Raw genomic sequence first — 144,179 nt, forward strand, 5'->3', positions numbered from 1 at the left:
ACACAACTCGAGGCAAACAGATTCCTCCAGGGAGAAACCTTGATCGATTCGATATTTCACGTTTCTACGGTACGGCGCGAACTAGGTAAGCCGCCATTAACGACGAGGCGAAATTAATCGAATTAAGCATGATTAACGGCGAAAATAAAGAAACGTTATATATGTAGATAATCGGTAGAGTAGATGAAAATGCATATGTATGTGTCCCCTGTTGTAAATATGAGTCGATCCAATGCAATAAAATCATCGATACCAATGAATTATTTATTTCGTTTTTTTCGTTTCACATTACACCCTCTTCACGCCGATCCTCGTATCTACGTATTAAAAAAAAAAGAAAAAAGAAAAAAAAAATCTTAATCTTAACACGTCCATCTTTCGATCGAAGTAAAGATCCTTCGCGTAATACACGATATCACGTATTATAATATTATCGAGAGAGTTGCAACAAAATTTGCAACTCTCTCTCCCTCGTATCTCTCCCTCTCTCTATCCTCGATACCTAAGAGCATCGATTGGCCTAGAGAGAAGAGGAACGAGAAGACTTAACTCCCCCCCCCCTCCCCCTGGTATAATGTACGTAACGAGGGTAGGAGAGTTCTAATCTCTTGGCCGCATCATCCATTCGATCCCTAATCTATCTGTTAGCTAGCGCAGAACCGAAAGAACCGACCCTTAAGCACATCGTCTCATATCTCGATCCGATCTCTCCTACCCGTCGCTTGCTTCGGGGAGAGAAAGAGAAGGAGGCGTCGGTTAAAAAGAAAAAAAAAAAAAAAAAAGAAAAAACGGAGAAAAAGCGTCGAGAAAGAGGGAGGGAGGGAGAGAGAGAGAGAGAGAGAGGTCGGCCGCATCATCTGCCATTAGACGCGATGCAATCTGTCGCGTTTAGTTTAGTAGAAAGAGGCGAGACCTTGTGTGTACAGGAGGCACGGGGTATCGATGCACGGTTGGTGCGAGAAAGTTAGTCAAAGGTGAGAAAAGAGACGGATCGATGCATAGAGGGTGGTCGAAACATCGAGGGGTTGGAGGATAGGATATACTCGTATCGGGGAGAGGATAGACAGAGAGGACGACGTGCTTCTGTTCCGATTTGCGCGCGAGATATCGCGCCGACCTTCTGATGTATCTGCAGAATCTGTCCTCTATCCATTAAATCGAGACTCATCCCGACCGCCATCCCAACACGCTCCCTTATCAAACGCCACTGTTACGATCCCATCCCCTATACCACGTCTACGTATACGTGTCAACAAGGAATTTCGTGTTTCCGGGTTGAAAATTACGCTCCGGAGAATCCGATCTCGAAAATGAAACGAACCTTTAGCTCGATCAATTTTCCTATTCGCCATCGGAAATTTATCGACGCTGAATAGCGGGAAGATAATAGGAATCGAGAGATAATACCGACAGATATTTTTTCCCGAGGAATGAAAAAGAATCGGGAAATCAAATTGGTATTTCTCGCACACCTTATTTTTCACACACCTGCGGCGCGGTGAACGAAACATTAACGCGTTTCTTAAAAATATCAGCGGGAAGCCCTTCGTTACCTTTCAAGAAAGGTGTCGAAAAGAATCTCGTCGAGCAGCGGGGGTTGTATACAAACAAGTATTTAGCAGCGTTTAATGGGAATTATCCGGGGCGGAGGTGTGACAATTAGGGAAGGATTATTAACACCTGGAGTCGGCATCACGCTGTTTCCACGAGTCGCTCTCGCTGCTCGCCCAAGTTAGACGAAAACTTTCTCCCGTCGACGACCATAGAGGGTCGTCGTGTAGCAAAAGTAACCCTCCACGTTTCCACTCGTTCTACCGCGATTCCGGTTTCTCGACCCGGTCCATCCGAAAAAAGGAAAACACCGCGTTAAATCCACGCAACCGTGAAATCGTTTGAAAACTTCGGAACCTTTATAACTCCTCGCGCCAGATTAATCGACGTTCACGAGAGAAATTTCGCGTCGCTTCGATCCTGCATCTTCCTCGTCTTTTTCGTCACTCGAGAAGAAATCGAAGAAATGATTCAAACAGGGAATTTATATATTTATATATATATATATATATACGTGGATTTCGTCGAAATTGTCGAAATTCGTAGGTGGAGCGTGGAACGGATCGAATCAACGAAGGCAAACAAATTATTTTCGAGCGAGGGAAAACGGGCGCGAAAATCCCTTGGCGCTGTACGATATAACAACGAGCACTCATCCCCCGTGTGTCCTGTGTTTTGGGACACACACGCCTCTCCCTCCCCCCCCCTCCTCCCCCACCCCCGCCCCCGTCCACCCTCCGCCATTACTTCCCCCATTAATATCCCCGTAATTGGTTAAAACCCGTAACTGATGAGCGAACTGTAAGTTATTATGCAAAGAGACCCTCGGTTCTCGCGAGGACGATGGGGGTTTATGGGATACGGTTCAACACCTCTTCATTACCCTCTTCATCCCTCGATAGATCGTCGGTGTGTAGATATCGGTGTGTAGAGAGCGGCATTACACGATGCCCGGCCCGGTTGTGTCATTGTGTCACGGATCGCCGATGCACGCCTGGCTCGTTACGGGGTTCATGAAAGAATCCAGTCGACTGGATTTACACGCTTCGAAATACCGCATCGAGCAGCAGAATTTTCGTTCGTTCGTTCGTTCGTTCGTCCGACTACATCCGTGTTTGACAAGAGGAGGGAAGGAGAGATTGGGGAGGGGAGGAGAAAATATGGATCATCTCCGTGGAAACGTTTTCGCAGATTGTCGCGAAATATCGAAGGATTTAAACAACTCGTTTCGGCTTCAAAATTCACGCTCGCAAACTCTCGCCTCTCTCAGGGAATATACGAATATATAGAGATAATTTACTAAAAAAAAAAGATTCGCATCACAGAGTGGGAAGAAACGACGAATGGAAGGAATGATATTTTTTTTTTTTTTTTTTTCTTTGATTCCCTGGTTACACTCCGATTCCATCGTTGAACTTTCGAACCCTCCCTAAAAAGCTAGATGGGTGCCCCGTCTAATTACGCGGTATCAGGTGTCACAGACGGGGAATCGATGCTCTCTCTCTCTCTCTCTCTCTCTCTCTCCCTTTTCCTCCGATCATTGTGTTCCGGTCGATCGTTATACACGGTTCGACGCCTACGTAAAACGCCGTAGGGGGACGCGCGTCACGGAGAGCTAGTCGCGCTCGATTCATCCCGAATCGCTCGACTCGAGCCGGTCGACTAAACGGAATACTTAGCGGAATACTTGGAATGGTCGAGGGTGGGTTGGAAAGAAAGAGGTGGTGAAAGAGATCGACGAACCGTTGTTCCCTCCGCTGTATATCTATTTTAGCTTAACCGACACCGTTTCCTTTTGTTATCACGTGTCACGCAGCTTCCACAGATCCTTTCACGCGATAACAAAGGATCGATCTCGCAGTTCGCGTGTCCATTTCATCGACACGTTCAATGAAATTCGAAAAAAAAGGAAAAAAGGAAAAAAGAGGAGAGAGAGAGAGAGAGAGAGAGAGAGAGAAGAAAGAAAATAAAGAATAGACGCGAAATTTGCAGCGAACAAGCTTCTCGGTTATTTTAATTAATCTATCCTCTTCATGATTTCGATTGAAGAGGGTTAGGAGGTGGAGGGGAAGGGAAAAAACACATTCGCGAACGCGAAACGTCCGTTTCGATCTCTCGTTTCGTTTCTCTCTGTTCTCCACGGTGGTGTGGAGTTACTCTCCCCGTGGTTCCGGCTAATGGAAAAATTCCATCCAGAGTAATCGCGGCAGATCATCGTCGTGCAAAAGGTTCGTCTGGCGAGCTAACGAGGAACCGAGCGCGTTATAATGACGTGCTCCTGGCCTGTTGGCTCGAGTTTCCAGAAACGAGCTGGATATCATGATAATCAAAGTTTATTGTGTCATAACACGGACGAGGGAAATAAATTGGATTGCAAGTTGCACACACACACACACACACACACACAGTTAGATAGGGATAAGTGTCGCGACACGAAGAAAGTTCAAACAGTTGTATAACGGTTTATATAGATTGGTGAAACTGGTTGAAGAAAGTGGTTGAGTGCAAATTCTTGCGTGCGATCTAACGAGCGTCAAAGAGAAGGAAAGAGAGGCGAGAGGGACGCGACGTTTGGTATTATAATGACGGCCCTCTTCGAGCCACGGCAGCAAATGTGAAGAGTTCCATTTCTCGACACCTTCGTGATTCTCGATTCTTGCTCGAGCGGAGTGCCATCGATTCGCCCATCCCCCTCTCCTCCTTCCCGCTACTCCTCTGCTTCTCCTCCATCGCTCTCTATCCTATCTATCCTTGTACTTGTTCCTTCCTTCGTTGTACACAGCTATCTTTCTTCTCGTTATATCGCTCTATCTATCGTTCGAAACGAAAAAAGGAATAGGGCCAAAAAACGATTCATAATTGATTCGATCGAACCAAGCTGAGATTGATTCCTCGACGAAATGGATTTTGAAGATAGATGACGTAATATTATGTCATCGATGATTGGACTACCGTTTCCAGACGTATCCCTTCTAGTTAACTAGTTAATCATTCGTACTCGTGTCGAGGACGATCGAGTACAAACTATCAAACTTGTCCTTGTATAAATTACTCCTATAAAATAAAAACGGTAAAAAATCGAACGAGCGAGATATCGTGAAAAATGGAAATAAACCGTATTCCCAATTTTCCTTTTCAGAAACCTCAGGGGAAAATTGTTTCACACCTCGAGGCGAGGGTTAATCGTCGCGCGTCATGCGACTAGTTTACCATTTAATTAAACGAATGTAGGTCAAATTAGAGCGGGGAAAAGAAAGTATAATCACGGTGTACGATCCATGCAACGCATATCCGCAAGGTGAGTGTGAGAGAAAGAGAGAGAGAGAGAGAGGGTTGTTGGAAAGACGGTCGTCGAGCGAAAAGGGTTGGACCGGTGAGGTCGCCGCCGAGGGTGCCGGAGACATTTTCGAATCTGTTTAATCTTGGTCCGTGGTGCGTAAGTGAAAGCTATCTCCGTGAATGCAAAATCAAACAAAGCGACAAACAATCGTCCCATCCTCGTCCCGCCTGTAACCGGTCCTCTGTCCGTCTTCGTTTCTCCTTCGAAAGGCCTGGCCTTCGAGAGCAGCCAAAGTTGCCTACGAGTTGGCGCGAGATTACGCCCCTTGCACCAGTGCTTTGATGTGTGCACTCAACACCACCGTGTCACACTTCGAGTGTTTATGAGGCGAATCTTTTTCTCTCCTCCCCTTTGTCTCTCTCTCTCTCTCTCTCTCGTCACCCTTTTCTCCCGCTCTTCCTCTCCACTCTTCCTTTTTTTTCTCTTTTTCCCTCGCTCTCGCTGCGCTCTTCTGATCGCTACTGAATACGACCCGCCATCCCTCTCTCTTTAGTCCACTTTCGTTGGATAATTAACCAGCTACCCCTTTGCGAGCCGAGCCGCGGACCAACCGCCGACGCGGTAAGGTCATCGAACCGGAAATAGCCGGGTGAACCAGCCGACGACATCGGAGAAGAGACGAAGCCGTCATCAAGGCGAGAGGACGAAGCGAGGACGCGGTGGATAATTAATCGATGACGTTGATTCGACGGGGATTCTCTCCCTTCCCTTTCTTTGCCATTTTTCGTTCAATCGAAATTATAGGTAATCGAGGAGACGAATTTTAATCGATTTTATGGAAAATAAATAATTTCAACGTTTCAACCGGGATTTTAACGTGTATATCCGGGTATAAATTCTTTTCCTGAAAAAAAAAAAAAAAAAAAGAAAGAAAGAAAAACAAAATAAAAGAGAAAAAAGAAAAATTGACCAGGCCAGACTGTTATCCCGTCCTATTATTATCCTCTCGAGTCCAAGCCGAAATTGGCCAGTGCACGATTCAATTATTGCGCCGGCATACGGAGATTACGTATTTACGAGGTGCGCTCGTTTCATCCTTTTCGTTCTTTTCGGTTTCAACAGGAGGCGGAGGCGGCGCGTTCCAGACCGACACACGAATGAATGACGAACGAATGTGTTTCTGAAACTTGTTTCGACAGTGGCGATAATAAGGACCCATTGAGACGCCGCGGGAGCGCGGTAACAGCCACCATTGTGTCTGCGCCGGCTTCATACCTGCCTTCGCAGCTCGAGCGAACATCCTGAAAATCTTCAATGGACCGGACACCGATTCAGGAAACGGAAGCTCCTCTCGAGCATCGATGTGTTCTGTTTGACTCTCTGTTTTCTTCTCCTCTTCTTTCTCCGTCAAAACTCGAGCGCAACAGTAACAACGACCGTCTCTGTAATTTTCTAAATTTCTCTTTTTTTTACCTCACTTTCGAAACTTTTGAAAAATTATTTATTTCCCTTCCACTTCCTTTCCTTTCCTTCCACTCGCACGACCAAGAGAAGTAAGATTTTAAATTTTAATCGTAAAGTTTTATCAAAGTTCACTCGGCGATATTTCGGCGAGATATTCTTTCTCTCCAACAAAATCCTTAAAACGCGACGAACGAGAAATCGAAGGAATCGTGCGAGTAGAGTTTAGAATTAGTTGGGAGTAGAGTTGGAGTTGGGGAAAAATTCTTTTAAAAATCGAAAGAGATTTAGGAAAGGAAAGGAAAGGAAAGGAGTAAAGCCCGGCATTGTCGGTTAAAAATCCTCGAGGTTTCAACGTCAATTAAAGCAACCAGGCGTTCTCGATGTCGTGGTGGGTATCAATGGCGAGATCTGACGTATACAGCGTTGAAAAGCGGCAAAGCTGGGAGGAAACGATCGCCACCAGCTTCTTCTAGGCCAGGCCAGTTTGACGCTAAAGAGAACCGACATCCTTCGAAGTAGACTTCACCAGTGGCCAAGCCAGATTAAAGGACCCCGACCGTCGACGGCAATCGCAACAACAACGCGCACCAACGACAATGGGAGGCGTAGCCCGAGATTATGACCGATAAATTGGGCCACGGTTCATTTCACTAATTCCCATAATAATCTAATAGATTAACGATTATCTGTTTAGTGCGGCTCGTTTACGTTTCCACGGCCTATCTTCCTTCCAAGGCGAGCTCATTCAAAATTTTCAATGAACTCGAACCCCTCCCTTTTTTTTGCCTCCGCTCCGTGCCCGCCACCGTGGATTACCGGTGAAAAAAGCCGTGAAAATGTTTCGCGTGAAAAAAAAGGAAAAAGGAAAAAAGAAAAAGAGAAAGAAGTCTTGTTTTGCAGCCTGTTTCTCTTCTTTCTCTCGCACAGGAGAAAGAATATATATATATATAGCGTGTATATCGTTATTTGTCATAACGCGACATGAATCGGTGAAATTCTTCTGTGTCCGCGAATTTGATGGACGGACGGAGGACGCGGTGTAAAAAGCGGGGGAGGAAAAACTGACGACGACTCGTAGCGAGCGGCGGTACTATTTCAATTAATCGAACGAATCGTGGACGGAATGGGGAGGAGGTTCGTGGTGGAGGAATAGAGGGTGTATACAGGCTTATCGATGGCTGTTGTCCAATCGAAATAACAGGTGCTTATTTGCCGGGATAAATCAATGATACGAAAAATGAGTGGAGAGCGGCCACCATCTCTTTGTCACGCGGAAGAGCGCGGCAATTTTAGGGTCCAATTTAATTTAATAACAGCGAGCGGGGGATGAATTCAGGGGAGCCGTGGCGTGGGATTAATCGGGGAAGGGGGAGGGGGGCTGAAACGAGCAAAGATCGTCGATCGGTATTTAATGCCTCCTGCGATTGACACGTAAGAGTTAAACCGTGCCTTCCCCGTCCCCCTACCCCTTTTTGTATAATCCGTCGCGTTCGTGTTTCAACCCTCTTGTTACCCCTCTCGTTCCATCGTGGAACAGTTTCCACGGAATCGTCGCGTCGTCTTTCGCGCAATTCTCTGCACAATGTTTTTTCTCCGTAACGTAAAGAGAGAGAATGAAACAATTGTTTTTAGAGAACCAATCAGACAGATTAGCGTCTAAAAGAAAAAAAAAAAAAATAAATGAAAAAGAAGAAAACGGAGGAAGCGAGCGAACAGAGAACGAAGGGAAAGGAACGAAGGGGTTAGGACGGAGGAGCATCAGAGAAGCTAGCATTGATCACCGATGAACCAGAGAAACAATCGACCGCAAAAAAAAAAAAAAAAAAAAAAAAAAGGAAGAAAAAAAGAAAAGAAAATAAAAGAGGAAAGGGAGAGATAAAAGAGAGGGGGGGAGTTTAAAAAAAAAGGAAATGTAAGCGACGTCGCGGTTCGTGCCGATTGCGGGTGCACGCAAAAGAACAAAAAGGTCTTTCTGGAGGGTGGAGGGTGGACCAGATTCTTGAAATCAAGCAGTCGAAGCGCGTGTCGCGATATGTGTGCACGCCTCTGCGGTGTTGTGCGGGATGTGCGTGACGTGGGTGGACAGGTTAACGCGCACCAGGGATTTCTGTGTCCCTGTGAAACGCTTAGCGAGATTGCACCCGACAATACAACAATACAGCGTGCATGACACGCCCGACGGGGATTTCGTTGGGTGAAGAGAGGAGGCAGAGCAGCGCCAGCAGGAGGAGGAGGAGGAGGAGGAGGAGGAAGAGCAGAAACCAGCAGGAGGAACGCGAGAGAACAGAAGGGGTGGATTTCGAGCAGACACTGAAATCTCGCCAATTCTAGAGGGATGCTTCGCCACACCCCTGCCCCGTCTGCGCGTGTACGTGTCTGCTGTGCGTGGCAATGCGTGAAGGGGGCCATCGTTTTCTCAATCCCAAACTTCTGTATCTTGGCTACGCGATTTTCACCCTCGTTCACCCTTTTCCTCTTCCTCGCCGTACCGATCTCACAGATATCTCATAACTCCTCGAAAATCGTTCCTCTTCCAAATTTTAGAACCTCTTCAAATTGTTTGCCAAAAGAAAGAGAAAAGAATCCGATATTTTTCTTCTCGAAGAAGAAAAGTAAATGAATGTATAATTTAAATTTTTCACCAAGGATGAAAATAACGACGAGAGGGTGCAGATTCGATCGTAGAACGGCCATTGAAACGATTCACAAACCGGATGGACAATGAGTTGGCCCCGATTTAGAAGCAAAGTGGCAAGCTGTCTGCACAAAAAAGTGCTCCTGTGTGTACCAAATGCTGTCCCAGGCCAATCTCACCCTTCGATGGGACGCGCGTTTAAACATGCTCCTTCGTGTTCCTCCGTCCATATGTATCCAGCCTATAAAATAACGCACAATGCTAGGCATTATGATGCTCCGGAGATGCACAAGTGCACGGCCTCTTGAGCCTGTACCAAAGATTCAGTATCTATATATTATCGCCACGATTCAAATGGACAATCTAATGGGAAGCATGAAAAGACCCTCGGTCTCTTTTGTACGTAACGATTCGTAAGATTCGCTTTCCAGTTCGCTTTCTTATTTCTTCCTCCTATTTCTTCATTCTACCCACGCGTGTGACGTTTTGATATTAAAAGAGATATTCGAGGGGAAAAAAAAAAAAAAAAAAGAAAAAATAAAATAAAATAAAATAAAATAAAACTCGCTACCTCTTTCTCGAACTTCGGAGACGGACAATTTTGGCGAAGGAGGATGACCCACTTCTTCGCTATTAAAAATCGATATTCGACGTCGTTCCAAGAACGATCCGCTATACGTCAAAGCGAGATCAAACTTTTTCAATCTCGATTAATTCCGCCGCGGTGGTATTGCCGTGACAGGACGATTGTTCGGTGTTAAAGAGTGCGGAAAACTGCGGTTGAGTGACACGAGCGCTTGAAATTTGAAAAAAAAATATCGAGAGCGGGAACTGTGCGAGGAGGAGAGAGACAGAGGGAGGGAGGGAGGGAGAGAGAGAAAGAGGGGGAGGGGGCTCTATGAAAATAAATAGAACGCGATCTCCTGGCGTGACAGGTATCCACCATCGTTTCATGCGTACCGCCGACGCAGCGATTGGTCTTTGTCACAGACTCTCCTCCGATCTCGCAATTCAGAAATTTGGAAAATAAATTCTGGATCTCGATGAAAACACTCGATGATACCATCGATCGAGTCGAATCTCGAATGCAAAGAGAGAGCCCGAACGAAAATTATCGCGATGAAACAATACAAACAATTTTTCAATTGGATTTGTAAGAAGAAAAAAAAAAAAAATAAATTCCCCACGCGCGATCCGAAGCTATCTACCACTGCCAAACCATTAACCGTATCGAGCAATATTTTTCGATCGTTTCGCTCCTTGTTCAATCGCGATTTTAATCTCTTTCCATTTTTCGCGATTTCTTACGAAAAAGAAAAAAGAAAGAGAAAAAGAGAAAGAAAGAAAAAAGATACGCATTTCGTATCTTTTTTTTTTCTTTTTCTTTTTCAACGGCGCATCAAGGGAGCGAATGTTCCCGTAGAAGGTAACATTCCCATTGAAAACACCGGCGGAAAAATTCGTAGGTGCACACCAATGGGGCGTAAGGACGGTCTATAAATAGTTAAGCCGGCCTTAACGTGCCCGCTACCGGAGATAAAGGTTATAGGCCGATGATTCGGTTCCTCCGATACACGCGTATACACACGCGCACGACACGATATACGCGTGTATCCGGGTGGAAGGTTCGGCGGTGAAGCTCGTGAAATCTCCATGTAAGAGAGCCTCCTCGCCGACCTAACGCTCCCGTGATGCCCGCAGTTACCGATCGGGGAGAAGGAGGAGAGGGGGAAGGGGAAGGGAGGGAGGGAGAGAATCCCTACGGATCCTCGATGACGATGACAAGGGCCGACAGCCTTTCCAAACACGCGGTTGTAAACGTCTGCTCCAGTTTCATGCTTCCTCGTCGCCGAGCCTAGGTGATGATCCCCGGTTTTATCTGGAAATCGATGCCGAATTAATCGGATGACACGTGTATTTCGCCGCAAGGCGACGTGGACGTGCGCCTCGTCTCGTTCCTTCCTTTTTCGAACGACGAAAAATTTGGACCGAGAGAGGCACTGTTCAATCAAAGTAATATCTCGTACAGAGATATTCAACGATTATTAAGAACGCGAAGAATGGAAGGTTGTTGCACGTGTACGAGAGGGAGATTTTTCGAGAGATTTAATATTGGGGATGTGAAAGAAGTAGTAGGATGTAATGGAGAATTAATATCTCTTGAACGTAACGTACGAGAGAAATTAATAAAATATACGCGGGGATTAGATTTATTCTCTCTCTTTCTCTCTCTCCCTCTCTCTCTCTCGAGAAAGAGAAAGGGTTTATTAATAAAGGATTATCGTTGATTATTCTTCTTGGAAAGTTTCTTTGAGATCGTAATCCTTCTCGTTACCGAGATTGAATATACGGTTGTAAGAGTCGGTACGACGAAAAGACTCTTAAAATTCTGGAAAGGATATCTTGGTTCATCGATTTCAACAGCTAATACGATGTTCGTTGAACGATTTCGGTATCGTTTCGGTATCGCAACCCTTTTACGGTCTCCATTTCCAAAAGCGGCGATACTAAACCTGGTAGTGGACGACGACGACGACGACGACGACAACAACAACAACAACAACAACACAACAAGCAGATTTGACGATGATGAAAGGAAACGCGGATTATCTCCCTAATGCTGCTAATACTTTGGCTTTGGCCAGGTATTAAAAGCAAATATACTTACGTCGAACGACCCCATTTTCATGACGCTCTGGTACAAGCATTGTGGTATTAGAGCATAAAGGCGATCCTCCTGACCCCGTTTACGTTTTTCAGAAACTTTTGTGAGCCACTGATACAAATACCATTTGCCCTAAACTCCCGTGCGCTCGTTTGAGCCGCGCGTATCCATCCTACTTGATCTCTGGATTCTTTGGAGAGCAAATCGAATACTTTCGCAACACGATACGAAACGAATCTCGTCCCCCGATTTTTCCCTTACGAATTTTCCTTATTCGCGGAAACAAGAAACAAATTGAGAAGAAGAAGAAGAAGAAGAAAAAAATGCACGAAGAAACGAAGTGCGCGCGAAGATAGGAAAGATTCCAACGAGTGAAACGTCACGCTCGTCGTCGTTAAACGTCTAACAGGATTTTGTGCGACGAAAGGGTCCCAGGTAATTTAAAGGGGGAAGAGAAGTTGTTTGCGTGGGAGAGTTTCGATTCGAGTTTCGCGGTTAGATTTAACGCGGACATATGTCAATGTTTGCCCCCTTCCCACCCTTCCCCTGCCCCCCCCCTCCTCCTCCTCCTCCTGCTGCCCGCCGGCACACACACGGTTTTACGCTCATCTGGTTACTTCGGACCCTTCTTTTCGTTCGGATGACCGACGTGGATCGACGGTAGGTCCACCGTTTCCACCCTTCCCGTTTCGGTTGGCAGGCGCGAGAGAAATGGGGTAGTAGAGAGAACAGCGATTTACATACCACTTCAAATTCAATTGAAGATTAGACGATCACAGTCCAACGGAACAACGAGGCAAAATGGCGAGGCCCTCGTTCTTACGTTCTGTTTAATCTTCGATTCTTAACTAACTCGATTAACGGCGGCGAACTAACGGACGATACGTATCGGTTAGCTCGGAAATTATTCGCGCTCGATATTATCGTCTTAAGTTTCCTTAGGTTTTCTCTTCTCCTGTGTCCATGTATTATATCGACGTATGTACGTATGTATGAAACGCGAGGTGAATCAGTGAATCTGTTTCTTTTAACAGAGAGAGAGAAAGAGAAATATTATGCGAAACGATATACATGCGATCCGAGTTGGATGAGGAATTGTTAGCAATGGCTACGATTGTCTAGCTCTTAAAATCGAACGTTACTGGCGAATGTATTCGTGAACTCTTTCGATTCGAATAAAATGGATAAAAGTTAAATTAAACTTTCGCAGCAACTAATCACCTTTCCGACTGCTCGATTACGTGAAATTAAAAAATAAGAACGTATAAAACGTTTATATCATTATATATAAAATCGTCAAATTATAATAAAAAAAAAAAAAAAAAAAAGAAAGAAAGAAAGAAGAGAGAAAAGAAAGGAGGAAATAGCGTAAACGCGAGAGAAGAAAAATCAAACGTGGTTCGTATACATCCCTAAAGCTCTAGAGAAGGTGTGAATAGAGCGTTCTCGGTAATGAGGAACCTACTGGCTAAGCAGCCAACCATCCACCAGCCCATCTATCTAGCCAACCCCGTGTTTCATCCCCCCATATCCATTCTCCGTCCGTTCCTATCCCTTAGCGTTCCTTCTTCACACCCAACCCCTGAACCGGCCTCTGGCACTGCTGTTGCCTCTGCTATTCCGGACCCTCTTCCACGCCTAAGGTTTGTTCGCATCACAGCCTCCATTTTAACCTCTGTTGGTTTTCGAGCGATGGTTTTCGTCCGCGAAGGAAAAGAACACGCGCAAAAAAAAAAAAAAAAAAAAAAACTGTGCCCCGTTTCCAGAAAAAAATCGCGTGCTCTCCTTTCTCGTCGATCGAGAAATAAAATCAAAAAGTTCCCTCCATTTTTCGGATTATCATATCATTTCCTTTCGTTTCTTTCTTTTTTTTTCTCTTTTTAGTTCTTTCAAACAACTGAACGAACGAAGTGATCAATCGTCATTTTTCTATTTTTATCTTTATTTTTATTTCTCTTCTTCTTCTTCTTCTTCTTCTTTTTTTTATTTCGATTGAATCAAATCGACGCGTTCATCCTCGCGTTTAATCCTCTATTTTCTCCCCCGCTGATTCTTTGACGCGCAAACGCTTTAATTTCCGCGTTTACCTTACTCCACTAATTTCCATGACACTCGTTAATGCAACCCGGCCAAGTTGCTCGCCGCGAACGGAACGGAATAATCGCGCGACGAGCTGCTGCTGCCGCTGCCCGGGCAAGATAAAGAACGGTGGAGAGAAGTCTGAGGGAGGGATCCAGGGTGGAGCAAGGAAACAGAGACACCGGATGGAATTCTCGAGGGAGGAAGGAGAACAGGATGGGAAGGGAAACAGGACAGAGAGAAAGAGAGAAGGAGAGGGAGAGAGGGAGATGGCATGCTTGCAGAGGAATCCTTTAGTTAGGTTGGAAAAGCGTAGACACGGCTGAAAGTTGAAAGGATTTGCCCGGATTAAGACGCGATAACGAGCTTCGCTCGCTCTCGAAAAGCCGCCCTTAAGAGGATCACGAACGACGCCGATTCCGTGATTGGCTGATTATCCGGCAAAAGTAATAGCGGCGGTTTATTGTTTTACCGATCCTGACACTTCAACCCCGCACCAAGAGTTCTTCCACTTGGTAACACCCTTCGCGAACATAAGAGAGAGATGAAAGACCGACGGACCACGGAAACAAAAGTAAACCGTCGGCGCATAGAAAACGATAGCAATTAGATAAATTGTCAGCCAAGAGGGACAATCGAGTTCCCTTTGAAGAGTTTCCGTTTTATACCACGAAACTACCACGGGGCGAGGTTGACAACACTGAGAAGCGCGTTTTTCCTCCTCTCTTCCTTTTCCTTTCTCCTTCCTTCCTTCCTTTCTTCCTTTCTTTCTTTCTTTCTTTGAACGAGCGAAAATCCGATCGATCGACGCGTCGAGCAAAACGGAAAAACGGAAAATGCGCTCAAGGCTTTTTTTCGATTTTTCGATGGAGAGATCGGATCGAGTACGGAATCTCGGGTGTCTGTCTCTGCATCAGGAGGAATTGGCAGGCGCCGATGGAAAAGGATGCCCGATCGAAAGACAATGGACTTCAACCCCCCTCCCCCCCGGAGGGAGACTTCCGCATACACGTCACGTCATCTATTATTGCGATAACAGCTAATCAGTCGTGGGGGATCCCTCGATTCAACGCCGTCACGAGAAATCTACTGGTGGTATGGCAGTAGTAGTAGAGTAGTAGTAGTAGTAGTAGTAGTAGTAATAGTAGTAGTAGTAATCGTAGAATCCCGGAAGAAGAAAGAAATGAAAAACGAGAATATTCATTCCCTTGTCTTTTCGCGACAACCGATTTTTCATTCCTCGTTCAACCCTCTTCTTCGTCTTCGCTCCTGGAAACTGCCGGGAAAGAAAAAGGGAAAGAAGAAGGGATAATTAAATTCCGTCCAAAAAGAAACGAGACGCTCGGTACAGAAGTTCAAAGTCGTTTGGTCAGTCGGTCGATTGGCACAGCTCTGCAAAGTGCATGTAAATTGAAAAGAAGACGAAACGAGGAGTATCGAGGAGAAGAAGGAGGAGGGGGAGGAGGAGGAAGAAGAAGAAGAAGAAGTAGAGGGTCTTCCCGATGGGGTGAGACAGATTGTTATACCTAAACAAATCGGAGGGGGATTGTTTGCAGTGGCATCGTTTTACGCATGAGGCCGCGACCGTTCTTTATTCCTTTCTCGATTCTCGAGAGCCAGAGATGCCACTTGAACGAGTTGGAGTGCAAGCGAATGCACGGGACGAATAAGGACGAGGCTCGACGAAATAAAGGTAGAGGAATGAGAGAGAGGGAGAGGGAGATGGAGAGAGAAAATGGAGTCGCGAGTCGGTATTCTCTGGTCGGTAGGTCGTCGGTCACCCCCGCAGCTTAGCTTTGATCTATGCCGACCTCCAGAACTACCACCCCCGCACACGCACGCCCCACTGTTATTTTATCCACTTGGAGAACGCTTCAGAGAGTCGAAGGTACTCTTAACCGTGCATGCTCTGGTGCTCGTAGTCATCGGTCGGTAAAGGAATGACGCCTGTGCGATTGTTTTTTCGTATTCGCCCATCCCCTCCCCCCTTTCTCCACCCCTTTGCGCGCAACACACGTAAACACGTGTATAGAGAGAGAGAAAGAGAGTATCTCGTCGCGTTCTTTTTTTCGGTTCCTGTTTATCAAACGAATTCATTGTCTCGTTAGGGAGAGGATTTCTCCGTATCCGAGTCACTGGACCAAAACGGCGTCCTTTTGCTCGAATAATGGATACAACAGCGTACGGAAAAGATCCATTATTTAACTGGAACATATGCATGTCTCGTTCTTTGATTATGTCAAAAAAAAAAAAAAAAAAAAAAAAAAAAAAAAATTCGTACCTTTCATCGTATACTCACGTGAAAATAGAGATAAATCGGATCTTCTTTCTTGAATTGTAAAAAAAAAAAAAAAAAAAAAAAAGAAAAAAGAAAAGAAAAAGAGAAAAAAGAAAAGTGAAAAGAAGTTTGATATAAATAAAGCGATCATCCACAACGAAGTTGTTCGCGGTTGGATTGGAAATTGATAGATCCACGTTAGGTCCACGACAGGGTTGGAGACCGATTGTGAATGATTCGATTCTTTCTGGCTGGAGGAAGTCTCGAGGCAGCGCTACGTCGCACCTCGAAGGCTTAAAAGACGACAATTAGATGACGTAGTCGGTAGTCGGTGTTGTAATCTCCGCTGCTACGGATTCTCCATATTCATGGGAGATCAGCGCGCGTTTAGTCGGGGGAAACGCCGGTAAATTGATCAAAGGCACGGCTGCGATGTCGAGGTCCTCACAGCCCCTGCGAACCTTTCGCTCTTTATTACTCAAACAACTTCCTCCCCGGCCTGGTCGAAGCTCAACTGTACTTTTCAAATAATGACCCCGTCATATTGTATACCTTTGCATTTTTGCATTAACAACCGTGCGCTTTCTTTAATGTTTCGAGTTCTCCTCGTGGGGGTCCGTATCGGTTTTTGCTTCCGGAGGTGAGGACAGGAGGGGGCAAGCGGAGAAATGAAAAGAGAATTCTTCTCTCTTATTCTCCCTCCCCCCTCCTTTCTTCGTCTTCCGTTTCATCGAAATCACCGTTGAAAGAAAGAAAGAAAGAAAGAAAGAAAGAAAGAAACGAAAGATTCGTCACCAGATTCTGCGCTATTTTTTTTATCGCGCCAACCGAACGAACGATTTATTCCTCCGTGAGGAATCAAAGAGATTCATATTTCGCGATCCAGAGTTAAAATCGAATCTCCGTCCAACGGAGAAAAATTAATTCTATTCTATATGGCGATGCCATATCCTTTTCGCCTCGCTTAATCCTGAAAAACGAAATCTCGTTCATCGCGTTTGATCGTCGAATCAGAACTCATCGTATCGTGACAAAGGCGCGGTACGGTAATCTCTCACCTTAGTGGCACGGTATCAAGAACCGTGTGAAACAATGAAGAATTTCGCAGCAAACAGGTGTGACGATGGCATCGTCGGTTTAATCTCGAGCGACGCTCCGTCTCAACGAGTTTGACACCGACGAGTTGTCGCCGTACCTAATTCCGTAGAAACGAATGAAAGAGGCTGAACGAGATCTTACATGTCCGTCGATTCTCCAGTGAACGGGAAACCACACGGCTCGACACCACTCTCTCTCTTTCTCTCCGTCTCGTCCCGCACAGTGCGATTCAAATGGAATTAAACGCACTTTTCCCAGCCCCCGTCGGTGTGCCACGGTTTCCATTGCACGTTTACACGCAGACAACCTAGGGCATACTCGCGAAAAGGTCGCGCAGCAGCGCGCCGCCATTTAATTACGCCTTGAAAAGGTTGGTAGGCAGACAGGTCGGCAGGTCTGTAGGTTGATACAGAGCGGTAAAGGCCGAATGTATACTTACTTCCGTCCTTGCGGACTCTGGCCTCTCCGTACCTCCTGGCTGCTTTCGCCCAGTGCAAACATGGATATGAAAGGTTGAGCTTTTGCCCCTTTGGCAAAAGCCTTCCAGGACCTCCGATCCCCGGCTGTCTTTCCGTCTGACTGCGATTCCGGGATGGCTGCGATAAAATTTACTCTTCTCTCGTGACGTCGAGAGAGATTACAGTTATCCTGGCCAAGCCACACGGCCATCATGCAAATTGAAACTGTTCCCTCCCTCCCTTCCTCCTTCCCTCTCTTTCTCTCTTACTCGCTTATTCCCTCAGCAAGTCGGCTCGCTCATCCTTACGGCTTCCACTCTACTTCACTTTCTTTGCAAATATGTAAATATCTTTGACGATTTTCCCTCCCTGAAAAACAGTTTCATTGTATTACCGTCTATTTATTGTGACACTCCCTCCGCAGTTGCAATTAATTTGGCTTTCAAGTGTCACCTGTCTCCCGTGTCCTTTTCTGGTCGTTTGAATGTGGCTAATCATCGTACTTTCATCGTGGTTACACTCTGTAGTCTTGAGCTTGCGTACAGCTTGGCGGAATGGGATGTCTGTGAAAAGTGTGTACATTTTAATCACGTATCACCGCTTTGTAAAATTCATTCTCATGCGCGACAACGACACGTATCGTTCGTACGATACGTAACAATCTTTAAACCATCGTGAAATTTCGATCCGTTCATATCTGCAACGGATTCATTCAACAAGTCTTCCTCTGCTGTGCAAAAGTATGAAAACCTGATCATCGATCCAGATATCCGTATATACCGGTATAAATTTTTTTTCCGCTTCGATACACATTCCGTTCTTGCGTCAAAGATGTGCAATATACCTGGGGTCGGTGAGGAAGCGAATAAGAAATATGATTTCGACGCACGTCAAGCGGAAGAAATTTGACATTTGTGGTGCCCTGTTCAGAATAGGAATCCTTGCATTATCGGATTATCATTACGTATGGCAAATATCTATTATAGAACACGTCTGCGCGTTTCTGGCAACTGAAATCCGGGAATATCGTTTAAGGCGATTACATTCGAGGCTACCTGTGTTCGGCTCTCTTTTGTCACACGTTTCGATGAAACGATGCCAAAGAAATCTATGACTATGTTACTACAAGTATACGCTATATAACGATTTACAATCTTTTCAATTGTAAATTCGATCTTTCTTAACGTAATTTTTGCCTGTAAACATAAAGATATTAACAAAATATATCGAAAGCGAATGAAATAAATGTCAATCGATTAATGAGAATATATATCGAATATATCGAAAAACGTTATTTCTTCTATCCTCTAAAAAAAGATGAATTTAAATCAAACCTTATCCATTGTATCGAGGAGACACTGGGTGACATCTGGACGCAAACGAGCGTAAGTTTCTCGCATCGTCGAAAAAGGGGTTGAATTCCGTCGATAAGGAAGACGACGCGCCCTCTGCTAGTCAAATCAACCCCTAACCTTACTGGCAAACGGTAACTCCTCACCGCTACGATAAATCGGTCATCATACCGCGTTTTTTTTATTATCGACGATTCGATAGTTTCTATCTATCAACCGTAGGTATCGGTATGCAGAGACATGCACGATAACGCATTCTATTCATCTTTATTGATCGAAAATGAATTATCTTGCTCCGATAAGCAGAGAATTTTATTTTGATCTTGTTTTTGCTCGAATAATAAGAAATCTTTCTCGTTAGATATTTAAAGGGTTTAATAAAACAGGTCAAGGAAATTCAGGCGCGATTGGTGGAAAAACGTGGACGCGAAAAAACACATTCGACATTTCGAAATTATTTATTTACACTTGACTTGAAAATTGATTTGATATTATGATCGTTCATTCATTCCTCGCCTCGTTTTTCTAATCGCGAAACGAAATTTTAATCCAAAATTCTTCTATCGCGATCTAGAACGTTAGAAATCGATCGTATATCAGAGGAGGAAACAGTTGGGAAGGATTCGCAGGTATATCGCCAGGAGTGCCTTTATTTTCCGGACCGAAATGGACGTGATGTAAACGTAGAAGCGGAAGGGCCGGGGAAACTGTTTGGGATAACTGTCCGCCAGACTTAATGGAAACCTAAGAATAAATTTATGTCAGCCGGCCACTCAAAATGCTAATGCAGCCGGGAAATATTAGAGAGCGAGAAAGAGAGCGTGGGGAAAGGGGAGGAGGAGAAAGATAGGGAAGAAAGTACGAGGAGAAACTCTTTCGAAGTCAACGCTTCGCTATCGTGTATACTCTTTATCGTGTAACTACGTATTTAGAAAACTGCAACAACTTGTTCGTAAATCCAGTATCACGGCTATTCTTACACTCGCCCAATTGTTATCTGGCGATAAAAATAAATTGCCCCTCCTGTAGATGTTAATTATGAGTCTCCGTTTCTAATTAAGAGTTCGTTAAGCCAGAGGTAATTAAAATTGATAAACCACTATCGCGACTACTCTGATAATTAATTTCACCACCGATTCTTCCCTCTCCGTTCCATTCTTCCCCTCCCCCTACTTTTTCTTTCCTCTTTGTTTCCTCTTTCATGCGATTTTTCGCTTCACTTTCACATTATTATCAAAGAGGATATCCTTAGGAAAAGAAACGAATCGAAGAAAAGGGGACAAAAAGAAAAAGGAAAAAAAAAGAAAAAAAGAAAGGGAAGAAATATACGGAAAGAAGAAGCACAAGTCGAAATTTCCAGATTTTTCAGGATGAACAAAAAAAAAAGAGACGTGGTAACGGAAAAAAAAAAAAAAAAAGAATAAACGCTTCGATAACGAGATTTATCGAATCTATTAACGATAAAGCTACGTATTTAATCACGCCCAAGAATCAAAAGCATTATCTCTACGTGAGAGGAGACACGTAGGATTACATCGCGCTCCCAACAACGATGTCAACAAACCAATCAATGCACACACGCTATACGGATAAAGTACACCTCTTTCACGTTCTTGCGTAAAGATACGGCCCGGGAAGGGGGGGAGGGGAAAGTCGACTAATTATTACATAATACTCGACCTCTAATTGGGTTACAGCGATAAGAAATGTTCGTTATTCGGATTAATGATAATTAAAAAAAAAAAAAAAAAAAAGAAGAAAAAAAGGAAAGAAGAAAGTTCAAGATCTCGGCAAAACAACATCATTAGCGGAAATTAGGATAATTAATATAAATATTTGTTCCAGATTATTTCTGGATTAAAGCGGAGCGACGCGACGAGAGCCCCGACCACGTTATCGATATCTTACGCATATTTCCACTTCCCCGTTCATTTCTCAATAAAATTGTTCATTTCTTCTGAGAAGATGTACAATGTATGGATACATTTTTTTCTTTTTTTTTTTGCCGTATCTCGCGCAGGAAGGTTGGGGAAAAAAAAAAAAAAAAAAAAAAGGGATACGAAGAATCCAATTTTTCCCATTTTTCACGCTACCGTTTTCAGGAATTCGCGAATCGCGTCTCGATATTACGCCGGAAATGTCTCCTCGAAACGAAAGCACACCGCGCGTGAATCGAAGCTCCGTACATTTTCAAACAATGGATAGATGTTTTTGAGATAGCACGGCCCCGCTCGTGAATAGAGGCAAATAACACGCGAGCACGCGATCCGCGCGAATTAATACGCTCGCTACTCGTCTGTATCCCATTGTTTTCATTTTTACCGAATCCATCGTACAAATAATCCCTCTTTGCGTAATCAGCGATAATTATGATTAAATAAATTATATCCCATCGGATTTTCCACCGATCCTTCCGCGTATCCGGATAAATGCAATCGTCTATCGAATAGATTGAATCGAAATAAAATTGTTACCGGGAATATACATATACGTATACGTATTTTTATATATATATATATGGATGAGGACGAGGGGGATATTTTTGATGGCGCGCAATAGCGGGCGATCACTTGGAAAAAGCGGGAAAGAACGCGCATTAATCTCAATTAAAGGCCCGGGAGGAGGCTTTTCGGATCGATCCAAAACTTTTTCCCCTCTAATTCCATTTCTCATTTCAATCGAATCCTAAATTCGATAATCTGAAATTCGATGAAATTGCGCCCGATGATTTGCATTGGAAAATTTCCGTAGCCGCGCTGCAGTTCGCTCGCACCTGACGCGTGAGAAAAATAAACTTTTCGAAGGAAGAATAGGAAGAAGGGGCGCGAGGAGGAGAGGAGGAGAAGGATCGAGGAGGAGGTCAGAGGAGACGGGTTCAAAGCAGAGGAGGGATAAGAAAAGAAAGAGAAGGGAAGAAGGGGAGAGAGAGAAGGATAGGGGTTCGTCTACGATCGGTCGCGTAAAAATGACATCTCCGATTATCAGCGTCACGTAACAGTACGATGCTTTTAATTAATGAAAACCGCGGTCACGTGATTACCATCACCATTCCAATTATCTGGCTCGATTCTCGCGGCGCGAGAGCGAGGGAGACGGATGAAAGAAAGAAGGAAAGAAATGTTCAATATTGCGGCAACGAGCGCATTCCGCCCGATCGAAGGATTTCCCCGCAATTAGTATGAATCGAGTCGCACTTGGATCGTCATCGATCGACCACGTATTCGACGCTCCGTCAAAATACAAACCGACAAGTTTTCGAACCTCTCTCTCTCGAGATTCGAAAGATTCGCGCGGACGAGGGTGGCGTACGCAGTGCGGCTATAATTTAAGAAGAATTCGCGTAATTTCGGACCGGAGGAGAAACAGGACTGTTTGGTGAGTTAACGAGTCGTTTAAAATTCTACGAAATCTCGTTTTTTCCTTTTTTTCTCTTTCTCTCTCTCTCTCTCTCTCTCTTTTCCCGTCGCGGCGGCACCAACGGCGTCGTTGAAATTTTTTTCCAACCCCCGCCTCCCCCATCGCTCCCATGGACACGACGAGACGCTGTAATTGTCCGGGAAGCCGCGAAAACTCGAGAGAGAGAGAGAGAGAGAGAGGAGAGAGGGAGAAAGGGGGATAAATCTCGCGCGATTCGATTAAACGATCGTAATATTTCTGATTTCTCGTCTCGGATGCTTGATTGCCAGGCGGACGCGATGTTTGTGATAAACCGGCGGGTAAAACAATTTTTCAACTCGCTCGCGAATGAGAGGAAGAGGAAATCGAAGGCGAGAAGTTGCGGCCAGTCAGCAGTCCGTCTCTCGAACGAGGAGAGAAAAATCGAAACGAAGGAAGCGCGGTTCTAACGAACTATATTGTGAACAAAATAAATCGAAAAAATAAAAATAGTAAGGGAAGTGAGGATGAAGGTTGGAGCGTACCGCGTCGTCTCCTCTTTCCTCCACGGAGGAACGAGTATACTTGTTTGTTTTATTCAGTCGAGTTCGATTCACTCCAACAGATTACGGCGTCTCGATTGAAAAAAGAAAATCGTGTTTCACGAGCAGAAACTTTTCTTTCCTTTTTTTCCCCTCCCCCTCTTTTTTTTTTCCTCTCTTTTTTGGACGGAAGGATCGATCATCCGTGCAATTTCTCGTTTCTAGACGATTGTTGCTCCAGTTGTACGCACACGTACAAGATATTCGACCGATGATAAAACCGCAAAGCATCGATCGGATTGTAGATTAATCGTTCAAAATTAAATTTTCTATTTTCTCAACGTCGTACGCCTTTTTTTTTTTTCTTTTTTACATTTTCGTTTCCTGCGGAATATTCAGGATCAACGAACTCATTTTCATTTCTTTCGATCAGTGGCCTGATTTTAAAGGGGGTCAGTACCATCGTGCTCCCAGATGTAATCACTTCAGCACAAATACCACCCCAGTCTCCTTTGTAATTCCCCTTATCGTGCCTAGTAATTACTATTGCCGCCCGGCTGGCTCTTTGACTATTTGGTAAATATTTTTACCAAAGCCAAAGATGTCGTAAAGAAACTTTACATCGTATACGGGAAGAAGGTCGACGATTTCTCCGGCTCTCGTGCACCATTGAGAAATTAGTCAAAGAGATTTCTCGATATCTCTCGACGTTCGTCTATCGTCGTTCGCATCGATTCGTTCGACGAAAATTAGCAGAAAAAAAAGAAAAGGAAAAGGAAAAAAAGGAAAGGAACGAGAAATGGGCAAGGGGCGAAGTTTAGGAGAATAGAGAGAAGCTTGTTAATGTTAAGTAACATAGATATCGACGAAACGGATAACTCGAGCAATATCACGGTATAAAGTAATTTAATCAAATGTCAGATAGAAGTTGGCCGAAGAATGTTATGGAATAGTTTCATTTTACCGAGCTATTCCATGCAGTCGGGCGATAAAATTCTTCCTGATTTAAAACCGACCTTACAATTTTTTTTATTAAATTACAGACGATCTCTCAAAATTATGGAAGAAGCGGAAGGGGGGAGCAAGGAGAAGTCATTCCCGATGGGAAAAGTGGATGCCGCGCGAATTTTAGGTTTTCCGGCCGATTCGACAAATTTGGAAGATTTGCCGCGAGAGGAGTGGAGACGAAGAGCACGCGGCACATGCCTCGCCGTACTCGATCTCGTTAATCACGCGCTTATCGTTGGCCTAACGGCCTACACCCTGTATCTTTCGTGGGGCTCCACCGTGGTCAATTTACACACCATCTTTTGCACGATTGGGGTACGTATTATTATCTCGATCGATAATAAAACATTTTTCAAACGCATTCCCTCTCCCGGTTTAAGATCATCGTCCCTCCCGGATTCCGTGCAATTTCTTCCAACGCCTCTTCCTCCGTCACAAAAGATCGCAATAAGGGAGCGGAAAACGGGGAAAAGGCGAACAAACCGAAGAAATTCCCAGGCGAAACCTGAAAACGCTCAACATAAACTGTGAAATTGAATCGAGAGAGCGAACTTTGCGCGAGCATCGCTCGCGGTTTAATCGCTCAAAAGAGGGCGAAAGCTTCTTTGCCGGACAAAAAGAAAGGAATAAAGGAAAGGGAGGAGAGAAGAAAAAAAAAAAAAGAAAAAGAAAAAAATCCAAAGAAAATCCATGGAAAAAGTTTTCGCTTACCCCAAGAGGGTATCCTCCTGGTGACGATTGCGCTCGCCGATTCAAATTGCATCGTTTATTTTCCACTTACACCCTTACACACTCCTTGATTCGCACACGGCAACAACGAGATCGAAATTCAACTATGAGACCCGTGCTCGCCTACTCCAACTAGACTTTGTCCCTCTCCCGAGGGGGGAAAGACCCGGCTAAACCAAGTGGCCAAAGAAGTTCTAACGACTTCGCCCAACGACTCCAACTTCCGTCACCGCTCACCACTCGATCTCTTTACCCTTTTCAGTACGTCCTGCTGATGTCCGAGGCCATTGTCGTGTTTGCCGGTGACAATGTTTTCACCAAGTTTCTTTCAAGGGGTGCCAAACGCCATCTTCACTGGATCCTACAAATTCTCGGCGTGATCCTCATCGTTTCCGGCGTTGTGGTGATGTATCGAGTGAAACGGGTGCATTTCAAGTCGATTCACGGGATTCTGGGCATCACTTCCACCGTGCTGGCCGTCTTCTTGTCCGTGGCCGGTTATCCAGTTTTTATAGCGGCCAAACTTCGAAACGTGATAAAACCGGTCGCGATCAAGTTCGGCCACAACTTCTTGGGTATATCGTGCTTCGCGATCGGGATGGCAGCTCAGTGTTACGGCTACACTTACATCTTCAAATCGGACCTTAAATTCCTCTTTATAATTATCGTGGTCGCGATCATAGCTCTCTCTATAAGGAGAGCAACTTCGTCTCTTTTCCGACAATTCGTAGGGTTGTTCAGATAAATTATTCTCTCTCTCTCTCTCTCTCTCTCTCTATCTAAAACATACGAGAAAACACAGGATCATCGAGAGGAGGAAGAGAGAGATTTCGATCGAAATAAAAACGAGACGGGAATTTCTCCTTTTCTGTCTTTATTTCCTCCGAGCGTTTCGTCGAGCGAAAGCGTGTCTAGACACAAATTACGTTATATCATAATTCGATCCTTAAAACGATATACCGTGTGCAAAACATTGTTGCACACTCGCGCCGATGTTGCACAGGGGAATCCGATCAACGCCCATTGGAAAATATATATATTCCATTAACGAATGACACGATACGAGCGCGTGATCAAAGTTCAATTATATAAAGTCATTACGCCTCTATGTTTCGGCCAACACCGTTCGTTGCTTGGTTGGTATCCGTCTCGTTGCGTCCGTGTTTACACGACGATCATCATACACGTTTACGTTTCCACGAGCAAGAAGAGCGACGTCGAATTATCGTTCTTCCATGATGAATTACATGTATCGAAATCTCGTACTTTTTTTTTTTTTTTTTTTTTTTTTTCGTTTCGCGTCGGATCGGAGAGTAGATTATTCATCGCGCGATGCTCGCGACTGTTATCTGTCAATTGACGATAAACGAAATCCGATTAGGGAAGCTCGATTAACGCGAGCGCACATCGAAAAGGTTGGGAGAAAAGATTGGAAGAAATTAGCGTAACGTTGTTTTTAAAAAAAAAAAAAAAAAAAAAAAAAGACGCTCGTTGTTTAGTCGGCGTTACGATTAACCCGTTCGCTGGCACGTGTAACAAATTGGAGGAAAGCATCGTTCCAGAAATTTTCGAGAAGCGGCGTTCGATCGTTCCGATATAAATACGTGTCGTACAACGTGTACGTACACGCGTGTATATTTTGCGTTTGTATTAGACGATCACGAGAAACGTCTAACGAATATTTATTCGCGAGTGGCGTCTGTTTACCATATTGGATGGTGTAGACGATGCTTTCTCGAGGACGCTTCGCCAGTGCATATACACGACACGATGCAAACACACGTGGATGCATATTCGTGTGCACGCAAATACGAACGACGTTTGCCAGAGTCAAACGCGAGCGCATTAATTAAGAGATGATACGCGACCCTTCTTCGTTATTTGATGATGAGTGATCTAATTTTTTTTCACGAGGAGAAAAAAAAGTGGGGGAGGAGGGGGGAGGGGGAGGGGGAAGGACGAAAGAGTTTTGATTAAAACGCGATCGAAAGAACGCCAATTTAAATGGGCGAAACGTCCTTGTTCCCCCTTGTTTCGAAGCACTTATGAATTTCTCTCTCTCTCTCTCTTTTTTTTTCGTTCAAATCGTCATTTCGATCACTTTTTCGCTCGAATCATCCGTTTTCGACACACGAGAGTTGCGCGAAAGTTTCGAAGAATCGAAACTATCCCGTTCGACTCGGCGTTAGAAAACATTTGTATTCGAACGTTGCGACGCAACGTAACGTGAAATATTCGCAGCAACGTTTTATTCCGACGTAATTTTCATTGTGCGTTTCGTATTTTCCGCAAAAAAATTCGTATTATTTTCCCAATTTTTTTCCCGACATCGCGCGTGTTTCGATATTTTTTAATTGATCACAGAGTCGGATACAAATTATTATTCTGATTATCAAATTTACGAGTTTGCTACGTGCGAGAGAGGGGGAGTGCGAGAGAGAGGGAGAAACGAACAAGTAAATAAATAAATAGAAGAGGGGGGGGGGGAAAGATGAAACAAATAAAAAAAGTATATGGAGTTATTCGAGGGAATTATTAATCGTTACAGTTCGTTATCGTTATTGTTTGCGCTCGTGTCGATTGATTCGAATTACCTCGTTAAACCGTGAAATTATTCGGCCGTCATCTCTATATTAATTCGTTAGACGACACGACGTTTTTTCCCCCAACGATATTCTTGCCTGAAGAAAAAAAAAAAAAAAAAAAAGAAGAAAAATGAGCCGACTCATTTTAAATATCGCGCAAGTGAAATAGAAATTCCATTCCCTCGCCGAGGGTGTATAACGAGCGAATACAATGCACACCTGTAGCCTCCAATAGCCACACAACAACCGTGTGCTGAAATATGTGTAAAAATTTAATTAGAATTACATATCGGACATTTAGCGTTGTAGCAAAATGGGGAAACGAGGAAACTTTAGAAATCCGGAGGTGAAAACATGGCCACGGCCCAGACTTACACTTGGCAGCGCGATGTTATTATAAATATTAACATTATATTCAAAAGCAATCGGAGGAAGGGGAAGGCATACGTACGTACGTACGTACGCACGCATGTGTAGTTTAAACTCCTCCGTTAACGGGAGGGATTGTATGAATAATTCAATGTTTCATCGTCAACTTATAACGCATTAAATATTCACGGGGCGTGCGTTAAATTCGAACAGACGTTTGAATTTTTCATATTAAGACCGCGGCGAGCCGTCCTGGTCATTTCGAGCGCGCGGCTCTTTCTTCGCGGCTTTTCGCCCGTTTCGAATCTCGCGTTGAACCAGCCGAAGCCTAAAAATCGTTGGAACGGGGAATAATAAAAAAAAAAAAAAAAAAAAGAGAGAAGGGGGAGGAGGGTAACGAGAGAGTAACCGGGATCGAAAAAAATAAAAAAGGGGGAGGGGAGAGGGAGGAGGAAAAAATCAACGAGCGTAACGCGGGCAAAAGTTCCGCGGGAGGAGAATTGTGCAAAAAGTTGGGTGAAAAACTATTTTAAACGCGTGACCGGTGAAACGGCGAGCTCGGGTGAATTAATCACGAATTAATGAAAAAGAGGGAAGTTACGGTGTCTCGTGGTGATCCCGCGGAACGGAATCATTTCCCCGCTGAAAAATAGAGTTGAAAGAAAAACGATGGAGGAAAAAAGAAAAAAAAAAAAAAAAAGAAAAACGACGGAGACCAATTCGACGCGCTTTTTACGCGCGAATTTGAATGGTCTACCGTGAGAGCGCAGGTTTACCATTATTGCAGACGTTTCGCCATTACTGCTGCCCCGAACGCACGGATCCTCTCCTTCCCATAGTTTCACTCTCTTCTCGCCACCCACTCTCTACGCGCTCTTACGAAAAAGGAAAAAAGAAAAAACGAAAAAAAAAAACAAAAAAAAAAAAAAAAGAAACGCTCACCCTGAGCCTTTGTTCCAGCGGCTTCGGTCTGGTGACTTTTTTTTTTTTTTTTCTTTTTTTCCTTTTTTTCCCACCCCACTCGATGGCTCCATCGAATGGACGATTTATGCTGATGCATTTACAGCCGTCCACGGTTGGCGACAGGGTGCATTGTTTAGTTGCATGCAGGCCGCATATCGTCGATTCGACGTTCGCAGCCCGGCATTGGAACGGAAAATTGTAACGTAGGTGCTGATAACGTTTCGCAACGGCCGATATCGAATACAGGGTGATCTTTAATTGCGTGTCGACGCTTCGAACTGCGACTTGCCGTAATCCCTCTTAGCGTGCGGTATCGGAGCAAGAGTGTGAGATTACATTTCACACGGGGATAGCACGAAACGTCATTCCGCCAAGATTGACCGAGATTAATGGTACAGCTGCTTTGCTCTAGCGATTATCCTGTAAGCCAAATTAATCGCGTTCCATACTTCTTTGATACGATACTGTCGTCGATTAATCGTAATTGCTACTTTTTCTTTTTTTTTTATAACAACCGATCAGACGATCAAATTGCGACAAAAAGCGATAAAAAGTAATCTCTCCGATAATATTCTCTATTCTAATCTTCGCGTAATTTTTTCACGAGTTGTCACAGAAAATGTCTAACTTTGTAGCTGCTATGGAAAAAAAAAAAAAAAGAAAGAAAAAATAATAAAATCATAAAGCAACGGATTGAACGCTATATTTTATTCGTAAAGTTCGAAAGTTTTAGCGAAAACTTAGTAGAAGCGAGTAAAATAAGGATGAAAGTGGAGAAAGAAGAGAGTGAAACAAGGAATAATTTCGTCCATTTTTAAGGCGAACAACGTACCGTAGCGAAGTTTGATCACCCCGTAGATCACCGGCTGACGTGCATGTATATGCGCGTAGGTTCGCGGTCACCTAAAATCGACCAGGAAGAACTTTTATAATCCGTATCCGACAACGAAGCGACGGACGAAACAAAGTTACAACAGCGTGCACGACGACTCTTGCGAACTTCTCAACCATAAAATTCTACGCTGGTTCCACGCTCGATCGAACGTAACTGCGTGTCTCTTTTCCCATTTATGCCGAAGGCCACCCATTTCCAACTCGCGTACACTCCAGTATAATAATAACGATTTCGAAATTTCTACTACTCCACTACGTCTCTCTCTCTCTCTCGTTTGCGATCGATCTCTCACGGCCGAGTATCGAGCCGCGAAATCGAGCGAGAAACGGACATTGTTAATCCTAGAACGGGCAAAACGGGAATTAACGGTAGCAAATTTCTCATCGGTTTTGGCTAGACGTTCCCTCCAATAAGTGTGGTTTCGGGTATGGCCAGCCCGCGCACTGTATTTTAGGATATTCGTTTCACAGGGCGGCACAGGGGAGAATCGTGTAATCCTCGATGAAATATTTAAATTCCTGAAGAGTGGCAAAAACGAGAGGGTTTTAATTAAAACGGAAAAGGAATATGACACGAGCGAGGGAAAAACAAGGAACACGGATAGACAGGCGTGGGATGAGAAGGCAAGGGGGGGGAGGGGGGAGGGAGGGGGGGAAGAAATTGGGATGACAATTACATTTCGAGTAGCGTCGTTTTTCGCCAGGGGAAACGGGAACAACGACATTGTTAATTAAACGCGACAGATAGTGACCAGAGACTATAATATCGAATCGATGGTCTTTTAACTTTCATGTTTCACAATGTATTCATTATCCCCGTAATTAGCATACGTCACGAATTAACGGTTAATAAACCCGCTTTTGTTCTATGCCGAAAAGCGGCTCGATATTGCGGCCCGCCCGCCAACCAAAGGCTAGTTTCATTTTTTCCTCGTAAATCATCCCCTTACGACCCTCGAATCTCCGATACGCGTTCTCTCTCTCTCTCTCTCTCTCTCTCTCTCTCTCTCTCTCTCTTCGATCACGCTCCTCCTCGATTCGAGCTACAATTATACATATGCATGCGCGAATCGAATCTCGTCGTGGTTATCATTCATCCACTAGGCCACAGGTATCGGTCTGGGGAATCAATTAATGTAAATCAAAAGTCGACGAACGAAATAGAAGCCCGCTCTCGTTCGTTCCTCACGCACAATCATAAATATATATTTATATTTATTTATATCACGGCCATGGTCGTCTATCGAAAAGGGGAGCGTCTATCCACGATTCTATTCCGTGCTGATATCGGGGCGACGCGTACACGCAAGATTACACGCGACTGTCGGCGGGCCGATTGTGCGCGCGGTTGAATTATGTCCGCAAGTTGCCGGACGTCGACCACCGCCACGATAGCGACACCGCGGTGCACCGAGTGAACCGGTTATGTTTCATTCCGCCCTGCCACGATTCTAATGGAACTGGAATCGAGGAAGGGAGCGAAAGACTATAGGAGGGGGAGGGAAAGGTCTATACCCGGTTAGAAAGGGAATATCGAACACCTCGCTTTGAACACCTTCGTGAAACTTTTACCTCGCTTCGATTGATAGATGGACCATGACGGGGGGGAGGGGGGGAGGGAACCTCTTTCCTCCTTCTCGTCATCCTCCTGCCTCTCCTGTGTCGTTCCGTTGCCGGAATACGGAACAAGTTCGAACTGTGATGGTTTAAAATCCGAGTAAATTCCTTTATAAGAAACGCGGGAAAGGGAGCGCGAAGAAACGTTTTTCCCTTTTTCGAAGTACGAAGTATGACGTTTTTTTCCCGCGTGAGTCGAGTCTTAGTGAACTCTTAATTAATCCGCGTCGAAATATGTCGAATTCTCGACTATCGACTTCTCTTCTTTTTTCTCTTTTTCATTCCATTCGTTGTGACGGATGGAGCTCGAGCCGCGCGTGTTATCTCGCGAAACGTGCGTCCGATTAATACACGGTTGACACGGCGCGAACGAGAGGAATAGGGGGGAGGGGGAGGGGGAGGAGGGGTCGGGTGATTTTGGGTCAACGCCAGATTTTAAACTCATTAAATACGCGCCGTTCGGACACAGACTTGGGACAGAACGTATTTATCTGCTGTTCCGCGTTATATACCGGTTATTTCCATTCGCTCCGATTTCGCTCCCCCTGTTTGCGCGAGACGAAATATTTTGCTTCCCTCCCCCTCCCCCTTTTCCGCTCTAACCGTAGAGAAATTGATTTAACTACAGGAAATAGGATATATAAATCATTCCCGCAGCGCGTAATTCTTTTGTGAAACGAAACTAGAGAGAGAGAGAGAGAGAGAGAAAGAGAGGAAACGTGACTTTGTTATATCCGTGGATATATATATATATACATATCGTTTTGCTCGATTTTCGAATTTCATTCAGAAATCTGGTCGTAGGCCCGCAACTTTATCGGGGTTGGATGGATTCCCTCCATCATCGTCAATTTGTCAATCAATGCTCGTTCGAATTTGTCCGGCTAAACGGTTCGTAAATTACAATAAAATCGGTCATATTTCGAGGAATAAATTATTGGCTCGTCTCGAATCCCTCTCGAAACACAATCGTAAATCATTCGCAATTTCGTTCGACGAGAGAAAAGAGAGAGAGGAGGAGAGGGAAAAAAAAGAGAGAGAAGAAATATTTACATATCGCAATAAAACCGGTCTATCAAACGAAACCAGCGATTCTTTCCTTATAGTTATATCGTTATATCCGTAGTATCAACAAGTTATATCTGGAAAAGCATAGATTGGGATTCCCCCGGTATTCCCTCGATAACGATGAAAACGCAACGACAGCGATACGCGCGGGAAAAAATCCGGCCGCGAAGGCCGCGAGAAGGAAAACGGGTATCCGTGACAAACGTGACGGCTCTTTTCTTTCGATCAGCGAATTGCGCGCTTGGCCTCGACGACTGCCTCGTGTCAACGAGGAAAATGGAACGAGGAAAAAGGAAAAAAAAGAGAAAAAAAGAATAAAAATACGTTCGATAAAATTTTCCCGACCGATTATCATTCGCGTAAGAAGAGAAGGAAGTTTAACTCCGTTTGAAAATCGATCACGAACTCTTTCTCTCTGTCTCTGTTCTCCCAACTTTAAACTCGATCCCTCGATCTGGTCGAAAGTTCACGCTATATAGATATACATACGTACAAAACGAAAAATTCTTCTTTCTCTTCTTCTTCTTCTTATTCTTCTTCTTCTTACAGTCTTAAGGCGTCGTCACTCCCTTTTTCCTTCTCACGAGAAGGAAGAACTTAGTTCGACCCGTCTTAAATCCAACCTTATGCAATCAACCGGGAGTCGGAAACTCCTCGCGCGGGAGAGGAGACCGCGAGAAAGGAGATCCTTGGCATCTTGCTTCTTAACTAACTTACCTTTTCACGCTAGTTCCTTCGCGTGGCGCGCGATATCTTTCTTCCATCGATCTAACTTATCTCATTTTCCATCCCTGGACCCTTCCATCCTTCTTTGCACCGCCAAATGGACTCCCATTTTCAAATCTTCCCCGTGAATCGGAGGATCCTTTCGACGACGACGTAATTTACGATAAAGCGTGGAATCGATGAGAAACAGACGACATCGTTTCGAAACACTTCGATCGCGTTGCTCGAGATAACCACGCCATCGATAGCCATGATGCTCCCGTGAACGAGGTGACTGCGTTTCGTTCAAGCAGAAGAAAGCAGAAGCAGAAATTGCGATCTTTTCCGCCCGAGGAGAGAGTTTCGAAGAGGGGAGAAGGAGAAGGATCGTTACTCGAATGAAATTGTTACTTGATCGTACTTGCTTGTTCGGATACACCTTTCGATCGATCGACCCCAGAACGAATTAAACCCCGTCCGATAATCGCGGTTTGTTTCCTCCCCCTTTAACAAAAGAGGCAAGAGACCACTTCGTGATCGTACGCCATTATATCATTGGAATAGGCCGCGTTTCTACGATCGTTCACGGTCGAGATCCGATCTACCGTCAATCGCGTGCATCTTTTGTGCGCGACTACCAGGAGGCTTCTTGTAGGGGATGGAGAAGGAATTTCCATCGTTCGACGCTGGGACAAAGTCTTTATTAAAAAGCTTCCCCGTTCAAGAGAGCATTCACGGCTCGAATCAGCGCGCGCCGATAGCATCACGTACGCCTTATAATTTCCCGGATACGTCCTGCAGGAAGACATTTATTCAAAACGTATCTGCTCGCAGATTATTTCGTTATTCCCGGCGCGGTTCGAAGCAGTGAAAATAGGGTAGATGCTCGGCGGATAAAGTGGTCACGGAGTAAAAGTAAAACTTTTCTCTTCGATTTTTTTTCGATCGCGATCGTACAATGGCGAGTAAAGTGGCGATAATGATTGCCGATACCGCGACACGCAACGTCGCGCAACGAAATCGAATTTTTTTTTTTTCCTCCTCCTCCTCCTCCTCCCCCTTGCATTTTTGCAACGTTGAAAATTCAATTTATCCTCCGTCTCCCCCCTCCTTCTCATCCACCGCACACGCACAATGCCCACGCTCTACCACGCTTTGTCCCGATAGAAATTATTTTTGTATAAGACCAGATATAAGCATTAACAGGCTCGATATCGATCCATGTTGTTCCATTTTTATTCCGCCCCCGGTTGGTTTGCCACCGTTCCATAAAGAATGTACGTTTCGCGACGAATGGGGGCGCATACAGACCGATCCGCGATTGGAAAAAGTCGCTTCAGGTATTCCCGGCTGTACACGGGAATGTTAATGCTAATTCCTCAAAGAGTCCCCTATCCTATCGTCACCACCTATTTTGCAGCACAATTTTTCGCAGCGAACGGGAAACCCGTTAAAAACGCCGTCCCACGTTAAAAAGTCGAAAAGTGGAATATTATCGAAATATTATTGCCCTCGTATCGTAATGCGATGTATCCGTCTCTCTTTTTTCGAAAAAACCGAAGGTCTCGAAAAACGAAGGCCTCGATCGAGTTTCGCCTCGTAAAAAGGATGATATCTCTCCCCTCTGAAAAGGGGATATCACGTCCTCGGATGTATGCACGCGGGCAACCGCATAAATATTTCTTTAAAATGCATTTTGCGTAGCCCGAGAACCCACGGGTATCGCGTATCTATATCCGTGTATACGTGAGCACCTATCTTCCACTGGATCATCCTGTTGTTTCGTCAAAGTCGTTACATCCGCGCTAGGCAGCGTATAATCCTTCGACAACGGGGACAAGCTCGCTGTTGTATGCATAACACCGTGAACTTGTCACAAGGTAGACGCGTCAAAAACCATTTTACATTTTACCCCGCCCCAACCGGGGAAATCTAATCCAGCACGAAAAACGTATTTGTTCCGGTGAAGTATAAAAATGTTTCGTTGTCTCGATGTAAAGGGAACCGCAAGTGTGCACACCTATTTATTTACACACCTTTTTTTCCCCCCGCGATGCCGTTACCACGGTAGGAAAAAGGATCCGCGATTTGTGCGCTTCACAAAGGAAAATTCGTACGTGAGTCGCGCTTGCATGAATTTTTACCTTTTCAGGCGGACGATAAAATTCACAGACTATCAACCGTGTACGTCGACCCTTCGTACCTTGAAATATTCATCGGAACCACGTTCAATATTTAAACGCTTTCAAATGCATGTTTTACCGCAATTACGTTAGCCACGTCTGTGTCTCCAAGCATGTTGTGCAATTAGACACGTTTGCGCTAAAAATTTTCCCTCTCCGTTGTTCGACAAATCAATTGTTACGACAACCCGATATTTTACATTTTCTTCGTGCACGCTTCGACCACCACTGGTCACATTTTCCGATTACTCCTTTCATTTTCTTTCTTTTTTTTTTTTTTATTATTTCCTTCTTTTTGTATTTTCTCCCCCAGCTTTTTTTCCCCCCTCTTCTAGCGACCGTGCACACGCACAGTTTATAATAATGGAAAATCGTTGATTTCGAGGAATGCTCGCTTCGATTGAAACCAACATCGAACTATTCACTCTGCCTCTCGTGCTGCTTTTTATACACACGTAGTAAAGATGTATACGTATGCAGTAACCATTGTACGTCTCGATCCACGTTCTTAACCAGGAGGAGAAGCGCAAACAAATTTTTCGCGAGGACGTGGATCGATGATCGTGGGCGAGCATCTTGAGTGGATGACGCGGTCCAAGGGGCATCCAAAACGAATTTGTTCTGGCTTGTGACGGCACGAGCTACCTCGATCGTCGTATATAACAATCAGGGCTTATCACGGTTGGTCGGTAAAAGGCTGACGAGGCGTGGGTCAATCCCAGCCTGGTCGATAAGGTCATCGAGCTGGCGAACACAGTCATTTCCCGACACCGACCAGGTACTTGATAGAATTATCCTCGTTGACGAGCGGCTAGGGCTTAGTGGCCGTATTATGGGCTTGGAATTTCTTCCGGAAATTCGCCTAAGATGGACGAGAAACACGTTCCACAGCCCGTATCCCGAATAATATACCGAGTTGGACTGCCCCGATTTTTAACGAGCCTGATTAAAACTTGGTGCTCTTGTTTCTCAAAAATGAAATCTTCTTCTCGATTACTTATGGCGAAAATATAATTAAAAAAGAAAAAAAAAATAGATAATTTTATCGCACGTTCGAGATCGAAAATATAACGTGCGACGACTTTACGTTTACGGAAATTGTCATCTTCGATTACAAATCCATTGCGCTGAACATATGGAAAACGAAACGCACGATATCGTGTCTTCGAATTTTACGTATCGGTGCGTTTACGAAATGCAGAAATTCGAATGATGCGATTAACGCGATATCTTTTAAAAAATCACGTAAAAAGCGATATCCTAAATTGAATCACGGGAACGATTTGTTGTCGAAATTGTATGAATTGTGGGAAAAAATCTAAATTCAAATACGAGTTATTAATATTCTCCCGCGAAAACGTAAGAATTCGATCTCGTTTTCGATCCGTTTCTATCCTCTCCGTTCTTGCAGTGTAGTTTTTCTAAAACACCGCGAAACCGAGCATTCGTCCGCAATAAGCATTCTTATCGATCTCCTCGACTGGTGTCGGTCGACCGCTTCCACAGCTTTTGCTCGGTAATTGCGAAACAATTAAGAATACGGATATCGCTAAACCGGTTTAATCAAGCTTCATAGAATTGGTTCGCCTCGATCCTTCCGAAAGCCGGGAATTAATTCGTTAATCCCGAAAAGTTAGCGAAAGGAAATTGTATTCAGCCATTTCCCGGCCGCTTCTGATACCCCAAACGAAACGTTTCTTTTCACCGTGGCACCGATTCCGTTCCTCGTCTCCTAGCTCGACGAGTGTACGTTTGCAAGGATGAATAAACGGACGAGGTACGAACGACGATCGAGCCGGAGATAAAGTTTGAACAGCCTTTACCAGAATTGCCGCCTAAGTGCATTAAAACTTGAAGCAGTTACCAACCGAGATTACGGGTGGGGATGTCCCTCACACTTTCCAGGTTTCGATGCTGCGAACTTCTCTAATTCGTTAGCTTGGTCCGCGCATCAATCTTCGTCCTCGTTTTCGCTCTTCTCCCCTTCCGCTTCCTTATTCAAATCGATAGGAGCGAGAAATCCATCAAAAATGAAACTCGAGGCCAACTCGAGGAATGCGTTGCAAAGTTGAAACAGTGGCCGACGTCGGTCACGAAAGTTGAGGGAAGCATTAGCAAAATTTCCATTTAATTTTGCGTCGGCCGGCTTCCCGTCAGGAAAATCACGGGGAAACACGTTCAAGGGTTCAATGGGCGGGTACTCGAGAGATTCGATGGGTCTATTTTCCGATCGATCATCGTCACGGAATCATTTCATCACCGGCTAAAGGATTGCTTGCATATCGACGAGGGTTGTAAAATGACCAGAGTATGACGCGGCCAGAGTTTCGAATTACCTATGTATAACCAACCGGCGCGGCGCAAGAGAAACAGAGGATGTTGGAATACAATTGATTCGCATCTGTGGAAAGTGTCCTCCTCCTCCCGGATCTATCTGGCCTACAATCGATCGCACACGTCTCCAACCGGAATTAGGAGAGCGCGTCCTTTGTGCTACGTTGGACATTGATATCTGTTACGTCGTGGTAACGTGATTCGCTTCCTAGCCGCGATCTTGTTTCCAAAGCTGAAACTTCCAAACGTTGCTCGGCTTACATCCACCTAAAATCGTCCAACGTCCAGTGAGAATCAACCGACCAACCAATCAACCAATTTAATTATTGGAATTAATTACGAAGAGTGTACCTCGTTTCCATATCCTCATTTTTATCCCGTAAATACGTACGTGTTACTACGTGGAGGATGGAATGCGATCTTGCAGAAAATAATCCCCTATCGAAGACACAATTTGGAAACGATCCTGCTCTCCCGTTGACGAGACGATTCCGAATAGATTAGAGTCATCTTCCTGGAATAACGACGTCCAGATCTGGTAGCTGTTGGTACACGATATTAACGATTCAAATTTATCACGCTCGAATGCCGGTCGGTGATTGCAGGCCGAGGGTGATTCGCGCCTCCTTAAAATCGGGTCAACGGGAAACGATTCCTTGAAAGAAAGAAAAAAGAAAATAAAAAAAGAAAAGGAAGGGAAAGGATAAAAAAAAAAAGAGAGAAAAAAAACGAACGTAAAAATTTAGACAAATTTCCCGACGCTTTTTCGTTCTTTCTTTCTTTTTTTTTTTTTTTTTTTTTTTATAATTGATTATCAGGCGAGATACGAATTAGGTACGGTTCGTTCGGGGAGGGATATTATTTCAGGTTCACGGATCGAATAGATTTCATCGGGATGCAAGCAGGATGATATAAATGTTTTAATTTGGGAATTCGGTCTTCGAATATATCGGCCGGAAGCTCAGTGGAACTCCCCAGCGGTGCAATATTCCGTCGAGCAGGAAGGTGGAATCACCTCTGGGAAGGTAATTCTCGTTGCGTTCCTAGCTCTCGGTATCGAAGTGCACTCGATCAAGTGCGTTCGATGGTGTGTACGGTAAACATATAATCGAGTGCCGATTAAAACCGTCCTTAATCGGGGATATACTTGCGATTCGTGATCGCGAAATTTAGTATCGATCACGTTCCCCGGCTTCGATCGTCGTCCAAACCGATAATAAATCATCCGGTTTGCATAATTTCGACGATGGAATCTTCTGGTAATGTAACTTGGGCTGGTAACAATACATCATCCCCTCAACAACCGCAAATTTTTTCCACTGCGGTAACGGGCCGTTTGAGCATCCACTCTACGTCAATTAATGGGATCATAATTCTTGAATAGTTTCGATGCGGCGTAATAATCAATTAGTGCCGATTGAGAGGAGCGGTAATTTTAATGTGGCAAACAATGCCATTAGCATGCAGCTATTATCGGGGACCGAGGGTTTGAACTGTGTCACGGCGAAATTATTCCCTATCTCTGAAGGGAAGTGGAGAAAAGTGGGAGAGAAAGGGGAAGGGTTGGGGAAACGAGAGAGAGAGATATGAATGAAAATGCTTATGCGCCGCGAACCCATCGCATCCCGTTAGTATTTTACTTCGATAAAGAGCCCCGGTTACATTACACAGGCGAAATGAAAATATCGGCTATTGTTGCGTCGCGAAACAGTGTCGGGATATAATTCATTACTTACATCCATCTCCCACTTGGCTGGATCACGGATCTGTACAAAGATTAGAGAGACATCGGTACGGCGGGACGATAAAAATGAAAAAGAAAGAGAGAAGGAAAGAGAGAAAGAAAGAAAGAAAAAAAAAATTTATTCGAGACATTGGAAACCGAGCGGTGATATAAATGGTCTATTACCATTATGAATGCCGTGAATAATTGAATTTTTCTCGCCTTCAACTTTCAAAGTCGAGCGTCGGAATTTATATGAAAATTTTATTCAACCGTAAATGAGATTAACATTGTGCGACGTTCGTAACATATTTATATATTATATATATGTTATGTATACGTATGTACATATACAACAGACAGCGACTATATCATCGAACATCACATTAAATTATCCATCGCTTTAACTTACATAAATCAAATTCCTCGTCGAACGGTGATGGTCGAGCGGTGGAAGAAATATTATCGTTTAAAATCGATCGAGTGATCGGGGGATCGATCCATCTTGTATGGAGATATCTCTCGTACGTATACTCTCCCTCTCCCTCTCTCTCTCTCTCTCTCTCTCTCTCTCTCTCTCTCTCTCTCTCTCTCTCTCGATGTACATGTTCACACACGAGAGCTTTTCGTTTGCTCCCATCGAAATCCGGGCACGCAAGCTTGATAATACCATTCGGTTTATTATTTGCAGAAACTGGATTATCCTCGTTGACAATGTGTACGGTTACGAGAAACAGCTGTCTACCTAGGAAATAGTGGATTAGCTTTGGGAACATGCGGTAACATACTAACGCTGCGAAACATCGTGGTCCAAGAATGTCGTCTTGCGTTCTTCTCGTGACGAAAACGATCCTCTCACTCTCACTCACTCTCTCTCTCTCTCTCTCTCTCTGATAAAGGATTTATCATATAATTTATAGATCGACGAACAACCGACATAGAAAATATATGTACAATAAAATTTTATTCAACGAACAATCGGGAACGAAAGATCGATTGGCGCGATCGACTTTGAATCTCTACAACATTTCCCTTTCTCTAACGCGATAACTCTAAAAAACACGATTACTCGCTCGCTCACCGACGAATACTAAAAAAAAAAAAAAAAACAAGACACTCGCTCCCCGACAATTTCACGCTTCGCGATAATTTCCCATAACCATAATGTTAAGGGGCGAAGATTTGCTTGTAATACGGTGTATGTAACGCATCTGAGCACGGTCGTTTCGTGGACGTCGTAGATAGAACTAATTTGGACATTATGAACAAGGTCGTCTGTGCGGAGCAAGGCAATAGAAGATAATGTCGTTAGGCTGTGCTGCATTACGCAGGGATTATCACGATTAATTACGCGCACCTGTGCCGCGTGCGTAGGCCGAATACGCGAATATTCCATCTTAAATCTCGGCCAGCCTTCTCCTCTTTCTCCCTTTCCTTTTCCACGTTTAAAAAGCCTCGGTCGACGATTCATCGTTTCTCTTTCCCGAACGAGAAGGGGCGCGATCGTTTTCGCTTTTGTCATTCGCCTTTTACTTTTGCAAAGTTACGTTGGCACACCGTTCGGTGGGAACGGTTGGTGTCGTGTAGCGATCTCTCGTCGTTCCTATTAACGCGACAAATTTCACGGAGCGAAGAACGAGAGAAAGAGAGACAGTTAACACACCGGGCAACCGAACAAAGTTGTCGCAACCAGGCCTGGTGGGCATCGTTGGAAAGTTTTGCCCGGTAAAATGCGACAGGATTATCGCCATTAATCGCGCCACTCGTCACAGGACAGATTACACAATTACGCTTCTACGATCGTGATGGTTATACACGGCTTACACATTTACACATATCACAAACGGTGGTTAAACAGTGGTGTCGGCGCGAAATGACAACTTTTGAGCAAACACGTGCCGACACGCTTAACGAAACGTTCGCCGAATTTTTGGCGTTTATCCTAAAACGGCCGAGAGAATTTCTTTCAGGGATGTGCGAATCGGCGACGATTCTTTTTTTTTTTTTTTTTTTCTTTCTTTTTTGTTGGTCATTCGCATCTTTCGAAGCAAGCATCTTTAACGGTCTTAAAGACACATAATACCCGGACCCGTTTCGTTACTTTGCACACAGGTTATTATTATCCTTTCGTTTCGTTTCTTTTTTTTGTTCCGCCGATTGATACACGCAGGCACGCACACGTCATCACGCCTCCTCTTCTTCGCTCTCGATTCGATTCGTTCCCTTAAGAATTATTTAACGTAACGCGTATCACGATAAAGTCGCTCACCTCTTGAAGATCAATAATTGGCAGTTCTAGATCCAACCGTAGTCTCTCGAGGATGAAATCTCGTCGAAACGAACTGCACCTGTAACGCATAAAATAAAACGCATACGCGCGCGCGCGCACGCATGCAACCTCGACGAAATTTATTACCCCTCTTTTATCCCTTTTAAATAGAACAACGTTATATACGTTTCCCCTTTCGAAATATTATCACAACGTTCATTTTTCTATATTTCGCACGGCACGCGTGGCGCGACACAATGGTCAGTTCGTGGCCGTGGAATGCAGCACGAGTTTCAACGTGGTGAACATCATCAATAGGGCGCTGCAAGCCATGACAGATGGAGACGATGCGATGCTGTGCTGCATCGCCGCTGGATTATCCCCTTTGAACACGTGCACCAGCACTCGTGCCGGTTGAGCGTTACTCGCCTCGCAGGTGTAATTTCCGGAATGGCGATCGGACGCGCGGGGCACCTCCAGCCAACTCTCCCTCCCCACCAGATCGGTACTGACGTTCACCCCCTGATCGACGTCGTAGTTGATCATCCGGAAGTTATGGTACCAGAATAAATAGGAAGGCGTCTCGGTCGATTTTTTTACGAGGCAGTGAAGCTGCAGAGTGCTACCTGGCCTCACGAACTTCTCCGAGGGGCCGGCTATCTCTGCTCTGGCCTCTGCAAATGGCACAACGTGACACGTCAGACGTGACCAGCTTACCACGTCCCTTATCCCATATTGTTTACCCAGGGTCCAAGGTGGTTATGAGAGGTAGCAAGGATGAGGTATGCATCGTGGCTGGTTAAGGATCGTACGGGGATAGCGTACCAAATCCCACTCACGCTCTCCCTCTCGCTCTTTCTACATTCTTTCAACCATCTCGTACGAGCAAGAGCAACCTTTTGCCCTGTCTCTCCCTCCCTATCTCTCTCTCTCTCTCTCTCTCTCTCTCTCTCTCCCCCACAGCCTGGACACGGTCTCCAGAATTTTAAGCTGCATCTTAAGCGTGATCGCGAGCACGACGTCCCCCTCTCGACTAGCCTAGGCAACCAACCACTTTTTCGCTCGAGTCATCGTTGCTTCCGCCGATCCACGCAGACTGACGACGCGACAGCCGTGAGACAGCTTGGTATAGGATCAGGTGTGACGGCACGCTGTAAACACGGAGCAAAACCTTCGTCATCCCTTCCCCCCCACCGGATACACTTTTTGCCCGCCCTCCTTCGAACCCCGGCGACAAGGCTTCCGTTTCACGTCGTGTCACGGACCGACGCACGTGAACGGAGGTGTGGATAGGAGTTTCAAGCGCTTCTCCGCGTGATACAACCGCGCTCTTTTGAACCGTCCACGCTCCCCTCTCTCTGTCTCTCGATCGGCCATCGCACGAATACGCCGGGGAAGCGGCAGATGCAAAAGAAGCATACACGGTTCTGTCTCGTACGTGTACTGTGAATAAAAAAAAAAAGGAAAGAAAAGGAAAAAAAAGGAAAAACGAATTCGTCGCGAGATCAACGCGGTCGATAGTCGACGTGTCCAAAATTTATTAAAACGTCACGAGTCAAGAACGTTCGCAATCCCCACGATCGTACGTTCTTTTTTTCTCTCTTGCTCCCTCTCCCTACTTCTCCATCGGAATACGCATTTTCAAATCGCAGCTCCAATACGTGAATTTTAACCGACCCGTTAAAACGATTGAGCTTTCGTTGTTTATACGCTTCGTCGGACCAATTTTTCCTCCCCCAATCCCTCCCCTTCTGCGCCAATTCTCTCCGTCTTGTTTTAATCATTTTACTCCGCACCAATTCTTTTCTTTTCTTTACTTTTTTTTTTTTTTTTTTTATCATCCCAATTCTTTCACACCTTTCAATTACGTTGATCGAATTATCCGGGATATATTTAGCAATCTCTAGCTTCTTAATTAACTTGCCCTCCTCCCACGGCAAGGAAAAGAATTATTAACCCGTGTTCTGGACACCTCCCGTAGAAATTGAGAAGCTTATTAAATACCGTATGATCTAATCCTTCCTCCCTTCTATGATCAAAGTTTTAAGGATGATGTAGCAATATCGGATGATTAAAATTAGATCCAACGCGCGTGGTCGCGCGCTCGTTCGTGCACATACTTGAAGAGGTCGATGTACCGTAACCGGCCAAAGCAATTTATTTATCTTTAGGCGTTAAATTTTCTCTCTCTCTCTCTCTCTCTCTCTCTCTCTCTCTCTTTCTTTCAATACCGCGCACATTCGTCTTTAATTACTCTTTAATGAGACGATCGTTAAGGGTCGTCAACTTTTGAAACTGACTTCGTTTCGTCGTGACAATACCCGAAGATCGTTATCGATTCCAAAGTTGAAGAGAAGATAAATTCCTTCCAAGCCGATGCCCCCGTTAAATACGTCTTTACCAACTTCTTATTCCAATCCTGGTAATCCAATCTAATTTTAATTCAGCCACTACTGGACGCGCATACTGTTGATTCGAGAAATGGCTCGATCCATTCTTCTCGATCGCGTTTTAATTAGCGAGCAAGCTAGCGAGTAAATCCAATTTCTCTTTTTTCTCTCCCTCCCTCTCCCCCTCTTTCTCTTTTCTTTTTTTCCTTCGCTTCGGGAGGAATCGTTAATAACCGAGGACCGAGCGGATGGAAACGTCCAGCAAATGCTGATTCGATTAATTCGAATTGATCGAATGATCGTATTAACTCGGTCCTCGGTCGAAGGATTTCGCAATCGTTCGCTGTGTGCACGAATTACGCTTAAGGGGAATAGGTGGCGGCCGTACAGTCGGCCGCCACTCGGGAACAATCGATTTTTCCTAGATTTTTCTAAGCCGGGGGACAAATCGGCAAAGGGCGACACAACGCTGGAATCTGACGCGAAACACGGTCAATTTACGGCCGAAATATCTTTTATTGAAACCGCGATACGATATCTCGCGTTTGAGAAATTTATCCGAGGAAAACTATCCGAATCGAGTGAAACCTCGATCGAACCCTCTTTTACGAGTATCGGTTATTCCTCGTGACGATTTTATCATCGACGTCTCTCTCTCTCTCTCTCTCTCTCTCTCTCTCCCTCCCGCCCTCTTTTAAATCTTTCACGCGAAACTTTGTTTCCACGAAAATTGGACGAAAATAGAAGGTGATAAATTACCGTGAAACATAGTTTTAAACGGGGGGAAAGCTTTAAATTCGTGCCAAAGGGACAAGAGTAGACTGTAATTAACAAATCGATTTCACAGGATGTATCGCGAATCGAAAATCCGGGATATTTTCGGCCGGCGAAACATTCGTTCGTCTCTTCCGTAATAAACCACCGTAACCATTTAACCAGTGTATAAAATGTGTACAATCGAAACGTCCCGTTATTGTACACCACTTTGGGATCAAAAAAAAAAAAAAAAAAGAAAGAAAAAGAAAATCTCATGCTTGAATTTCAAACGTTGCTTCAAGAAGAAACGTAAATATCACACGTTCCAGATTCGTTCCAGCGCGGGGATAGTTTGAGCGAGGATAAATATTAAAAGTACCTTCTCGAGAAAAGCTCTCCTCGTACGTATCCGTCATCAGAATGTCACGACAAAAACACAGTGCCGGAAACCGGGACGAAATTAGATAGTAACCGATGTGCGTCCGCGCACCTATTCGTACGTTCAAACACACACACACACACACACATACAGGTACGCTCGTTTGTAAGGAACATGTATGCGTATATAAGGTATAGGTGTATAAATATATATACATATATTTATGGATATAGATATAGGGGGAGTATACTTCCAAAAACCAGAATCTAAATGCAAATACACGCAGAGACAGAGGGAGGGGGAGAGGGAAACGTCGTCGGTTAAAACGGCGACGCCAGGACCGAACATCGTAATTCACGAAACTTCCTACCTCCCTGCGTCTGATAAAAAGCGTTTTCTCGCTTTTATTGATCGGCCGTCCGCTTAATAAAATCCAGATAAAACTGCTCTTCCACTTTTTTTTTTTTTTTTTGAACACAGGGGTCCTGGACCTGGACGCGTGCGTAGATAGGAACGAAAATGTAAACGCTTGACTCGTGGGATGAGGGGGAAAGAAATTGCAATGGAATTGGAATGGAGAACGATGCGGATGAAAACGGGGGGAATAAGGGAAGAGGGGAAAAGGAAAAGGAAATAGGTAAAAATAGGCAATCTGATAAAAGAGGGAATTCTTAAACTCTAAAGTCCTCTCGAGTCAGTGTATAAGGAAAAAGCGTCTCTTCTCGTTATAGATAGTGGGGCGTTGCATCTCTTATCAGCAAACCGGACAAGAGTACACTGTCTCTCTTGGTAAGAACAATTTTCGTTGCTCCCCTTTCCTTTCGAAGAAAGCATTATCTCCCTTTTCGAGCTGACACTTACTCCGTCCAACAGGCCGTCCAACAAAAGGAACACGCGTATCGGTCTCTATTTTATTCGATACGTTTCACTCGTATTCCCTTGCTCTCAACGTGATATATTCGTTATTGCAACGAAACGAGCAATGAGAAAATGCGGGACGGGACAACGAAGAAAAGAAAAAAGTGGAAAAAAAAGGGGGAATCGATGCTCGAATCGCATGTGCGAAAATGCGTGGAGGGAAATGCGTGGAGGATGTTGCACGAACGGAGAGGTCACGCGTTGATAAAAAAACAGGGGACAGGAAGATCGATAAGGGTAATCGAACCGGTATTTTCCCAATGCTCGCAATTGTCGAGAATATGACCGTTTACGTAAAATGCGAACAACGACACGAAGAAACGCTCTTTTATTTTTATTTTTTTTTTTTTTTGTTTGTTTCAATTTCATTAACCATTCAACGAAATAAATTAAAATTTAATTTATCGTCGATGTCTGGTCGAGAAACGGGTCAGGTTGTTGCTATTGTTAATCGTCGGGAATTCGCGCTAGACGCGGTGTTGGGAAAAAAAATAAAAGAAAAAAGGAACGTGAAAAAAATCGGATCGACACGATGGTCGATCACTCGGTCGGTCGGTCGATATCCGAAAATCGGGCAGAGACCGAGAACGCAAATAGCTTATATCGGTGTTTAATATCACGCTTACCGACAACCTCGAGGAACAGAAATATACTCGTGGGTGGATGGGTGGATACTTGGCACTGGTACAATCCAGCATCCCTCGGTTGAACGTATTTTATTTGAAGAGTCCAATCCTCGCTGTGGTGGAAATGAATTGCCTGGAAACGCTCGTCGTTCGCGTACGTTGTCAGTCCTACGGTGAGTAACTCCTGGACGTTCTTCCGCTTGATCCACGACACCTGGGGAACCGGGGGAAAAAAAACACTCGTTAACAAGAATAATCCCAGGTTCCCGGCCAGAATTGGTCGGTGAAATTGTGAGCCGAGAAAAAGAAGGATCTGTCTCCTGATGACAAAAGGGATTCAGTTTTATATCTCTTACATCGTACGCCTCTTTGCATGGAAACCTTTGCACGAAAATTTCGCGTTACCACGGGAACGACGGAACGCACGGCCTCCTGTCCTTTATCGCCCAACGAATTTTTCATCATTTGCTCCCTCCCCCTCCCTCCTCCCCCGTTAAATTGGAAATGTTCTTCCTCCGCTAAAAATCGCTCGATGAAAAACGAAGGGGAAGTAATTTAGCTCCCTTCTATACTCGTAGCTCGTTCTATCGACAAATGTGCGCCGTCACAGGTCCAGATTTTAATTAATCGCCGATGCTTCTCCCTGTGTACAATAATTCGCAACTATCGGATTCTATCGATGGCAACGGGGAAACGATTTCTTCGAAATAAGCTACCTTGATATTGCTCGAAGGAACAAATAAGCTTCGTGTCTGTTCGCGACGCTCACTATTCGCTTCCACGTAATATCGAGCTCTCTCTCTCTCTCTCTCTCTCTCTCTCTCTCTCTCTCTTCTCTCTTCGGCCTCTGCCATTGTCCGTCTATTACGGTCAGTAACTACTGTCCCGGCGGTTACTAACGCCGCCATTAGTCACGGTATTTTCTATCTACATGGCAGTGTCCATTTTGCCACGGTCATTAACTCTTCTTCTTCGTCGATCGATCCGTCTTGAATCCTCTTATCGGTATCGAAGAAAATAACCGGAGGTCTCGCAACCTTAAACTGTTCCTCGAGGAAAAATAGTTGGAAGGAAGGAAGGATAGGGGACGATATAAACGCTGCGTGTAGATAGACAATCGAATAATTTTCCAACGATATCGATGCACGCGAGTTTAAACCTTTCTATTCTATCTCACCGTTCGTTAACCAAGTCGAAAAGTTCAAGTCGAAAGTGCGACTATCGATTTGCCATCGTCCCATTCCCTAACTTTCGAGAACCGGTAAATACCGTACACGTATTACAGTCAGGTAAATGTACTACGTCAATAACGATCGGTAATTGCCCTACGCGAACTCTCACTTGATTTCGTGTAGCCGAGTGTAAGCAAGAAATGCCTCTCGACCAGAATAATTTCTACAACTGTGACGCGGGATGATTGCTCGATTCGTGACCGGAATTAATCGAGCCACGCTCGCTACCAACCACGCACCACGAGTATAGCCGCCTACGTGTTTATTCGATAAATCATCTATTACTACATTCGATTCCATCATTTTCGAGATACAACCCCCCCCCTTCCCTCCCCTCCCCGTTACGTTTGAACCACTCCTTTAGAAAGTAGTTACTATCCATCTACCTCCTCGGCAGAGGGATCGCGAATAGATATAACAGGTAATACTGCTTAGGTAATATCAACGTACAACCGTTATTTCCCAAGTTTTAAACGACGGCACACGACTTTGACTACTCTTTATAACTTCCAAACGACCCCCCATTTCAGCGGATGTAACTTTATACGTACGTTCATATTATATATAACAGGTTGGAATTAGTAGCTCGGTACGTCACATATCGTATGCGTCGCGTATCGTACGTATCGATGAAAAAAAAAAAAAAAAATTCAAATAAAGAATAGTTATCTGCAACAAGGATTAGATTAAAAGTTGACGCAATGCGGGCTGGTTGGAATAAAAGGTAACCGCGCAAACGTGACGGTTTTTCGCGCTCAAAGCGTTTGCCCCCCACGAAAATATTGACGCGGGCGTACAATTTATAAAACTTACCACACCACGCGTCGGGAGTTGTATAAATAGGCGAGCCATTGTAAATGTACCGTGACTTTTATTCCAACCGACCAGGCGGCGATTCACCGACCGTTCCCTCTTGCTGCCATTTCACGCCTGCCTTTCCCCCGCTGTTCAAAAGCGCGCAACCCTATTGCAAGAAGTGCCATCAACGAGGATAATCCTTCGAGCTTGCTCGCGGTATGATGGAGTAGTTGGAATTGGCCGTGGAACGAGGGAGGGGAAAAAAGTAGAAGATAGACATCTCTCGCGTTCCTCCCACGCGTCTTTATACGTCCGTCGTAAAGTTTTAGGCACCTGGTAACGAGGGTATATTTCACATCGTGAGAATTCTGAATTCTTCTGTGTTTGTCTCTGCGTATAATCCCGATCGAATGACGTAACGAGAGAGGGAAGAGAGTTAATCTTCTCCTTGCTCTTTGAAGGATCGGTCAATTACATCCTCCCTGCTTTTAATCTTTTAATTTACTCTGGGAAAAAAGTGGAGGGGAAGGAGAAGGAGGAGAAGAAGAAGAAGAAGAGAGAAAGAAACGGAAATAATCCACCGAGCTGTACCACTTGTATCGAGGAAACGCAAGGCACTTCTGTCTCTCCTCGAAACGATATCAAACACTCAACGAGAGATTAAATGGAATGATTCGGCCACGGGGCGAGGAGAGGAATTACCTACGGCTCGAGGTAGAAAAATTGACCGTGAGATTGGAAAGGGAGGAAGAGAAGATTTGTCCTCGAACGATAAGGCTTCGCGTTAAGTCCGACGTGTCGCGAAAGACTTTCCGCGAGAATTGCTCCACTTAACCACGACCCGTTTGCTGCTCCTTCCACGCGTTTCTGCCCCTCGTTAACATGTAACGGGCATATTTCATCCCGAGACGATACTTTACGTATTCGCTTTTACATTCCGTTTTTCACAAATCTCGGCCTCCGAAATTCGATCGCCGCTTTAAAAAAAAAAAAAAAAAAAAAACAGCGAAACGATTACGATTGAATAATCGCGGACCAAGCATTCGGGGATGCATCTGGAAAAATAATGAGAAACGAGACGCGGGGTGACACGATGTAAAACGGGACGGAAGAAAGTGGTATGGAAACCGCTGGGGACGGTTGCTCACGTACACTCGAAATTTGCTCGCGGAATTTCCATCGTTTTTACAGATTGAGATATTCGCGAGAATAATAAAAAAAAAAGGGGCGGGGGGGGGGGAGAAAGAAAAACGCGGCGATAGAGAAAAAATAAGGAGGAAAATCGGTAGAGGACGTGTCCCCGTAATAAGTCGGGTAACGTAACGAATTTCAATCGAACTACAATCAAGTAGATAAAGGGAGGAATGACGCGATATTCGGATCACGTTTTCCTTTAAACCTTGGAAAGGCCGAGGCACCACCACGCCCTGCCCCGATCGCCGAGTCGATTATACTTCGCGCCCGATTAATGTATACACGGTGATTCGAGAGAACCGCGTTTCACGCACGAAATCGCGTAAATTATTCCACGAGTGTATGTTGGAGTTTGGGTGAAAACTGAACGAAAGCCAAAATTCGGCCGGTTCGCGTAACTTGGGATCGGGTTAAACGACTGTTGGGATCGCGTGGTGTGTTGGGGAGAGGTCGAATTCGAGGGAGCGAAACGAGAGGGAAACGTGAAACGAAACGAGCGAATTAGAAAGGACACGGTAGCTGGCGGTGGAGAGTGCAAACAGGTCGATCGGATTGGGTTGGGTACGTGCGCGCCCGCCGCTGTCTCTTCGAATCGATACTTATTATAAAAAAGCGAAACAATGAAATTTGTTTCATTGGGGGAAAAAAAAGTGCATACGGCAAATAAACTGGGATACCATGTGTCCCATTGAAATGTATAGTTTTTCACCCGGTATTCAATTTACGAATGGACAATGCGTATCGATAAATAAACGTTTACAAATATTGACCATCAAAGAGAGTTTCTGTTCTATCCTTCCATCCGTTGTCTTTTTTTTTTTTTTTTTTTTTTTTTTTTTTTCCCCCATTTCATACCCATATAACGTGTATAGATCCAAAAATGTGTGTGTGTGTGACAGAGAGAAAAGATAGAAAAAAAAAAAAAAAAATCAGAAAGAAATGCGGGTTTCATCACGCAACCGATTAATTTAGTCTTGGTTGGTGCATCGCGATAAATATTTGTTTCATAAAAGCGCCGTTTTAATTAAGCCACGTGCATTTCTATGCAGCGCGCTGTTCCCCGCAGTCTTCCATTCGATTTACATCCCGTTTAAATTATTATTAAAGTCCGTGCGCGCATAATGTAGAAACGGTTGCGCGACCCGGCCGCCTATCTCGGAGCCGCCTCGTCACGGAACAAACTCTTTAGAATTTAATGAATCGGAAATGAGACACGCGGCCCAACCATTCATACGTGTATTTTGAAAGGAAAGCCTTCCGTCTCGTGTCACTGATACGCGAACCATGTTTACCGCAGTTTCCCTTATCCAAACACGAATCGCGCATCCCTTCCGAAACTAAATTTCTCTCTACCCGTCCCGCTCATTCCGCAAACCCACCGTCCACCCACGAGTTTTCGCCTCGATCTTCGCCGAGATCTCGTCTCTCGCCGGCTGCTCTCCGCTCTTTCTTCGTCTTTGGCCGAATCCATGCGTGTTGCGTAACGAAATTTCCAGAATTTCATTTCGTTTCCTTCCCACACCGTCCTCACCGACCTGTTATATTTGCCATCCTCGCGCGCCCGCGCCACCGTGTTGAATGAAACTCCACAGGAGTGGAGTGAACTCGTGTGCAGGAGTGGTTCTCGAATAACCGAGCGAAACTTCGTCAATCCGTGTATCCCACGCGCTTTAAGGAGGAAACACTCCAAGGGTCCAACAACGTGTCGAGATATGCAGTTTGTACTATTAGAGACTATCCTTTGAGAAATCATGTTCCCGCTATTAATAGCTCTCTCTCTCTCTCTCTCTCAGAACTGTAACAAGACAGCGATACGGTTCGGTAATGTAAATTGTTTACAAAAAGAGACTAATCGGCCACCGATTAATAATAGTTCAACAGAAATAAAGAGAAATTTACTTTCTTCGAAATATTTTCGTAATAACCGAGTGAATGAAAATACGCGTGTGACAGAGTTTCGTGAAAATTGGTGCACAGTCGGTCACAGATTATTCGGTGGCACGATATTTTAATATCTTTTGACGATATTTTAATTGCGACGAGATAAAATTTCTAAATGAAAAGCAAATTTACAAAGCAAAATGATCCTTTTATTTTTTTTTTTTTTTTTACCAATATTCTCTCTCTTCCTTCACATCTCCGTGAAATCATCGATTTCATTACGATCTCCAAACTCTTAAATCTTGGCGGGGAATACAGGAAAAGGAGGAGAAATTACGAGGGTGTATAAAAATAAGAGATGGTCGCGCGAGGAAATGGGCGGGAAAGAATTTTGGATGTGGTGGACGGGCGTTGGCGCGCGGCAAACTTCCCTCCCAGTTTCCTCGAGGAGAGACACAGTGGCGAAGTTTGGTCGTCTATCTGAAAATCAGCCTTATGTATGTTCGCCTCGGTCTCAAGACACCCCTTCTAACGGTTCACGCTTATTGAGCAATTCCCCGACATGAATGCAGACACGAGATCCCAGAGCGCAATGCCTTGCATCGCTTTCACGTTCCCCCCGCTCTCATCGAGCTCGTGCATCGCGAGCCCACCCAATTACTAGGATACAGATCGTTAGTGATTTCCAAAGAGATTCCCGCGCACAATGCGAGCCCGGCCTCGAAACTTCTCTCCCTTTTCGACCCGGAAAATTCTCCTTTTTTCCCTCTCTCTTCCTCCTCTTCTACACAAATCGCGCGTCTACACACATCTCTGCAACGAGAAGTTCCAACCAACACCGTTTATAAATAAAATAAAAACGCGATGGAACGGGGAGGGGGAAAAATGTTGTGTGTGTGTGTGTGTGTATGGAAAATACGAAGCGTAAAAGCCGCTGTAACCGGCGGAGAAACCAGTTACATAAAAAAAGAAAGAAAGAAAGAAAGAAAGGAACCGATATAAACGTCATGGAAATGATCGCGCGAAATCCGATCAAAAAGCTCGATCGGATACTCGCTTTGATCCCCTTCCCCGCAACGTAATGATGCTGCCTGTGTGCACACCTTTATGAAACTTTTGTCCCCGCGGAAAACGAGGAATATCGTGAACCCCCGACCAATAAGCTATAACGCACCGGCTTATAAACGAACTCTGTGTGTATCCCTCTCCGTGCATCCTCGGTTGGAAAATATCCGATTCGATCCATATTAATGATCCCCCGAGTTTCCTCCCGTTTCCACGGGACACGAGTTATCGTTCCAACTTGCCCGCCGTTCTTCCTCACCCGAATATACCGAATATACCGCCGAATCCGCGAGTCTGGATTTTCGAATAACATCTTGTCTTAATGTACACGTATAATTTCCAGCCCAGCGATGGAAAGAACTCGCGATACCTCAGTGAGTAATTGTTATTTTCTTGCCTTTAAATCGCAACCGAAAGGGAAGATTATTATTCATGAACCGAACAAACTATCGTATTGTCCGTAACAACCCGCCACCAGCTCGCCCGCACGACCGCCCGCCCCGCCGTTTCGTTCGCTTCCGTCCGCGTTTTGTGTTCGTGTAACCTCTCGTTAAAATAAATTCATTCGACGCGTTCTCTCTTAACCAACATTTATAGGACGGGGAATAACGCGATACGAGCAGACGTATCTGGCAAATATCGTCGCAATTTCTCGCGATATTTTCATCGGAATTCGCGTGGGGAAAAGAGGGAACGGAAGAGGGAGAGTGGCCAATCCGACCGGTTCGATATAATTAGATTTACATCGCGTTTCGTTTCAACCGAATCTAAATATTATTATAAATTACGTGGTCCAGAAACGTGCGACCGCAAGCCTCTCGAGATCTTATTTCCGATCAAGTTTAACCCCTTTCTTTTTTTTCACGGTTAGCTAACACGGTGGATAAAGGGAAAAAGAAAGGAAGAGAAAGAAGGATTGGAACGACTCTCGTTCAACTTTCGACCGGTGCAATCGGGATAAAAGGTTCAAAGAGCGGCAAATGCTGTCACGTGGGGGGGTGGAATGCGGATTATCAAGCTACCGTTTAACCAAAATACCCATTACTGTAATACAGGCTTGTAACGAAATGGCAGGAGTAGAGATAGCGGAACGGAGGGATAAAGGAGAAAGACCTTGGATCGCGCGCATTACTTAGCATTAATGAGAGGTTTTAATAATAACACGGAGGGGGAAAAAAGGGGGAAAAAAGAACGATACCGAAATCGATGCAATTAATTGAAATTGATCGAAAAATACGAAATTCCGTTCCAAACCTGAACCGACGTAGGAATTTATACGAGAAACATACTTTACATACACGCGTCGCTCGATTTTCACGCTATTAATTAAAGAGACAAGAATATACGAGGTTGAAATAGCTGCGGTATTATTAAGTTTCGAGACGATCTGTTTACCTGTTTGTAAAAGCACCGGGTACAATGCACGCACGCAGTCAGAAATGACATCGGATGCGCATTGAAGAAGCCGTTATTTCACAATGAATCACAGAGACAAAGAAACTTGGAAAATCGAATCGCATGTAGGTAAATTCCTGCGCGTTTAAATACTTGTCCTTATTTCCACGTCGAGTCCTCCGTGGAACACGATTCCTTTTACACAGAGAGACACGTTGCATATTTTAACGCGTAACTTTGATCTTGCGGAACTTCGCTCATCGATGTATCCACTCCCTTTCTTCTCTCTATTCGCCGGCTACGTAAGAGAGATTTCGTATCGTATACATATATATATATAAGGGACGGCAATCTCGAAGGGATAAGTCGAAACGTATATAGACTTCTTTCAGTTCGAAGATGTCGCATTCAATTAGAAGACAAGGTTCTCGCAAAATTGCAAAAGACTTTGCACGAGATCCAGGGCGATGCACGACGAGCACAGCGATACGGCCAGTTTCATTATCTTCTTTCCCTCTTCCCATTCCCTTCCTTCCCTTCTTTCACCATTTTTCCTCCTTCTCCATTTCTACCCGCTTTCCTCCGTACCTTTCTTTTCCTCCTTCTTCTACTCGCCCGACCACGCAATGAAATTTTATACGAGCGGACCACCGAGCACGTAGCGACAATAGAAGTAGCGTGCGAATTGTTCGACGTCGACCTTCCTATTGATTTCCACCTGCGTCGATTTAACTCGACCTCGGTATTCATCCCCCTCCTCTCATCCCCCATAACCTTCTCTTTTCCCCTTTCCAACCGGTTTATCCCCTATTCTCGCTCCATACCCGATAGTCCGTGCTCGACCACCCAATTATTGCGTAACTCGGCCATCGTGAGCGCATACGGAGACAAATAACGCGGTAATAAGTTCGCGAATATTGCGAAAACGCGGTAGAAATTCTTCCCGTTTTTCCCTTTTTCTCCTCTCCTCGTTCGACGTCATCCGAGCGAAACAGTTTTTTCGAATCGCGACAATGCTCTCGTTGCGCGTGTACAGAAACGACACTCGGCATCTCGTATTATAAGATTGGACGTGAAAACGAATTCAGCCTGCCGAACTTTTCGCTCCGATTTGTCGTTCCGCGGGAATAACGACGGCATTAACGGTCGTGCACTCGTTGTCGTCCTCCCTCCCTTCACTTGCGCAACGAAAAAAAGTCACGGGAACGTTGCACTTTTTCCACTTTTTTTTACACTTTCGAAATCACGAATCCGTCGAATAGTTGGCGCGTATCGCGTAACGTGTGCCGACCGATGCCAACACGACCGACTCTCGAACGAAACTAATTGCGCACGACGCGAAAAGTGTTTATGTTATTGAAACGTAATAACAGAAGCGGCGATAAAATTCCGGGAACGATCACATCGATGTACACATCGCTATTATTATAACGTAATATTATAACTTTCGTAATATTTACGATAATAAAGACCCTTTCTTCGCCTCCTCGAGAGACGCTTGCCACATTATGGAATTTTATTACGAGCCGCTAATTTGAATCGAGTGCGCTTGTCCTCCCCCCTTCCCCTCCCCCGCCTCCTTTTTTCTCTCTCTCTTTGTCACTCACACACTCGCTCGACGATTATAAAACAATTCACGATCTTCTTCTTCTTCCTCTTCTTCTTTTTCTTTTTCTTCTTCGAAGTGTTCAGTTTCGTTCGATCCCAAGTCTTTTTTTTTACACGAAGAATTTAGAGGAAAGTTGAAGATACTCGAATCGGTACTCGCATCGATTTCGAAGTCTTGTACCGCCCTCGAGTCTTAGTTTACAGGTAAACTAAAACTAACAAAGGATAGAATCGAGGAGGTTAACTTCGTCTAACGAAGGAAAACGCAAACATTTTATTTCAAAACTTTTCAAACTTGCCGAGTTAAAGAGACTAAATTTCCTCTCGGATTTGTCTTCTCTCTCGCTCGCCTCGATTCTCCGATTTTTTTCCTCCCCTTGTCGAAAAATTTCATTAAGGCAATCAGACTCATACTCGAGCCTTTTATTTTATACGGGCGGAATTCCCCGGGAAACGATAATAAAACATCCAGGTACATCTGCCTGTTTCATAGGATATAATTGAAAAGTATTATACATGTTGGACCCCGCGAAAACCACTCGTCCCTTAACAATATAATCGAGGAGAGGCGGGACACGAGTGAAAAGTTAAAAATCCCATGTTCTCTTCCACTCTCGAGATTTTAATTCCATTTCATTCGTCCCCGGTTCGCAAATAAACCTTTCAATTAGAAAGGTCTGTCCTTATTTCGATTAAAATCTTTCTTTTCCACCCATACTACACCCTCCTTTTATATGTATATATATATTCATAATCGTGATAATATAAGAGAGGATTAAAAGGATTCGCAGAAGAGTCTAGAACGAATGATGTCCCGTTGATCTAGCGATACGATGAATCTAAACGAGAGGCGTTTAATTCCTCGTACAAATCCGTGTACGAGGAAGAAGAGAGGCGACCATTCGTTCCTTCTTTTTCTAAAAAAAAAAAAAAAAAAAAAATCCTACAGCATATACCACTTTTCCTCCGGACTATCACCGACCCCTTCCCCCCTTCCCCCATTTCCTTCGATTCCCCCAAAGACCAGCAGCCATTCGGCTCTTACGTTGATATGATAATAACTTTTCTACGCTGTTGGGAGCCGGGATCGTGCGAAACCCGGGGGGAAGGGAAAGGTGGCTCGAGGTAATGCTTTTTCAAAAACTTTTTGAAGAATGTTCCCCGGAATCTCACCATTCCATCCCCGAGATTATGAACGACGCAAGGCAGGAGCGCGGTGGATCCAGATTGGGCGGAGATCACCGTCGAATTTTCCGTGCCGAAGCTCATCGGAAGCGTGGGGGGCAGGTCGATGTCCAATGGTTTCATGCTCGCCTCTAACGAATTCCCATTTGTCGCCACGATCTCCGCCGTGGCCGCTGTTGGATACTCTGGAAAAAAATAAAAGAATAAAAAATAGGCATCGAAGAAAAAGGAAAATTGGTGGTGGCACGTCGTTGGAAGGAAGGAAGGAAGGAAGGAAGGAAGGATGGATCGAACGTGGCTTCCTCGGCAACGAATCTACCTACCGCGAGCAGGGATTCTCGTTAAGAGGCTTTCCTCTGGACTTTACTTAACCCCTTCTCGCCCTACCCAATCGACCCTTTCAAATATTTATGCGCGCCTCGTTCCAATAGCCCTGGAGAATTTGTTGGAGCAAAGGATTGTTCTTTCCTCGTGTTTATTTGCCAACAACGAACCGAGTTGCGATAGGCGGGGTGTCGAATGGAAATGAAACGGGAGGGAAAAGAAAGCAGGGATGCGAAAACGCGATCGTGTATATGTGCCTCGATGCCACGAATTTTAAATGTTCGATAATACGGAATGGAACGTGGCCAAAGTTAACTTTCATATCGATCCTCGTATCTCTTCACACGACACGGTTCGTAATTTTAATACAAAGCGCTCTTGTTACGCGCTCTCGTCGAACGAGGTTGATCGAATTTTGTGAATTAAAACAAATGTTGATGAACGATAAGCGTAAGAAAATTTTCCTGCACCACGATCGATCGGATTAAAACGTAATTTTCACGCGAAATAATTTCAGGATTGGCGATAATTCTCGTCGACGAAATAACAGATAGGAAAACAAGGGGAAAGTTGGTGTCCTTTCTTAAAGGATAATACGATCCGCGAATCATTTTAATGATAATTTAAAGTTTCCACTCTTAGAAAGAGCGAGTAACCACGGACTTGCTGTTGCTCGGGTAAACTTTAGGAAACTTCATCTTCTCGAAAAGAAAAAGGTCCTCTTGTCAGCGAGGTCGCTTCCTTACGCTAGTGGCTCGTTGGCGGGTTTTCGTTCCTTCCACGGGTATATTATCCGAAATAAAAAAGCGAGAAAAAAAAAAAAAAAAAACGAAAGAAAAGAAAAAGGAAAAAATTAAAGTTAGAGATTGCGGAAGAGTTTCACGTGTATATTAATTAGATTACTCCCTTTTATACAGGCAACAACTTAATACAAACAGGAAAACCTGCATAGCCTGTGGTAACACGCTCATGAATCTTTAACATACCTCGATGAATTTTTATAATATATCCCTCGCCTAGCGTAGAAGCAAATCAAAAATTGCAATTTTAATCGCGAAATCATCGAAATTAAAATACGCGAAACGGCCCTTTTACTTGAATATTTCTCGATCGTTTAACGTACGATTCCAAGAGCAATTACAAGAGATACGCGCGGACAAAATCTTAAGAATTAGTAAAATTCTACTTTCGACCGAGTTAATTGTCCTTTCGGGAAAGAAGTCAGGTTTTCTTTTTTCAGAGAGAGAGAGAGAGAGAGAGAGAGCCGGTGAAATAAAGGACGAAGGATGAAATAAAAGTTTCACGAGGATAAGGAGGATAATTTACGATCGAGTGTTTAACGAATGCAAGAAGATGGATTCGCGGCACGATTATTATTCAATGGAACGTCAAATTTACTGGTCGGATTTTTCCATCCGTCCGGCGCTCGATTTAACTTCGGGACTCTCGAGACCCTCTCTCGGATGTATGCGCGTATACGTACGAGGCTACCGGTGTGAGACCGGTAAAAACAAATAGCGAAACTTCCAAAGGCTATCCGGGAAAAGTTTCATTATTTTGGAACGAGACCGTGCCAAGAATTTCTATTAAAATAATAAGAACTCGAACGAGCCACGTTGTTATGGAACGTACGCCGCGAAACGGCACGAGGAGCAATTCGTGGCAAGATAAAAAGGTTCCACCAAGATGCCAGTCCGGTTGAGAATTTTGTTTGCGCGATTATTTTTTTCCCCTCCCCTTCAAGGAAGTTATCGAACGAGGAATTATTACTAGCCCCTCCTCCTCCTCCTTTAAACGGAAATACCGTATCCCCGTTATTTCAGGTTATTGTCAAGGATAATTTAATTAATGGTCCATGGTAGTAGGATCATGGAACGAGGCAATCAACATTTTAAAAAGGTATCCGCGCATCTCTCTTCCTCTTTTCACGTAAGACGTAAATCGATTCTTCTAACGACACGTAATCATTGATGAGTTAAACGAGGATCGACCGGTGTATTATCGATAGGAGAAAAGTAAGCGTGTAATCCCATGACCGGAATAATCGGCTGTAAGGTGTCGTTATTACTGAAAAACTTGGAAAATGGGATACTTGCGGGTCTTAAAGAAACAGCAATATTCGTAAATTCCCATGGAATAAGCCAAGACGTCTTTCGGAGCAATTTAACTACCAACTTTTCCCTCGACGCGCGCTAAACTAGAAATAAAACAGCACGATGTCGGGCTCGTTTGTCCCACCATAAGTTGGCCCTACCGCCACGCTCTCTTACACCCTCCGTTGCCAACTTATTCGACTTCGTGTTCCGTGGAAATTTATTCCGAATGCTATGACTCCTCGCGTCACGTTTGTAGAGAGTCGGCTCTCTCGTCCCCTCTACTCTCTTCGTAAGAGATCCGTCCACGTTGAAACCTGTGAAATCTTCGAAACTCTCCTCAAAGTGTAAGCGCCCACCACGATCGGGCGCAAATCGGTAAGGAAATTTCTCGGTAACGTTCGAAATGTTTGAAACGTCCCGTGTTTCCGACACGTGTCTGACACACGCCAGCTATATTATAATAACTATGTGTTTCGAGTTGGAAACAGTGCGCGGTACGGATAGAGAGCAGATTATAAGGCCCGAGGCGGAACCGGTATCGATCAACGAACCGCTCGCGAAATACATCGAACGAAATTATACGGACTCTCGTTTCAAACCCGGACGAGATATCGCGCAAACTATTTTTCGGCCACGAAATTCCACGAGCAAAACGAAGCTTCACACGAAGCGGCCACCAGCCGGCACAGATGGCCATGGATATAGAATATCCGAGGTTCTGCTCTTCTCTTCCTCCTCCACCAAGTATATTTAGCGGGTAAACTGATGAACAGCCGCGACACGGCACACCGGTTTACCCATCCCCCGTCCCGTGTAAAGTATCTCTTTTTGCTTTTTTACGATCCGACACACGTGTCACGTTGAAAGCCGCCTTTTTAACCGGCGTTCTTTACATAGAGTGTAGCGACAGAAGAGAGGAGAGCGCGGGCCCACGGCTTTTTTGTTCGGCGCAATAAACCGTGTAACGCGCATAAACGAGCCTAACCAAGCCCCGACGACGACGACGACGACGACGACGACGACGAGGTGTCACGGCGAGGGGGAACTATAAACCTTTCCCGATATAATTAAACGGAAGACACGCGAGTTTTGCCCCTACCTCTCATCGAAGTATAACCTTCCTTCCGCGGAAGTTGGGGCGCGGCAGAACACAAGAGAGCGTCTGAAATTTGCATCAACAGGGATGCATACCCCCTCCGGTAGGTCTCTCGCCGTGTTTCGAAATTGTACGACGAGTAACCCTGCTGCTATTCCGTTACGCAGAGAATAGATTGAATTAAGGTGAGCCTAAACGAAGCGGGGCGAATCTGCGGCGTGGCGGGCAACCGATTTTCTTGGGCGAAAGGAGAATGGTAAACAGCGTGGTGATCAATCCCTCTCGAGGGAGATGGAAACAAGGGGGGATTAAATTTGACTTAAGCTCGACTTGGATTTGACGCGGTTATTTTTCAGAAACGGAGGCAATGGATACGGAGAAAATGAAGGAGGAGGATGGATCCGACTCGTTCCGTTTATATTCCATTTCCTTTTAATACGCTCGATGCGAATTAAGCAAATAACCTGCAACTACGTTTGTTAGGTATTTAATTGAGTCGGATCCAGGAAACGAATCGAATGGATACGATAAACGTCGTAACAAGTTGTAACAACTGGTTGAGGAAGGAAGAATAGTTGCGATGTTTCGAAACATTGGATGGGATGCTTTATTAGCTTACTTAAAACGCACGTATATCGCACTCGTGCGAGAAACGGTTCGTTGAGGGATATCTATGCCCGTAATTAATGGGAAAAATATTCGCAAATCTATTCGCGTTTGTTCGCGAATGATATGAAAGCGCGATTTCCACCAACCGAACTTTATTTACAAACTTTCGTTCATTCATTTGCATAATGAACACGCGTGACGTTGCCATTAATCCTTCCACGCGTTCATAACGAAACCGAATGCTGCGAAAACGGTTTATCATGAATCATGAAAGAAAGGAAAAAAAGATGGACTTAGGATTATCGAGCGCGATAAAAACGCGGAAACAAAACGAATGAGAAATGGATTCTTTATAAACTCTCGCCCCGGTGGAGTCTTGCCCGTAGAATCGTAACGCGCTCGCTAAAGAACGAGTGTGGAAAATGATCGAATTTCAAGTGCAATTTCGACTCGATGAAGCGGTAATTCGATACCAATAATATGGTCACGGTATCAAGAGTTCTCTGCTAATCGACACCGAGCCAGTTATTTTCTTCCACGGGAATATATTATAACGCGTTGCCACGTTCCAGGGCGTTACATCTGACCGTAATTTATGAAACCCCTCCGGTTAATTGCACATTAACGAAGGTGGGGTACCACGGTGTAATTTGCACGTTCGAAACGCTTCTTTCCCGATCGAGCGAGTAATAGAACACTTGCTTTGAGAATGAACAGGGACTGCAAAATGGCCGAGAGCACTTATCTCGCGAATTTACGAATAGTATTTGCCCGATTAACCGGAGGGAGGGAGGGGGCGTTAAACGTGAATGAAGGCGTTAAACGGCCAGCTCCTCGGGTGTAAAAGGACAACGGTAACGATAATGAAATAACGAAAAGAAAAGAGATTAAAGGTATTCGGAGCTTAAAGATCAGGGAAAGAGTATCGAGTTAACTTCTTGAAGAGAGGAACGAGGGCTCCGGGAAACTTAGCATGGGATCGCATTAGCACGTTAAACGGTTATATTATAAGAACTTTACACAATAGTTTGGTTCGGTCTATTAGGGGGAAGAGGGGCGGATATATTGCTTTCCATGAATTTTATCGCGATCCAATGTCTTTCCAGAGGATTTATAAATGATCTATAAAGTACACACGATACGCCTGGGGACGAATAAAGACGCGAGACTTTTTAAGGATGAACTCGGGCGTATCCATTAACGCGGAACGACTGCGATCAATTCGAATCGATTAATTATGCACGTCTCTCAAGTTTCCACGAGTATCCCCTTCCCCTTATAGTTCCTATTATACAGTGTATATATATATATATATATCTGTCAATCGGAAAATTTATATTCGTCCCGATAATGAATAATAAATGTAATTTCATTGAACTTTAACTTTCAGTCTGCTTCCGTTATATATATAATATAAGAACGAACGCGAACAAAATTAAGCGTTAAAGAAAAGATCTTTGACAGATTATCCCGAGATTATTACCGATTGATAAAGAAGCGTCGCACTTTCTTCTCTCTATAAGCGAATTACTCGAGCCGGCGCGCTCGTAATTCGGTCGGAATTTGTTAAAACCAAAGTAGCTTCGTAGAATCCATCCCCCCATGGGACGATGGCCGCGTTAAACTTTTTATAGCTGATCCAAGTCGAAACGGAGATATTATTGCGCGATGGTAAAGTGATATTGCAGGATGGTTCGAGCTCGATTCGAGATTGTGAAAATGTATAAAAGTGATGATCGTAGGCATTTCGAAACTGAATTCGAACGACGGGACCGTATGTGATGGTGATGATGATGGTGGTGGTGATGGTATATAGCAGTGCCTGTATTACTTTGACCTCGGCAAAGCGACGATTACGAGCGCTATGTAGCACGGAATGGATTCGCCGTGGGCGAAACGACGAAACAGTTCCATCGAGCGAAACGCAAACACTCGAGAGAGGACCAATGTGGTGGAGAGTGAAACAAACGTGGCGAGGAAACCGAGAACCATATCGTGTACACGCCTATACTCACCGGCAGTTCGCACCAGCACGTTAAGTAGAATGGATAGCAAAAGGGTGGTAGGCCGGTATCCGTGTATTATGATCATCAGCCACCTCGATACGCTGAATCCCGCGCCGTGCCACGGACCCGTGGCCTCGTGCACCATATTTTTCTGCCTCGCCCTTTTTCACCCAGCTCGCCGCCAATCCTCGTCCCCCGCCCACATTCACCGCGTCCTTCCTTCCTCCGATCCAACCCGTCTCCAACCGTCTTCCACCTTCTATCAGAGATTGAAAAATCCCTTGCTTCGAAGGGAACAAACTCGTCGCTGCTCCTCCACTCCAGGTTCGAGAAACTCGATTCTCCCGCGTCGACTAGCACCTGTTTTCGATGGATCGAGGATGGACCAAGAGGCAACTTTTTATCCGCGTTCCACTGTGTTGCAATTGTTTACCGGCTTCCCGTCGCCCCCCTTCCCGAGGATTGATTAACGCAACCGGGGAAAAGAGGAAAGTTTGTGTTGCCCTGGAAACCTAGGGGCAGAACTGGCCTCCGTTCTGCACCTAAAAGATCACTCCTTAAGGGCGAGGGTAACTTGGCCAGATCGATTTTCTTAGAAGATATCGTGCGAATCCAGGGCCTTCCTCTACCGTGGATCGTGAATCGGGGTTCCGAAGTATCGGATGGTCGTTAAACTGTCGTTAATTCATAAAATTATCGGTGAACCGTTCTTCCTCGATGGCCAAGCGAGTTCTCGCGAAAGAGTTCTTTCTCGTTAGAAACGAGGCGGAAGCTAATTTTGTTCGCCTCCTGTTATCGGGATCCATGGGCTGTACGAGCCAAGCGAATGTCGCGAGCAAGGCAAGTTTGGCAAGTTACCACACGATCGTCGTTCCGTGTTCCGGCTTCTATTCTTCCACGATTATAGATTACGACCTCTTCAAAAACATTTCGAAGGCGAGTTCCTTTTCATACGGATTCCTTCTCTTCCGACGGACGAACCGAAAGATATACGCGTCGAAACGGTGATCGAACTTGAGAATCGTATCAAGGTGAATATTGTCGGAGTTGGCGCAAAACGTTGAGGGGGCGAAACGATATCCTTCGGCAATAAGGTTGATAGAGTACCTTCGGGCGAAAGGGCTCCTCCTTGCTTACCGGTTCCTCGTTCAGTTTCATTCACCAACCTTCTTGTTGGGAAGCTTACCGAGTTCTGTACGTTATCAGAAATACAGGATGCTCTAGGCCATGGAACCAAGCGTTCCGCGGCTCTTTCTTCCTCGAGTGGCTTTCAGGATTCCGTCACTACTGTTCCACAGCCAACGGGCTACTTCTGTGAAGAAATCTCTGCCTTCCTTTTTACCCAACAATACAGAGACACTGCTGGCAAGGATGGAAGAGAGGGAGAAGGAGAGAAAGAGAGAGAGAGAGAGAGATACATACAGAGAGATAGACAAAGAGAGAGAGAGAGAGAGAGAGAGAGAGAGAGAGAGAGAGAGAGAGAAACATCCACGAGTAACGTTCACGCTTCTTCTTCCTAATTCTTCCTAATTCCTGCTATTTCGCTACAAGATTTTTCTTTGCTTCTCCTTCCCAGTTGGGATATTAATACGATCGCGATGCTTTTAGCGAACATCCATCGTACCACGGATCGTTTAATTTCTAACGTTAATATTACCATAGCCTTCGAAGCTTCCACGTCGATTGCCCCCTTCTCTCGCTTCGCCGTCCGTACAGATCCTTTTGTAACGTAACATTTACCGGTCTGGTTGGCTGCATCAACATCGATAACGAATGGAAATTACCATCCTGTTTAAAACGGCCAACTGTCACGACTTCAGAGCGCTGTCTTTCTTCAGCTGCGAATCTTTCTCCCTTCCGCCCTCGGTTTTAATTGGAGATACAGGAAACGTCGAGGTTGAAAGAGAGAAGAAGGGTCTCTACACAACAAGGCCCGTGCAAAATACACGGCGAGGACGAGCCGTGGACCTGGTGGAAATTTCGCTTGATATTACGACTGGAGCCGAATGGACGTGAAGCACGACGATCATTAGGTGACACGACTAATATTCCGCTTTAAGCGGACCCTTGTCACGCCTACTTTCCCTGCTTCCTCATTTACAGATGTCTCGACTGTTCCAACGCGACGTCACTTGTCGCGCGCGTTAACAGAGCCGCCCTCCCCCGCGACGTTTCCACCTTCTTCTCGAGACCCTTTTCAACGGTGCATTTTCGTCGCTCTCTCTGCCCCTCAACACCCTCTGCTCGACAGAGCGTCGTCGCTTCGGCCGCGTTCACGCACGCGTTCCGTTCCGTTCTGTCTCTCTCCGGGCAAGCAAGAAGATTTGCCAAAGAATTTCGCGGCCTCCCAGGTTTGTGGATATTGTGCAAGTTTGTGGAATGTTGCGGCTACCAGACGCGACTGTGTCTTTAACCAGCCGAGTTAACGGTCTCTCGTAGTGGTAGTGGTGGTGGTGGTGGTGGTTGCCTTTAGGCGGAGAGATCACCCTTCTGCTTCCCTTCTCCTGCTCAACTTCCTATCCTGTCCACCTGCGCGCACAGACGCACACACTCGATCGAACGATAGCAACGTGTCTTCGTGGAACAAGATCGTCGTGGTTAACCTGCTCCTTTGAGGAATTTCAGCTGTCCCGCGGTTGGTATCCGTGCAAGGCCTAAACCGTTTCAGGGATTACGGCTGACTCGATTCCTTAAGGGTCGGCTGCTGCTCCTGCTGCTCATCCTCCTGAAATTCGAGGGGAATGAATGTAGTAATTGATGTGACGGAAATTGGCGTTCGTGAAATCTTAATGGTAAACGATCCTTTCTATTTTTTTTTTTTTCATTTCTATTTTGAAGATCGAAAATCTTTCGAGACTGAACGAAGAAGATGAAATGGATCGAGCGAAAAACTCGAGTAGTGCTTCAATTTAGAAGTCGTTCTTGCGTTCCTTTTTTCCTCTCTCTCTCTCTCTCTCTCTTTTCGAGCGACTCCCTTGAAATGACTGAGCGATTTTAATTTCTTATAACATGTTCGATAATTAAATCGATCGAGTTCCACCGATCGATCTCAACGAATTTGTTGCGATTTCGATCATTCGGGAATAATAAATTTATTCAGAGAGCAACAATATCTCGCGAGACGGGGGCATGAAAAGCCCATCTGTTCGTAGACTGTCTGTGAAAGTTACGAGAAACGAGAAGAAAAAGGAGAGAAAGAGAGAAGAGAAAGAGAGGTTCGTTTTGAAACGGGAGAAGAGTGGATGTTCGCGATACGAGTGGACGGCGCATCGAAAATTTTCACTCGGGACGACGACGTGGCTTCAAGATCAAAGATGAAAAAGCAGAGGGCGACATTTATTAAAAGACCGATTACTTATTAGAGTGATCCTCGAGGAGCGAACGAATCGTTGTGACGCCGACGGCTTGGCGATACGGCATTCCGTGAAAAGCGAATTTTCCCTTGGCCACGAGAGCCACTTATTTCCTCTTCTATCTTTTACTTGTGCCGAGCGTTAAGCTCGCAGAAGATGGCGCGAAATTTAACGAGCGACTAAGGTCGCGAGCAACTCGGAGCAATAAAAAAGATGAGGAGAGACGAGGCCGTGGCAAACGGGGATATAAACGATGATGCGGCCCACGTCGGTGGAAGAGGCAGCAACCACCACCGGAACCATCAACGATAAGCCTGGAATATGTGCGAGATGGTGAGCGAGACAGAAGTGAAATTGTGGTAAATCTTCCGACGTAAATGCATACTTTAAGATAAACTAATAATAAATCAACGACTCGGAAGTGATGCGAGATCAAGTTTTGAAGGCTCTGTGCGAGATTGAGCGTGGACGAAAAAGAAAGAAAGAAAGAAAGAAAAAAATAGTCGACGATATATATTATCTCGTATTTTTTTCCTTTTTTTTTATGCCACAAAAGTTACAACGTGGCGAATCATGGTTACATTATTCGGGATAAAACGGTGACACGCGTATGTATGCGCGATGTCTTTCGGCCTTAAAGTAACGTGCCATCTTAGTTTACTTTAAGGTCTGCGGGTGTAACGATTATGGTTACCGCCACACGGCTATTATCTCACTCGTGAGAATTCTAAAGTCGTAGATATTTTACGCGCCAATGAAATACGGCTCTATTAACTATTAAACATTTTCCAAATCGTGTAAGCAGATCGCCCCATCACACGGGCCAACGATTCTTCTCTCGATTTCTCCCAATAAGGGAAAAAGTTTCGTCGAAAATCGCCGATTCCTTTTTAACTTAAGCGACCGTGGATTTCGGTCACTTTTACAACGTGCTTTCGCTTTAATAAAAGAAATCCTCGAGAGATACGGGGGAGGGGGGCCGTTTCCTGAATCTTTCACCGAACCGTTTAAAAGTTGGAGATGAAGTGAAAAGATTTGATATTTTAAACTGCCATCTTCGCGGGGAATTTTGCATAAACTCAACGACGAATCGTTTTGAATAATAAGTACGCTAGAAAATATGAACCGTCCTTAATAAGTTCCGGTTTCCCGTAGCTTTTGGCTGGCGGTGAATAACTACAACGTATATCTCAACGTCTTTCGTCCCTCGATACAAACATTTTCTTTATCTTTCCCCAAGAGAGTTTCTTTTCAACCCTCGTGAGACCGTGGATTTACCAACCAAACTTATAACGAACATCCACATCAATTTTTCCCATCAAGTTTACACACAAATCTACATTAAAATGTAAACCGTAACCACTTCTAACCGTGGAGGAAACTCCACGATCTATTTGATCGTACGATTATCAACGAGCCACGATTTCCGGGGAATCCATCTTCATTGAGAGGAAAGTCACAGAGTTCGCAAAACGCCACGTATCTTCTCGGGGAAATATGGCGGATCAAGGATTTAGGATCAGGAGAAGGGAGGATAAAGACCGGTCGACTTTATGAATACTAATTGGTATCCGGAAGGACATTTGTCGGGCGGAATTTATCGGGTTTATCGGATGTGAACCCTTCCTTCCTTCCTTCCCCCCCTCCTCATATCTCGACGAAGTTCATTGAATAGGTACATCCCCGATGGATCGGCCGTCACAGAGAGAGGGATAACGAAAAACTTAATACCGAAAGAAGGAGAAGAGCGCATTACGTAAAGAGGCTTGGAAAGAGCCGACCGTTGAATAATGTAGATTCCCCCTCTCCCCCCGCGGGCAACATCCACCTCTCTTTCTCTCCCTCTCTCTCTCTCTCACTTTCGCGTATAAACACACGTATCGCTCGTACGTGAACAGGATGGAACGATTCTGCCAGGATTTGGCATCCGTACTTTGGTAATTAAGTTCGCTTCGGTGTGTATCGCCTTCTCTCTCTCTCTCTCTCTCTCTCTCTTTCTGCGTCTCCCGATGGTACACGAAATTGCACCATTGCCGCGCCGATTAAAGTGCCGATAATCCTGAGCATCGATTTAACCTATGGCTCGGTATCAATTATCGGGTCAATCGTCGTCGGATGCCACGTCCTATTTGGCCACTTGACTGACCCGAAGACATTTAAATGAAAATCGTTGCCCTTTATTCCGGCGGGACAACGGTATCGTGGCAAACGGCACGGCGACGCAATACGTTTCACCCCCGTTCCCCTTTGTCCGCATCCATCCGTGTATCCGTCTGTGTACGTTCATTTTACAACGAGAACGAGAACGAGAACGAAAACGAATGAACGAATCAACGACGACGAATACGCGCGTGGAAGAATGGTTAATTGAAAATCTGTATCATCCTGTTTGGTATTCATTCATATCGGCTACGTATACGTTATTATCGATTCGTATTACATATGTGCATAATTTTGCACGCAACCACGGTCAAACATTTTTCTCTCTCTCTCTCTCTCTCTCACACCTCGATACCCGAGAGGAACGATTGAAACTTTTCTCGATTGGATTTCCGACCGAGCAGAAGTTCGTTTTTCCGAAGAGAGAGTTCCGTCAAGTGTGATTAACATTCTCACGGTTGTAAGAGGAAAAGCCATGCTTTTGTTTCTCGCTATGACCGGGATGAAGCTTTGAAAAACAGGTTTGTAAAGAGCTCGCACCCCCGGAGAATATTATACGATGACGTTAAGCGTTGGTTTGTATTGCGCGGTTATTAAACGGGGAGGAAAGTTTAGAATGGAGGCAACGTTTTGTCTCTTCCAGGAAAGAAATACTTTTCGTCGAGTAGCGGAAGAAGAAAGAAGAAGAGGAAGAGGAAGAAGAAACGGAGCGAGAGGAAGGGGAGAGGTGGGGAGAAGCGCGAGAAAAAGGAAAAAGAAAAATATAAAGGATCGCATCGCGGTTGGGACGATGGTAACCATCGATCAAGATTTTCCCGAAAAAAGTCATTCTCACGGAACATGTTACGCGTTTGATATCGCGCGAAAAAAAAAACGCCTCGGAAAATAACGTTCTGTTAAAACGATTAAAGCGTTAAACATTTTTCCCCTCCCCTCCATATTGATCAATTAATAATTCCTCTTTTTTTCATAGATAAAAAAATAATATAACGAAAGCGGTATTAAAAAAAAAAAAAAAAAAAAAAAAGTAAAACGGTACAACACCGGTATTTCAATGTTGGTAGCGGGAAAGTATATGAAATTCGTTACGTAGAAATCGGAAAGGTAAATTATTGCAAATTGTTGATATATTTTCAATTCTCCGTGGAGCAGGGCCGAAAATTTATACCGGTATACAATAAAACATGCTAATGGACCGATATTTATTCGTCCCGGACGTGGTATTATCGCGATGACGGTACATCGATTACAATTATTTCCCGCTTAATTTAGTTGTTCTGAAACGATCCGGAAAATTTAGAACGACATCCATGTTTGTCATTCCCCGATACGATATCAGGTTATATCATCTATGCAAGCTTCTTCCACGAGCGGATGTTTGCCCATGTCTCCACGAGAACAATCACGGGGATCTCCCCGTGAAATTAGTCCGAACGTGAATCAATTGGAAATGGGATCGAAATGGGGAAGGCGGCGATTCCCCGATGAAATTCGTAGAGGGCAGATTATTGGAACGTACGACCCCGTTCAGGGTGAAAATATATTTTCTACCAGTCGTCCATCACCCATCGACAGTGTTATTGATCATAGCGCAGAAGCGTGGAATCGAAGAAAGCAATCAACAGGGGCGTTCGAGCTGTCCCACTGACAAAGCGTACACGAGTCCACGTCAATGACAAACGCGGAGCACGGTGTTAACAGCAATGAAATCCATCGTGAATGGACCTTTTTAAAGTTAAACGACATAACGCGTAAATCAACCGTACTTTTCCAAGAATAATATTTGTCGATTCGTGACGTGGTGAGAAAATGGAAAGGAGACGGGAATAACCAGGGTGATAAGAAATGGAGGAAAAATTTCCCTCTTGTTTTCCATTACGGCGACTAATTTTTCCGATCCGGTTTAAAATTCTTCCTAATCCTAACTTCGCGCCAAGTTTTCCAAGTGGCTCATTAGCCATAATTACGTTTCGAGCACTCTATTGGCCGGTTATTTAATTACGCGTTTACAAACTAGCGGTCCTCTCTCTCTTTTTTTTTTCTTTCCTCGAAATGCAATTCGAATCACGAACTACTTTTAACGGATTATTTTAACGACCACAAAGTCTCGTTTCACGGTGAAACGATTCGTTTCGAGATCGAAGAGAATTTCACACCGATCACACCACCGTGCTCGCGTATGCAGCGCGAAATCAACGCTAGTTTAATCCAGCTAGCTTCGAAGCTGGATGACATAGTCTTGCGTTATTTTATTATTGAATTATCGGGAAACACGGATGAAACACGGTGGGCCAATTAAAGTAATCGTTTGAGCACCGATCGGATGCCATGCCGATAAAATTAATATGCCAAGTGAAACTTCCGATAACCCAACGATTTATCCGGTTGTAATCGCCGCAATTATCGCCGTTTAATTACCATCTCGGATGACAAGTTTCCTCTTTGTCGGCTCTAGACGAAATAAGGCTCTGCCTTTTCACGGCGCCAAGAGTGGCTAACGAAGGAATAAGAAAGTTCAACCGAGTTTCCATTATCGTGCACGAAAAAACAGAATTAATGAGTCGGCCCCCCCCTCCCTCCCTCCCCCGTCTTCCTTTTTTTTTTCTTCTTCTTCTTCCTTGCTCTCTCCTTGCCCTCGCTACTCCTAACTCTTTTCTCGCTTCTCTCGTTCTTGCAACTTCAAACTTCCCCCTCGCCCCAATCCTTGAACGAGGCGAAACACGTCACCGGTTTTTAGTTGTATCCTGTCGACGATAGAAATATAGCGTAACTGTTTCCTCGCATGAATACACCGTTTCCTTTCCCCGGTTTTCTAAGCTCTGCTTGACAACGAAGCAACGAACCGCCGCATCTCTGCCAAACAATTCCCCCCCGGGGAATTCTATTTATCCAATAATTTCGAGCATCCATCCACCCATTTCTACCCATTTGCGCGATTTACACTTCCCAATTATATCTTTGGTTATTAAATTGTCACTCGATTACTCGGCGGATAAGTAAACAGACAACGCACAGGTGCTCTTTGAACGATGAAAATTTATCGGTCCAAGTTAAAATTTAGTTTCGTCGAGTAGTTTCCAGGTCGAAGAATTAAAGCGAATCTAGCACGGTATCTCGCGCACTCTCTGTACGTATGCGATGTAACACGGTTACTTCGAAACATTAAACACAAAATTTCGCGAATTGCACGCATCTTTCGCGAACAACGCGTATAGAGGAAGCGAAAAAAAAAGAAAAGAAAAGAAAGGAAGAGAGAAAGAGATGCATGCACACATGTACAATTACACGTACGTACGTATGTACAAACACTGCGGATGATATCGCGGTGTGCAGAAAGATTCCGTCCGTTCTTTTGACCCGCTTTTACGAAAAAAAACGTCTGACACTCGAAAAGAATTCAAGTAGATACGGACGTTGTTACACAGACAGACACTTGTACCATACACGTCGAAGAGAAGGAGGAGGAGGTACAGGCCGCAGAAAAAACGTGTGTATTGAATGAATACTCAATGAGTTCCCAAGCCGTAAAAAAAAAAAAAAAAAGAAAGAAAAAAGTGAACCGCCGCTAAAGGGAAAAAGGGGAGAGAAAATATATTCAATGAATCACGAGATTATCCGAGTTATACATTTTTCCAAGTTTCTCGACCGCTATTCACTCCTTTCGAACCGATCCTTTCTTTCCGTTTCTCGACAATCGCGCTTTGTACACCATTAAATGGCAACTGTATCGTGGCAACGATCGAAATCGACCAACGAAAAATCAGCCAATGGTCGAGAGGTAGCGAAAAGGGGTTGGAGAAGGGGTTAGAAAACGACAAATTGAAAATACCGATGACTTACGTGTCGCGAAGACATTTCGTGGCGTCGATAGATTACGAGATCGTCGAGTTGGACAGGAGACAGGCACGATGTTGACATCCCGCCGATAAGTTGTCGGCGTGGTTAACGACCCTCGAAGAAGTTACGTCGTCGTCCCAAACGTATCATTTTCCAGCCGCTTGACACGGCGTTTCCCAGTCGCAAGTTCGCACAGTGTGTTCAGAGTGCACTCCGATCGAGCGGGAGTTTAATGACGTTCGAAAGATCATTAAACTGGGCTGCACGCTAATTAAACCTAAGGGAGAATAAATACGGGCGACGAGAGAAGAAGAGGCGACGCGTAACGAGACTTGGCTCGAAACGATGCGAAAGTAAGAGGCGAGAGAAGACGAACGGCGCGAACAAAAGCGTATCTAATGGAACGAGCTCGAGGAAACGAAATCGTGTACGTAGTACACGGTTTTTTTTCTCACTTCGTGGCCGGATCAACGGGACCAATAATGGAGCAAACGAATCGATCGACACGAAACGGCGAAACGAACGAATGGGACGAAACGATGTCGTTTACAGCGCGGCAAAACTCGAGGAACGCGTGAAAAAATCGCGTATTAACGAGACGCGGGAGACGCGTGGATTCGACCTCGAACTCGTCGTGGATTGCACTGGCCGGTTCAGCCCTTTACCGACTCGTAGGGGTGGCGACGAAAGCGTGCAAGGAGAAGGGATAACAGGATGGAGAGAAGGAGGGAAGGGGAAGAGTGAGAAGCAAGAGGGGGTTGGCGATAGTAGAGAGAGGAGGGATGGTGGGAGGACGAGGACGGTGGATATATAGGCGGCAGCATCCACACAGTGCTGAAAACCACCGTGGTACATTTCGCGGGGCTCCCATGAGAGAGGAAACGAGAGAAAAAGAGAGGGATGAGGGGAAGAAGGCGCGAGAGTTGGTGGCCTCTATGAAATTAAAACAAAAAACGTGGGGAAACATCTCGTGTCGCTCGGAACGGACTGTTACACACGCCGTCACTGCTCTCATCCTTTCTCCTTCCCACTTACATTCGCATTTATTCTCTCTCCTCTCTTTTTCTTACTGCCCTGCCACTGATCTTACAGAAACCGTGCGTACTGCCACTTCTCTCCATCCAACGTCCTCCACGCAAACTTGTTCCTTTTCCCGCTGGACGGAGTTATTTTTTTTTTTCTTTCTTTCTTTTTGTCGTTTATTACGCGTCGGCGTACACGTTCGACGGTGGAAATTACGCGACGACGCGACGTAGATTCCTCCTAGGATACTTTTCCGAGTGGAGACGACTCGTTAGCATCGTGCACCGCATTTACAAACTTTTCGGCAGAGATGGAACGCGTTAGTGAAATTTTAGCGCGATTTTTTAAAAATGAAAAGTTTCTGGATCCCTCGTGTTTCAACGATCGGTCTATCCTGTCGGACAATCGCGATTTATCCCAAGCTTGCTCCCAAAATTTATCCGTTTCTTTCTCCTCTGTACGACGACCTGCCTGTTCTTTCTTCCCTTTTTTCTTTTTTTTTTTTTTCTTTTCTTTCTTCTGTGACACGAAGCCGCGGGGATAATACATCCACGGCCACGATAAGTAACGTGGATCTCTATAGTAATAAGTTTCCGTGTATCGCGAGCAAGGCTGAGTACACTGTCCAAAAGTGGATCGTCCCATATTTGTATCCGCGGACGTGTTTCATCTTTTCTACTCGCCTCTATTTCTTCTTTTCCATAGAATTTCATCGCGTACACGCGCGTTTGATACGCGTTCTTTGTCGGCGGGAACGCGCTAGCGTATCATTTAATTAAACCCTTTCAGTCTTCTCGCCTCTCGATGAAAAACAAACCCACTGAAAAAGAAAGAAAGAAAGAAAGAAAAAAAAAAAGATAAAGAAGGAAAAAGGGGAACGGCACAGCGCATACGGCGGCATAGAGACGCCTATGCAATTACCCCGGGAGAGCGCTTTAAATTTTCTCCAAATTACTGGGCCGTGTTTCACGTCGTACGCGCATCCAAACTCTCCCCTTCATTTCCCTTCTCCCTCTTCGCCCTTATTTTTTCCCTTAGGCTATTTTCCCTGCTATTTCCCTATCTCTTTCCCGGCCTCCTGTTTTTCTCCTCCTCTCTCGACTATCCCTTTCCAGCCGCCTTTGAAATAAAAGTCGATCGAGTGAGCAAGCAGCCGAGCACTACCGTTCATCGCTCCTAGATTTATCGCCGCTTCGTTCTCTTTCAGTGGTTCGCGGTGAATCGTCTCTTTTCTCGAGGAGGAACGACGGCCAAACGACGACCCTTCTGTAGAAATCGAAGAGGTAACTGCAAAAGAGAAGGAAGTAAAAGGAAAAAAGGAATCGGGAAGTCGAAACACGAGGATCGCGCAACGCGTTCGAAACCGTGAGATACAGACACGTGCAGAGAAGGGATGGAAAAGGACATTGGAGAAGTGGTGTGCGAGCATACTCGTCGAAGGAAGGTCGTGATTAATGATAAAGCTGCCGATTCGAATTTCGTGGTAATAGGGTAGCCAGGATATTTTAAGGATAACCCAAGAGACACGCTCCTGGATATCTTATCTGACGCAGGCGCCCGCGCGCCGCCCCACCCAGCAGGATTGCAGGAATCGTCACCAACACCATCGTGATATCGCGATGGTATTGAAGGAACACGAAGAGGATCCTCTATATGCACAACGCGATGCACGTGGCTACGGTTACCGGATGAATTTTATTAAACTTGGGCCAAGTGTAAAACTGCATACATGGCCGCATTAATTCGACGATAATTTACGAAATTATACACTGTGTGCTTTATTATGTGCCATTTCACAGCCGAGGAAAATTTCTCGCGAAAAACCGGCCTGCAAAATTTACCAACCGATCGATCAACTCTTTGCGAACGATTGTCGCATAAATTTCCTCTTTTTATCATTCACGCGAAATTATTCCAATTTTAGAAAACATCCATTCAAAATCTCGATAGCGCATCTTTTATTCACACACGTACCAATATACGAATTGTTCTTCTTTTAATAATCTATGGTACGAGAAGAAAAGGAATATTATCTTAACTTGAAATTCATATTACAACTTTCTTTCTCTCGCGAACAAACGAAAAAAATTTCGAAGTTCAAAGCGACTCAATATTTGTCAAATTATCACGGGACAATGATGAAGTATAAAATACTACGGCGTGCAAAATGTCAAGATTATAAAGGAGAAGAAAAAAGAAATATCCTAAAATAGTCACCTTTTTAAAAAACTGCTGCTTATGCGAATTTTCTGCTTGAATTGATGTTCAGCTGGGACACTGTGTAATATCTCGTTCCCTTTTCTCGAGTTTATACCTATTGTTCTTTCCTTCTTCTTGTTACCGAGTTATTTAATCGAATCACTTAGCTCCAGCTTCCTTTTTGTCAAATGTTTGATTGTCGTCAACCAGAGCAAACGTAGCTCGATTAACAAAAAATCCAGAGATGTATGTATCTGAAATCAAAAATCTACTGAATAGCCTTTATAAAGTTTGCTTATTCTCGAAAATAATCGACGAGGTAAATAAAAATCAAATGAAAAAATATTATATACCGAAGTTGACATTAATTATATCGTTAAAAAATTCATGAAAAAATCATCAATGTCTCTATATAATATTTTCAAGAATATATAAAAAAAACGATACTTTGTTAAAATTTATTAAATTAGCATTGTGTTTATGTAGTTTTAATGTTATCCATAACTTTGAAAATAATTCAATGGCACGAGAATAAATTGTTTAAATTATGAATGTATGAATGTATGTATGTATGTATGTATCAAGGGAAGTATAACGCAACATTTAAAAGTTTTAATCATCAGTCTGTTTCGAAACTGGAATGGAAATGAGGCGTTTGAATTATTTTCCACAATATAAAGTACCATTTTCCTAATAACATGTATTCTAACAATGTAATATAATCGGTAATACGATCTCGTATTTCTTCTTCTTTCTTTTTTTTTTTTTTTTTTTAATATATTTTGTACCCGCTATGAATTGAAAGACGAGATATAAAAGACGGAAAGTGCGAGGATCAATAAGAAACTGTAGGAAGCTTAAATTCTCCCCGTAGGCGAGGGTAAGAGAACGAAAATAACGTTTAGGCTCTGGTAATTATGATAACTTGATCATAATCTTCGCCGTCTTGAAGCTAGTACGCACGAAGAAACTTTGCGAACTTATTACCAAGTGACCTAAAGCCGGAGTAGCTTAAGACAGATTTATCATTTCGGTGTGTGGTTTAATTAGAAATTCTAACAAGCTTGAGCAACAAATATGGCGTATTTCGAAAGTTCCGATGTACCGTTTGCGTGAAACTAAACCACGGTCTTTTGGTTAAGAGATTCATCCGTGATTCTACCATCCCTTATTTATGAATGTCGGGAAAACAATGGCATGGTATAGAGAAAATTTGCATATAAATTCAGAGAGCACGGCGTACGATGCCTCTCGTCCTTAATCGACACGAATAACCGAACGAAACACGGCCGACGAGTTACTTCGTAAGTTCTAATCGCGACGTCTCTCTGCAACTATGATATATTCTTTTCCATTCTTTATCATATAAAAATATCTGGGATAACGTTCACTGTCCAAAGTGGTTATGTCCGGAGGATATTATTTTTAGTTTGCACTCGGTTATATAGGAGCATTTATATTTGTTACGATTGTAGGATTTGTCGCGAATATTTCGCTATAAGAAATATCCGTACTTTACAAAAATCCGAGATATTTTCTCCGACGACTATAGTTCAAGAATTAAATTAAGTGCTGCTATACTTTGCGAACTGCCTTGCATTTGTTATAAGTTATTACTCGAAAAGAATATAACGAGTCTCACACCTTCGAGGAAGTATGGAACGAAAGAAATCTCACGATGAATAACGAATGAAGTCTGTATTATAGAGCAAACATTTACGTAATTAAAAATCCAATTAACGATTATCAATCAATTCCTGATAATACCGATTTTATATTTAATTATAATAAGACTATATTTATATCGATGTTTTCTTACATAATGATAAAAAAAAGATTATACAAGTGACAAAGATCTCATTATTATTGTTATCCGTATTTAAAAGAAAAAAATAAAAATTCTAACTTGATGTGAATATTATCCGCTTTCCATCTCAACTCTTATTATTCTAAAAATTTAAATTATATTTGATATCGTTATGGTAGCAAGTTTCGAGTTTTCTCTTCAACATATCACGGCTAGATATGGAAGAAATGAACTCTATCTTTTGTAAATCTATCTCGCAATCTTATTCGAGATACTAGAAAACTAATATTAGGTTTTATTGCATCCTGTTTCTTGATTTTAGATATTTTTGTTTTAGACCGGACAATCATGACAACCGAAGGATTTATTAAACCAATTTCCTCGCTTTTGAAAGATTTCTGGTAGGTGTTTTAAAACTACCAACGCTCTATCTATAGATATATAGATTTGAAATATTCCATTGTTTTCTCTGATTTGTCAAAATTAACGCAATAAATTGCATTTAGCTCAAAAAAAAACTTGTTAAAATAATAAAGTTAGTCCCCTGAATAACATTTTAGAAGCAAACGAAGCGTCGAAATATGATAATGCGCGATAAACAGTCCAATAACATATAAAATGAAAATTGAAGTTTCTGACTATGAATATGTATTTCGCTATAAACAAAGTTCATTCAATATAATTTGGCAAATAATCATTGTCATTTCATGATCCTCTTTACATAAAATAAATGTAAAATAAAAATGAAAATTGCGTAGTTAAATTTGAATATAAAAAATAATTTTAATATTAGTAGAATATACGAAATATTTTTTATAATTTGCGTATCTTAAGCGTGACATATATTTACATATTCGTATCTTCATAATCTACACTTGTTGCATTCTCTTAACTATAGAGAATGCTAACAATATTCATTAACCATATGACCATAAACTATATACATTACAAAAAAAGTATAAAATGCATTTTACAATTTACGTCTTAAAAATCATAATAACTTAATCTTAACATATTTAAAAAATAGCGTATAAAAAATAATTGTTCATAAATAATAAAATTAGTTATTATATATCAAATAATACTAACCTAGTAGGAATATTAGTTGCTGATAAAGATTCGTTCTATCCGCGATCCCATTCACGTTCTTTTAATAAGCAAAAATTTAATTAATATCAATAATAAATCTTCTTTTAATGTGTTTGCAAAATCTTCAATCTTTGATTGTTGTGCAAAATAAAAAGATTTTAAAAAAAAAATCGACGCCATAAACTAAACCTGAAACCAAAAATTAAATTATATCTTATAATCTAAATATATAACTTTACATAAAATAAACATAGTCATAAATACATATACATATATCAATATTTTATATCTTCATTTCCATGAAAATATAAAATTACAAAAAAAAAAAAAATAAAATGTGTTCCACGTATATTTCACATGTATATTTTGATTCATTTCTATTAATACCATAATCAAAATTATGCATGCACTTACAAATCTATCCTATTTTAAGCAGATTTAATTAGCATTTTTCTATAATCTATCTATTTATATTCTAAAATTTCTGAATTTAAAAAAAATCTATCAATTGTTAAATCTAACCAATTCTTAAAATAACCTAAAAATAATTTATTAATAACTTAATGTAATTTTTTCTTCGCTATTTCTATAATTCTTATATTTATAGATTAAAGATTTTTTTAAATTTCTAATTACATAATAAATCAGAAAACTGATTCTGATCGATCGCGTGATAACAATTCACTGAAACAGTGTTAGTAAAAGAAAAATAGGATAGAAAAGAAACGAAATATTTTCTTTTCATATTTTCTTTCTATTTTTTAAGGAAGTGTTCAGAAAAATACTGTTTTAATAAATAATTATATATTATTAATAATATGAAATTATAACATATTATTTAAAGATCATAAGATATTCTGTCATATTTAGAGAATATCAAAAGAAATTATTACATATATGTATAATATATATGTGTAATATATATATATAATATATATAATATATATATATATATATATATAATATATATAAAACGAAATATTATTCAACGTAATGTTTGTTATTAGAATTTAAAACATGCTTTCAAACTGTCACATTTCATAAATATTCGAAAATATTTACGACAAATCAATACGTTCAAATAAAAAAAATAAAAAAATATGATATTATTACATAAAAACCGCGTTTTATGTTGAATTCAAATATATCCGATAATATGAATAAAATAATCTTCATAAATACAAATTATTGATAAAGAATATTATTATAAATAATAATTAAATTACCATATCTGCTTTACTGCAAACATTATCGATTTGGCTCATTAATCATCATGGCGTCCCTAACAATCTGAACAAAAAAAAAACAAAAGATTTAGAATAAGTGTATAAAATTAAAATAAAGTAGCAACAATTATTACTCAAATTAGCCCAAAAGCTCAGGATAAAAACTACTGTAATTATTAAAACTACTATTACTTGTATGATCAAATGAGAAACGAATAAAGATAAAAACTAAAAAAATAAAAATAAAAAATTTATCTTCTAATAGAATAATATTTGTTAGATAAAAAAAAAAGAAAAAGTTAATTGCTTATAATAATGATATAAAAAAAACATTGAAACTTACTCGAGATCATTATAATAAAATCATTAATAAAATTTTATAATCGAAAAAAAAAAAATTAGAAATTATTTTCAAATATTAAATAATATATATGTCATATTTATATATATATATATATATATATATATATATATATATATATCATTATTAATAATATATTTGTGTATTAAAAAAATAAAATCAAAATAAAAATAAAATTTTAAAAGAATAATGTACCTACTTGAGAAGCATGATGCAAGAATTTGTACAATTTTATTTAAACCATTTAAAAATTGTCAATAACGAACGATATTTCAATTGATAGAATAGTTAAAAAAGAAATAAATACCATAAAACCTCTTTTAACTTTTAACAAATGACACTATTTCACAAGAATATAAGTGGAAAAAAAATATATTACTCTATTATTCTTGATATATTCAATTACTTTGAAGAACAAAAGTTTCACAAAAATTTTGAAACGATTTTGACTGGTTTTTAATAACTACTGATTGTAAGTACTGTGGCGTTGGTAGAATGACGCAATTCGCCTAGCAAATTTTCTATTGGTTAAGAATTTCCAATCAGATTCACGCGAATTTCTTATTAGCTGCAAATTTTCAGTTGAACTCTATATAAATTTTATTATTGGTTGAGAGTTTTTATTCAATATAGCGCGAAAATTAAAATATTTTATTTTATAAAAAAATTATACTTTTAAGGTATAAATACACAATATATTTGAAAATTTGCATGTATTGATTTATTTTAAATAATATTGATTACTGAATAAAGGAAAATTATTATAGACAATATTTGTTAACATAAAATAAAATTATATTTTTAGTAAAAAATTTTAATTATAACTTATATTTAAATTCATATTTTATTCATATATTCATATTATTTTATAATTCATATAATTTATGTATTTAATTTTATTAATAATTATTAATTCAATGTACAATAGTAACAAACATATAATAAATGATACATTTCGTTTTTTTGGACGTGAGATTTCGTGATAATTTATTAAGTCTATTCTATATCTTATTTGTAATATATTTGATATTTATTAATAAATAAATAAAATAATAATTAACCAATAAAAAATTAAGTTTATGTTCAAAATGGTTAAAGATATTGTAAAAATTCTTGATATTTCATGGAGATTTGGTGGTATGAATCTAACCTCAAAACAAATTATTTCAGAGATTTTTATGCATTAAATATCTTTTTAATTTAATAAACAATAAATTTGTTTTTTATTAAATAAAAATTAAATATTTTGTTTTTTTTAATTAAAATTTAAGTAATATGTAAATGTAATAATTTCTTAACATAATATTTCTCTTTAATGATAAAAAGAATATTTTTCTTTGATGGATAGTTATAAAATATATCTAAATAAAATAATGTAGCATTGAATAACTAAATTTTTACAGTAACTGCAGCAAGCAATGAATCTGACAACATGGGAAAATCATTTCTTCATCTAAAATTAAGTTTAGAAGAAAATGGCAAAGCTAAGAATGTTTTTATAGAAATGACAATAAGTGAATTTTATAAATTTGTGCATGATTTAGAAAAAGCCAAGTGTAATCTTGATTTATTACTTTAGATAATATTTACAGTAATTTAGTTGTAAATTGAATCATTTTATTATTTTTAATTATATTATTAACAATGTTTTTCATATCATTTAAGAAAAATACATAAGAAATAAACTTTAATCAGATAAGAGCATTATTATATTAAGAAATGATTAATAATTAATGATTAATAATTAATAATATATTTACAAATGCATTATGACTTTATACAAAAATTAAAAAATTTAAAATATAAAAATATAAGAAAAGTATATTTCATTATGTTATTACTTAAATGTAAATAAAAAAATATTATCGTATAAATAAATTTAATTCATTAAATACCATACCTTAGTGAAATGCTTCCACTAATTTTAAAATATATAATTGTTTGATTTAATAGCTGTTGCTAACTGAGAATCTATGTATACTATAATCCAAATGATAAAAATAATATTTCTTGTCAAATGATAAAAATATTTAAACGTTATCACATTTTGAAATTCCATTTAAAGGTTTATGTAGATTTTGTTTTGAAGAATTTGTCATCTGAAAACAATATAAATTTTTATAAATAAAAAAAAGTTATAACAATACTGAAACAATAAATAGAAAATTGGGAACCTTTATTTATTTTTCAATAGTGAATATACAATCTTTGAATATCTTATTTTCTATCATATTAGTTTTTTTATCACAATAAAATGTGTATCATTCATTAATTACATATGTGATTCATCAAATATCATAATTACTTATGTCTCTAATATAAAAATAAATTTATACAATCTTTATAATTACTTAATCATGTCTCATATTTACATAAGTTTAATTACTTTATTATTAATAGTTCAATTAAGTAAATGAATATGAGATTAAAAAATTATTGAGAGAATAAGAATAATAAGAATGTTGTCAAATTAATACTGATACTCATTTAAAATACTATTTAAAAAGCGTCAAATATATGCAATAAAATATTATAAATTTTTTTAAAAATACGTTTAGAATTGAGATTACATAATGTTAAATCATTAGATATAAATATAAATACAAAGCATAGAAAATAAATGCTTTATAATTCCCGCATTTGAATATATAAATTAGTAAGAAAAAGATGGTATTTCACAACTTTCATTGTCCTACGTTTTGTAGGAGGAGGACTGACTACAGTACCTCTTTGATTATAAGGTTCTGCTAGTGCTAATGCAGGATTTCTTGAATCTGTTGTTGAACTTTCTTGTAATTTATCTGAAGAAACCTCTTGTAAGGATTTGCTTCTTTTTGCTTTTTGTTGAATAGATTCTAATACTGGTACAATAGCTCCAAGTAAAGGACGTTTAGATGGTTCTCCAGACCAACATTGTTCCATTAATCTCCAACATTCATCATCAAAAGAAGGTAATCTTTCTGGACGTATACCTACAATCATTAATGCTTAGAAAAGAATATATAAAATTAAATATTTATTTTGATTTCCAAAATTACCTTTTTTCACACTAGTCCATAATAGTTCTTTATTATGGAATTGTTCAAAAGTATATGGTAATCTTACATGTCCTGCGCATAAATACCAAAATAAAATCCCAAATGCATATACATCAACACTACTATCATAATGACCAGAGAGTAATTCTGGTGCCATATGGACAGGTGTTCCCACAATGCTTCCTAACATCATAACTTCTGTGATGCAAAATCCAAAATCAGTTAATTTCGCTCTATTTTCAATATCAAGAAGAACGTTTTTCAACTTAACATCTCGATGTACAAGTCCTTGAGAATGAAGATAACGTATTCCTTCTAACACATCTAATGCTATTTGTATACGTTCTAACCACGACAAGCCGGCACGTATTCCGCAATATAAATCACGACTTAAACGATCTGATATCAAAAGAACAGCAGATCCAAATCCAAATCCTCCACCATAAGAATGATCAATAATTGATCCTCTAAGTTTTACTATTCTTTTATGATCAGGGATAGATCTATTATAATAAAATTCCATAGCCAGATCATTCCAATGGCTTTCATCTGATGGAACAACTGATTTAATTGCACAAGGACCAGCTTTACCACCCCAACCATCACAAGCAAATACAATTCCATATTGGCCACGGCCAATTTCTTCAGCACAATGAGGTTTTCCGTAACGAACAACATCTATCATTGAAGTTGATTCTAATGCTAATTTAGCTAATCTAGGAGCATGATATTTTCTAAGAGCTATTCTTTGTTCTTCTGTTCTTTCTAATTTTCCAGAATAATAATTTTCTATAGATCTGAGAGCTGCCTGAAATGAATCATGTGACGATTCAAGTTTATCTCCAAATTGCATTAATATTATTTTGGATAGTTTTGTTGCAGATAAAGAATTTAGTATTTCTATTGTCACTTTTCTTCTCCAAGCTACATCTAAAGTGTGAGTTGATGACCATTGCAAGGATGAAGACATGAAAATTAAATTTAATCTTTCTAAAAATGAATATATTGAAAATGGTGAAGAATTATGTAATTCAACATTATATGCAGCTGAGAGTATTTGTTTCAAAGCATCACTTGCTAATAAACAAGTATCGCGTTCATATGTTTTTTCGAGACTTAATAAACAACGCTGTAATGTACCAATAAAACTCTCACGCAAACAATTGACGGAATTTACAAGTTGTTTTGCGACTTTCTCGCATAGACGACCAAGCACTACTCTCTGAACTTCAGAAATTGCAGCTTTAACAGTTGCGGACCATTCTGTTCTTTGATTATTATTAGACATGGTGTTTTGATATAAATAAACATCATTATTAGATAATAAAACATCATTTTTCATTTCTTGAATAATGTTTTGTATTAATCCAGTTATTTCCTGTTGTTTTTCATGAACAATTTTCATTAGATTGGCATACAATTCATTTTCTTTATGTTGAGCATATTGTATTCTTTTAGGAGTTATTTGAATTATACGTGCCATATCAAAAGCACTTAAAATGAATTTTCTTAAGCTTGCAGTATGTACTTCATTTAAATAAGTGCTAGCATTAATAAGATAAGTTTGCAAACATCCACGAATAAAATATAAAATTTGATCTGTTTTTCTACATGAACCCACAAAGTCACTTATATATTGTCCACTACCTAGCCAAGATAATTGATCAACTTCAACAGATTCTTTCATTCCAAGGAAACCTAAATTTGTTAGTTGATCTAACCATGATAATCCAAGTGAATTCATTCTGTCAAAATCAATACCATCATCATCAGTTTTACTTGATGTAGAATCATTGGTATATAGTCGATTTTGAAGTCTATGTTGTTCAGATTCTGTCAATTCAGGATCAATACCATTCAATGATATATTTTCCAAGGATGAGATAAAAAGTACAGGATTAAAGGGATATGTTTCTTTTAAATCTCTTAATTCTTCTAAATTTTGTTCTGTTAAAGGCTGTTCACCAAGTGCATATAAAAATATTGGTAAAATAGATAAAAATTCATTTGCAAGAACTTTTATTGCCCCATTATTTGGAGCAATAAAAATTTGAACACCATCTTTTAATATAGGCAGATTAAGCTGAACTTCAAGCACAGTTGGATAAGTTGTATCTTCATTATCAGACTTTGTTAAATCTTCAATTGGAAGAGTACTCCAAGGTTTTTCATTTGCTTGTAAATTTTCAACTAATTCATATTCTAGATCTAATGTGAGACTAATGTGGTTTGTTTGACCATAAGTAAGTCTAATCCATCGCCATAATCCATTACATACTGGTAAAATATCATTAGATATTAATGTATTAACTACTATTGCCTTTGCCTTGCTATCTTGTCCCAGAATTATAATAGCTGGAGAGTTTGCTAAAATATGTGTAATTCTGTTCAATGTTAGAGGAGGTAATAATTCTTCCACAACATTTTCTGTAAACATATAATTGAATCAAATTCTATTCTAATATTATTATAGCTTAAAAAGTCAAATATTTACCTTCAGGAAAAAAGTTTTCTAGGTTAATAAGTTCTAATGCTTGTTGAGTTTCTTCAAGAACATGTTGTAATTGATTTCGGTTACGTAAATACCTTCTAAATTCTTGTGGTAATTTGCTTACCATTTTTTCAGTATTATTTTAAAATTTTTGACACTTCAAAATCTTTATCCTGTTAAGAATTTCATGTTTTATAAAAATGTTTTTAATTTTGTTAAATTTGACATTTAAATCATTAATATAAATAAATTTTTAAATATTTCTTTTCTTTCTTGTTCATAATATTAAGTAAAATAACTATTCTACTAATAAATTTTTTGATTAAAATGACAAACAATGTATTAAGATAAAATCAAATCATGTAATATTATTATTAATTCTATAAATCGTAATACGCTTTTTTAAAATTTTACTTTTACTAAATTACTAACCATTAAAACAGCCAATATATTAATAGTTTTAATCGAAGACCTATTTATCGACATAATAATATATTTTTTTAATATTTTATCATCCATGTAATCATCAATTTAATATATTTTTAATTTTCTTATTACTGAAAATATACTACACTACTGAACTAATATGTATAAAAATAATCTATTTAAATTCTCACCACATATGTACTGATATATAAATATCAAGTAAAAATTTAAACACTTAATCTATTAATGTCAATATTTTAAAGAATTATTTACTTAAAAATAAAGTTTATACGAACAATACACACTTGATACATGATGAAAACTAAGCGCGGTTGTTTTGACTCAAACATAAACCGTTTATTATAACTGCGTTCGTATTCTGGTATTGACTACAAATGACAAGAAAATATTGAATTGGATGATAAATCGTACGCATCATTTACTTGAAATGATATTATTTTAACATATGCATATGTATCCTCATTTTATATGATTAAGAAAACACGAATAAAAAATGTAGAGTAAACATGATTCTTTCTATTTTAGAAAATAATATCCTTAGATATATATTAATAGTTGTAAAATATTTATAGCTATAATAATATACACTTATATACATTTATTATATCAATTAAAAATAATTTATTTAATATTTAAAAAAAAATACCTCATTATAAATATACATGAACAAATGTACATATAATACACATAATTCATATCAATGTTTATCTGTAACAAATTTTCTCACATACACATAATTTAATAAACATATATAAATACGTTTATATTAATCTATAAATGTATAGTTATTTATGTATTAATCGTTATATATTATGCATTTTTTAATGTGTGTGTGTGTGCATATGTGTGTATATTGAAATTTGTTCATAAAATTTGAGCATAATAAATATAAAAAATAAGATCATGTTCTACTTGTTAAATAATTTTGTATTGTGTGATAACTTATTATTAAATTTATATTATATTGATAATTTACATATTTTTTTCAAATATTTTTTTATAAATAATATTATTAATTTTTATATTCTATGTTTTTAGCATCTTGTATAATATTTTTAGTGGAATCTTCAATCATGAAAATTTTTAATAATAATAATTAAATTTAAACATTGATAATTGTCTATTGTTGCTATTGAAAATAACTACGAATGCAACAGTCAATCTACTATTAAATAATCAATCACAAACAAAATATCATCTGTACATTAATTTTTATTTCTGTTAACTTACTTGACTGTTGTTGATAAATACAGAATTTAACTGCTTTAATTTTTCAATAAAAAAAATAGTTTTAAATAATTAAAAAATAAATAATTAGACAAAAGTTACTAGATCAAAAATTACTATTCAAACATTTAAAAATTATTTCATTATCAAATAAAAATTGCATTGAATAATAAATATTTATATTTTATTTACAATTCCATAATATTTAATTTTAATTTTACTTATTATTGATACTTTAGTTTTATTTTATATCAAATTTACTAAAATTATTACTAAAATTATTACTAAAATTTTCTATATGATGGTAAAAACATTGTATAAAAAATTTATCTTGTTTGTATGATATGTTTTCTACATTATCCTTCCTGCATTATCAACGTGAGGTTAAAATGAATTATAAGATGTGGTAACATTATAGATGGATCTGAATGTATTTCCTGTTACAGTTGGGTGTCACATATAAATCTTGAAATTGCCGCGCTTTTGGCAACCATTAGTAATTTTTCTTGTGTCGTCAAAGTGTCGTAGAGTTCAACAATTTATAAAAATACAAGTGTGTTTCAACTGTTGATACTATTGATTAAGTGAAATATGTGAGTATATATCTTTTTAGAAACGAATATTAATATTGTTGTATTTATTCTAGTTTTAATTTTTTCATAGACTTGTAATTATTTATCATTGTTGCTTGTGGTTAATTTGAAGAAAATGATACGCAATTTCTGCAGTTATATAAAATATAAATTAAGTTTATTCCGTATTCTAAGGTGCAAATTAGATTTAATAACATAAATAGTTTCAAATTTCTATAATTTAAAGTATTCATTGTTTCATTGGTTTTATGGTTAGGAGTTATATTGCGATGTATATATAGCATTTCGATAGCATGATAGAAAGTGAAACAAAATGGCCGCAAAATTAAAATGTACGCACAACATGCATACAATAATCGTGTAAAAATTTTGTTCTAATTAGGATTTGTTTTACGATCAGTTTTTAATCTAAAAAATTCGCAAGAGTAATCAGTAATCAAATTTATTAGTTTCTATTGTCTTGGGGAGCGAAATTCTTTTCCGATTTTATGGCGTGGAAAGACGATATAATAAGGAGAAAGCCGCCTCGAGCGAAGCTGCAAGTAACGAGGGAATAAGAATGGCTAGGCAGGGGTGATTCTAGAGATGGTACGGGAAGGTGGTTCAGGGTACAAGATTTAGTGGACTCGCTAGTAGCCGCTAACTTTGCAAGCTACGCCTTAAAGATATTAAAGTCATGTAATATGAATAATTTTTTTTACAAATACAATTTTTTTGTGCATAAGGATTATATAGTATTATATACATATACATAAAGTTTATATAGGTTATTATAAAATTTATTATAATAACAATAAATTATAATAATAACAGTAATATTATAATAACAGTAAATATGTACAAATTTATAAAGGAAAATTGATAATATAGTGATGATGAAGTATGAGAAAAGAAATAGAAAGATTTTTTTTATATTTATCCCATAACAATATATAAAATCAAACATATTTTAAAACATATTGTTTTTTATTTTTAGATTTCGAGTTTGGAAAGTGATTTAAGAAATTTAACAACAGTTTAACATCATCAAAGTTGCTAGACATGGTTTGTCTTTAAATTATTAAATTATGTTTATCTTCGTTTTAGTATTTATTTTTATATAACTTACTGTTTATTTTTTTATTTTTTTATCATAGATATCTTAATTATAAAGTGGATATGAAACTATTAGAATGACAAACATCAAGGCAGATTACTTTTACACAAAAGTGCAAACACAAATCTTATGGTCGTTTCGGGCAGTTGAATTCCAAGATCTGGATAATGGATCCCCGGATGTACTTCCAGAGCTGCTGTTTCGTGAGTCTATCTTTATTTCTATCTCTCACGATATCGATACATTGTAAATTCTATGGTGAACAAATTCTGTGTTTTATTAGAATGCATTTATGTGCTTTTAAAATATTTTATTCGTTGTATTATCATAGAATTTACATATTACGAATATGCGTATCTTTTTATTATGTATATTCATAAAAACTAATTTATTTCTTGCTTGATATTACAAACTTATCTTTTAACATTTTCATTCAATTTTTATTATTTAAATTTACAACGTATATCAACGCAAAATTATTTTAAATAATTTGATATAATATTTATAAGTAATATTGAAAGTTAGATAATCGTTAAAAGTTTTTATATCATTCAAACGTAATTGGTGGGATTAAAAATAAGACAAAGATACATGGAGATAGACAATGATCTGTTTTAGTGTTCAGACGGTCAGGTCAGGATTTTCAGGAGCGTATAATTAATTTCCCATGTCACTCTGAGCCCTTTCCCTGCTCTTCCTCGATCTGCCCCACGCAAATCTCCCGAACCACGACGACAATATTGCTGGCCATTTCGTTCGACAGTGCCCAAGCGCCTCAGTAGTTCTCCTCCGTTCCCCAACCCCTTTTCGGAGCTCGAACCCTACGCAGAGAAAGGGGTAACTTTACGAACAAGCATCTAGCACCGATCTCACTCTCCATCCTCTTCGTTTTAACGATTCTTCCTTTTCTATTCTGTACATACCGACCCGTCAATATCAGTTTCCGTAATTAAACATAACAGATCAACATTGGACATTACATAACCTAGCTTCCTCCTTTTTCCGTATGAACGCGTATCCATTATTGGGATACATTCGTGTACCAAAACGTGTGCATTGTCTATATAGGTATTCGAACGATCTTCTGACCCCCGGTTACTCAACTCGAATCGGTTAATTGGATAAATGTCCGATGAACGCCGGGCCATCTCTACCCCAACTTCTCCTATACTCCGTCGTCTCCATCTCCTTCTCTTACTCCTTTCTGCCATTCTCGGAGCTTTCTGTCGGACTCGGTTCCCCTTTTACTCATTTCCGCCTCTGTCCTTATCAGGTTCATTGGGAAAACAATCACTTGTTCCGCAGAGATGAATTTATCGAAGCACAATGTTTTTTCTTCCGTTGGATATTACCGAGAGCAAGGGGGCGGATTGGCAGAATTAGCTTAGCCTTTCTTCCAATCGTCGAATCGCTGATTACAATAACGTTGATAGAATTTAGGAACAATGTAGGATCTAATCATTTTCTTCATCGTTATCTACATATAATGTTATGCAATTTGTTTTTTCCTTCGAAGACAATTTGTTATCGATATTCAATTAGAATCCATTAACACAGACGTAAACTAACTCTTTAATTAAGAGTGACGAAATTCTCGAATTAACTAAAGAATTCTAATCGCGTATATCTATTTATTTTACGATCCTCTTAGTGACGGGTTTCACGGAATATTGCATTTCCAGTTTCCGCAAACCATCTCTCTTCATTTATCTCCTTCCGACATCGACTTTACCCTTAGATTCTATAATCAGCTAACGGTATACATAGTTTCATTACGCGATTCCACATTATTAATTCTGCACTTAACATACATTCATTATTTATCGTGTTCGTTGGTTATTAATCACCATATCGTATACATTGATCTTTAATTATGTAAGAATTAATTGTTCGTATTTTCGATGCGTCCAATATCCAATTGAAAATTTTATTCAAATCAAATGTATGGTATAGTAGTGTTTCTCAGTAGTTTATTTATATTTTAGATTTTCTTTCTTCGTCCCCATAACATCTGGCGTCCGTTCAAAATTAGGGTTTCGGGCATAGATTAGGATGCGTCGTATTCACATGCTGGCGGCACTTCTTAGTGGCAACGACGGCAAATAAGGTAGTCAGATTCTAATTGCCTATCATAAATCAAGGACAGCACCTGCACAATTTCGAAATGTTTATGGGGCGGTGCTGTTACATCCTTCATTAGGATGAAGTATAGATGAAACGACACACTGATTCGAGTTTAATTGATGCCCAATTAGATTAATGTCGTTAATCGCGCTTAGAAATATCAACTTGATCTCATATCTCTTTGAGAATTATCTCAAGTTCTTTTTTTTTTTTTTCTAATTCTTTTATAATTACGTTCCATGTTTACGAACTTGAAATTTTATTTATCTGTATTCGAGAGACAAGTATCGTATCTTGGCGATTCTAATAGGGAAGATGCCAGAGGATTCGATCTCATCGTCGTTTTCCTGTAGGAAAATGGCAAATTAGCGTGGAATTAGAGCGGGAGACACGAAGAGAGACAGAGATTAGTGGATATGTAAATTAGACGCCTCCTTTGCCATGCTATTTGTCATTTTTGTCGAGTTAGTCTGTTGGGGATACAGGAGGGACAAGAAGAAGGTATTGCGTAACGAAAAGGTAAAGTCAGGGTTTCAATTATGTCATCATGGGCAACGTAACAAATAAATTGATGTCTCACCACGATGACATTACGATGCGATTAGTATTTATCGTATTTACATTCGCGAATGTCGTTTAACAGTTTCATCGCTTAATAATCGAAATAGTTATCGTTTAACACAGCCACGGTGAAATAGATCGCGTATTCTTAGCTGGCAATGCTCCAATATACATTTCTTCTTGTTACATAATTGAGTGGTTAGGATAAAAATGTGACGTTTATGAAACAGCTCGGTAGTATTTGCATCGTTAAAAATCCGTCGCGAGATATAACGTTATCGAGCAAATGAAACACTTCTTCCCGTGGACGAAGAATAAACTGAAAAAATGAAGTATAAGAGGCAGAGGAGGGATAGAGGGTAGAAAGAAGATAAAATGCAACCCTCCCGCCAATAATATGCCAACAAGCTTTATTTTATTTAAGCAGCCCCAGTTTTTCATTACATTCATCTTCGCGCCTCCCTTTTTTTATACTCATAAGATACACCGACGGAATGGGTATAGTAGCGAAGAAAGAACACCCCTATTACTCGAATATATTATTTACTATTCTCATTTTTGGCACTTCTCCCACTTTATTCCCTTCGACCAAAGAAAATCGATCGTTATTCTCGTCCTTTTAATTTTTTAAATCGTTTCAAACCAATATTTCTTCTTTCCTTCTTTCCTTTCTATCGATCGTTTCTATCGTGCGTTCTATCCTTTAAAAACCGGAGAATCATGAACGTTCCGTTAAAGTTGGTTAAAGGGGGAAGAGGGGGAAGGGAGGAGGAGGAGGAGGGGGGGTAGTGGAGGGAAAAAAATCAACGCGTAAAATCATTTTTAGCATACTCGATTTCATCCTGACGAACGATCGCATTTCGGTCCAGGAGGCAGGGAGGGAAAGAAAAAGAAAGCGAGTTTAGGGTGTCGGAGAGATGCAAGATTACCGTGGAAAAAAAACTTTTGCTTCGACTAAAAGGGATTTATTCCGGAATCCCTGTAACCTATCGAAGCGGGTCATTCCACGCAATGTCCATGGTCGGAAAACTTAGATGACCTTGGGAATCGCAATCGATCGGCGAAACCTTTGGGGCGGAACGCTCAAACTCACCCTTCTGATACATTCGCGATAGGAGTTTCGTTCGACGTGAAAGTAATCTCACGCATGCTTGCACGGCCAGTATGCAAATTTTAGAGAAAAAGAAAAAAAAAAAAAAAGAATCGTTTCTGAATCAATCGTCCGAAATTTTTCCTTCTTCTTTTTCGTAATAAAAAATCAACACTTTTTTCAAATCAAAGTTTCCCAACAACTTGGGAATATCAATCGTAAATCTAATCGCGTACGTATAAACTTTCACGTGCAATCGTTGGCGCGTGTACGTATGCCTAGATTCCCAGACGTTCCTTCTTCAAGAGTACGTGACTGCACCCGGGAGCGCCATCCCTTCTACTCTTGAAACAGGAACATCGAGCGCTAACGGAACCCCAGGCCAACCTCCTCTCCCCCTCTACTCTTAGCCATTGCATACTTTATTGTGCGCATTATTTAAATGAGCGCAACTTCGCCGTAATCTTGCCACCGAGCAAACCCCTCCAACTCCTCCACTCGGTTCTCCTCTACTCCCCTGTACCAACTACCTAAGCAACCCTTAACGTGTGGCGGTAGTTGGTGCGGAAAGGAGCGAGGAAACGACGAAGAACGAGGAGGAGGGGAAGAGCCACTAGCAAGGGAAATGGTGGGAGTAGGGTTTAGGTGTGGGTGGTCGGTGGAGCTTTCCCTGGGGTTGCCGCTGCTGTGGGGCAGAGAAGAGGCTGGCCGACCGTGTTTTTGCGAGCTGTTTCTGCTGACCAGTGCGGCTTTTCCTGTGCGGTCATCTCTCGTCGCCTCCCAAAGCTTGTAGAGTCGCTTATTGCCCCGAAGCTCCTGTTAACCGCCCTCTTTAGCTTCCTGTCCCGACAGTCCTACCTACGCTACATCTTCTTCTTTCTTTCTTTCTTTCTTTCTTTCTTTCTTCTTTCTCCTCTCTCCTCTGTATCGACACGACGCGAGTTTCATCGGCGGCATCGTGTGCTTTCCTTCATTCTTCTCATTCTTCCAATCTTTCCCTCGAAGATTTTTTTCTTTCAAGCGTTCAAATTCTATACTCTCGTGGAGGTTTTATTTTTTTTTTTTTCTAGGTCGAGGAGAATCGATCGAAACATATTTGATTCGATATTTTTTTCAGTCGATCGAGTGTTCAGGTTTGCGGAGCTTTTAACCGAGTGAAAATTTAATCTTCGTTTCAATTTTGCACGCTCATTTTTATTAATGAAAGCGATATATCCAGAGGCAATCGCTTTGTGAATTTTTAAGGGTGGCGCTACTCTCTCTCTCTCTCTCTCTCTCTCTCTCTCTCTCTCCCCCCCCCCCCTCTTTTTTTAATAGTTTATATATCGATGAAATAATACGTTTGTCTTAAATTTCGCGAGTAATTCGTATAATTGTAGATCGTCATATTAGGTGTACGAAACAAAGGTTATTTCGAAATCTCTCTCTCGGGCCGAACAATTAGGCGAGTCACACAAACGTAACAGCCGAACATTAACTCGTAATGTGACCCTTCATTTACTCGACCGTTAGCCACACCCTACTGGCCTTCAACGATGAGTTCTCATCATCCCTTTGTCTCTCCCATGCTAATCGAGATTTAGATTTACTCGTCGAAGAATTGCTCGTCGAAGAAATATGTAAATTCGAATTGAAATAATAACTTTCGCTTTTCACGGTGAAAAATAGGTCTAAACGTTTAACAAAGACATCAAAGCTGCCGCTTTATCGGTGGCTTCCTTTAGGTTCAAATTACTGGCGGGTTTATCCTTATCTTTCTCCCTGGTAAGCCCACGAAAGAATAACTACCAAAGATATCGAGTCTGCATATGTATCAACGTAGCGAATACTCCATAAAGAGTTCGATAGGGCTGGAATCGAGTTAGGCCTCCCTTTTACTCTTTATTTCTCTAATAATACGTATCATTCGATCGAACGGGAAAATATAACACATTTGGAGAGAAGAGTTTTTTTTTTTTTTTTTTTTGGAGTTCCGTTTTTAAAAATATTAAGGTAATTCGTTTCTGGCAAAAAATTGCCGGTAAAAATTTCATATCTACGCTGAAACATCGAACAAACGAAAAGACAACAGAAGAGAAAACGTAAAAACTCGGTGTTGTACTCCGCTGTTGAGAGGTGATGGAAACTGGTCTGCGGTGCGAAACGGTTTTATAAGTTGCGAAATATTTGTAAATATTTCCCTTTTTCGGGACGAAGATCCGAAGGGGTTGAAGAGGCTCCTCTAGGCGGCAGGATGAGCCGAAAGGGTAGAAAGGATAAAAGCTTTCCGCTCTGTACGTTTGACGGTCAAACGGATTCTGTATTTGGCAAGGCCTACACTCGTCCAAAGCCCTTCAAAGAAGTGCCACGTGCTCGGCATAAGCTTCTCCTACGATTAGTGCCGGTAAGCGGGTTGTTTGCGTTGAAAATATTCCAACTTCCGGCTGGGGGTGTAGCTTTTAACAATTTCCAAGGTAGATCCGTCGGTATTTACGGAGTACACGAAATTCTCGCGTATCAGCCCTGACGTATGTTTGCTCTTTGCTATATATATATATATATATATATACAAATGTATATATATTTATATACATTTACGTGATTTTTTTTTCTCTGTCAAGATCGTGTATTGTCTCGATTTTATCCCCAGTTGAATTTACGATAAAAGGAGAGCGAGAGAGAGAGAGAGAGAGAGAGAGAAAAGTTCAGGTGTTTCGAAGTAAATCGGGAAAGGGTCGTTTGCGAGCAGTAGATTTGTTCGTTCACCACCAAGTAGATGCTTCAATCACGTAAGGGTATCCCCGATCGGTAAACAAGCGAGGGTCGTTACAGCAATGGTTAAACTGATGACTATAGAGGCCAATAAGAGGCCGGGGGGTATTTAGGAGGGTTGTTTACGGCTACTTTTCTTTTTCTGGTCAATAAGGTTTAACCACCCCTAGAGACCGTCGATCTGTCCATCCAGTTTTCCTAATTGCTGACGTTGCAACGACTATTTTTTACCGTATTTTCTTCCCTCCCAAGAATAAAACTTGCCGTCCCCATCCCATTTCTCGAATACAGATACGGATTTTTCGCCCTACGCGAATTTCATCCGCGAAACATTTCTGATTATTCTACAAGTGCGGGGATTTTCGCTTCGTTTTTTCCCGGTTGGGGAAACTTTTCGTGTTTGTTGCTTTTCATCGTTCGAGAGACGATGTTACGGTTTTACCATTCAGAGAGCTTTTATTAGCGAAGCTGCCGTGATGTGCGATGCACCCTTCGTAAAAATCAGATGTGGGAACACCGCGAAAGTAAAAACAATGGGACCGAATTGGACGGGAAATATCGCAGTTAAGTTTAAGGGTAGCGCGGTAGGTAGAGAGCATTTGCATGTGCCGATCGACCATGCGGAAGAAACGTCGTTTTCATCGTCTTTTGCTCTTAGGCGGCTTGTTTTTTTTTTTCTTTCTTTCCTTTTTTTCCGCCCAACCCTTTTCACGTTCCCCTCCCTGGTTAATTCACCTGGCTTTCCCAATTCAATTTTCGGAATCGACAAAAATCTCGATTTACCATCCCCCTTGTCCCATTGTCTTTTTATCCCTTTAACAAAATAATAAACCAGCTTAAATGTCAAAAGTCTTCTCGGGAGGAGAGACTTAACGAATGTGGATTAAAATTTCTTCGAGGCGATACGATGAGGAGGGTGGTGAAAAGTGAAGGAGAAAAAGTGAAGGAGAGAGAGAGAGGGGAGGGTGGGGGGGGGCGAGGGTGAGGGCGAAGATGGCGAGAGAGAAAGGGACGTTGAACCGAGCGTGGAAACGGGTTGGTATTTGAGATTGGTGGGTGGAGGCGGGTGTACGGACCGATGGAATTGTGTTTGTATTTTAATGAGGGGGCTATGCTAATCCCTCTCGCGGCACGCAGTCGTCCCTCTCCTCTCCCAGAGAGAAGGAAAACCCGTTTTTCCATTTCGCGGATGCCGCAAACGGCTCACGGCGTTGAATCGAGTTCGAGCCGTGAAGAGAAGCCGCGCGCGGTTAGAGAGCGACGAATAAATTCGCACTTCACTCGTGTATTTGCAAATTTTAAAGGGAACCGAAGGGGAAGGGGGAAGGTCCCTACAACGCCCGATTGTTTTAATATCTTTTGCCTGCCTGCCTGCCTGCCTGCCTGCTTGCCTGCTTGCTATTGGAGGGTGTTCCCGTACCGCTTGGAAATCGAAAGCATAAAAGGGGAGCCATTTTTTTTTTTTTTTTTTTCGTTCTCGTTCCTGTTGCGTTTCTTTTTTTCCCCTCCCCAATCTTTTTTTCTCCTCTATTTTTCTTCTTCGTTTTCTCTCTCTCTCTCTCTCTCTCTCTCTCCCCCTAAACGTTGCCAGGCAACTCGAATATTTTCGTGCGTTTGAAAGGTATTATTAGACCGTAGCCGAGTAACCGGCTTGTCAAAGCGTTTTATTTGCGTACGGCCGATTCTTAAAGAGGATCATTTCATCCTTTTCAGAACAAAAAGTCCACCCTCCACTCTGCTCTCCCCCGTCTGAGTATGCTCGATGATGCTGCTCCTCTTTCCGCCCCCGGCACTGTTTCACCCCTCTTTGACCCACTGCCATAATTTCAGGAATCGATAGTGTTCATACGCGTGCCTGCATACGCTCGTTTTCACCTCCGCGTGCGATCGCTTCCTGGGAAGGTCGTTAATCTTCGGGACGAAAGAAACGTGGCCGCGGATCGGGGGTTATTAAAACTTCCTCGTCGTTTCGATCGCGTTCGTAAAAAATTAAATAGCTCTCTCGAGATGGCGCTCGCCTGCGATGTTATCAATTTTTTTGCCTCCCCGATTTCTCTTTCGGTTCTCACGGAAACCGAAACGTGGAATTCCGAACAGTTGGGCGAGTGGCTATTACGCGAGGAGCTTTTTTTCTTTTTTTCTTTTTTTTTTTCTTTTCTTTTTTCCAAGGGAGAGCGAGTTTGGAAAAGTACGAAAGTTGGTGGTAGACTAGGGAGTTAGGTTGATAGGGGGCCAATCCAATCCGGCCGATGTATTTACAGATCACTAGCCGAGCCATACGAGTCTTGTACTCCTATATCGAATTCAAATTGCATCGTTTCCCCGCTGTCTCCCGTTCCGACGAAATGAAACGGTGTGGTGTATCGCGTGGAAAAAAAGAAATTGTCCATAATATTCCTCCCCTCCCCTTCTTTCTCGATTACACGTGTTGCGGAGGATCGCGTCGTGGTGTACACGGATCGATGTGCTCGGACGTGTGTAATGATAAATCGCGAAGAAAGATTGAAAATTTCTTGAATAGACGGGGGAGAGGAGACAATGTTTAATCGGATTCAGGGTTGACAGAGCGTAGGCCGTTTTGGTTGAACTTGGGCAAACATCGAGTATCGCGGATGGTGTGTACAAGTGTGCAAGCCTGCTTGAAATTTTCACATTCTCTTTCGCGTACAATCGTTCCACGTGGAATCGGGGCGGCGGGCTAGGCGGCAGCCGCCGGCAGACGGTTTAAACAATCGCCGAAGGGAAAACGAGGTGGAAGGAAAAAAAAAGGGGGGAAAGGCCAGGGGTAATCCCGCTTCTCGTCTGCTTCGTGATACATCGAGATATCGCCGAGTCGTTGTTGACCGAAGTTTCGATGATTCTGGTCGGAGAGAAAGATTCAACTCGTGCCTGCCCGATTATGTGCGAGGCCGGGGTTGCCCTCTGCTTCCTCACCCTCTGCACAGGTATAGCGCGGCGGTGGCCGAAGCGGCGGGGTATCGATGTATTTTCAATACCGAGACAAAGCGATATAATCCGCGTTTAATTGGAAAACTTCACGTCGCCGTCTCCCTTTTCGATACAAATCGAGGCAAAACTCCGAATCCCTCCCCATCTCGCGCCAGTCATTGTGCCTCCATTCCTCTATCGAATAGAGACTCTCCCCCCCAGATCTAACAGTTTACGCCGTTTTCTGCAACTTTCGATGATCCTCCCGTTCTATTACTTTCTCCGCGAGACGAAACGAACGCGGGACCGAACTTTGCCCGATCTTTTTATATAGCTCGATACCGTTTTCGATACCGTTGATTCGATCGATCGAGAGATAGAATCGCGTGCAATTTCTCGTGTCTCATCGTCATTCCGTCTGTGTGTAACAATCGATTAAGTGTTAGATTTTCGAAAGTAAGTGGACAAAAATTAACGCGTATGAAAAGAAGAATGAAAATGCAAAATGCAAAAACGAAACGAAGAGGGTGGATGTTCGAATATAGACGATAGATAGAGAAAGTTTTTAAAGGAATCAATTCGATGTAACTTTTTGAAGAGGCTATTCTCCTTTTTTTACGAGAGTCTACCGAGATGCTGCTCTCGTCATCTCGTGTATACTGCATTCGCATTTTTCTTCGGGGCTGGCCGAGCGAGGATGGGGTTATAAATTTGAAAAGTTTTTTAAGCGTGTTTTGTCGTGGTTTAACACTAGAGACGACGATCCTCCTCGTCGCTCTTGTTTGCTCGTCAGTGCTCGTGTCGTTTTCGTAACTTTGGGGGATGATTAACCTGGTGTGACGGTGGAAAATAACATTGGCGACGTCTTGTTCACATTCCTGGAAGACTTGTGTTTCCTCGCGACTGCCAAGATGTCGAGCTTAAATCGTGTAATTTCGCTTGGCTTCCAGTAAACTAGTTTTCCACGGCGGCCTTCCCCTATTTCGCCTTGAATATTTTAATCCCACGAGATAATTATGCTCCGTGTAGACACTCGTCGCTCATAAAATCAAAGACCATTATCATAATGCTTCCTTCTCTTCCATTCTTTTAAACTAAAGTAAACTTGTTTCGCCGTGAAATTCGTAAGGTTGGAAAAAGTTTTTCCAAAGGTAAAATATATCCCCGTTGAAGAAGAACGGTAAATGTAAGGGTAGAGGAAAAGAAGTTTGAAGAGAACGCGTATAAAGAGCGCGTAAATCTTCCGCGTAAATGTTGGGAAAAATTAAAACGCTAACAAGTAAATAATAACGATCGATCGATCCTTATTTATACTTGAACGCATTTTGCACATCATATCGATGTACAACATCGCGAGAGGATGAAGATATTCGAATTGATTTATTGACACGGTTGCATCATATCCTCTTGCATGTCAATCTCCAATAATAAATGTCACGAACGAGTATTTTCGAATGATTCTCCTTATAGACGTGTCACGCAGCTTTACCAATCGTGAGTCGTATTTTTAATTGCGAATACCAATTCACCCCTACGAGAATGACACAGCTGGTCCTCGATACCGACTAAAATAATTATAGTATAGTGGAAGGAGGACCTATTTCCATCCTCGTGTCGCGATTAAGCGGATCGATGGTGCAGCAAAAGAGCGAGGCAAAGATATAATGACAGCATCATAAATATCAGATTCTTTCTTTTTTTTCTTTTCTTCTTCTTCCATCGGCTGGATATTCTCGAAGGGCGACGAGAACTTCTCGAGAAGAATCTCATCCACGGGCGTGGATGAGAGGTCGTCGCGATAATTGTTATTACCATAACGCCTGTTATAAATGATTCGGAAGATTCGTTCTTTGATTGTTATGCCCTGTACTTAATAATATCTTGGCGAAAAGAGCGAGCTCGAGTGAGATGGCGGCGAAATCAGGCGTGAGAAGGCGCCGCCTTCCCTTCCATCCCTTTAGCCGCGCTTTTAAATGTCTTTCAAGTTTTCAGCTGCGCGCAGCAGTCTTGCCCGACAATCGGAGGGTTACCCGCTGCCCTTTGTCCCGATAATTAAATCTAACGATTGTCATATTTTAATTGTTCTTCTTTACGGTGACGGACATACCCGATACCGTAATGACGGCGTACCGAGATCAGTCGAGGGTACGAACACGGGGTGGAAGGGTTCAGGATGTGCCTCGCTAACTTATCGTTTTACCATCTTAATTGCTCCATCCCCTTCCCCTTCTCGCGAGAAGATTTTTCAGGGGAGTGTGAACGAAACTCGACAAAGATAAGTTATTTGCAAGTTTACCTATGTGATGTTAACTCGCGTGTATACGCTTTCAGGATTCAGAGAGAGGGAATTTTAACGGAATTTCAGAAAAAGTAAAAGTGAGGAATCGGTTTACGCGAAACGTTTTATCTAGAAAACTATCTAGAATCGATGAAAAAAAAAAAAAAGGAGAGGAGGAAATAGACGGGCCGATAGAAATGCTATTAGCTAATCTTTTTTGTTCCTTGTATCACGGGACACACGAGAACACCTAATTCCGCGCGCGGATTATACGAGCGAAACGATGGATCCACCCGGTTGCTATCTCCGTCAGATAATCGCAATTGGTTGGAAGTGTGGAAACCGCGCGCGCGCTACCCCAGCAATCCCGCAATGCCGGAAAACATTCTCAATATTTGCAGATTGCAATGAGACATGCGAGCGTCGCTTCTTTTTTACCCTCTTTTAGATCCGCTTTAGGCAGTTTCGAGACACACGCTCACCGGTAATGGGCCTCCACCTTTCTTCTCCTCTTCTTCCCCTCCTTCCTTCTTTTTCCTCCTTTTTTCTTCCCTCCCCCCTTCTGCTTACGAACAACCCTCGCCAACCCTTCGAAGAAGACTGCTGGCACTCCACCCCCGACGTCCTCCCATCGAGCCCTCAATTTACCTCAACGGCACTTCCTCCTCTTCTGTCGGATCGTAGGTGTCAATTTGGCCTCGAGTACCTGCCCCGAAGTTTTCCCGAGTCTTCCTCTTTATCCTTTTTAATTTTTGCCATACCACTCGAACATTTGTCTCCGTTGATTGGATTCTTTGTTGATGAAAGTTCGAATTATTTCCAGCGATCGTGAGGGAAGGGGGGCGGGGGAGGAAGGCTTTCGAGCCGTGCAAGTTTCAAATGATTCTGCACGAAAGGGTTCCGATAATTGTCTGGTTGGAAGCTTATTGTTTCTTCTTTCGTCATCCCTCGTATCGGTTATATTCGTCTATTCGCTCCTTTCTTTCCTACCTACCTTCTTTCCTTTTTTATTTAATGGATGCTGAAAATGAAAAAAACAAAGGGGAAGGAACGCTAATTGCGTTCTTTTTTTTTTTTTTCTTTCTCCTTCCTTCTTGTCTTCGGTTATACGTGGTGATGGGATTGTATAATTATTAGCACCACGATAGAAGAAACTCCTCAGACAGTGGAGATAATGAAACTTAGAAGGGGGTGAAGCAATTGAGGGTGGTTGTCGCCGCACATATGGTCGGCAAAACCTTTGCCTGCTCGAGTCCTTTGTGCATACGAAAACAGAGTTTGTCCGCCTTCGTTGCTGCCCTCGTCATTTGCATCATTTGCTCGTGAAAATTCCTGCGTATCCTATCCGTTCGATGTTGTAGCAAGCAACAAGATCTCTTCCGATATGATCGATGATCACGCAGATTGTGTTGTTCACAGATTCGTTGATTTATCAATCGTTTAAACAATCGGAAACAATTAATTTTCTTTCTAAAGCGTTACACGTTTACATCGTACACTTATTTTCAAGCGTTAAGCGAGTGGAACAACTTTTGAAAAGAGTGGTTGATTATATCCTTGGAGACGTATAATTAACTGCCGAATGAACGAGGGTGGCGTCTCAGGGTTATATAAATAACTTACGCATTGTCTCGTACTCCTCCGTGTTTTTTACGGCCATGTAATTTCCTCCTCCCCCCCTCCCGATGCATTAAATCGAAATTATTATTCACGTTTTGAACTTTTATCGCTTATTCATTTATTTATACATTCGCAAACTCGAATTTGCTTTAAACAAACGTCGAAACGAAAGTTATTTTTTCCGCTCGGTATGTACTCTTATTAGCATGAATTTAATTAGAGCGTCGGCTTGGTTGGCCGGGTGTGCGTCGACACATTGTATAAATACAATTATTGTTCATAAATATTCATCCACATTTAATATCCGGGCATTGTGGCGAGGAAGTTTGAGAAGAAGGCGACAGTGGAGTTTAGTTGAAGTTTTCAGAAAATCCTTTGTCCCCTTCGTCCCTCCTTACTTTGATGTAATAATCTGAAATTCCTTCTACGCATAATGAAGTATACGTAGCAACTTATATTAATGGAAATACAATAGAGAGCCGACGGAATGGTTTAAATTGGTTTAATTAACGTTCAGATATCGGTGTATGTCGTACACGGTGTACGCTCGTACGGAAAGGAATGGCCGTGTAAAATGCGTAAAAATATTATTACGGTAATTGATAAAACGAGCATAAGGGAAGGGAAAAAAAAAAAGAAAAGAAAAAAAAAAGGAAAGAAACGAAACGAGGCTCAACGAACTAGATTCAACGAGTTCTTCGCGTAGCCAGACGATGAAAAATCTCTGGTTTTGATACAAAGAAAGTAGCACTTCCTGCCTTCCTTTCCTTCCTTCTCTCCATCTTTTTCTTCGTTCTCCGACTTAACAGTTGAAATATTTGCTCAAGGTTTCTTCCAATTATAATTAACCTCAACAATATTCATTTTTCATACCGAGGACGAAGTTGTTCGTCTGCCAGAAGACGACCGCAGGAGATTATATTAATTAATCTATTAAGATGTACATTTTTTAACAACGTCGTTATACCTTTTCTTGTACGGTTTCTTTGTTAACTGTTGTTAAATCCGTTTTTCCACTTTATTCTCGCATATATGTACGCGAAACCTACAAATTCATCGGTGTCAACATCATCAACTTTTCGTTAATTCGATCGAGAAAAGAGAGAGCATAAGATAAAAAGTCCTATTCTTTTTTTTTTCATCGTTAAAATTGAAATAAAAAAAAAAAGATAGCGAGGTCATCCCGTGGTCTGTGGCAATGTTGCGGCTCGTCTTGCAACGGATCGTTGGAAGCTAAAGCGACGCTCTGACACGTGGAAAATATTTAATTAAAGTAAAGATCGAAAGTCCATGGCCATAGAGAGTGCCGCATATTTCCGAACGTCGGAAAACCCTGGTGACTTTTTTTTTTTTTTTTCCCCCGAGACCACGTGTCACACGCCGCCGCATGTTATTGGTAAACTCTTTCCGGCTATTTAATTAACATGCCCCGCTCCTCGAACCCTACGTGCACCGCTTCGAACGTTTCAAAAATGCGACTAACTTGAAGCACGAATCGAAACCGTCGAGCATTTTTTTCTCTTTTCTTTTTCTTTTTTTTTTTTTTTTTCTAAACGTTAATAAGAAACTTTTTATCGAAATTTAAATCATCGCTGGGGGATACTTCTATTTTCTTAGGAAATAAGAATGGATTTTAAAAGGTTAATCCGCTTTGGGTTGATTTTCAGATCTTTCTGATATGTTCCATTGCGATTCATGAGATGTCAGAAACGAGAAATGGCTAAAATTCCGATTAACGTTCGATGAGCGTATTCGTGAATTATAATTATTTTAGATTTCGTAGGGTTAAACGGAAATTTGAATAATTTTGTACATCAAGTGCCAGAGGATTCGATGAGATACGAACCGATAATTGTACGGCTCTTTTATTTGCTTCTCGATCAATCTGCCTCGAATCTTTTAGAAAATAAGATAAAACCGTTTACGAACTTCCTTTTTCATCGAGGATAAAATTACGAGGATTTTATTAAGTGAGTTTATTACGAGGGACGTAAACGAGTAACGAGTAAACTGGAAATTCGACGAGACACGTCTCTTCCTTTTTATCTTTATTCATTATAAAAGTTGGAACGAAGTCTCGTTGTTTTTTTTTTTTCTTTGTCTTTTTCTTTTTTTTCACGAACGAGTGCAATATTTTCGGAACTTTTAACGCCTTTCATCGCGAGGCAAATCCGGATTCTCTCGAGGCTATTTTACGACAAAAACATCCATTAAACGTCCACTTTATTAATGGCGGAATAAATTAACCAACGTATAACTCGCATTTCGTTTGAAATATTCGAACATATTCGCAAATATTTTCCTTGAAATTTCGCTTCGCTAATTAGAGACCTTTTGTTTCGATATATATTTTTTCCTATTATTATCCGAGGAAACATTCCGGACCGCATTTGGGTTTCATGAAGCGGCTTGTCGTAAGTTATGCGGAGTATTCGGAAAATGGAGAACGTTGTCGCGTTGAAGAGCATGGGGTCCCATATCGGTGTGAAAAGTCCCCGGTAATCCGACAATTTGTATTTATTTCCTGGGCCAAGTCTTTTTTCATAGGAGTAACGATGAAAAACTTCACTCGTTACCTCGGTCTTAGTCGCTTCCTCGCCTTAAAAAAAAAGGAAAAAGAAAAAGAAAAAAAAAAAAGAAATTCTCTAACTACAAGATGAACCGCGAGTTCAAATTATCGATCGTTCTTCGATTTTTCCATATATTTTCTTCCTTCCCTTCAAATGAACGCGAAAAGAAAATTTAGAATTTTTGTCGTTTGTGAAAAAATATAGTTTTTTTTTTTTTTTTTTTTTTTAACGTATCAAGCGAAGGAGTTAGAACCGTGTACATCCGAGACCATAATATCGATCAGTCGAGCACTTATCGGGGCTACTTGGTAACACGGGATATGTCGAAGCAGAATGATAGGACTTTCCCGGTGGAGTGTTAATTAATAACCAGGCGAGTGTCCTATCGTTATAACGTATTCATCTTATCGCGAGACCGGCGGTGTCTCATCAATTTATTCTTAACGTTTCTCAACCACTTCACAAATTTCACCTACAGAGATAGATGCTTCGAATTAATAGCTCGTATCTTTTAATCCTTTTCGTTTCAACAAGGACCGAAGGATTTTCTTTCGCAACTTTTATCGGTTGTTACTCATCGATCGCTTCTTAACGTTCTTTTAAATTTCAACCGATAGGATAGGCCGAGGTCGATTGCAATACAAGGAAACCGACGAGTTATCCTTGCTTTTCGGTATTTGCTTGGTTGCGTATTTTAGATTAATTGTAATTTGCCGTTTTGTAGCGCGGAATGGCGTCAATACGAAACGATCGAGTACCGTTGTTCTTGCAATCCGCGGGAGGCGACGCGATGCTAATTGTCTCGACAAATAGGCAAACAGACATGGTTTCATTTCTAAAGGGAACAGTCGTGGAAGATGACGATCTCTCTCGGCCTCCTATCTCCAACCATTTCCAGCCGATGGAAATTTATAATATTCCCGGCCAATTTTCTCTCTCCCTTAAAGTTAAACTTCCATAAATATTTACCCAGTCGAGGGAAACGAAAGCGAAGAACAATTTTTAAAGGTTTACGGGGTGTGTAGAAAGGAAGCAGTTTAATTTGTTAACCAAAATAAACCAAAATCACTATTAAAAGAAGCGGGAGGATCAACAAGAAAATCCGACCAACCCTCTAACGATAAAGCGTTGCGTAAACAAGCCTTCCTCTTTTGTCTGTACAACAGCTTTATCGCCATGCCATTCTCCCTCATTCTCTACTCATTCTTACCATGTTAATGGAACAATGGTGTGGTCACTCTGGCTCGTTCAAGTCGGTTGATTTTGAACGCGTTCACGAAAAGAGTTGAAATTGGCGATTAAACGAAAAAAAAAAAAAAAAATAACTTAACAAAGGAGAAGCAATTGACAATGATAATCGACTGAGAAAAAAAGAGAACTCTGATCGTAGTAACGGCGGCCAAAGCCGTTTCTGACTCGTATTATTTCCATTGCTGCCCTCATACTTGGATCACCGACGTCTATACTAACCACCCATCTTTTCCCTACATGCGGGCATCCTATTATGCAATTAGAGAAACGGGAATCGGGAAATTCTGAGGGAGCCAAGGCCCAAGGTATATCGCTATCGAACATGACAGGACACGGTCGCCCGACACACCCTTTCTTCGTTCGAACTCGTACGGCTCCCAACTACCCTGATGTACTCCTTGCTTATCTCAAAAACATCCTCCGTGTTTGTTCGATCCATATATTTCCCGGTGAAAATATTAACCACCATGGATGGATGACGGAGGATGGTTTCGCGCCCCAACCAATACCCTATTTTTCTTCCAAACGAGTTGAAACGATTTCGTTGAAAACGCGATTAATATTTGATGTCGCGTTATGCGGCGGACACCCGTGATCGCCTCTTGCTCGCGAACAACGCGAGCTCAACCGGACGGCCCTTGTCTATGGGGGTAGTTTGTACAACGAGTGATAGTTTAATCAGTCGCCCCGCTTCTGACATCACGTCTGCGGGTGCGAGCGAGCCCGAACTTCCTTGAAATTCAGTGTTTGTCAAGGGCAAGGAAGGCTGCTCTTATCTATTTCCTCGACTTCTCGAATTCGAGGTTTAACCGTTTAGTTGGACAACTTTCCCGCACCGTCTCTTCTTCTTTATTTGGAAAATTTGTCTTACGCGACAAGTCACGGGGACCAGTGTGTACGAATCACTTGGGATCACTCTCGGAGGTTGAATCGGTTGACCTAGTATCCGAGGAGGAGGAGGGGGAGGTAGTTTCCATCCCTTTACCTTACGTTAATTTAATAGAAGGGACGCGTGCTGCCCTAAACCAGCCCTTTCCTTACCCTTTCTCACTGGCTGATACGTTAACTTACAAGGGGCGGTTATCAGACGTCCCTCGCCTTCTTCCTCCCTCGACCCTTCAAGATTCCAACTTATCTAACGTCCGAGAATCTATGCTAATATCGTCAGATTAGTCTGGGAAGCGCTCACAGATTGCAGTATTATTGAAATTTCGATATCGATTAATCTCTTTGCGTATGACAAAATGATCGTTTCGTTTCGTCTCGAACGCATAATAAATTATTCAGTCGAGGATGTATACGAAGTTACATTCTGTTCTTCTATTCTTCGTATCGGGATTTTTTCGTTCCTCGATGTTCCATCATTCGAGATGGGGAAAGTGCCGTGCTGACTCGTCGTTCGTACGTTCTCTACGTTCGAGGAGATTCAGGAAAAAAAAAAAGAAAAAAGGATACGGTTAATTTCTGGCCGAAGATTCTGGCGAAACGGCGCTTCGCCATCGTCCGCAAAAGGGTCCGCGAAGGGAAGTAAGGACAGCAGTAAACGTAATTTGAATTTCATGGCAGTTTAACGATCTTAATTAGAAAGCCCTCGCTCATTCCATTCCTCGAGGCCGTCCAGAGCTGAAACCTGGAACCTCGAATCTCGAACCTCCCTCTAGACTTAACCGGGCTTACTCAAGGAGAGACGCGTTAAGCCAAGAGGGATCTTACCTCGCTGTTTATTCTCGTATTAACACCGAGTCTAAACTAGCCGAAGACAAATCGTGTACACCGTACAGGAAGAAGACACTATCGGCTGAGCTGGATTTCGCTCGGAGTAAGACGCTCGTTTCGTTTTCCCTCCAATTGTTTTGTCTTCACAGAGGCTAAAGAGTCTCCGGCTCCTTGATAACTTATTATATTAGTTTGTTCCCCTCCTCTGGTATTTTCAATTTTCACGGTACATCAAGTATAAAACACGCTTATCCATTTATGCAGAAAATAGCTTTGCCCCATTGTATCCTTTGTAGAAAATGTGCCGGATCATCGGCATAATTCGGCGACACCGTCCACCACCACCATCACTACCACCACCACCACCACGGTGACACATTGCATTCTTGTTACACTTGTTTGTTTTCCACCTCCTCCCTCCGTATTCCCTCGAAAGGGGGAAATACTCGTCGCCGATTATTCGACTACACCGTTAAACGCCCTCCCCTCTCGTATTTAATTTTCTACGCCTCTCCGAAATATATCGTTTTAATATAGCGGCGCGTTTGCATCGCGAGCAAATCCTTGGGAATATCCAGTGGTCGGTCGGTCAGGCCTTCCGTATCCGTAGGGGGTGAATTTCGCACGAGAGTGGACGCGCGGTGCTTGGCCAGGGGTGGACGGCGGCCAAGGCAAGGCAGAAACGGCGGAGGGTGACCGAGGGTGGTCCCTAAAAGAAACATAAATAAGACAAATAGGGGCGATCGACAATAGAAAATATCGAATGTACAGAATGCTCCATAAATCGGAGGGTGGTTGTGAACGCCGGTGGCGGAGGGGGATGGTGGCGAGTGGGTGGTTGCCGTTTGCTATAAGGCGAGCCGATCTTTTTATGTTCCAACGCGCTCCCTTTTGCTCCCTCAGAAATATATCTACGGCCAATATCCGCAACCATTTCCCGAGCACGTTTCCACTGCGGATTCGATATACTCGGCGATCGCCATCCAGCCTCTTCCCGTGCCTTCGTTCCTAGTTTGCACGTGGATTTTTCGTGAACGAACCCGTCGTTTTTTCGAGGAATCGTCGTCGCTTTTCTCTCGCGGAATTAACGAATCGAACGAACGAACACAAGGAACACGTGTTTTCCCAGCAGGAGAAAATATTCCCGCGTGCATCGCCCTTGGATAATTTCGCGTGTTCGAAAAGTTATTGCGGCAAGAGGAATGTCGAGAGAGAGAGAGAGAGAGAGAGAGAGAAAGAGAGAAGATAGGAGAGCTTTACATCGTGCTCGTTATCCACGAAGGGAGGTTGTAAGATGTGGGAGGTACATATACTCAGGGTTGTAGAAGGAGGAGGCGCGTGTTACGTACGAGAGGGTTTGCAAACATAGTCTAACATTTGCGTAGCAGTGTCGCGTATACGCGTACGTATAGTTGGCGAGCGCGAAGAAGGATGGAAAAGGGTTCGAATGAGAAAGCGCGGAACGGTAGCGCGGGTGATTCTTAGCGGGGGTGAATTCCCAGGTTTACGTTTACAACCTTAACTACAAATTCGACAGAGTTAGCGAGGCATAAGGGGGTGGATTGTATCTCGTAAGGGTGGTTAGAGCCGCGTGTAAAAGCCACCCACCCCCTACCCATTCTCTCCACCAGTTGTTAAGAAGTCCCCCTGGGCTAATTTCGCTTCTATCTTCGTGCCTCTGTCTTCTTTCTTCCTTGGCCTTGGTTCGCTCGGTTTTAACCACTTATTGTTCTTTCCACGTCACCTACGTGTTCCCGCCGAATTATTCGCGCTCTATCCGCGCTCTATTCTTTCTCTCCCGTCCAGCTACGTTAAATCCTTTAATTAGAAATGATTTATGGGGTTTACTCGGGCGTATAAAAAATAATATACCGAACGATAAAAATAGCCGGGCGAAATATAAATTGCGATGATTCATACAGCCAACGGTTATTTATCGCGCGGCCAAGTATATGCATTGTGCTTTGAGCTGCTGCGCTTTTGCTTCCATGAATTATAAGTGCGGTATACACGCGATTATTAGAATAGCTATCTGGTTGTTTCTCTTTTTTTTCTTTTTTTTTTTTTTTTCACCCGCGGAACTGGGATCCACATAATTTTCAATAAACTGTATCGCACACCTTCATAAATTCCCGCCAAACGTAGCGCGCGAGAGCTAGATCAAACAATTTCGATGAAATACACCGACCATTGGGGGGGGAGGGAGGTACGTGGATGGGTACGAGTCGATCCCATAAATATATTATCAAGCATTGTATTAATTAATTAATTAATCCTCTCTTAACGGGATATCTTTCTTTCTTTCTTCCTTCCTTTTTCTTCTTCTTCTTTTTTTTTTTTTTTTTTTTTTGATAACGAGATAAAGGAATAAACGAGCGAGAACCTCGAGAACCTTTCCCCCTCCTCTCCCGTTCCGGAACGGGGTTCACCCTCTTTTGGCGCGCGAAGCGGTCGAGGAGAAAGGGGGAAAAAAAAAGGAGAGACGAGGAGTCACCCCTATCCAGTTTTGCGGCACGCTCGGCCGACGCAATACGACAAAGCATCGAAATTATTTATAACGGTCGTTCGTTAAAGGGAAAAACTCTGGAGACCAGCAGCCAGCCAGCGTTGCGCCGGTGTGGGTGAATGAAGTCGAATTGGAGGGGGAGGGGAGACGGACGAATTCGTTAAGAGGGACGCGAGCAGCGCACACGTTTGGCAAACGTTCTTATCAGTTGCAATTGCATCGGCAGTTGCAGGGCGCATCGTCGATGTTTCGAACGTTCGTGTACTCGTGCCGCAAGGGTAATATTGCCGCTACTGTTATTTATAATCGGGCTATTTACCGCGGGCAGCTGCCAGAAGAGCACAATAAAACGAAGCATCCCTCGTGCACGTACGCAGCCGGGTACGGAGTCTATATAAATTTCACTGGTGTTATATTGGCTGCTTCGTATCGTGTACATGCATTTATTATCTCTCTTTTGGCTCACACCTCCTCGGGAAAGTTTACTAGAAAATATGCTGCGGGGGGTTGCTTTGTCCGCTTATATATCCATACCAGTCATTTGATTTATTCGAGATAACGAGAGCTCGCTATCGCGGGTGTTTATGCCGCTATTACCCTTTTCCCCCATTTTTCTCTCGATAGAGAATAGCGGGAAACGAGGAGAAAAATATTAGGAGGGTTCATCGTGGGATTATCAATTCCCCTGCGCGGCCGTGTGTTCTCAAATTATTAAAACTCGTATCGATGCACGAGATTCGGACACGTTTAAAACGAGGACAATTTCTGGCCTCGTGGCTAATTATTTGGAAACAACGGACAATTGGGCAGCATCTCCTCGTCTGACCCGGACCGGCATATGCCACTGCACCAAGTTATTTTTTTATCGCTTACTCGAGGAAAGTTCTTTTTTTTTTTTTTGTTTTACAAATATACTTCTTGCGATACAATTTTTACTAACTTTGAGCGGGATTTCTTCTGTTTTTCTATCTAGAATCATTCCGATCTCTTTTGCCAGTTCTTCTTGTTTCTTCGAAAAATCCGCTAGACGGATCTTATTAATGATTTGAGGCCATGGATATAAATAATTCCCCGAAGATATCTAGTAAAACTTTATTCATATCGATTGAGCGGAAATTTTTCTCTCAAACGTTTGGATACTGACCGATTAAGAATTATTAAATTTTTAAAGATGGTTCGGATTGATAATATCGATGATAGTAGATCAGCGTTTTCAGAGTGTTCTTTTCGAAGCAACTTGCGTACTTACTTGGATAAAAATAAAAGAAATATATAATGGTATCATTATAAAATAATGATAATTATACGATGAATTCTCTTTCAATTCTTTTTCAATAGGAGAACTAAAATGAAAACTACTTCGTGAAAAGTGCAGTTAGAAATAATATAGTTAGAAGAGAGGAAATTTTCATTTTTAGGAAATACTTCATCGATTAACGTTCCTGTTTAACAGCGGGGTTCGAAACAAGAGCGACTTGTTTAATCATGAGGACGTTACAGAGGGTTGAAAGCATCGAGATTGGGGTGTCTTTGAGTAGATCTGAAATGAAAGATTTATACAAACGATCGATAGAGATTTCATTGCCGAAATATGGATCGCTTCGACACAAAGGAATGTCGAACAATTTTAAAAAGAAATTTTTGTCCATTTTTTCCATTTTATTTCTTGGAGATCTTGTACAATATATATATATAATTAGAATAAAATTACGTATCGTAACGCGCTGATTTAACCAAGTTACGAGACTTTGGACGTGTCGCGAAAGTCACGCGTCGAGGCAGGAGTCTCAACCGTGGCGCCAGGGGACCAAGAGAAATATTAAACAGTCTTGTTTTCTCGTAAATCAGTTAGAAATTCCCCTCGGATAAGGGCACAGTGAGGGTAAGAGACTTGGAGAGGTGGCTCGCAACCCCTCTGGATCTCTAATGACACCCCACCTTCCCCACTTTCATAGCCGCAATTCATTCTTGAGCTGATATTTCCCGTGAAATTTTCGACTCTTTAGAATTATCGATTCAACTGCACGATTTATACACGATTACTCGGTTTCTCGACGGATAATTGGACGGGATACATCGATTTGCCGCGCATTAACTTTTTGACAGTAGAAGCGAAATCATAGATTGCGCCGTGTCGAAAATTGAGAGGAAGAGAGAATTCGCTTCGAGTCGAATCGGCTCATCATTAATAATCCATCCAAAACGTGTTACGTATTTCGGTGAGTCGAAATCCTTGGGAAATCGGGTTGATCGGGTAGCTCGAAGTCGTCGCGTGAATTACTAATGCTTTCTTCTTTCACGCAAATGTACCTACCCTCGCTTCTACTAGGGGGGTAGCTTCTACTAGGGTTGATCTACATTTAAGAACGTGACTAATGTCTCGATACTTGGACCGAGTGGAGATTTCATTCCGTCGTTTTCGGCGGGGTTCATTGGGGTCGGGCAGGGGGAGGAAGAATTAGATCGAGGACAAGTGACGAGATGACGATCAATCTCTTTTAAAGGGATTCGTCCAAGTTTTGTCGAAGGATTAGACTTGGCTCGTCGAAGCAAAGGGGAAGAAATTCGTAGCGCCATTTCGTAGTGCGAGAAAACCGCGGTTCGTTAATTTGTCACTCGTAGGATTCTCATCCTACGTTTTGGTCTCCCGTCCGTTCGCTAGACGTCAACCTCTTCGTTTTTCTTCGCCAACGAATGTCACGACGTGAAATAGAGCTGACTCTCCGTCTCCTACTCTCTCTCCGACCCCTATTGTATCCTTAATTCGGCCGATAATTACGCATTCTCCTTCACGAAAACAAGGAGGTTGCACGACTGGAGGAGAGGAGGGATTATCGTTACGTTTGCCAATTAGATCTCGACGATGGCCTTGTGCTCGTTCTGGAAACTAGAGACTAGAATTCGTCTTATTACGCATTTGTGAAAAAAAAAAAAGAAAAAAAAAGGAAAAAGAAAAAAGAAAGAAAAAAGGAAAAGGAAAGAAAGAACCGGTAGAGGTAGGCGAGGAGAGAGGTGATTCCGTTGGGAGGTTGGAAATGCAGCGAGACAGACATCCGGATGGCGGGCGGAAGAACAAACGTTGAAAAACGGAGGTGGACAGATGCGAGTATTATTTACCCGCTCGTGCATGCGTTCATCCCGATGTCGGTATTCGCGGTTTCCATTGTTCGAAGACTTTTATAATTGGAGAGAGACGGTCAGCCGCATTAATGCGTCCACGAAGGGCCGGTCCAGCGAACTTTTCAATGGAATCATAATTACGTGCTCGCTAGATATTACATTTCTCTCTTCCTTTCACCGCTCTCGCCCGTTTCTCCACTCGCTCCTCTTCCGTCTACACTTCGTTACTGCTCATTTTTATAGTTGGCATTTCTTTCCGCCTTTTCTTTTTTCTCCTTTCCTCCCCCCCCCCTCCACCCCGCGTTTTTCGTCGTTTTTGTTAATTCGATCAGCAATTTTCAATGGCGGAACGAACGTTGAAACGCGAAACACACGAGACACACGCGCGCGCTCCCTTTTTTGAAGAGACGTCGGGTCGGAATCGTGGAAATCCTTTGTGCGGATAAATTGAAATAATGAATAAAATTCCGTCCGATGATAAATCCGTGTGCTTTATTACGGAAAAACACGATACGTCATAGAAAAATGTTGAGGGGGTTCGGGGACTAAATGGGCCATGTAAACCCGCAACCCGCAAGTTGAAACAAGTTGGACGATGAAATAATGTATTTTGCAGTTTCGTCTTCGCGGGATAAATCGAAACGGGCGTACGAATCGGGGTACAGGCTGGCCGTGAAATTTGTAGAGAAAATACGGTCTTTTCCATTGGTCGGCTGACATTAGCGGAAATAAACCATTATGAAAATGTTCCGTAAATAGAAGCATGACCAAACGTGGTGCGGTTTTGGGGTCTCCACCTTTTGCCGTAGTCGGTTTCGACTTTCAAGAGGGTGGTGGCTCGGCTGGGAGGGATTATAGAGCTTTGCCAGGATATCAATTATAACCAGAAACAGTTATTCTGTGCACCGAAACCCTTTTCCGCCCCTTTTCCACCCATCCTCCCTTGCACCGTTCCGACCATTCCTAATCCTCTGTAAATTATATTATTTTCACTGTTTGTTTACCGCTCTCCCTCCTATTCTCTTCCCTTCTGCGCAGGATTTGCGGCGACTTTCCGGCTTTTGCCGCGTCTCACCCTCTCTTTACGGGACTCGGTATTAAAATCATTACTCGGAATGCCGTTTACCATAACGAGTTATCGCGCCAACCGTCGTTCGTTATCGTTCGTGCTCGTTTTATAACACTTGTCTTGTCGCGAGAATCGATCGAGCGCCGGCTAAAGAAAGAAAGAAACGGGAAAAACAAGCAACCGTATCGGTGTATCGTCCGTATATCGTTAATTACCTCATTACCACTGATAATTCTGTACAACGCGATACAACGAGAACAAGCCGCCCTATTCTCGTTTTCGCCTGTGCGGTATTATGCAAATACTCGCGCGCTCCACGGAAATTATGTATACCGTTACGCCCGTTGTGCTAACGACATTGTTCACCGTCGCGTCAAAATCTCCGTGCTCGCCGAAAAAAATCTTACGACACGTACGTAATTTTTTCCCCCTCCCCCTACACCATTTAACGCCCTTATTTCCCCCGGTGCCGTGTCCTCGGACACGGAGAGTAGCGGAGGCCCCTATTATGCAAATGCACGAGGTGAAACGACCTGGACCTGGCCATGATCGTTCAGAGACAACCCCCGACCGCGTTCCTGCGGCTTTCTATAGTTTATATCGTGAACGGAGGGAGGGGGGGCGTGGGGTGGTTTGGAACGTGGAAAACCGCCACGGATGTTGTTTACGATCATGATCTCCTTCCCGTATAATTCCTTCCTCTTCGAATTCTTCGTTAAACGGAATCTTTGTTGGCGGGAATCGCGGCATTCGATTCGATCGTTCGATTCGAATCAGCCTAAGACGAAACGTTAGAATCAATACGTTAACAATTGGTTTACCGGCAGATCGAATCGTCGATCCCCAAGGTGGACCGTGTACGACGGGGTCTTCCGTTATCGATGTACGAAATGTACATTTGCACTTATGATCGTACGTACGTATGCACGAACCGTGCAACACGCAAACCAAATGTCTATGCATTCCACGGGAAGATCGGCTGGGACGCTAAGAGAGATTGGAAGAGTGAGAGAGTGATAGAGAGAAAGAGAGAGAGAGAGAGGGAGAGGCGATAGCACGTGCGAGCGAGAATTCGCCGCTAACCAGTCGGTGGAGGAACGGTGGGAGTGTTGTTGGGGTGATAGCGGACGGGGGTGGGTGTTTACTTTTGGTGTTGGGCAAGTAGCGCCCGGCATGCATGGTTCCCTGTGATAGCAAACACTGAGTATCGATCAGTATGACTCTGGTAAACAACTATTGTAGAGTAGTATAGTATAGAACGGGGTTTTGTCCCCTTCGACCCCCTACCGCTCCTCGCTGTCCCATTCCCTGGTACCACTGGACACCCCTTCGCTCCTCGCAACCCCTTCGTTCTGTGTACCGACCCTGCGTCCACCCATTCCCATCCTCAACAACTCCGTCGTGTACTCGCGATATGCCTGCTTACGTGTCCATGGCCAGGGCCGTCCTAAATCAACCATTCTTTCCACGATTTATCTTTTTTAATCATTCTCCTTTCCTCTACTCTGCTACGTGCTTTCTGCTCCCCTCCCATCCTATAAAAGTTCTCTCCGTTGCGTGTTGCCTCGAAATGATACCGTACGCGTATAAGTAGATTCGGATTTGTGGTTCGTGGACAACGTAGAGTTGTAACCGACTCGATTACGATACGATAAAATTACGCGTTATTTCTTTAATTGTACGACTCTTTTTTTTTTTCTTTCGTGAATACGTATATATATTTCTTCGATATAGGCAATGATAGAGCACGAGAAAAGAATGGAGAAAAATAAGTAGGAAGATCGGAAATAAGTACGTCCCTGAAGCGGATGCTAATCATCTTGGCGAAGGGTGTCTGAAATTGTCGCCCCATCGCGCAATCCCCAAGCTCGACAACCCCTGCGACTCACCCTAACGGCTCGCTTAACCAAACAACCTTGATAAATTATGCAAAAATCAACAACACTACGAAATGCACCTCCCACGCAACCTGGATAGATCGAGGGTTGAACACCATGATCTTTCTACTAGGCTCGTTGAAAACTTTTCTTTTTTTTTTTTTTTTTTTCCTTTTTCTTTTTTTCTCCTCTTTTTGCGCTTGACCAGGAAATTGCACCGCTGCAATGATAATCGTAGGCCGTTAATATTCTTAGAGCACGCTTGCATTTAATAATACGAACGAGAAGAGGCGATATACGATACTTAAATCGTTCTTTCATTTTCCCCTCCCTCCCTCCCCTCCCTCAATCCGGTAGTTTAAGTTTGATAAACAGATTATACGAACGTTTTCGTCGATACTCTTTTTCTTTTCTTTTTTTTTTTTCTCGTACATTGCGTACGATTAATAAATGGATAACAATTAGACTGCGATAATTCGATGAAATTTATCGCGGCCGATATAATTTTATCAGAAATTTTCACCGAATGTAGTTTTATTACTGTGCGAATGAACCGCATTAACCGTTTATGCCGTTGTGCATCGACGTGAACGATGTGTGACCCATGAAATCCGCGAGCCAATAAATGAATATAGCCCACGCGTGAGAATAAAATCCGTCGCTAAACTGCGCAACAGGTGTTAGAGGTTATTGACAATCTTTTCATCAGAATGACGGTGTTTGTGCGATATTTCGCCGAATATCGGAGCTTTTAAGCGATAACCATGTCCCTTTGCATAGTCTCCTGTTTTGTCGCATTTTCCGGATATTACTCTTCGACGGGTATTATTTTCCTCCCGATTAACGATTCATCCGTCCTCTTATTTATCACGCGATTAAACGAATCCTCCCTGCTCGTGACACTGGCGTAATTGTTATCGACACCGAAAAACCGATCGCGAGTTCTTACTTATAATTGTCGATCACGGATCCGAGAGTGGATCGACGCGATTTCGCTGGAAAAAAGACCGAAAGGATTTTTATCCGGCTTTTATCGCACAAACGAAAGTTACGTCTCCTCGTATCTCGCCGCGTATTCGCGCGTATGCGCGCTTTTCCATTCTCTTTGTCCGCTTCCCTCTCGGCATCGCTGCTCTTTCTTCACCGCCATTGAAGCTTCTTATCAATACGCTAGCTATGCATTGTGCGCTCGGTTTGGTTCCGCGTCGAGAAACAAGACGAGGAGCAACAACAACAACAACAACAACAACAACAAACAACAACAAACTAACCGATGCGAAGTCCCTTTCCACCCTTCCTTCCCGCGACCTGTTTTCCCCGCATTGTCCTCCACCCACCCCCATCGTTCGCTATCGCCCCGATTACAACCATGACAGTTTCAATCTTGCGTACCATACGTTCCTTTCTTCGATATGTGTCACTGTTCGCTACAACTTTCCCCGCTAACCTTTAACGTCCGCCTGTAACGTGTCTATCCGCTTACTCTTTCGCCCATCCGTGTGTGTTGTTCCATCTCCGCGTTTCTCGTTCCCCGTCCATCGAAATCCGTGTATCGAAATTACTCGTAGCCGGGGGCGGCAAAGATTATTTAAATGTCAAAGGACGAACTCTTTCGCGGTAACGAGTTATAAATAAATAAAAAGGAAAAAAAAAAGAACGAAAGAGGAGGGGAAGAAATAAATTAAAAGGAAGAAAAAAAAAAATGTACTCGCGTACATTTAGATATGGAAACGGAACGAACGCGGTATATTGCTCAATTTCCAGCGCGTGTTTTTCAAATATCATGAATGAACGGAAAGATTATTACGAATCGATGATTATCCGAGGCTGCTCGATGATAAATTGCTCTACGGTGCGAATGAATACATCGGAATGGGTCGTCGGCTTTAGCCGTGTCGCGGTCTTAGGACTAGGCCGAATCGATAACAATAACTGCTACTGTCGAGCCGCATCAACCCACATATCTTAACCAACAACCTCTCACTAAACGAGGATCACCATCTATACGTACGGACGAATATATCGCGGAAACCTATACACGTGCCGTTTATTATTCGATTATCTAATTACCGGTATCCTCGATGGCGTCGCCGCGCCAGGAGACGAGACACCGGCGTTGCACCGGAGTGATACAAAATTCAAGCTTCTCCGAATTTTTGCCCGGCAGAGAAACTGGTGGCGGCGGTACGTTCAAACCGAAAGCGTATTTACGAAGGAGGAGATGGTGGAAGCGTGGAATATCTAAGAAGACGCGGGTGACAACGAGGGAGAGAGAGAGAGAGAGAGAGAGAGAGACACGACACGAGAGAAAAGAAAAGAACGACGGTCGCGCGAGAAGAAGGCAGAAGGAAGGAAGGAAGGTAGGTAGATAGGTACGTACGTACGTACGTGGAAGTAGCGAGGCTTCGCGGGCGAAGCTTGTCCGAGAGAAACGGGGCTATAACGAGGAACGAGGAGCGAGGTATAGGTTGGTGTGGAAGGTGGGACGAGGAGACAACGAAACGGCGAGGGAGGGATGGAGACAGAGGGAGGCCGAGTGAGTGCGCCGACTCAGTAGCCGCGTGTTCGGTGCGGCCGTAGGGTTTCGCGGCCAAGCGGTGCCGAGCGTCGCACAGTCGCGACGGCAGCTACCGGCGCGCGGTACCCCTTTTTCTTTAAACCACACTCTCAATTCCGCACGGTTCAGCGCACGTTCCCTGCGTCGACGACGACGACGACCACGACGACGAGGATAAAGACCGAGGACGTGGACGCACTCGACGACGCTGGTCAGCTCCGATCGCGAGAGAGGGCGCCTTCCGTCGTTACCACCACCATCACCACCACCACCACGACTACTACCACCACCACCACCACCACTACTACTACTACTATTACTACTACTACTACTATTACTATTACTACTACCATTACTATTACTGTTACTATTACTTCTACTGCTACTATTACTATCACTATTACCACCACGAGTACCACTGTAAAATCACGACTACAATAATAATTCAACCCTGAAAAATACCACGTAGCAGCACTTACGAGGATAACGCGCGGATATACTACGTATCACCCTTTCCTTTTGGCCCGACAAATAGACAGATATCGTGGTAATCTACTTCTTCTCGCTGAATTCTCCCGCGCTCACGTCCCGGCCAGAGAGAGCGAGAGAGAGAGGGAGAGCGAGCGAGCGAATCACCGAGCACCGTGACCGAGAGAAAATCGGCATCGTTCTTCTCTCCCCAAGGAGAGAAAGAGGCACGTGGCGCGGCGCACGCGGAGGTGTCCAACGAGTACATCGCGGAGGGAGAGAAAGACCGTTCGGATAGATAGATAATAGAGAAATAGGCCGGAGGAAAGGAAGGAAAGGAGAGGGGACGAGAGAGAGAGAAAGAGAGAGAAAGAAAAAGGAGAGTAAGAGAGAGGGAGAGAGAGAGGGAAGGAGAAAAAGGAGAGAAAGAGGAGAAAGGGGAAGGAAGTGGAGGAGCGAGACGAAGGAAGGGGGAGGTGGAGAGAAAGGTAGAGAGGTGGCAGAAGGACAGAGGAACGAGAGGGGGTGGTGGGCGGGAGAAGACGGACAGGGAGGAAAAGTACGAATTGCCGGGACGAAGATTGTTGTGGAAGATAGAGGAGAAACGGGAAACGGGTCTTGTGTCTTCGTTTCGTTTCTTCGGGAAATAATTTTACCAAGAAGAGAAGGACGGAGCAACGAGGGACAGTCACGAGCGAGACGACGACGACGACGAGGAGGAAACGGGACATGCTGGAACCACGCTGGAGACCCGTCCAGGTAGAGACTTCACTTCACCCCTGCAACTTCACTAGTTCCGTCTTCACTGCACTGCTTATTGACACCCGATTCACCGTCTGCCTGACCTGCCTCACCTGCCTGCTTGCCCACCTGCACGCCTGTCTGTCGATGATGCCGCGTAGAATCGCGGTTGCATCTCTGCGCCTCTTTCTCTCTCATCCGCTTTCTCTCTCTCTCTCTCTCTCTCTCTCTCCTTCGTTTAAATCTCCGCCTCTTTGTCTCTCGTCATTCTTTGCCGCTTGCTTCATTCACCGTCCTTTGCGTTGCTCTCTTACTCAATGATGATCGCCACGTGCCATGCAGTCCTTTTGCACGCTGTCGTTACCAGACGCTGTTGTTCAGCTTTTTTCCAATCATTTGCCATCTATCGCTTCCTTCTTTCATCGGTGTGCGTGCCGCTTTTGTTTCCCCTTCATCCCCCTCTCGCTCTTTGTTTCGAATTGTTTCGTTTTGTCACGACAGAATTTACCGTCTCCGCGGGGGATAGATGCCACGCATAGGCATCACACGAATGAGATTTCGGAAAGATGATGTTATCGTTTCGTTTTCGCGATAGAAGCAGATCCGATCGAATATTTATTACCTACTAAGCTAATCAACCAGTTCGAAATAGAATCTGCACGTAGCATGAAAATAACTTGAAATTATCGTTGCATTTTTAACGAAAAGGAAGGGGCCGATTCTCTCGGTCGGTGGAACTGGGTCGTTACGTTAAAACAGAGTCGATGGAAATTGGTATTAAACATTTGGCAAAAACGATCGATTGTTTCACCCGATTACACGGAGGCGCGAGCCACGGTAACGCGTAATCGCGAAGGATCTGGCATTTCGATGAAGCCAAGTTTAGAGTTTTGTCGTATTTCGTCGTTTAGGGATGGTCGGGACGGGTCTCGTTATAATATAGATAAATGACTCGTTGCTTTGAGATTTTCTGATTGATCTTACGTTGAGCGGGCCGGACGATATTCGTGGAAATGACACTTTAACGATCGTGACAAGACAAATAGGTGCACCGGACAAGCAGAATGGTTGGTCAAATAAATCTCGCTACACAGTTCCAAGATTAACTACGCTCGAGTAACTAAATGCGTACCTGCCTTAGTACAGAAATCTTTCCGGCAAAACGCATTTTTCCTAAAAATAATCTTGGCAGTAACAAACCTATTTTGACGCTGCCTGGAAAGATACGATACGATATAATAACGAATTATCGCGTTATTCGTTCAATTATTTCAACGACTCGTCCCGATTCCCGAATACCGTCTACCTCGTCCTACAGTTCTGTTTGTTCCCGATAAAGAATTCTAAAAAAAGAAAAAAAAGAAAATAAAACGAAATGGAAAAGAAGAAGATGAAAAAGGAGGAGAAAAGGAAATACGCAACAAAGAATAACGTTTGAATCGTAGGAAGCATCGATTGATCTATTAATCGTTCTATCAATCTTTCAAATTTATCCAACGAAACATCCGCGATGGCATCCAGCTTGGTTTGACATTCGTTTGGCAATGGTAGTTACGCTTCAATCGAAGAACGCTTCGTGTTACCTGGGAATAGAGGTGATTTTTCTCAGAAGGATATAGTGAATGGGAGTAGACGGAGCTATGGGAGGATGATGGTGTAGGTATGGGTGGTGTAGGTATGAGACTGCAGAAGTCCCGGGGTGTAGTAGGTGGAACAACGCAGAGACGGAGGCGGTCCTACCCTACTTGGGGGCGTTAAAGAAGTAGGTGGGGTTGGCCACCCCCGCGCATCAACCCTTGCACCCCGCGTCTCCGAAACCCCTGTGGATCGCCCGGTTCCCTTCGATCCCATATTCGCCAATCAACTAACCCACCCCTCTTCTCCATCCTCTCTCTCTCTCTCCCTCTCTCCTCTTCCTCTCTCTCTCTCTCTCTCTCTCCTTTTTCTCTTTTCTACCGCTCCTCCAAGGTTGCCGGTGCACCCATCCGCTTCTGCTTCCTTCTTGGCCGACCAAAGATTTCGTCAAAATTCAAAGCCGACCGTTCACTGACAGCCCAACGTTTTGTCGAAACGTTTGTCGCTAGGAAAGGTCTGGGAGAAGGTCTGCTCGAAGCGAGGAGAAAGGACGACGACGACAACGAAGACGACAACGTCGATGAGGACGATAACGATAGAACGGTCGATTCTAAAAAAAAAATGTGTCGAAGAGAGTTGGTTCGATTCGGTGGTCCACGGTGTCTCGATGGATTCGAGATTCGTTATGTTATTTCGTAGTGTCCAGTGCGCGCGATATCCATCGTTATCCAGGATCGAGCGAGAACCGTTTGGCACCGATCCTCTGTCACGCCTTCCTCGTTGCTTCGACGAAATCGTCGAGATTTCGTGGCAAAGGGTGTCGCTTGTCAATCGCGGTGTATATTTCGCATCATCCCCACGCCACGCTCTTGGTGCTCGCCCATCTTCTCACCTCTTCCGCCGGTTCACGCGCGCACACATGTGCGTTCCACGCGTATATATACGTATAGCGGGGGCATGTATGCACAGCCGCATAGGATGAAGATACATACGGTACAGTGTACCAACACAGTTGTGCCACTATAACCCCCGTTTTCGCGCTTGCTTGGCACGGCACAGCATCCCTCTTCGGCTACTTCCGGCCAGACCAAGCTCCGCCCACTTTTATATTAATCACGTCTTGGTTCGCTCCTGGCTTCTGTTCTCCATCTTTCTTCCCCAGTGAGCGATTTCCTACTGTGGACGCCTGGGAACCACACCTTTGCCCGTTGCTTTATTCATGCTCCAGGTTTGCGACGCGAATCTTTTTATATATATATATATATATATTTCTTTCTTCTTCTGAATTCTCGTCCCTGCTACACCGAAGGACGAGATCTTGTAACGCATTCTTGTCGCGATCATCGACGATGCTATGGATAATCGTAGGCTGCGAAGCCATCGCATACGGCCCATGTTCCGCGTCATCGATCATTTCGAGTTTACGACGGAAGGAAGTAACGGCTCGACGGTAGGAACGAATCGATAACACGTCTGATAATGTTTCCAAAAGGTTCAACGGATTCTTCATCGTCTCGCGTAGCGTAAATTCTCCGGTAGTTTATAACGCGTCGCTTTTTTCCCTCCCTCGACACCGTCGAAGGGGAAAGAGTCGTAGCGCGATATTTCACGAATCGTCGTGTCCTCGACGGCTCGAGAGGAATCGAAACAAAAAAAAAAAAAAGAAAAAAAAAAAGAAAAGAGGAAAAAGGAAAAAGAGGAAAGGAAAAAAAAGGAAGGAGAGCAAAAAGAGCGATTCTCGCCACCGTGTAGTTGACTGCAACATTCGTGCGTTCCGAACACCGTGCGCGCCGAACAGAGTAATGAATAATAACCAGTTATTATTGCCAGGTCGAGCAATAAACACGCAGCTCACAAACACACCATCCCCTTGCCGCAATAAGGGTTGTCACGCATAGGTACGACATTTGTTTCCAACGCGTCGAGTGTGCACGTTACGAGCACCACCTTTCTACAGATATTGGTTCCATTGTTACGCGTTGTGTATCGTGACTGCTTCTCCGCCACTTTCGCGATCTACCGATCCTCGTGCCGCCTATCATCCGTCACAGCCACTTCAACGCCACTCCGCATTGTTCTCGTCGATTCTTCAATTCGTCGCGACCGCGCCTTTTTTTTTTCTTTTTTTTATTATTTTCCCTTTTTTCCATTCCGGCTGCGACGCGCAAACAGCAACGGGACGCAGCTACCTAACGTCTTCTTCATCGCCAATTTACAATTTCCTTTCTGTCCCCCCCCCCCCAGTGTTTTCCTCTCCTCCCATTGATATTCAAAGGCTCGGCGGATGATTCGGTGCAATTTATCTCCACCGTTAAACGCCTATCGAAGATACGTATCTTCGTTTCGCCTGTTTACCATTTAACGATCAACTTGGCAACGATCGTTAAAAAAAAAAAGAAAAAGGAAGAGAAAACGTAAGGAGCGAGACGATCGATCGTGCGGATTAAGACTAGGGCGTTGCGTAAATTGTTTCGAAAACGATGGAATCGCGACGTGGAAGCGCAGCGGTTGCATATCGATGCAACCGATATCGACGCGAGGCATTCGAATTCCTAGAGGTTGGTTCATTTTGTCGCGATAATACGCATTCCATGTCATTCCGATAGCGCGTGTACGGCAATGCATCATCGCCCCCGCGACGGGTATTTGTCAATAGAAACAGGCATCGACGCCGCAACTGCGGCAAGTATACGTCAATATACATAACGACCGCCTGTTGACTTGTTACGTTGTCGAGTACCGCCGATGATTCGATGATTTGCCGATCCATGACTGCTCCGTGTCAAATATGCCCCCACGGCTGTTCTCGTAGGCGCGTTAACACGGGAACGCCGGCGGCCGTTCATTTGCGATCGGCGCACTAACGCGCGTCGTTACATTAAATTATCATCCACCGATTGTGATGTACCGACGGTTTGCACCGCGACTCGTTATAACAAGATCATGGCGTCGCCTCGACGACAATTTCCCAGATATCCCCGCTGCATCATGAATAATATCGCGATAAGGCTATCAAATCGAATATGTTTGGATCCGTTCCGACGTTAACCGGGTAATTTGGGTCGAAGGGTGACGTTGACATTGCCACGCCGTCAAACCTTTTTCAATCTCGCGAAATCACTTTTTCTTTAACAAATATTCGCGAAAGACGCTCCTCTTACGGCTATTTTCGTGCGCGAGTTTCTCCTTCTCGCGAGAATCATTTCGAAAATTGTTAAGATAATACGAATAAGAGAATTTGCTCTCTTTGCTCCATCCTTTGCTATTCCGTCGCGCGAAATCGCGTGCAGTTTCATCTTTTTTCTAGCGAAAAGAGAGATTCCTCCATCGACGTCATTGTGCAGGAGGACGAAAGTAGCGGAATCGCGGCAACGAACAAAGAGCCGTTTCACGTTTCCCTATGGGGGACACTCCATAGGCGATTCGCGGGGGATGGGCTCAAAAAAAAAAAAAAAAAAGAAAAAGAAAGAAAAAGAAAAGCCGATCATTATCCACTCCGTTCCGCATTGGTCGCGTTGCACCCGATGCAACCTCGTTTGCAACGCTCTCCTCCGCTACAATAATAGAGATTCTGCACGATGCTGGACATTGAGAGCGACCGCCGTATTAAAACCCATTCGTGTTTGAGCTCGTGATCCCATCGCGTATCAATTATTACGCAGATTTGTACACAAAGGGGGACGGCCGATGCGTTGCCCAGATATAAACCGCAATAATCGTCTGTCTTGTAATTCGTATCATCCTCCTCCTTCCCACTTTTCATCGTCGAATTGTAACGATCCTTCCCCTGAAAATAAATCCGCGTTTCGAAACGCAATTAATTCGAACGAGAAATCGTCGAAATCGTGCGTCCGTCCATGTTTCGTTCAACTTTTTCGAAAACAAAACGTTTGGAGAGAAAACGAAACGAGGCGAGGCTTTGGAAAAAGAAGGAGAGGAAAAGGAAGAAGAAAGGTATACGAGCGGCACAGAAACGGAAAGTTTTTGCGAGCGCGCATCATGCAATCGCGCGTCTTAATGAAATTAAAAATACAGGGTGTGGTACTCGCGCGCGATAAGTTTCGAACAAAGTTCATTTTCTCGATCGAAGCGCGCGAAAAGAGAAACGGGAGGGAATATTGGATACAACAAGCGTAATAATATGCAACACGATACGTGGCTTCTCTACAAAGAGAGAAAAAAAAGAAAAGAAAAAAGAACAAACGAACCTGGCCGCATATTGCACGCATCTTGCATAAAATCGAGGACACGAGTCCACGATCATTGAACAATAAGAGACTCGTAACAACAAAAGACTCGTAATTCTCGTTCTTGGCCGGCCGGTCGTGTGAACGGGCGGGAAAACTTGGTCACCTTGTCGCGGCAGTGAAAAGAGTCGATCACGACCAGACCATCGTGGCGCTGGTTGGCCGCGATGTATCTCGGCGCAACAACGTTGCGGTGACATAATAGAGGGGACATCGCGATCCTCGTAGCGAACTGCGAGCGACGGCACATATCAAAATGTAGATCGGTCTTGTTTGAATTCGCGGTTCTATCATGAATCAATTACCGCGCCCGGATTCGCGACGAAAGCGAAGGACACAAAGAGGGGGGGGATTCGCAAACAGGCGCGATCGAGCGCGCGTGTTGCATAGGTGTTCCGGTCCTGCGTTGTTGATGCACGCGCAAACGTCACCCACTCGAGTGTAGAGCCTCATCGTTTCTACGCGGATGCTTCTTTATCGTTGCGAACCGATCGCTTCCATTTTCTCTTTCTCCATCTCCGTTCCTCGCTCGCGGATATTTTCCCCCGATAATCGTTCCATCCAACTTCGCCTATTCGCGGCGAAAACGACGCAAATTCGACGACGTCCTCCTCCTCGTATTTAAAGGACGAACATTCTTCCACGCCGATCCAATCGCTCCTTTATCCCCCTCGAATCAAGTGGACGAGTTTCTTTGAAAAAAAAAAAAAAAAAAAAAAAAACTTTACGCCCATTGATGGCGCCAGAAGAGGTTTTAACTATAAGGTATTTTGTATCGGTTAAACCGGTTGCTAAGAGAGTTTTTCTTTTTTTTTTTTTCTTTCTTTCTCTCTCTCTCTTTCTTCCTCTTCCAGCGAACCACATCTTCGCTAATAAAAATTTAGAATAGTTTGAGAAACGAGTTCCACTCGGGGCGTTCAACTCAACGTTGGAAAATCGTGGAAATTTTTTCGCAATTACAGGATTCGCATCCTTGCTTGATTTCGCGTTCAGGGGGAAAAGTTTCGACGCGTTTATACGCGCGTATTAACGGGCGTTATAAGCTGTCGGAATCTGATGGTTACGCAACACCATCCAGAGTACTCGAATCTAATTTAAACGAGTCAAAGCTAACGAAGAGTTGTTTTCGCGTGTATTTATAACGGCAGACTCATTTCGAATCTGGTCGTGTTAACTCTTTCTTCCTCGAATCGTCTCTCCCTTTGATGGTCGGTTGCGTTTTTAGAACGCGACTATTCGCGAAACGATCGAACCGGATGGATTCTTTTCTTTTCTTAAAAAAAGTCTCGTCGAAAGAAAGGAAAGGAGAGAGAGAGAGAGAGAAAGAGAGAAAAAAGAAAACGACGAACGAAATCGATAAAACTGTTTCCTTTTGCTTACGTTGCAAAGTGAAAAACAACGATACATGTGTACTTTTGAAGTGTAGAACCATGTCACCGAGCCAGACGGGTGGCGATATCATCTTCGAGCGAGCTGATAAGCGTGCGTTCAGCACGCTGGAATAAATAACTACCGACTCTCTGGAAAAATTATTGCAACCTAAACTCTCTTATCTATCTCGGTTTCGATTGGTCGTGGCGGATCGTCGAGAAGTATACCACTGTTTACCAGTCGATCGAGCCAGGCGAAAGAACCATTTCGATCCATCGCCGTTCTGCCTTCTCTGACGAATCGTCTTATCGTCGTGTTGTTTCGCTGCCCGAGGCCGAATTCGATAGTTCGTTTCTTCCTCGCGATTACTCTCGCAAAACCGTAATCGCCTCGTCGTCCACTGGGAAACTTTCTACTCGCGCGGATCGTTCCGAGCGTTTAGCGGGAGAGGAGACAGGTTGTAAAACTCCTTTTTCGACTCGTGCCGGAGGAGAGGCAGTATCGCATCGTCGCATTCAATCGAAGGAACATAATTCTCGCGATACCCACGCAGTTCGGTTTAAATTCCTCGCAGCCAGTGTGGTCTTATCAGTTCGGCGACACCGTCTGCCCGTCTCTTTCCGAAACGGATCGAACGAGCGTTCTAGAGAAGGCAGTGGAGACGTTCTCGTCTCTTTTCGAATCGGTCTAACGCGTTGTTCTTGTCTTTTTTTTTCAACGTCGCCCGTGTCGCGAGTATCGTTGGTCCAGTTTCGAATATCGTCGTCTCGATCTGCCGAACGCGTGTGTCGGCAGAGACTCGAGGAAGAAGAAGAAAAGTGAGGGCGGCGAGAGGAGAGGAAAAACCGTTTTCCACCTGCTTCGCACCGAGGAGGTTCCGAAACATTTTCGCAAAACTGGATTTTCTTGGGTTTCTTATGTTCCACGTCCCCGTATTCACAAGTTCGATCGTGCAACAACTACAAATGTGTTTCTTCATTGGATGGCGCGAGGGCGGCATAAAAATTCCTAATTTGTGAGCCGACAGAGCCGAGAAGGTTAGTGGTTCCAATTGTAATTCCCTCCAATCTCCTTATCAAGCGATCAACGAATACACCGACCCGACGTAGAGATCACCACGATCGAAAGAGAAAAATAATAATTTTCAGACAGCCCGGGGGAAGTCCGCGGAGTGGAACTTAACTTCTTATTCCAACTCTTTGCATCAGCTTCTTATCTGAGACCACTATTGTTTGCACAATATTGTTTTACCGGAGATAAGTGTCCCATGCGCTCATTATACAACCAACCGTTTATTTACTTGCCTCGTCTCTACGAGGATTTCACAATCGTCGCCAAACATGTGGCAATCGTATGCAATTTCGCATCTCTCACTCTGCCCGACTAAACAATTTCCATTCCTTTTTTTCTCTCTCTCTCTCTCTCTCTTCCATTTCTTTCATTCCAGAACATATATCTCCCTAACTCTTCGACCACCTTCCCCTTTTTCAACGCGTCATTTATCGAGGAGTTACGAGGAGAGAAAGCTCGGAAAAATCGTTGCTCCCGAATAAAATACGATAAACGCGCGATAAACGGATAACAATCCTCGAAGATTGGAGGAGGAAGGCGGAGGTAGGAACAGAGCGGTAGCGGAGTCGAAGATGGAAGAGCGTCGAAGGACGGCTCGTTTCCATCCATCCGATCCGCTCCGTGCGCGACGAGGAAGAGCGCGATAGAAAGAGAGCCGTAGGAAGATGACATAATCCCACTCGCGCAATTTGCGAAACAGATTTACGCGTGGGACGGGCCGGAGCGCATTTATGATAATGTGTAGCGCGGTTTACCGGTCGCGACTCTCGACGTTGGTCGCGCCGCGTCTCGTGTCGTATACGAAGCGCGTTCGCGTGTAAATTCGCTCGTTCGGAGACAACACGTTCTGCTCCCTTTACGCGTATGTACGTGAGTCGAGACGCGTGTGTGTGCACGAGCGCGTCGAGATACGTGGCCGGTCGCTCGCGAATCCTATTTAACGCTGTCCCTGATGCCCTGGTTGACGCACACGGATACTCTCGGCCGCATGAGTACACGCACGTGCACGGTGCAGCGACGGGGGGAGAGGGTGAGCGGGATAATCGTGCAAGACGATTGGTAGCTTCCTGTCGGTCACGTGACATCACGGCCCGCATCGCGCGCGGAACGACGATGCATGGGGCTGCAGAGGATGACATTCGTTGCACTCACCCAGTGCCGTTAAGTAGGTGGATGGGATGCGGCCGCGGATTAATGGTTACGGATACATCTTGGATGCGATGATTTGTTGGCTTTTATCTGGCGACGGAACGCCAGAAACGGGACGGGGCGAGCGAGTGTTAACTCGTCCAACCCGGCCGGGGGATTAATGATATCTGCTTGTTCGAAGTACCGTGTTATTTACGCGATAAATTCGTCCGGCCCGTGCTCGGCCCGCGTATTAAATTATTGAGGATGCATTTTAAGAGAATAATTTAGAACGGCGATGCATGCCCTCTTCCGTGCCAATTTTCAGACCACCGCGCGAGCTTGCGATTCGACCGTACGCGCTCGTCCCTCCCACACCACGTCCACGTTCCATCGCCCCTTTTTCGCCACGATTTTTCCTCGTTGAACGGTCGCGTTTCGACTTTGCCGATTATTTTCGTCCGACGGAGCCTCGGAAATCGCGCGTTTACGGACGTCAATTCCCTTCCCTTCCCCTTCCTCATCCCTTCGACGCGGCCGATCGTATCGTATTCGCTCAGGAAACTCGACTCGATCGAGGTGTGTTTACATCTTGTTCCCCGGCCATTATTTCGTTATATCGTTTATCCTTTATAGAAATTTCGTTTATCTCGCGCAAATGTAACATAGATGGATTTTTTACCTCCTCTCGTTTATTTACCTATTATCCGTATATTATATCTCTCGATGCAACAAAATACACAGGGAAGGTAAACGGTGGCGTTCGTTTGCTTGGGAATCGATCTCGATTTTCGCCTTCCATCGATTCGATCCGTGTAGTACGAGTATCGTTAGTTACGGTAGTATCACGCGGCTGGAAAAGAAGTAGAGATTAGCTGCGTCGTTGATGCCCCGCAATATCGTGCCACATCTATTTTGTAATAGAAACAACGGAAGAGCCTAATTCCGCGAGGTTGCTCTCGTCCTCCTCGCTATTAGATGTGTAGATACATGTCGGCGCGCATGATGCCATTCCTATCTACCTATACTTACTTACCTACCTACCTACCTACCTACCTACCTACCTAATTATACCGAGTGGACCACTCGAAGCGATAAGCGATTTACATACCGAACGACGCGATGGATTTACCGCTCGCCTGTGTACCATCCCGGTGTATACTTGTAACGCTCTCTGTGCGTCGGACTTTGCTCCATTTTCCTCCTATTCCGGGAAGTCTGAGAAAGAATTCGCGCCGATACGCCACGCCACGCTACCGCGTTCTACATCTCCTCTCCTCTCCTCAAGTTTTCTCTCGTTGCAACAACAAATAATTAACCGAGTGAACGGAACGATGTATATTACGTACACCGTATACACACGGAACGAAGCTGTTGGGCTCGTCGTTGTTCGAGTATGTCGAGCGGAGACGGAACGAAGAAGAAGGTTATTAATTATTTTCGAAAGCCGTTTAATCGATAAACGATGGATAAACGGATCAAAGGAAACCGGATGGGATATGGATATTTGTAAAATTATTTATATTCGGGTTAATGGCAACCTTGAAATCGGTCTATCTCTCATAAATATCGAATTATGAAACGGGAGCGCGAAAATGCAGAGACAATTTCTCGCCGGTATAAATCTTTAAGCGGTACACGACGAGTCCGGTTAATAATTGATAAGTAAATAATTCATTCGAGGTGGTGAACACGAGCGTGCCAAACGATGAGACAGATTTACCGTTCGTCCCTCCGAGCAGACGCATTTGCACTTTGCTCCATTCCTGGCGACTTTGGTATATATTTTGCCTCGCCTCGGTCACGGAAGTTTCAAGTATAGTTAGCCAAGTGTACTAAGGATTGGTATGTGGCTGGCTCTCATCGGTTCATTTATTTACGCGATCGGGCCACTTAATATCGCCGCATCGTAGGTAACCGCAAAACACTAATTTTACCACTCATCCCCCTAACGGGGATGGAGGAGAGAATCCGTGGATAATATAAATTTTCAGGGAAAATGTAAATTTTTCGTCGCCTCGAGCCGAATATTGCTGCCGAATATTGCCTGGAAATAACTCGATAACGCGTCGATTCGACGAAGGCGTCGGTTATCGCGCTCGAGATCCCGATCCCGATTTTTCGAACGGGTATAAATATACCGTCGATGGTTATCGACGAGTCGCGGAGATCTCTTCGAGATTGGAATATCGGCTAGTGAACCAATGACAACAAGATTCTATTTCAAACGATGGTTATTCTTAGATTCGCGTAAATTTAATTGCGACAGCGGTAGCGACGTATACCTCCAAACATGTATCGTGCTTGAAATATGACTTGGAAGTATAGTGCAACGGCAATTATTTAATTCGGTTAATTATTGCTCTTAGAGCAAGACGTTTCCAAAGATATATCGCTGAAATATCGTTGTCTATAATTGCGCAAACCGAAACCGTTGCCTTGAGGGTAACCTTATCTAGGAGAGCAACGAAATAACGTTGTTTAATTAATTGCTTAATTTTCAAAAAGAAGAGAAGGAAAAGAGGAAGAGAGGGAGAAAGAGAGAGAGAGAGAGAAAGAGAGAAAGAGAGAAGGGAGGAGTATGTTGAAAAGGAGTCGCGAAGTTTTATCGTTCTTCCGCGTGGGTTTGTATTTCTTTCTCTCTCTCTCTCTCTCTCTCTCTCTCTGCTTCGAGCAAAAAAATGGAATAGAGAGAGAGAGAGAGAGAGAGAGAGAGAAGAAATGGTAGAGTTAGTAAAGTTAATATTTTTAAAGGAATAATGAATTCAGTAACCCCAGACCGGGAGCACCGCACGTCCCAGCTTTAAATCTTTTCTGTAAATAGATTATGGCGCAAGATAATGAAAAATTTGCCAGCGCCGCGCGCCTAAGTTCAACGCTCGTTCCTTTGAACTTTCTTTTTCGGGATAGTTTTTTTTTTTCAAGATTTCACGCGCCCTGAAAATTTATGCTTCTCATAGTCGCTTCTATTTTTCCCTCGCGTTATTCACGCGAGAATGCCGAAAATCCTTGCCTCGCCGCGTCTCCTTTTCTGCGCCACGAGCGGAAGGGAAAAAACCGCGCTCCTCTCCTCGCCAACGATTTCCTCGCAGAGATTCAACGAACGAATTGCAGCATTTATCGCGCGACTTGTTCCCTCTACGCGTGTATACAAGGGAAGATAAGATAACGCGTATACCCGTGCCGAGGATCACATGATTAGGGCAATCGAGGCATATACTTGTTGTCTTCGATCGGCGGTTAGTTAGCAAAGAGAAAATTGAAATATGAATCATCGAGAGTACATAATCGTGCTCTAAATAACTCGAGCAACTCGTCTTGCTCGCGTGTGTGTCTTTCGCCCGACGACGTACGCGGACGAAGAAACAAACGTTTCGTCCCTTCTTTCTTTCCTCCCTCCCCGCATACCTTCCACGTGTTTTCCCCTCGTCCACTATCGAGCCGCACGCTCGTTACGTTTCGCATTTTTCTTCGCTCAACGCTCCACGCCCATGATTCTACGTGTTCTACGATACACGTACACGATACACTCCTTCGAGATAGATACGATACGATACGTACGATCGTCCGTACACGTCGTTCCGTGTCTCATTAAACCGCTAAACGAGGAAACTAATTAGCCCGCGATAAGGTAGGCCTCGATTCGCGGGGAGGAAACACGGGAAACGTATCTGGACCCGGCGAATAAATTTAGGCTCGCCAACGCGTGTCTCCATCAACAGTCTCCCCGCGTTTGATAAATTCCCCCGCGTTTGCCCCCCATTGACGAGAGAGTGCGGAGTACGGTGAAGAAATTGGCCAAGAAGTTGCCCATCCCCCTCCCCTTCTCGCGGACTTCTCTCAGTATTAATAGTTATGAATCTAGAATAGAACCTAGCAGCAGCCTAGAGAGTGTGCCGTTACGCGTGGATACACGAGGTCCACACACGAGCTTGGTCATCGACATGCACGTTTTACGACCGGCCGATACCCCAACCGGGGAAAGAGTTTCTCTGCCTCTCTGGAGGAAAGGGGGGAAAAACGAGACGAAAGAGGACTGGTTAAGAAGATGGGGAGCGAGTCGCGGGGCGAGGAAAATCTTCCCGGAAGTTGGTTGCTACGAGTCGCCCTAAAGTTTACGCGGGACGTGTTGGGAATACCATTAGGGTTAATGATCTTAACGAGCCCGAATACGGAGAGGCTAGCGATGCGCCGCGGATAAACCGATTCTATTGAAGTTTACATTTACGTTCCCTTTCCCGCAATTAGTACGTTACGCGTGTTACAGGGAGAGAATATACATACATATACGTACACGGAGAGATCGCGTTTCCGCGATTAAAAGGGGCCTCTCGTGAAGTTTATCGCGCGATAAAGTTCATCGCTACAACCAACCTTCCACGGATTACGGTTACTACGAATATTGCGCGCGACAACCACAATTGTTGTTGTTAAGAAACATGGGTCTCGATTCGTGGATCGCATCGCTGGTAGTTGGAAATCGATCGATCTCGGCCGCTAGCTTCGTCGAAGGGATGTCTCTTGGCCCCGATCATCCCGATCCCCGTTTTTTGGTGTTACTCGCTCCGGCTGTGTGTTCAGCTGCGTATTTATAGATCAGCCTCCTTAGCCGCACCGAGTCGGAACATTCGGACCACCTTAACCCGTCTCGCTCCTCCAACTTTACTCCCCGCCTTTACTTTCCTTCTCCGCTTCATTGAAATGCGTGCGCCGGTAATGGAAACGTTCTCCTATCTCTCTAAGTGGCCGCTACCACGATAGCAATGGTGCAATTTAATCGAGAGAGGCTGGCAGCCGCGCGCTTACTGGTAGAAAAGCATTCGACGCGAGTGTGTAGCGCGTAAACCTATCGTTTCCTTTTCTTTTCTTTTTCTTCCCCGCCCGCGCTTTTTCCCTCGAGAACCGCCGACTTTTTCGACACTACGCCGAGACTAATACACAAATATACGATTATATCACAATGGAGGAGGCTTGTCTGCCTTCTGCGGAGTCATTAGTGCAGTCATTATATTATACGTAACGAATTACACACGACAGAGAGAGAGAGAGAGAGAGAGAAGGTATCGCGTGGATGTCGCCACGGATATATTCGAATCGAGTCGCGAGTCGGTTCGATCTTGAATCGAATACATGCGTGGTCGTTCGAAAAGGGCGCTATATACCCTCCCCCCTCCCGGAAGAACAGAGAGAGTAGTATGTCGTTAGTATTGTTGTTCGCCGATCGACATGTCGGAGCGTGCATGGTTCGAACCTTTGACGCGTCGTTATAAAAAAGTAATAATAAAGAGCACCAAGTATAACGACGGCTAGGATTTTGTACAGGATCGTCGAACCGCGAATATGTGAAGTGGTTCCGGGATACGGGTGACTTAGGGGTTTCGAGCCCAGCAGCTCAGGGTGCATAGGAAGGGCGAGGGATGGGGAGAGGGAGAGGGAGAGGGAGAGGGAGAGAGAGAGAGAGAGAGGAACGGCGACGTGGGAATTGGTGGAGTACGCGAGCGCTTACTAGGCGACCGATTGTAATTATTTTTCCCCGATGACTTTGCCCTCGATGATTGTGCCTCTGCACACGGTGAATTGATGCTGAGAGCCCCCCTCATCAGCCGCTTCTCTATATACGGTTAAAACGATGCGGCAAAGTTAAACGTTACCGGACCGTGTCGGGAAAAGAGTGTTCTTCGGCGTGTGTCGTGATTGGTCGGGGAATCTTCCTGGACCAGGGAAACCAGGAAATTCATTGGCATGTCGATCTTCGTTCGAGATATTATTCGAGAGAGATTTTTCGGCGAAACAATTTTAGGGGAAACGTATTTTATACGTATATATAAAGCGCGCGATACGATATAGAGGCGTATCGTCCAACGAGGACACTCGTGAACGTGATTATTTTCTATTCACCTTATGCAATGCCATTTCCGCGCGACCGCCGCAAGATGGTAACGGAGCATGTATCCTCGCGCCACACGCTCGTTACACTCTCGCTTCTTTTCAAACGATGATACCACCGCAATTGAATTCTCTCTCTCTCTCTCTCTCGATCTCTTCCTTCGATCGACGCGAAACTCGCCTTCCTTCGTCGCTTGGGCGAAAGATTATAACGAGCGTATTATTCGCTCGTATCGATAATGCGCGATGGAGGGAGTTACCTACTTGCGCTTTCCATTATCTCGCCTGTTACGCCGGCCGAGATATCTTGTCCATTGGGATATCGTCGAACAATAATTAAAGCGAAAGTCGAATACGATAATGGTTGGAAAATTGCGGGATAGCCTGTTCCTGGAGACTGGTTTCCCTCTTTCTCGTTCCTTCCTTTTTTTTCTCTCTTCTCTTCTCTTCTCTTTTTTTTTCTTCTAAATTATAGGTAACGATCTTTATCGAACGCCTGAATTATACGAAGATTCGTCGCTACTAGTAGCCTATCACTTAGCCGACCGCGTTACGTAACGTAAGAATCTTAACAGGCGGAGAGCGTTCTTGCCTTTAGCCAGATCCAGCTTATCTCGCTTGTTCCGTTATTTACCTGATTACGGGCCAATTAACTCGTACAACAGGGGGAGGGAGGGAGGAAGAGAGAGAGAGAGAGAGAGAAGTTGGGGGGGAAATCGATGATCGAGGCTGGCTCCCGTATTCGCGTGTGGAATTCTACAGCGATACGATACAATGTGCCGATACCGATTCTCGTTCGTTCGTAAACTATTTCGTCGGATAATCCGTTTAGGGGGTACGAGGGGACGAGAGAGTGAACGGCCTCGTGATCAGGATTTTAGACGTGGCCGTAGAGTTCTTTGACCCGTTCGAATCGGCACGAGGAATTTCTCTTTACTTTGTATTTTATCTTTACACACCGGTGAAAGTATAGCAACATTGTTTTGCCTCGTGCCACTTTTGCTTATATATACATATATAATATATACGTGTGTTATATATATACATAATATATATATATATATGAATCTCGAATTTTCTCGTTTTATCAGTCGGAAAATACTTTAATCGAAGAAAGTCCCGGTGAAAGTTAAAATACGATCTAAATTGAATTTTTCACCAACGTTATTATATTAAATATTTCGATGCGGATCGTTCGAATGATTAAAATTTCTTTCTGGTCTCTGGAATAACCGATGAATTATTTACCATCTTATCGCTTTCTTGATCGTTCCGCAATTACGGCCCATCCAATTCCCCCGCCGCTTGTTAACATTCGTTGAAAAATTAACGAGGGTCGATCGATTTCTTTTATTCCCCCCCCCCCCCCCCCCGATTGATAATTGCAAAATGCGCATTCGGGCGATTGTTGCGATGGAAAATAAATAAGGCGCGGTTACGCGGGCCACGCGGGACACACAACGTCGCGGCTGGGATCGTCACAGGTGTTAAATATTAAGTGGAGAGTCGGAGAGGATGGACGTTTCAGAAGTCGTGCCAGACATTGCCGCGCTTTCATTTGGTTTATGATATTTAAATGAAGCCCACCACGTCTGCCCGTGTCATAACGCGATATAACAACTGGATAGAACCGTCGCATTGCACACCGATGAATTATTCGATCATGCATCAACCTTTTCCTGAATTATTTCCCTCGATTTCTAACGCGGCAATATATTTATCGAAACGAATCGCTCGTACACGAATTTAATCGTTCCGTTTCGAGAAACTCGAGCTTGATAAAACGGAGGAGCAATTCCCAATTTCCAACTTGATAATAATGACGAGGAGAAAGGATACTTATTTTCTTTTCTTCTTCTTCTTCTTCTTTTTTTTTTTTATACATCCGTTCATAAATGAGCTCCCCACGCTGTTGATAACTTGGCTTCGAGGGTTGGAATATGATTAGTATGTCGTTATAGAAGCATCGGCTTGGATACTTAAATTAAGTTTATTGAGCAATTTTCACGGCGTTACGTCCTCCTTGGCGCGACCCTCGTAAAAGATAAAAGTCAGAGCGTTGTATCGAGACCGGTCGAGAGGCGATTCGATTCTCTAACGTCTCCTCCCCCCCCCCCACGCCCCTCTCCACGCTGTTTCCTATTAAAGCTCGAAAGTTAATGAACGACGATTACGACGTTCGAGGAATGGCAGATGTATACGTTGTGGAAAAAAATTGCCAGGGGTGGGAGGGTTGCTGCTCGACAGGAAGACAGTAAACAATGGGTATAAGCGGTTCATTCCCGTTCTCAAGACTTTTACGAGTTGAGAAACTTTTTCCACTTCTTTCCCTTTTCGCTTCCCTGCGGTAACCCCTCTGATATTTGGTAAACAATTAAAATCTCTCCTCTCCGGAGGGTAGTTTCCTCTCGATCCCAGTCGAATTAAAGAGTATTCGTGGATTTTTAATCGTAACGGGAATGCGAACAACCCAACGTCTTGACTGTTTCTCTCTCTCTCTCTCTCAACGGTGTCGTATCTTTATCTTCGTTCCCGAATCGAGATGAAATCGACGACGGCTCGATTATTTCCAACGAGCGATCGCACTTTCGTAATTAGCCAATGAATGAAGAGACCACTTCTTAATCCCATATCGATCGGCGAAAACTTTATCCCTAACCGTTCCTCGGCTGGTTCGTTGGATTTTTCTTCCCCCCCCCCCCCTTCCTCCCTTCTCCACTCTGCCCAGAAATCCGGAAAATCGTGAAAAATGCTTTAAATTCGCGGCAATTTGATCGATCGTGTTAATAAGAAAGTTTCCCACCTCCTTTCTTTCTTTCGGTCGGTCTTCGTTCGGGGTGATGAGAAAACGGGAATGAGTGAGGAAAGGAAGGGAGGGGGGTTATCGATCGGCCGATACACCATCGATTGCGCGTGATTAACGAAGGTGTTGATTTTTCGAGGCCGAGCCACGAATCGCGATTTTCACGATTCAAGATTTAAGACGAGTCCCGTTGCGTTTATCCAAGATATTGTATTTTCTCCGGAAACAAAGGGGGGTGGAATTACGCGTACGAATAAGGGGCAACGCGTTATAAAGCGGTCGGAAATTGCCAATTAATAATATATTAAACAAGCAATTTGTGTTTTAGTCGAGTAAAAGAAGTCTCGGAAGTTCGGTACCGAGCATTAATTATTGCCGCGATAAGTCGTTGCTTCCCCTTCTTTCCTTTCATCCCTTTTGTCCTTCCCTTTCTTCTGGATTTACGATAAAAAAAGCTCGGAGTAATTCTCCTCCTCCTCCTCCTCCTCCTCGAGGAAATTTCTTACGCCTGATCGAGCTCCGATAAATATCGGGTCGAAACGTTGGGAAAACGAGGTATTTATTGGCTACATTCTACCATCGATCCGAACGAGCAGTTTGGAGAAAAGGGCGAAAGGGTACAATAAGGATTATTAATTCGTTCCGTGGCCAATTGAATCGAAGAGAGGGAATCGTTCGGGAATCCGTCGCCTTACAACCAGTCTCATCTACGTATTGCTCGCAATTAAGCAATTCTGTTCCGCTTGCTTAAATTACGGACAATGTATACTTGCCAATGTTACCATTATTTCTCTTATTCTCTTCCGCCCTCTTGCGTTATTCTTCACGAAAACGAGAAAGCTTCGTTTCGAACCTCTTTTCTTCCGTCGTATATTCGTTTATTCCTCTTCTTCCTCGATAATAATCTTGGTTGCCGAGAATTTTTCGATGGAAAATTATCGAGAAGGCAGGAAGGACAAAACGTAACATTTTTTTTTTTTTCCCCCTCAAAAAGCGACGGTCAAGTATCGATTCTCGATCGTTTGGAGGGGGGGACCTCGATCGCCTTCGACCAAAGTCGTTCTAAAATTTAGGGTTGGCGCGGAGGGTGGATCGGTTAAGGGTGGACCCTTTTACCGAGGGCAAACAGAAAATGCATTATTTATCGGCCGTAGCCGACTGGCAATTCATCGAATTCCCGCTAAAAGTGAAAGAGTTGAGGCGGAGGGTTGTGTCGGTGGCGTAACGCAAGCTGCGGGAATGAAACTCACCGGGGGTGAGGGTGGAGTTAAGTGGCACCTTTTCCCCTCTCCTTTCGCGCATTCTCACGCGTATACACGCGTATATATCTATATACGTATTCCCCGGCTGGAACGGAACGAGTCTTTCGACCGCTTCCTTGTCAACTTTTTCCCTTCGTCCGGTTAATAGTTCGCGTCCATCCATTTTTAAAGTCAAACATCCAGCCGATATACACGTCCCCGTTTTATACACGTCTAATATTCCCGGATAACTGGTTAAGTTTAATTCAGACTTTCTCTTTGTATCCGGAAAATAAATGGTTCGTAAGTTTTCGAGGCACTAATTGCGGGTGGTAAGGAAGCGGAGGAGCTCGATGGAGCTGTAAAGTGTGCCGCCGTAAGGGTACACGCTCGAAGGGAATCGGAATAAACGTTCGATCTTGCTAGATCTTTCCTTCCCTTCCTCCCTCTTTCCCCTCATTCGCTCCTTGTCTCCCACCTTCTCTCTCTCCCTCCCCCCCTCTCCCCGTGATTTATGTTAATGTTTTTGTCTGGAACTCTAAATACAAGGAAAGGCGATTCGATTCCTGCCGCGTCAAGTTCGCAGCCCCTTCCGTTTTCTTATGCTGATGCCGATTAACTTAACTGCTTTAAGACGGCAATAAAGGTCGTCGACGCGATTTAACCGGTTTCCTTTTACCATAGAATCGATGCCGTAACGCCCTCGAACGTGAAACCAAAGCTTCAGCCTGCATATTGACGATAATGGGAAAAGTTGTTCGCCTCTTCGATATCTGACTTCTGGTAGGAGCGTCGATCAATCAGCCTATCCGTGATCCACCATCTTATTTTAAACTTTTTCTTCTTTTTTCCTCTTTCCCCTCCCCCTCTCTTTTTAATTTATCAATCTCGACGATATCTCTTCGACCGTTCTCCCCAAAGTAATTTCGAGCGGGGAGGGAAAAGGAAAAGAAAAAAAAAAAAAAGAAAAACAAAAAGGTAGAGAAAGAGAATAATCGAGAACGAGCTATTTAATACGCGATGCGTACTCCTTCGAACCGTTTTACTACTTTTCTACGTATGCTCCTTGCCATCTCCTTGCCCAACGTTTCGACGACGAGAAGATCCAATTCTGAGATAATAATCGATTCACAAGAATGCTCGTTCCTTCAAGATCTGTTTATTGTTCTCCAATTCGATCGCGCAGTAAACGGCCCGTTTATACCGTGGCGAGAATGGAGTAGCAGTATTCGGCAAGTTCGGCGTTAAACTGACCGAGACCCAACCCCCTCGCTCCCCCCCGCAGGTACACAATTTCTGCGGCGTCGGGGCGGTTCCCGAATCTGAGAGAGTTTTCGAGGTCCGGATTACCTTATCTACGGGCTCTCACTCGCTCGCTCGCGCCAATTCCTAAACGAAATCCCACCGGTCCATATACCGGCCCGTTTACGCCACCATTTACCCATCCCCCGCCTAAGTCCGCGAGGGGTAGTGTAACGCGATATACGAGCTATCCCCCACTTTGTCCACCTCCTCGTCATGAACTCTTCACGAACCAGTTAAAACCAATTAAATATAATCCGACGTGTTTTACACGAAGCCGAGGTTTTCCATTTTTATCCATCCTCGGTGTGTGTGTGTGTATATCTTTATTTGAGACAAGTTTGAAACGGAGAAGGTGGGGCGAAAAATGAAAGTATCGTTTGTTAACGGGAAGAATGCAATTATCGGGGAGTTAAATGTTTCTCCACACGGGTGTAATAAGATTGCGCAAGAGTCGCGAGGCCCGAACGCGGTAACGATAAAAAAAAAAAAGTCAAATCGTTGGAATTGATAAGACGACCGTGTGTAACCGCTTCCCGGATAATAAATGCCCGTTTATATCCCGCCGTATCTCGACCGTTTCCCAGCACACGTGTAACCTATACCGGTTGTTCGCGAAGCACCGATTTATGATTCATGAAAGTAAGAAACGTATTTTCGACGAAATACGGGCGTGTACGATTGATTCGTGGCAAACTCTGGACGGGCGAACAATAAATGCGTAGACGCGCATTGTCTTTCGTTGGGGAAAAAAAAAAAAAAAGAGTTTTCCCTCTCGTATTTCTATCTCTCTCTCTCTCTCTCTCTCTCTCTCTCTCTCTCTCTCTCTCTCTCTCTCTCTCTCTCTCTCTCTCTCTCTCTCTGTTTTGGAAAGAGAAGAGGAAGGATCGCGATGTAAAATATTTTTTTCCGAGTCGAGGGGGAGAAGTGACGGAAAAAGGGATTCCCCTGCACCTGATGCAATTAACTCGCTATTAACGAAGCAGACGTTGAACAGAGGCCCGCCGTTACGAAAGTATAGCTTGCTGTACGTGATTAAAACGGGAATTCGTTATGGGTACACCGAGCACGTCGATAAGATTAATTGATAAATGGTTAAATCGATCGGCTCCGAGGTTGTAGTTCCACCTCGGCTTGGGCTTATCGGGGGAAAGATAAATATCTCGTAGCGGTGTGGTCATGATAATCGAGTTAATTCGAGTATGCGTTAACCCTGCGATGATCTCTGGCAAATTATCATTAGAACGGTGATATCTCTTATAGATTTCTTCGTCTACGATTTCTTTTTTTTTTTTCTTTCTTTCTTTCTTTTTTTTTCTCGCTAAGATTTTTCTTCGATGCGTTGTCGTTACGATTGATTATCTTCCGAATACCGAGTAAAAAAGATAATTCGATCGATCATCGAAACGATCACGCGGAGAGACGATCCGACTATATAAGGAGAATTTTCTATTTACGAGATTCATTTTATAAACGTTTTATTATCATAGCAGATTCGTCATCGTAGTCGATGATTCTTTGAGCCGTGTCGCAATCGCGTTCCGCGTATTGCAGTGTAAATAAATAAAATTGACGTGTATGATCGTTTGTTTCGAATGATGCATCGTGTTAATCGAGATGGAGGAATGAAAAAGAGAACGGGAAACAAAAAAGAAGATTGACGTTCGGTGGAGAGAAAGAAGCCTGCGTAGTCTCATCCCGGGCCACATGTTTGAATAGAAGCCATGTTGCTTCTTATGACGTTTCCATTCGTGGAATTTACACTCGTCGAGGGGTTCGTCTCAGGCTTCTCAGGAAATCCTCCGATTTTTATCCTCTTGTTCCCGTTGTTTTCAAACCCTGAACGTGGGGATCCGTTCGAATTTGGGTGTCGAATATCCATCGTTTTATTAATCATCGATAAAAAAGGAGTGGACAATCGTTATCGCGAAACGTGTCGTAAGAAGAAATGGAACGCGCTCGCGAAAACGTTCGATGTTAAACGTCGAGGGGAACGATATAATAACCGTGCGCTCCTCTCTCGTTTTTGACACGTGGAGGGAAAAGCGGAGGGCGACGAAACACTTGGTGAAAGAAGAAGCGAAGAAAACGTTTCATTCCCTTGAGGAATGAAAGAGAGTCGGTCGGTGCTCGTGGGCGGTTGGTAAGGCTCGATTTCCAACGCTCGCTTTTGTCTGGATATTTTTCAAACCGCTTCGAAGCACGATGAACGGGATGATTCAACGATAATAATCGTGAACATGTTGTCAGCCTGTTTGGATAACTTGCAGCCTTGTGCACGTCGAATAAACAATATATTCTGTCTCTTTCAAACGATACACACAACCGCGTAGCGAGAATTTTACGATGATCTAATCGGGAAACGAGTTAACAACGTTGCAAACGTCTTAGAGATAAAGAGGTGTTTTCGAGAATCGAGGAAGAAAAGATTCGCTGTGGAAAGGGGGGGAGGGGGGGGGGAATTGTTCGACACGGGTGGATGGTATAAACGGTGGGGAGGGAGGGGATGGATGGAAAGAAGATCTAATTAAATCAACGCGATTCGGCGAAATCCTCGAAAACCGATTTAATAACCGCGTGTCTGTGTAATTTCAATTAGTCCTTGATAGTCCGTCGAGAAAACGAAGTCGTAGAGAAATTTCTCTCTCTCTCTCTGTCTCTTTCTTATATATATATATATATATCTCAGGCAGACATTCTCAGGCATTAGGTATAGAAACGGTAAATAAAACGGATAAAAGCGCATCATTAAACTGATAATGACGCGCGTTGCTTCTTCGATACCGCGACTCGGCTGCGTGCAATTTTTATACTGGGAAATCGCGTACACGTGTTCACGTGACCGGTTGATAACAGAGCGACTCGTATCGTCTGCAGGATGTTTCTTCGCTCGGTTATAACCACCTACTACTTCAAAAGGACGCGTCGAATGCCTCCGCACGAGAAGATATCCATCGCGTTCCCGCATCTTGGTTACCAACTCTTTTTACTTTCGAACAATTTAAAAAAAAAAAAAACACGATCGAAGATTCGAATAACTGTTGTGAAATAAATCGATCGATCGATGGAATCTCGATTGACGAAAAATCGTAGAGATGGAGCGCGTAGGACGCGAACGATCACGAAGCGGAATCGAAAGAGGCGTTCGGTTCGTAGCCTCGGTTCGTAGCCTCGGTCAGTGTAAACTCGGCTTTATTCGGCGGAGCCGTGCTCCGACTCACTTGCCTCGTCGTCGCCTCTCCACCGAGCCTAACGGAGAAAAGGACAAAGCGCGCGATAGGTGACGTACGGGTTAGAGCGGCAGGGCGGGAGGACAGTGGCGGGAAGACGGCGGCGGCGGCGGCGGGTGGTGGGTGGCGGATCGGAGGCGGTTAGGTGGCGGCGGGTACAGAGGGGGGGATACGAAACGCGTAAACAGAGAGTCAACATGTAAACAGGCCACTCGCGAGACAAACAACGTGGGGGCCGCGGGCTGTTCACTGAACGAGGCAGCCAGGCTCTCGCCTGTTCGTTCGTTCGTTCGTTCGCTCGTTCGTTCGTTCGTTCGTACGTTCTCTCCGCTGGCATTCGTGTGGTGTGTTCGTGCTTCGTTTCCGTCC

General features: G+C 43.0%; 5 protein-coding genes across 30 annotated transcripts in view; 3 read left to right on the forward strand and 2 right to left on the reverse strand.

Annotated features, from left to right (window-relative positions):
• Positions 1–22,035: 22,035 nt before the first annotated feature.
• Positions 22,036–26,425, forward strand: LOC100869413 (transmembrane reductase CYB561D2). Its single transcript, XM_086914389.1, has 3 exons — positions 22,036–22,235; positions 23,821–24,100; positions 24,777–26,425. The coding sequence occupies exons 2-3, from the start codon at positions 23,837–23,839 to the stop codon at positions 25,257–25,259; spliced, it is 747 nt and encodes a 248-aa protein (XP_086770515.1). The 5' UTR covers positions 22,036–22,235; positions 23,821–23,836; the 3' UTR covers positions 25,260–26,425.
• Positions 26,426–39,199: 12,774 nt separating this feature from the next.
• LOC100871335 (lachesin) lies at positions 39,200–78,399 on the reverse strand. Of its 3 annotated transcripts, XM_086914391.1 has the most exons (8): positions 78,251–78,399; positions 75,373–75,608; positions 74,077–74,442; positions 72,136–73,975; positions 62,792–65,507; positions 56,640–56,836; positions 46,294–46,507; positions 39,200–41,898 (listed from the first exon to the last, which is right to left on the reverse strand). In XM_086914391.1, the coding sequence occupies exons 5-8, from the start codon at positions 62,925–62,927 to the stop codon at positions 41,486–41,488; spliced, it is 960 nt and encodes a 319-aa protein (XP_086770517.1). In that variant the 5' UTR covers positions 62,928–65,507; positions 72,136–73,975; positions 74,077–74,442; positions 75,373–75,608; positions 78,251–78,399; the 3' UTR covers positions 39,200–41,485. The 3 variants fall into 3 exon arrangements, with proteins under 3 accessions (XP_086770517.1, XP_086770516.1, XP_086770518.1); XM_086914390.1 differs by having other exon boundaries at positions 72,136–74,442; XM_086914392.1 differs by lacking the exons at positions 72,136–73,975; positions 74,077–74,442.
• Positions 78,400–79,474: 1,075 nt separating this feature from the next.
• Ripk5 (receptor interacting protein kinase 5) lies at positions 79,475–86,191 on the reverse strand. Of its 6 annotated transcripts, XR_015294209.1 has the most exons (6): positions 85,984–86,191; positions 85,370–85,539; positions 82,876–85,302; positions 82,564–82,809; positions 81,738–81,936; positions 79,475–79,540 (listed from the first exon to the last, which is right to left on the reverse strand). XR_015294209.1 is itself a non-coding variant. In XM_086914503.1 (5 exons), exons 2-5 carry the CDS (start codon positions 85,491–85,493, stop codon positions 81,905–81,907), a joined length of 2,829 nt encoding a protein of 942 aa, XP_086770629.1. In that variant the 5' UTR covers positions 85,494–85,539; positions 85,984–86,191; the 3' UTR covers positions 81,377–81,904. The 6 variants fall into 6 exon arrangements, 5 of the variants coding, with proteins under 5 accessions (XP_086770629.1, XP_086770625.1, XP_086770626.1 ...); XM_086914503.1 differs by lacking the exon at positions 79,475–79,540 and having other exon boundaries at positions 81,377–81,936; XM_086914499.1 differs by lacking the exons at positions 79,475–79,540; positions 81,738–81,936 and adding an exon at positions 85,799–85,838 and having other exon boundaries at positions 81,993–82,809; positions 85,984–86,190.
• Positions 80,665–81,715, forward strand: LOC100866650 (COMM domain-containing protein 7). The gene is made up of 2 exons (XM_003692592.4): positions 80,665–80,974; positions 81,241–81,715. The coding sequence occupies exons 1-2, from the start codon at positions 80,917–80,919 to the stop codon at positions 81,414–81,416; spliced, it is 234 nt and encodes a 77-aa protein (XP_003692640.2). The 5' UTR covers positions 80,665–80,916; the 3' UTR covers positions 81,417–81,715.
• A 32,533-nt stretch (positions 86,192–118,724) lies between the features above and the next one.
• Positions 118,725–144,179, forward strand: part of FoxP (forkhead box transcription factor P) — a 201,724-nt gene continuing 176,269 nt past the window's right edge. For 15 of the 19 annotated variants that reach the window (XR_015294208.1, XM_086914480.1, XM_086914481.1 and 12 more), the window contains exon 1: positions 118,743–119,974. Coding sequence is in view for 14 of the 19 variants with exons in the window: in XM_086914480.1 (XP_086770606.1) it covers positions 119,945–119,974 (30 nt within the window). In the remaining 5 variants the exon portion in view is untranslated. Of the gene's footprint in view, positions 119,975–127,423; positions 128,187–144,019 lie in introns of those variants that run through there. The other 4 variants (XM_086914490.1, XM_086914492.1, XM_086914489.1 and 1 more) reach the window with 4 other exon arrangements.

Source organism: Apis florea, unplaced genomic scaffold, assembly GCF_048593485.1.
Source record: "Apis florea isolate Af1SG1 unplaced genomic scaffold, ASM4859348v1 contig_3587_pilon, whole genome shotgun sequence".
NCBI classification, from domain to species: domain Eukaryota; kingdom Metazoa; phylum Arthropoda; class Insecta; order Hymenoptera; family Apidae; genus Apis; species Apis florea.

What these genes read in the sequence shown, in the direction of transcription:
- LOC100869413 (XM_086914389.1), top strand. Translation starts at nt 23,837, where the DNA reads ATGGAAGAAGCGGAAGGGGGGAGCAAGGAGAAGTCATTCCCGATGGGA. An exon ending in CCATCTTTTGCACGATTGGG is followed by an intron (nt 24,101 to 24,776) that starts GTACGTATTATT and finishes TACCCTTTTCAG; the next exon opens with TACGTCCTGCTGATGTCCGA.
- LOC100871335 (XM_086914392.1), bottom strand. Translation starts at nt 62,927, where the DNA reads ATGGTGCACGAGGCCACGGGTCCGTGGCACGGCGCGGGATTCAGCGTA. An exon ending in CGTGCTGGTGCGAACTGCCG is followed by an intron (nt 56,837 to 62,791) that starts GTGAGTATAGGC and finishes ATTTTTTTCCAG; the next exon opens with AGTATCCAACAGCGGCCACG. An exon ending in ATAATCTCGGGGATGGAATG is followed by an intron (nt 46,508 to 56,639) that starts GTGAGATTCCGG and finishes CCGGTTCCCCAG; the next exon opens with GTGTCGTGGATCAAGCGGAA.
- LOC100866650 (XM_003692592.4), top strand. Translation starts at nt 80,917, where the DNA reads ATGTTCAAAATGGTTAAAGATATTGTAAAAATTCTTGATATTTCATGG. An exon ending in TATTTCATGGAGATTTGGTG is followed by an intron (nt 80,975 to 81,240) that starts GTATGAATCTAA and finishes AAATTTTTACAG; the next exon opens with TAACTGCAGCAAGCAATGAA.
- Ripk5 (XM_012485067.3), bottom strand. Translation starts at nt 85,493, where the DNA reads ATGGTAAGCAAATTACCACAAGAATTTAGAAGGTATTTACGTAACCGA. An exon ending in AGAAAACTTTTTTCCTGAAG is followed by an intron (nt 85,303 to 85,369) that starts GTAAATATTTGA and finishes ATATGTTTACAG; the next exon opens with AAAATGTTGTGGAAGAATTA. An exon ending in ATGGACTAGTGTGAAAAAAG is followed by an intron (nt 82,810 to 82,875) that starts GTAATTTTGGAA and finishes TAATGATTGTAG; the next exon opens with GTATACGTCCAGAAAGATTA.